Source organism: Mesoplodon mirus (assembly GCF_964341445.2).
Source record: "Mesoplodon mirus genome assembly, chromosome: 2".
Lineage (NCBI taxonomy): Eukaryota > Metazoa > Chordata > Mammalia > Artiodactyla > Ziphiidae > Mesoplodon > Mesoplodon mirus.
Genome location: NC_138977.1, coordinates 194,400,395 through 194,531,573, shown reverse-complemented (window position 1 = coordinate 194,531,573; position 131,179 = coordinate 194,400,395). Strand labels below are relative to the sequence as shown.

At 40.0% G+C, this 131,179-nt stretch overlaps 1 protein-coding gene across 1 annotated transcript; it reads left to right on the top strand.

Annotated features, from left to right (window-relative positions):
- Nucleotides 1–13,985: 13,985 nt before the first annotated feature.
- On the top strand, nt 13,986–105,837 carry HTR7 (5-hydroxytryptamine receptor 7). The gene is made up of 2 exons (XM_082607053.1): nt 13,986–14,908; nt 105,007–105,837. Exons 1-2 carry the CDS (start codon nt 14,364–14,366, stop codon nt 105,767–105,769), a joined length of 1,308 nt encoding a protein of 435 aa, XP_082463179.1. The 5' UTR covers nt 13,986–14,363; the 3' UTR covers nt 105,770–105,837.
- The last annotated feature ends 25,342 nt before the right edge of the window (nt 105,838–131,179 follow it).

The window sequence follows — 131,179 nt, the reverse complement described above, 5'->3', positions numbered from 1 at the left end:
ACTGTGGAACTATAGTTTACATCAGTGCTTCTCAAACGTCTGTGATGAAGGGCCAGGTCGCCGCCCCCCCCCCCAATTCTTCTAGGACCAGTACGTGGTCCATTGTGCATTACCAATAGGCAGATCTGTCCTCAAAAGACTAATCTAACATCTGAACTGCTCTGTACTCAGCTGAATAAGAAGAGTCCACTAACTGGGGGCTTGGGCATCCAGACAATGCCTCATGGCTGTGAAAGTTTCTAAACATTTCCAATTTCTGTGCTAATTTACCACAAACAATACAGAGTCTCTGGTCTATAGGGCCACATCTTGATTTGCACTCCTCTTCACGATTTCTTTCTTGGTCTCAGACGAGAATTTTAAGAGGGATCTGTCCCATGTAATAGCATGTAATTCTCCTTTTGGTTTAATTTAGTAAAGAAGAAATCTATTTCTTTCTCAATACTTGGTATTTCCTGAGTAAGAACAGAAGAAAAGTGTACTACTGCAAATAGAACAAAGTCATATAAAGCAAGCCCTTTGCTTTTCATCAGAAAATCTGGTGTTAATTTCACAGGTCTTCACCTATGACCACAAAATCTAGATTGGTCAGAAATATGTGTGGTGAAGGTGAATAAGATGACTCATTATTTGATGCCAGCATTAGACTACAGAGAGCTTCTTTCTTTGAAAGTCATGATGCTGTTGCTGTGAATTGTTCCCTTTAGACTTCTTTTCTCATCTTCACCCTGGGCTTAGGTGACAAGGAAGAAAAAGGGCAAGAAGGAAAATGGATGGATAACACTTGAGCACTTTACTGAGGGCAAGCCTATTTGCTAAGTAATTACCTACATATCTATTTAATTTTCAAGGCAACTGTGAGTTAAGTCCTGCTTTTTAGCAACATCTGCATTTTACATCTGAGTCATCTAAGGCTTAGTTAATCGTGGTAGACCTACATTTGGATCCAGGTAGTTTGGTTCAGTTCTCACTTGGTGTACTGTCTCCTGGGCAAAGCAAGCAGAGAGGAGAGTTGGAGGATGGGAAGGGAGGAGGGAGAGAAGAAGAGGGAAAGGAAGAAGAGAATGGAGGGCTGGGGGAAGAGGAAAGAGGAAGTAGGGAGGGAAAGGGGAGGAAAGGATGGAGATGGAAGAGGGGAGGAGGAATGGGAAGAGGGAAAAGGGAAGATGGCATAGGGGAGAGGAGCAGGGAAGAGGGGTCAGAAGTTGGCCTGGGGGGGGTGGGTTCCTAGAGCAGAAAGGATCTGGAGTTAGAAGACCTTGGAAATTTCTGACTGGAAGATAACAGTATTGTATAATTACTCTACATACTTCCTATCTACTGTCTGATTTAATCCTCACAACCAGCCAATATTGTTATTGTTATTCCTATTATATCAAGTAGGAGTCCTGGGCTCAAAGAGGATGACTCTTCAGTTATTTCCTCTTCCTTAGGGAGCTAAGAAAGAGAAAATGGGCTTTAGCATCCAAAGCAATGTTCCAGCCCTTTTGGGTCTCCCTGAGGACCTCTCTTTCTTGTGCTGGCCCCTCAGTGTCAGTGCATGCTCAGTTGGTCTATGCCCTTATCCTCTTCTGACTTGGCTCACCCTTCCTGAGTGAGTTGAGAAACACTCCTCTGGGCTCCCTGTCCTCTGTCAGCTTAAGGCTGAGGTGGGGCAAGGCAAGAAAGCAATATTATAACAAGACTTGCACAGGTGTGTCAAAAACATCTGGCAGGGTCTTCTCTTCCACATTGAGGAAGAAGTTTGGGAGATTTGGAGAGGAGATGGGACAGTTTCCTGGAGGAGATGATGCTTGAATTAAATTTTGACGCATGAAATCGAGGAGCAACAAGATGCAGAGGTCTGACATGTATCCAGAACTGGCATAAATTAGGTAGTACTCAGTAAAAAGTTGCAGATTTAATAAATGAACACATGACCTCTTGTTTACCTTCATACCCATGTCAATCCAGTTGTAGCACTGTTGGATGTATTCAATTACCTAAACACATGGCCAGAAATTCACTGAACTATGCATGTGGTAGACTGGCATGATACACCAGCAACCCAAATAGAACACTCCCTCTTGTTCCCAATGATGGAGCACTTACTGGAGCTCCTGTGCCAATCAAAAAAAGATGCCCTTCCTCCGACCAGACTCACATTTGCCCCTACTTATCACATGGCTGGTAAGTCTGTACAGTGAATCACCTGCCCAGCTTTTCCCAGGGGCCCTGGTAAAGCATACTAGAGGAGTTAATTGCTAAGTCTAGAACTCAAATTGGACTCCACAGGATATCACCAATTCAAGGAGCCTCTCTCAATAATTCCTCCCTCAGAAACTCCCCTTACTGACCTGATAGCATAAGAATTTGTCCATCTTCTAGGCTGTGAGTATCCCTGCTTGCAATGGTAGGGTTTTTTTGTTAAAGTGCAATTAAGATGAAAGTGAATTTTTTTTATATTTATGTTTCTATCAAAAGTTTGAAAACGAAACACAGGTGAAGAAGTCTAGTGTATTATAAAAATTATCATTGTAAAAATAAGGAGTATTCCTACCTTTTTAAGATGCAAAGTATGCCTGTGATAAAAGAATACAACTTAAGATGTTATTACGAAAGAAATCAAAAGAAGAACTATGATTGGCATCTGGAAAAGATATGTGATGGAAACGAATGGAAAGAAAAGGGCTAAAAGTTCAATATGGTTGTTTTTTTAATGCAAGTAAAATAAGTGATTGTATTAGTGTCAGGGTCCTCCAGAGAAACAGAACCAAGAGTGTATATGTGTATGTGTGTGTGTGTGTGTGTGTGTGTGTATATATATATCGTGAGAGAGGGAGAGAGAGAGAGAGAGAGGGATTTTTATAAAGAAGTCGACTTGTGTGATTTTGGAGGCTGACAAGTCCCAAGATCTGCAGTTGGCAGGCGGGAGACCCAGGAGAGCTGATGGTATAGTTCCACTCTGAAGGCAGGCAGGCTCAAGATTCAGGAAGAGGTGATATTTCAGTTTGAGTCCACTGAAAGGGGAACACCCCTGACTCAGCTTGAAGGCAGTCAGGCAGGAGGAATCCTCTCCTATTAGAAGGGTCAGTCCTCTTGTTCTATTCAGGTCTTCAACTGATTGGATGAAGCCCACCTACATTATGGAGGTTAATCTGCTTTACTCAATCTACTGGTTCAAATGCTAATCTCATTCAGAAAAAACCTCAAATACACAGCCGGAATGTTTGACACTTATCTTGGCATCAAGTGGCCTAGTCACGTTGATAGAACCACTGCAGTGATGCTGCCTTGAATTGTTGTGTATTTTTTTGGGGGGGTATAGTTGTTTTACAGTGTTGTGTTAGTTTCTACTGTACAGCGAAGTGGAGTTCCCTGTGCTATACAGCAAGTTCTCATCAGTTATCTATTTTATACATATTAGTGTGTATATGTTAATCCCAATCTCCCAGTTCATCCCACCTCCCCTTTCCCCACTTGGTGTTCATACATTTGTTCTCTACATCTGTGTCTCTATTTCTGCCTTGCAAACTGGTTCATCTGTACCATTTTTCTAGATTCCACAAATATGCGTTAATATACAATATTTGTTCTTCTCTTTCTGACTTCACTCTGTATGACAGTCTCTAGGTCCATCCACGTCTCTACAAATGACCCAATTTTGTTCCTTTTTATGGCTGAGTAATATTCCATTGTATATATGTACCACATCTTCTTCATTCATTTGTCAATGGACATTTAGGTTGCTTCCATGACCTGGCTATTGTAAATAGTGCTGCAATGAACATTGGGGTGCATGTGTCTTTTTGAGTTATGTTTTTCTCTAGGTATATGCCCCGTAGTGGGAAATTGTTGTGTATTAAGTGAAGAAAAAAACTGCTCAGGCAACTAAAACTTTTTTTTTTTTTTTTTTTTTTTTTACTGAAGACTAGTTTGCAAAGAATATTTATAGAAGGCAAAAGAAAGAACAGGTCCTAAACAGAAACTAGCATCTGCAAACTCTATTCTCAGTATGTTGGAAATATAGCTTAGAACTTGCAGGGTAAATTGCATGAAAAAACTAGGTTATTTCTGGCATTTTCTATTACAGCTGATAAGCAAGTAGATATATAAAAGTTGTGTTGAGAATTTTGATATGACTAAATATCTTTTGGAAATGGTGCTCAAACAAGGCACATCATTAGGAAGTGGCTTATTTTTGTGTATGGAGAAAAATTTTGAGCATTTTAAAGTAGACGTGTTAGAATTGGTAACCATGACTACAGATGGGACTCCTGCAGCGGTCAGTATTAACATCAGACTCATGAAACATAAGCACAATGCGACATTTTGTCAAGACACAGAATTTTAGCCAATTTATTATACTATAGGCCAGAACCACTTTGAGCTTTAAACTTAAAAACTATACAAATAAGTCATCATAATTGACCATGACCCACACAGTCTATGCTCAAAATAGCTGTAGTGCATATAGTGGATGCTGAGAAAATTTTGAACTGAAAAACCATACAAATAATAGCCATCATAATTGACCATGACCCACACAGTCTGTGCTCAAAATAGCTGTAGTGCATATAGTGGATGCTGAGAAAATTTTGAACTGAAAACCCATACAAATAATAGCCATCATAATTGACCATGACCCACACAGTCTGTGCTCAAAATAGCTGTAGTGCATATAGTGGATGCTGAGAAAATTTTGAACTGCTGAAAGAAATTTACTTACTGATGCTATCAAGGAAAAAAATATCCACCTCAGCTCACCAGTGGAGGCTGGACCAGATTTGCTTCTTTTGTCGAGGCTATAACCCCTTTAAATACTCTCTCTCCCCACCTTTTGAAAAAGCATATAAACTGATTTGTTCATATATAGCAAAATTGTGTCTTTGGGAAACTAATCTGGCTAGGAATAATCTAGCTCATTTTTGGCATAGAAACTGGTTTCCAGATGTGAAAATTATGGTCTAACCTCATAGTGCAGCACCAATGTGGAGTTGAAGACTATGATCCAAAAAAGATACTGTGATTTAAACCTTGAAACTTTATGACAATCTGCTTAATTTGCCCTTCTCAATTAATATCACTAATGTGATTAAAAATTACAAAAGGAAGTTTTTCTATTTAAACACCTACATAATAGCCTCAATTTTGCATCTTGGCCCACAAAACCTAAAATATCTACTATCTGTTGTAAACTACAGAAAACATTTACTGAACCCTTCATTATTTTTTTTAAATTATTTTATTGCAGTATAGTTGATTTACAGCTGTAAAATTACAGCTGTGTTAATTTCTGCTGTACAGCAAAGTGATTCAGTTATACATATATATATACATATATATATACATATATATACATTCTTTTTCATATCCTTTTCCATTATGGTTTATCACAGGACATTGAATGTAGTTCCCTGTGCTGTACAGTAGGACCTTGTTTTTATCTGCTCAACCCTTTTTAAATCAGAGGTCCACAACAGTGTTTAGACCCTGTATTATACCTCTCAGCCAACCCTAGGGGGGCATTTGAAAATTTGTGTGGGTATGTTTTTTTTTTCGCTTGTCATAGTAATTTGTTGTTTTAATCTTATCATTGTCACTATAATTGAGAAGTGAGGTGGTTGACACTAGCTTTTAGTAGGAAGGGGCCAGAAGTGTTAACTATGCTGCAGTGAATGAGAAAGTCTCATACAATGAACACTTGTCCCTCATCTTGTGTGACTTTTGAATATCAAGCCAGACATTCACATGGGGTAGAGCTTGCTTATCACTACCTGAGCCTAGGACCTAAATAGGTTTTACATATAAAAGCACGGCAATTTTTTCACAATTTTTATAGGCACAGAACTTTCTAGGAGTATAACTATTGAGTAAATAGAGGGAAGATTGTACTTTTCTTTGCTTGGAACTATGAGAGTTGGTTGGAACTACATATATAAGAGAACTATAAGAGTTGTTCCCCATTTCAAAAAATTATATCATTGCAGCAACACTAATTTTGTTATTCGAGTTGACAATGCAGCACACCTGTATCACTCTGCATTTACAGCAGTCACAAACATGGTGATTCATATATGTACATATTACCAGACATACCCACACATACATACATACATCATCTTATAGACTATCTGATATATGTTAAATAAGTAAATATATATATGTATTTAGCCATTACTTCAAAATATTATGTGTAAATTAGAACTATTGACAATATTCAGTTAGTTATCTTAAGTCTATTTAAATATTTTAAAATATAAACATATTTGTTATAAGTAGATATAGGCATCTGTTATATTTTTGATACAGTGGTGCCCAAGCATTCATATACTTAAATACATATTTATTTATTCTCTCCTCTATCACTACAAAATATTTTATTTAAAAAGCAGGTGCTATGGACTGAATGTTTTGTACCCCCAAATTCATCTGCTGAAATTCTAACCCCAAATGTAATGGTACTTAGAGATGGGGCCTTTGAGAGATAGTTAGGTCATGAGGGTGGAACCCTCATGATGGGATTAGTGCCCTTATAAGAAGAGACATAAGAAAGCTTGCTTCTTCTCTCTTTGATCTCTGCCATATGAGCACATAGCAAGAAGATGGCCATCTGCAAACCAGGAAGAGGGTCCTCACCAGAACCTGACTTCCCAGCTCCAGAACTGTGAGAAATTTAAGACACCCAGTCTTTGGTAATGTGTCATAGCAGTCTGAACTGACTAAAACAGGGGGTTCTGAATATCATAAGTTGAGAATTATTGCCTCGAATATAAAATCCATTGTGCAAAGAATTTATCTATGTTCAGAAGTATTTTTATTTCTGCACAATAGTCTTTAGTTATAAAAATGGATAAAACTAAATATTGCTTCCAGTTGGAGGAATCAAGGTTGGATTCTGTACTGTAGACAACGATGCAAAATACTAATACTACTACTAATAATAATAATACCTGAAACTAACTCTGTACTTTATTTTGGTTCAGGAAAAAGAATTTCATCAAGTTTCCAGTCTAAATCAAAGGAATAGGGACTTCCCTGGTGGCACAGTGGTTAAGAATCCACCTGCCAATGCAGGGGACACAGGTTCAATCCCTGGTCCAGGAAGATCCCACATGTTGTGGAGCAAATAAGCCCGTGCACCACAACTACTGAGCCTGCGCTCTAGAGCCCACAAGCCACAACTGCTGAGCCTGTGCACCACAACTACTGAAGCCCGCACACCTAGAGCCCGCGTGCTCCGCAGCAGGAGAGGCCACCGTGATGAGAAGCCCGAGCACTGCAACGAAGAGCGGCCCCCACTCGCCACAACTAGAGAAAGACTGTGCACAGCAATAAAGACCCAACACAGCCAAAAATAAATAAATAAATAAATAAATTTTTTTAATTTATAAATCCAAGGAATACTGATTTTTAAAAATCTATTATTTTTATTTCTCAAGTTGTGCATTTTCAATTTAAAATGTAGTCAATAACATAGTTTCCCAACCTTAGCACTGTTGCCATTTTGGGCCAGATAATCCTTTGTTGTGGGAGGTTGTCCTGTGCCTCTAACTACTGATGCCAGCAGCATCCGTCTGGTTGTAATAACAGTAGATATCTCCACACATTGCCAAATGTATCCCGAAGGGCAAAATCCCAGGCCAGTAACATTAAGGTGTTCATGCCAGGTAATTGTAGGGTCAGTGTCTGTTTTTTGGGGAGGGTGGTTTTAGAAAGTGAAAGGAATACATTTCCTGACTATAGGGAAGATGCGGTTTGCTTTTCCTCACGTAGTAGGGACCCTCAGGGAAGCGGGCGGACCTATTGTGGGATGGGTGCTCTGTTCACCGAGGGCCGTGGACCCTTAGACTCTGGGTGTACAGCCTCAGCCAAGGTTCCCATGCTCCTGAAGCACACAGGAGCAGCAGTACTGCTTCGTGGGATTATGTGGGCTTAGACAACAGGGAGAGACAGAGCAGCCTTGTGGAATGGTCTGCTTTGGGTACAAGACTCCAGGTCCATCAGTGGAGCCTCAGGGTAGAGCAGGGGAAGAGGGAGCCACAATAATGACGAGTTGAATTGACCATCAGATAAATAGGATGGGGGCTCAGAATCATATTTAATTTTAGAAAAATATGACACTTCTTACAGAGTAAAGTTCATACGTACCTTGCATGGCACACGTGATTCTTTATGATTGGCCCCCAAGAAGTCTACCCTCGCCGTTTCCAATGCATTTTATGTGTTATGTGATGCAGTTATGGCAAGTGTTCCACATGTTAATGGACCCCTGTTGGCATTGCACTCCCCTTTCCTCCAGTCTGCTGATGAAACTTCTGCCTGAGAGGAAGTGTTAGCTCCTGTGAATTCCTTGGTCTCCCCAGGAAGAGCCAATGCGCCTTTCCTCTGGACTCCCACATCTTTGTTTCATACTTATATTAGGAGGTTTTTCATATTGCACTGCATCTAGTCTGTCTCTTTCACCAGGTAATGAACACCTGCAGAGTGGAGAATTTTGCCTTATTTGTTCATCCCTAGCACATAGCACAGTGCCTATTAATATATAGCTGGTACATGTTTTTTGTTTTTTTTTTAAGATGTTGGGGGTAGGAGTTTATTAATTAATTTATTTATTTTGGCTGTGTTGGGTCTTCATTTCTGTGCGAGGGCTTTCTCTAGTTGTGGCAAGTGGGAGCCACTTCATCGCGCTGCCGGGGCCACTCTTCATTGTAGTGCGCGGGCCTCTCACTATCGCGGCCTCTCTTCTTGCGGAGCACAGGCTCCAGACGCACAGGCTCAATATTTGTGGCTCACAGGCCTAGTTGCTCCGCGGCATATGGGATCCTCCCAGACCAGGGCTCGAACCCGTGTCCCCTGCATTAGCAGGCAGATTCTCAACCACTGCGCCACCAGGGAAGCCCGCTGGTACATGTTTATTGAATGACTGGATGAGGGATAATTTTGCCTGGAAATGGGGACATGAACATAATGGCAATTTTCATATCACATGTTATTTTGAAGACTGTAGAAGGATTCCTAAAATTCTACAGGGGATTAGAAAATGTAGTATAAGATGCAGCCTATCAATTCTTCAGTGAAAGACTTTCTTCTTTCTATTCTACTTATCTTTAAATACCACATGTCCCTCTAGCTTCTGCCCAATTCTCTGCTACTCTTTTGAATAAAACTACTCCAAAAGTTGTCTGCCCTCCCAGTTGCCATCTCTCTCCTCATGATCTCTTGAACCCATTCTAGTCTACTTTTATTCCTGCCACTTCACTGGAATAGTTCTTTCCTTACTTGGCATTTGGCCGAGTTCATCAATTTCTTCTCCTCGAAACATCTTCCTCCCTTGCCTTTGAGCATCCAATCTCTCTTGGTTTTCCTCCTAACTCAATGGTCTCTCCTCAGTCTTTGTTGGTCTCTCTTCCTCTCCCCAACCTCAGGATGTTGGAGCATCCTAGGGTTAATTTCTCAGGCTTCTTCTCTATCTGCTCTTCTTCTTGAGAAATCTTCTCCTGAACTTGTATCTGACTATATGAGTACTCTGACTATCTCCACTTGGATGTCCAATAGGATCTCCAACTTAACGTGTCCTTTTTAAAAAGAACTCCTAAAACAATACCTGGTATGTATTAGACACTCAATAAATATTGACTCAGTCGAGTGAATGCTCATATTATCTGTTTTTCTTTAAGGTGAAGGACAACTTTTCTTTCAATTAGTCCTTCAGGTTTGGACCATGGAAGCTGACATTGTCCAATTTGTTCCCTGAAAAGAGCTTTCCATGAAGTTCTCTCTGTGTGGAAGTTGTATGAGGAATAGATTCACCACTAGAGGGTGAGCATATACCACTTATATTTCGAGATGGTCACAGTAAGAAAAAATGGAGTAATTAGAAAAATAAGCGTTCTTAGGTCTATCCATTCTCTGATTTTCTGTTCATATTTTCTTGCTGTTGAGGAAAAATTTTAAAGGATACATATACTTTGTAAAGAGAATGAACATTTTCTAAATGGAACCAAAGGAAAAAAAATACAATTTTTTCTAGTTAGCATTAAGGGAAAATGCAAGTGAAAGTATCACAATTAAAGGACACATATATCTGAATCAAAACAAAACTCACCATTCACTTTTAAGCTGAGGAATTATTTTAAATCATGAACGACTCTTGGTTGTAGGCATTTTTCTACACTTTGACAAACATTTATTGAGCACCTAGTATGTAGCGGGAATAAGAAAATATCCTTGCCTTTGGGGAGTTAACGGTCTGCTGGAAAAGACAGTCATGTAAATATAAAGCGTAATGCACCAGTAAGTGCTATAATAAAGATATGAAAAAAGTGCTTTAAGAACCTTCAGAGCCAAGAAAGGATGAGACTAGCCATGGTGAGGGGGATTGTCACAGAGATGGGGACATTCTTGTGTCCCAGACTACCTTTTATCCCAACTGGGCCTCCCAATATCTGTGTTGACAGTTGCTAGGATGTGTGTTCTGGCTCTGTGCTACTGCTCTACAACCCGACTGGTACACAGGGTAGGATTTGGATATTTATATACACTAATCTTAGCACTATACCTATCTAAGCATTGTTTTCCTAGTCTTTTCTCATCCAATTCTGGGGTCAACACCCAGGCAATTAGTTTAGTTGAGTGAGCCAATGGGGTGTACAAGTAAGTAGCTGAAAAACTTTGGAGAAGTACAAGAGTAGTTCTGTAGAAAGTCAGCCTCGTTGGGCATTGGAAATTACTAGAGCCCCAGTCAGCATGACGTTAGTATGCTTAACTGACCAGTGTGTTGCCAATGACTCCTATGGCATAGAAAGCTTTATTTTACTTGTGTTTCTTAAAGTAAATCTAGACTGTCAGAGTATGCTGGTTTATGGGAAAATAAACTCTCCTAAGCTTATGTCCTCCGGATGGGTATGTGTGGGTCTGCAGAGATATGATTCAGCACATGCATTTAGATGAGCCAGATGTGTACCTACAGGAAGAAGAGCTTATAAAAAGACGATAATTTTTATTGTAGGATGCGGTTATTCTTCTGTACTCCCCCAGAGCAGTTTTGAGTGCAGGAGATGGCCAGTTGGAAACCTCAGAAAGCTGTCATTTCAGGTACCCTTATTGACAATTTTAGGAAAATGCTGTTACAGGAAATGAGAGTCTACACAAGGTTTGATACTTTTTAAAGTAGCAGAGTTATTTTTTCAATGAAAGAAATCAAAGGGATTAAAAACTAAAGATGTGATTTGATTTAGATGCCAAGCCCTCTCTTATTATCTCCAATATAAGAGCCAGAGTAGGCTGGCAGGGGGAGGGGAAAGGCAGCAACACCCTGATATGGATTTTAAAACCCCAGGAAACCAAGGGCAAAACAACACATTTAGGTGAATATTTAGGTATTTTTATGAATATTTTGTTAAGCTGTATCTTTAGCTTTTTTGTGTGAGAAAATTATGGAAAAGGATAAATGAGATTTTAATATTTTTATTAAGATATGATTATTTGTTATTCAAGGTTAGAGGGAATCAGAAAGAATTCCAAATTGTTCTGTCTGGATTTTGGAATGATACAATGATAGATGAAATTTAAACTCAACATAAGCAAGGTAATGCTGCAGAAGCCGAGATTTTCAATAACTGTGTTTATGCACTGTGATAGCTTATAAATTAAAAACCTAGCAAATCTTAGGAAATACACTCAGCCATCACCAGGGATAATATAAGTGACTTCTGTATAAAAAGGGGAGCTTGGACCTGGTGCTATACTGAAAATGGAAGAGGAAGTAAATTTGAAAGTAGTATTTTACTGATTATTTGGTGCATTTATATGTCTACAATGAAAAAACAAAAGCAAAAAACATCAGAAGCAGCGATGAAACATAAGTGGGCTGGGTAAGGGCTGACCAGAGTGTAGGGGGCAAATTAATTGACTGTAAACTCAAATAAAAAATATTATTTTTCAAATTCTTTGTATAATTAATTAATGTGGAATATTACTTAAAAGAGCCAAGATATAAAGTAAGCTGACCCTGATTAGAGTACTCAAGGGGGATAAAAAAATGAGAAAAGTCAAAATGAGTTAAAATAAGTTAAAAAGTTAAAATGAGGGCTTCCCTGGTGGCGCAGTGATTGGGAGCCCGCCTGCCGATTCAGGGAACGCGGGTTCGTGCCCCGGTCCGGGAAGATCCCACATGCCGCGGAGCGGCTGGGCCCGTGAGCCATGGCCGCTGAGCCTGCGCGTCCGGAGCCTGTGCTCCGCAGCGGGAGAGGCCGCAACAGTGAGAGGCCCGCAAACCGAAAAAAAAAAAAAAAAAAAGTTAAAATGAGAAAAGTCCCAAGTAGCTTGTGAAATTTACTACCTTAAGGAATTTTTAAGAGGCCTTGAGACAATTCTAAACCTCAAAAACCAAAAACCTGAGACGTTTCAATGTAGTCATGAGTGATCTTGGACAAGTCATTAAACTTGTCCCAGCCTCTATTTCCCTCTCTGTATTGCAGGGTGAACAGATGGTTTCTCAGATGCCTTCCAGCTACAAACTAGTTTTCTTTTGTCTGGAATTATGTTTAATATGAACTTAAGTAAAGTTGAAGAAATTTCCTCACCCATCCTCTTAACCATGAAATAGTATTGTTTTGTGGTCTACATGTTACGCTCCACTCTTCCTCTGAATGTATTGATCCGCTTACCCCAGACACAGGAGAGCCGCTGACATGTTCACAGTAGTGAAAGAGCTGTCAGCATTGGCCCATGATTTAGGGATTTATTTTTTCTACTTAAAAAAAATTTTTTTTTGGAATGTGTAGAGGGAAGAATATGAACATAGTAATCAGATAAACCTGGGTTTGAAACCTCTTACTTACCAGCTGATTGCAATAGCAACTGTGTTTCCTCATCTGGAAAAACAGGGCTAACACCCACCCTGAAGAATGAAGAGTGTTACCCAGCACTCACATCAATACATTTTGAGGTTTCTGTTCCTTTTCTTATTTATGATCCGCTAGGGTCTAACTAGAAAAGAAAACAGATTTGATTATTCTTAGTCTTTAAACTAAAGAAATCACTGCTGGCTTCCGATAAAATCTTTAAACAAAATGGAGTGAAATAAGTCTCACAAATAATAAAAATCAACCACTCTGACAGGGTTTCAGTACCAAGGGGATTTTAGGCAATACGCATTAATTAAATCAACATACACATCCAGGATTCTGCAGAACATTTATAACCGGTCATTTCTTCTCTTACGTGAAAGATTTCCAGAATGCCATGGGAGAATTAATCCTCATTTTAATATATTAGGCACTGAAGTCTGAATGTAAAAGCAGCCAAGGTCTATTTTCAGAGCTGAGAGGCCTGTTTCTAGACGCCTGGAGGGTTGGTCACAATGGGTTTAAGCCCTCTGGAGGCCCCTTCCCCAGAGCCCCCATCTCCTCCTAGGTGTCTGGACCCGGGCGTCCCTCCCTCTCCCTTTTCTCCTTCTTCTGAGCTCCCACCCCCACCCCCATTCAGCCGCTTCTCTTTTTCCATCTTCCCTTTCTCCCATCAGTGGTCAAAATAGAAAACGGAAGTATCTGTTTGTTGCTTGGTGGAGTGCTAAGAAAGGTTCATTTTTAATTAAGATTAAAAAAAAAAATCCCTCCCCGGGTTCTTCATTTTGCAATGAGTCCGAGCGTCCGCGGGCTCCCTAGTCCTCCCCCACCAAACTGTCGTTTACTAGTGAGGAGGTTCGGGTCTGTCGGAGGGAGTGTGAGCCTCCTGCGGAAGCTCCCCGGGCAAAGCGGCTCGGGATCCCGGGAGGCACGTGGAGCACCGTCCCCCGCCCAGTGCCGGGGGGCGCGGGAGAGACGGCGGCCCCTGCCCAGCCGGGGAAACCCGTCCCGGAGCCCGGGGCGCGCGGGCAGCGACCGGACGCGGCGGTGGCGGTGGCGGTGGCGGCGGCGGCGGCGGGGACGCGGCGCGGTTGCCGCAGGGGAGCGGCGGCGGCGGCGGCGGCGGGCGCGAGGGGCGGGGCGCTCTCCGCAACTTCTGCCGCTGCCTCCCGGGCGCTCTCGGCCGAGCCACTCGGCGGCTGAAGGCTGCGAGCGGTGCGAGCGGTGCGGTGCGGTGCCGCCAGCCGAGCCCGGCCCGCCGGCCCGCGATCCCGCGCGTCCCGGGGGTCCGTCGGGTGCTGGAGGCGCCTCCCACAGGGAGTCCCCGGGTGGCCGCGCTCCCGCGTCGTCCGCTGCTGTTGGGGGACCGGGACGTGCGGGCCGCAAGGCCGAGCCGGGGCGCCCCCCAGCGGACTGCGCGGGCCCCATGGCTGGGCCGAGAGGAGCGGAACCGACGAGGTGAAGCCCCCGGGCCGGCAGCCGGAGCGCGTGGCGGGGGCGCCGGCTCCATGGGCAGCGACGCACAGCGGCACGATGATGGACGTTAACAGCAGCGGCCGCCCGGACCTCTACGGGCACCTCCGCTCTTTCCTCCTGCCAGAGGTGGGACGCGGTCTGCCCTACCTGAGCCCCGACGGCGCCGGCCCGGTCGCGGGCTCCTGGGCGCCGCACCTGCTGCACGGGGTCCCTGAGGTGACGGCCAGCCCCGTGCCCACCTGGGACGCACTCCCGGACAATGCCTCCGGCTGCGGGGAGCAGATCAACTACGGCAGAGCCGAGAAAGTTGTGATCGGCTCCATCCTGACGCTCATCACGCTGCTGACGATCGCCGGCAACTGCCTGGTGGTGATCTCTGTGTGCTTCGTCAAGAAGCTCCGCCAGCCCTCCAACTACCTGATCGTGTCCCTGGCGCTCGCCGACCTCTCGGTGGCCGTGGCGGTCATGCCCTTCGTCAGCGTCACCGACCTTATCGGGGGCAAGTGGATCTTTGGCCACTTCTTCTGCAACGTCTTTATCGCCATGGACGTCATGTGCTGCACGGCCTCGATCATGACCCTGTGCGTGATCAGCATCGACAGGTAAGGGCCGGGCTGCCCCGTCCCGGGGTCCGCCTGAGGATGTGCTGGCAGCTCAGCCCCAAACACTTGCCTTTCCTGGTCGGATAAACCAGACTCCCCTGCGGGAGGAAGGGCTGCGCTTAACCCCCCCGCCCCCCACACACACATCAACCCGACACCAACCAAACAACTTCAGTTACAGCGTAGCCTATATACACCTTTAAAAGAAGAGCTCGAAATGTTCTGGTTTACAGTAGTGAGAATTTTAAGACCAAAGTTAAGAGTATTTTAAGCGTTAGAAGTTCCACCAGGGGGTCCCTTGTCTTGGTTTTCAGAAGGAAGGGATTTGATCCTCTCTGAGCCTGACAAACCCTTGCTGTGAGCCTGAAAGAATCAGTTCTTACTTTAAGAAATCAGCGGGAGAAAAGCCACCTTGCTTTCCTGATTGCACGAGCTACTTCTCAGGCCAATAAAAAGACCTAGAATGGCCCCAAATTGGGGGGTCTACATGTTTTAACGTTGCACCTCTATGATTGCTGATTCTGAGTCACATTCTTTTGGAAGTCTGGTTTTACTGTCTGGCAAGGCTGTCTGTATCCTCCAGGCTTACTGGAGCCTTATTCCCTGTCTGAATGGTTGGTTCTAGCATTTCATCATATCCCTTGGGAATCTTCTCTTGAGAACTCCCCCACTGGAGTAATTGAAACAGAGGCTGACCGTCTGTCAGGGATGCTGGGGGAAAAAAATCCTGTCTTGGATGTCAGATTGGAATAGGAGACCTGCAATGTTTCTTCAGACTCTAGGATTACAAGATTCTGCAGTGGAGGTGGTCGTTGGTCCTAGAAATATTGTGCAGTTGACAACTTGAAGTACGGTTGTGATGCTCTGGCAACAAAACAACTCTCTGCTTCTCTGGAGACTGAAATAGTAAACCTTAATATTCACAGTTGGAATACTGCTAGTGTTTTAAAACCAGCACAGGCTGGTATCCTGTTGTGTTTAATGATACAGAAAAACAGTTGCTTATTTTCTTAGTGGACCTACAGAACCTTTAAATGTGTAGACCTTACAGTAAAGGAGAAATAATTGATGCCTCCACACTTAAAATGAGAGTGTCTCAAAGGATGGTGTAGCACAAAACTGAGGTTTCCTCCTTTTCCTCCCTGTAAACACTGCTATATTGTGTGTGGGTTTTTGTTTTTTTTTAATATCTAACATGTTGTGCTATTTTACTGCTTGGCCAGGGTTTATAGTTACTGAAGAAAGGGGATATTTTCAGGGAAGAAAAATACATTGTATTTGCATTTAGTTAAAGATCTAGATTATTTTAAAAAATTGATCCTGCCATTTTGTATGTTATGTTAGGAGCTTCTAATAGCAAACAAGGAATTATTTTTAAGAGTAGAGCATGAACTGCATATGTGAGAATATTAGCTCCAAACTTGACAGCTGAAGTTCTGAATGATTGTAGTTAAGCATGACCACAGACATGCATTTACAGTCTGGCTGCAGTCTGGCTGTGGCAACAGGAACTGGGAGAGTGCACTCAATATACATAGTAAGTATATGCTTGAATTATAAGCGTAAAAATCCGACTGTTCATCCAACAAAAATGGTGCTTCTTGCATGAATGGAGTCCTTTTAAATGGAACTTAGTGTAATAAAGTGAATAACAATTTCTGCTGCAGGTAATGCATTTATAAGCTTTTTTCATTTCATAATTGATAAATGATAAACAAACAGCACAGTGTGCTAATTTGTCTCCTAGGATGACCAGGTTTGGGTGGGACCAGCTGAGATTCCTGTACGTGAGCTAAAGGTTTTCTTTGCTCATGATGCACATGTGACTTAGCAGCAGCAGGAACATCTCCAATACAGAGATGAGGTTAATCCTTTCTTTTTTTAAACATCTTTATTGGAGAATAATTGCTTTACAATGGTGTGTTAGTTTCTGCTGTATCACAAAGTGAATCAGCTATACATATACATATATCCCCATATCCCCTCCCTCTTGCATCTCCCTCCCACCCTCCCTATCCCACCCCTCTAGGTGGTCACAAAGCACCAAGCTGATCTCCCTGTGCTATGCAGCTGCTTCCCACCAGCTGTTTTACATTTGGTAGTATATATATGTCAATGCCACTCTCTCACTTCATTCCAGTCCCAGCTTACCCTTCCCCCTCCCCGTGTCCTCAAGTCCATTCTCTACGTCTGCGTCTTTATTCCTGTCCCGCTCCTAGGTTCTTCAGAACCTTTTTTTTTTTTTTAGATTCCATATATATGTGTTAGCATGTGGTATTTGTTTTTCTCTTTCTGACTTACTTCACTATGTATGACAGACTCTAGGTCCATCCACCTTGGCAAGAGCTTCTAATTTCTTTGTCAACTATATCCTTATGATTGTCACAAATTGTGTTAACATAGGGATAAATATTCTGTCTCTTAGTTTTTTATGAGAATTGCCCCATTAGTGAATTCTGCTTAACAGTTATTTTAGAAGATGAACGTGTCATTTATTTAGATAAAATGAAGAATTTATAGCATCGGAAGACACAGATTGCCTTTCTTCCAAGAACACACAGAACTAAAAATGAGAAAAAGGAACATGCAGTTGTTATCGGTTGATTGATAAGGTGCATTATTTCTATTTTTTCTTCAGTTCCATTGTGGAATATGGCCAACGATATAAAAATGTGCTAAGAAAATATGAAAAAAATTTAATCTTCATTCATTCATTTATCCATTCTCTCTCAGGTACCTAATATGTGTTATGCCATGCTTTGTGCAGCATAAGCAAAGATGAATAATAATATTCTGAGCCCATGCTATGTTACAAGAATTTGGTTACCTGTTGGGCATTTAACCTGTCTAAAATGGAAACTTTGATTTTTCTTAACCCCTCCCCACCATGCTGGGATGCTTTTCCAGCCTTTTCCAATGGAATTTCGTACTCTTCTTCTTCACAGGCTTCAACACTCTGATCCCCACCCTTTATAGATAATGACCCATGATCATTGAAAAAGTAGCAGCCATTGGATGGAAACTACTTTGTCTTTCCACCACCAAACGATTTTTCCTACATCTCTACCCTTTTTATTTCCTTCCAGTTAAAAAACAAGAAGACATTGTGTCCCAGCAAAGACCAAACCACCTGCACTTCACATCCTATTCCCTCTCACATTCTGGAAGACTTGGTTTTTCCCTTGAGTCCTCATCTCTTTTTTGCCTTCAGTGTTGCCTCTCAACAGGGTCAAGCTTGATATTCCATTTTTAAGAACTCCTTCTTTGGCTTCACTTCTCCCTCCAGTTACTGCTCCACTTCACAGTTAAGCTGCTCAAAGAACTGTGACCACAACCTGACTTTATTTCCTTACTCCTCAGATAGGTGAGTTTGACCCTCACCAGGTCTGCTGTAATACTTTAAATGGCCTTCCCGATTCCACTTCTGTCCAGTCCTCATCCATTGCCTATGAAGCAGCTAGAATGATCTATTTTTTAAAAATGGTTTTAAGTGAGATAACATTTTCCTATAGTGAAATGCGCAGATATTAAATGTACATTTTGATGAGTTTTGACAAATGTATGTAGCCATGTAACCAACACTCCAAATAAGATACAGAATATTTTGTCATCCCGGAGAGTTTCCTTGTGCCCTTTTTAGAATGATCTTTAAAAAATAGAAGTCAAATTATCTTTTATATACAGTTTAAAAACATGCAAAACAGTTCTATATATTGTTTAGGTGAACTTATATAAGGCATCAAAGTATAAAATAGTTCAGAGGAATGGTGAGCTCCAAATTCATGAGAGTAGTTATCTCTGGTGGGGTGGGTGGAGGCGTAATCAGGGAGTAACATACATATCAGTGATATCGGCCGTACTTTGTTTCTTAATCTTGATGCTTGATACAGTCTTGTTATCCTGCATATAACTTTCTGTACTTATGAAATATATTTTTAAAACGATTTTTGGACATACATATAGAAAAGTGAGCAATCCTAAATGTAGAGCTTGATGCATTTCCACTAAGTGAACCCATGGAGGTAATCTGCAGCTAGATCAAGAAATTGAACATCACCAACCTCCTAGAGGTCCCCTCTTGCTCTTCTCCAGTTTCTAATACTCCCGAAGATAACCATTGTCCTGACTGTTAGCATCATAGATTAGTTTTTCTTGGACAAAACCTCATAAAATGGCATCATATAGTGTGTACTCTTAAATCTGGCATCTTTTGCTCAATAATAATGTCTGCTGTGCGATTCATCCATAGTTTTTAGCCTGTCAATGATTTATTCTTTTTTTTTTTTTGCTGAGTAGTATTCCATTTAATTTGCTTATCAGTTCACCTGTAGATGGACATTTTCATTGTTTCCATTTTCTATATGTCGCTAACAGTGCTTCTATAAATATTTATTTATAAGTCATCCTGTGTACATATTGTCATTCCTTTTGGGTAAATATAACACTGGATAATAAGGTACCTTATTGATTTCTATATATATATAATTCTATATACCCCCCTGACGTCTTTTGTGTTATTGTCAAGCATTTTAATCTACATATTTAAAAAACCTATTAGATATTATCTTTATTGTTATTTTAAGCAGTCAGTATTCATTCTTATTTACCCACATGTTTACCTTTTCCATTGCTCTTTATTTTTTCCTATATTATCATGCCTTCATCTGGGATCATTTTCTTATGCCTGTTAGACTTTCGTTAGCATTTTTTAAAGTGAGGGTTTGCTGGTGACAGATCCTCTCAGTTTTTACTTATCTAAAAATGTCTTAATTTTACTATCATTTTGAATGATATTTTCTCTAAGTATGGAATTCTATGTTTGAGTTTTTGTTCAGCACTTTAACACATTATTCCATTGTCTTCAGGCTTCCATCATTTCTGTTGAAATATTAGTCATTTACCAACATTGTTATTAATTCTTTGAAGATAATGTGTCTTTTTTCCTCTGGCTGCTTTCAGGATTTTCTTTTTGTCTTTAGTTTTTATACATTTTTCTGTGATGTCCCTAGGTTTGGCATTATTGATTATTTTCTGTTGTTTATTTGCTGTCAACCCTGCTGAAGTTCTTAGTAACTTTTGTATTTGTGTATTGATATCTCTAATCAGTTTGCTAGTATCTCTTTAAATACTTTTACTGTCCTCTTCTTTCTCTCTTCTTCTCTGTCTTCAATGTTACATAATTTAGATTGTTTTACTTTATCACGTATGTATCTTACACTCTTTTCTTTCTTTTCCGTTTTATATTTTTCTCTGTTCTTCAGCTTTGAAGAATTTTGACCTACCTTCCAATTTATTAATCATCTCTTCCGCTCTGTTTAATATGTTGTTTGGTCTTATCTATTGAGTTCTTAATTTTAGAGTACTAGAAATTATATTTGATCTTTATTTTTTATTTTTTTGCATTTGATCCTTTTTATTGATTCTAACTCTCTGGTGAAATTCTTTGCCTTTTCACTGAATTTCTCCAACTTGTTATTATACTTCTGAGCATATTAATCATAGTTAGACTCTTTTTCTACCAACTCTAATATCTGAATCACTTGTGGTTTCTTTGTGTGTGATCTCTCCCCCCACCCCCCCAGCTCTGGGTTTTGGCTTTGTGTCTTGGCATGCTTAATAAACTTTAATTGTATACTCAACATTTTATATGAAAAACTGTGGATGTTGTATATGATGTTATTCTACTCCAGAGAAAATAGCTTCTAGGCAGGCATATTGGGGGACTGATTATTGAAATCCAGTTAGGGACTTAGCTGACTGTAGGCTTTGTTTTAGTTTTGATAAAGCTGTGTCTGCCACTGGCCAATGCCTCTTTCTAGGGTGTAGCTTTCTTGGAACTTCAGCTAAGAGCAGAGTGGGTTCTCAATGACTTCTCTCCTTGGTTAGTTCAGAACTCTGTTTTTTTCTCTCCTTAGCAGTGTGAGACTATCAAAACTCTCACTGAAAGTTTTTTTGGGAGCTTTCTCCTTGGCTTCTTAGCCTCCTGCCCTTTACAGCTTCAGAATTCAGCAAATGTCTTGAGAGGAATACCAGCCAAGTGTTGGGCATAGTTTTCTGTTCCTTCCTTCTTATTTGGATCTTGGCATCTCAGGTCTCTAATTTTTGTTTTTCTTTCCTCAAGAGACTACCAAAATTTCTTCTGGTATTTTTGCCTCTTAATAGCATTTCTGTTGAGGCTCTTTGCCTGGATCCTCAGCTCCTTACCCCTCACCTAGTTTAGGCAAATGTCCCAAGGGAAAGAGTGGCTGCAGAATTTTGGCTCATCTCTTTGTGGTTCTCTCATTTCTAGGGTTTTGTCTGCTCAACTCCTGGTTTTCTCAAAAACTGTGTTATGTCTTTAAGCAGGTGTGTGTGTGTGTGTGTGTGTGTGTGTATGTATTTATGCTTTATCCAGATTTTCTAGTTGTTTTCAGCAGAAGCATTAGTCTGAAGCATTAAGCAACCCCATCATAGGTAGAAGTGGATGTGTGCCTGAAAGACTTTAAATGTATGCAGATATAGAAATATAATGATGTAAATTTTGTGCTTAAAACCCTTCATTGGCTTTTCATTTCACTAGGAATACAATTAAAAGTCTTTAGCACACCTACAAGGTCCCTGATTTATTCCTCCCTTACTTCCCAACAGCATTTTGTACTGTATTTCACCTTGCTTTCCATGGTATAGTCATATTGACCTTTTTCAGTTTCTCCATCATGCCAAATTCTTCTTACATCAGGCCTATTCCATGTAAACCCACCAACTAATATATTTGCAATACTATGATTTCATGTCTGGAGTTCTGTTCCCTAATACATGTTTTTTGATCCTAACTTGGATAGCTTAAAAGTGTTTAACCCTCTAAGATGACAACAATTAAAATGTCTGAAAAATACCAAATATTGGCAAGGATGTAGAGCAGAGGGAACTTTCGTACGTTACTAGTGGGACTGTGAACTGGTAAACTACTTTGAAAATAGTTTGCCATTATCATGTAGTGTTGATGATACATACACCCTATGATTCTGGGATTCTATTATTTTACCACTAGGTATATGTCATAGAGACTCTTGTCACCAAAAGTTTTGTACAAGAATATTTATAATATCCACAAATTTGAAACTCCCAAACTTGAAATAATATATAAGTGTATCCATAGTAGAATGGATAAATCAATTGTGGAACATTCACAGAATAGAATACTATTGAGTAGTGGTTATCAAACTTGAGCATGCATCAGAACTATGTGGAGGACTTATTAAAACACAGATTACTGGGCCCCATTCCAAGAGTTTCTGGTTCAGTAAGTCTGGGGTAGAGCCCAATTATTTGCATATTTGCATTTAAACAAATTCCCCAGTGATTCTGATGCTCCTGGTTTTGGGACCTTACTTAGAAAACTGTTGCTATACGGCAATGAAAATTGTTGTCATAAAATGAATCTCACAAAGTAATTTAAACAATTTTTTATTATAAAATTTTGAAACTTATTTAAGAGTCAAGAGTATGGTATAAAGAGCCTAATCTATCCATCGCCTAGCTTCAACAGTGATGAATTTATGACCACCGTATTCAAAGTATACTTTGCAACTCCTCCTTCCTCACAGTATTTTAACTCAGATGTCAGACATCATGTAATTTCACCCATAAATTCTTTGGGGCCACAAACATAATGCTGAGCAGAAGAAGTGGAGTCCAGAAGAACACATGATTCCATTCATATAAAACTGAAAGAAACAACATTGTTTAGAGACATACATAAGTGTAAATATCATAAAGAAAAGGAAGAAAGTATACATCACGAGAACAAGGATAGTAGTTAATTACTTCTGGGTGGGAAGGAGGGGTGTTGTGACCAGAGAGGTGTGCTTTTGAGGTGGTGTAATGTTTTATCTCTTGCCTGTAGAGGTAGTTACATGAGGGTTCACTTTAAAAATTACTATTAAACTATTCATGTATATTTTAGGCACTTTCCTACATATGTATTTTGTTTTACATTAAAGGGACAGAAGTATCTATTTGATGACATCTTGTGAGGTGTATATGGATTTACATCAGATGTATGGTTAATCTGAGCAGATACAGTTATTGTTTTAATGCTCTCAGCATCTATTAGTTTTTAGCCTCATGTTTGAGGGCAGAGGTCATTTTTGGGTTGTCCACAGTTATAGGAACTCCTCTGGCTAACTTGCAAGAGCCATAATCTTTAGTTCTGACTGGTGTCTGGCTGAAGCCTCGCTTCCTTGCCAGGTACTATGACTCATTTGCTTCGATGATCTGAGTTCTGCTCTTGGCTTTAATTCTGCTGTGATCAGCAGTGCAGGGTGCATTCTGGTTTCTCTGGATCCCCTTTCTCTTTGAAGGAAGTCATTCTTGCTCATCTCTAAAGTTAATTTTCAGCTTGTATATACATTTTAAGAGTTGATAGAATCCTCTTCTTTTTGTCTTTTTCTCCATCTTGTCGCCTGGACTGTGAGTATGGTGGCTAGAGATCTGGCCTTCACCTTGGTCAAGACAGACAACCAGAGCCACACTTGGGAAGGAGCAGCAGTGCACTGGGAGGGTAGCCGGGATTCTGGAGGACTGTGGACTCCACAGGATTGCGGGACTCTGACTTCTTACTGATAGATGAACAGATACCATCATGTTGTCTGTCATAACTGCTAAACCTAAGTGCCAGTTTCTAATCTTATGTGCTTATCCTTCACACCATTGTCCATATACACTTCCTAAAACATCATTGTGAGGTGTCACTGTGTCATTCTCCTTTAGGAATAACAGCTACCATTTTTGAGGGTCTTTTGTGCTACATAAATTTCTAGAGATTCACATAATATCTCATTTAATCTTCACAACACCTTTGTAAGCATCTTTATTGAGGCCTGTGCTGTCATTGAGGTCGGCTGGCCAAAGGCATAGGAGACAGAGTGTGAACATTTTACATTCCATTCTGTAGATGAGGAAGCTGAGGGAACACACCCACTGTGTGTGGCAGGAACACCATCTGAATCAAAAGCCCATATGTGTTCCTCTACATCATTGTAGCCATTGTCTGCTATATAAAGAGAGCATTGTTAAGATAGCATTCAAGGCCTCTTGTGACTTGACCCCAGCCTTCTTTATAGCCTCAATCTGACTAATCCCATCATAGGCATCCTCCCTTTTAACAAGATGTCAGAACAGAACTAATGTTCTTACCCCCCAAACTTCTTCCTCTTCTAAGGTTCCCATCCCAATAAATGACATCAGGCTGCACCCATTTGCTTTGCTAGACATTTAGGTATCACTTTTGAAACTTTCCACCCAGCCCCCCACTGTCACCAGTGCATCGCCAAGTCCTGCTCACTGTCCCTTCACTTCTCTTCTCCCCAGTCCCAGCGCCAGACACTCAAGCCAAGCCTCTGCCATCTTTCACTTGGACCATGCGAAGTAGCCTCCCAGGGCTTTCGTGTATCTACCCTTGCTGCACATTAATGCAGAGTGTGTAACCTGAGCTGCGCGTTAGAATCACCTGGGCAATGCTCGGAGCCCATCTCTAGAGATCCTGATGTAATTGGTCTGGGTGGGCCTTGGCATCAGTATCTTTGAAAATATCCCCCAGGTGATTCTAATGTGTATTCAGCCAGAGGGAGAAGCCCTGAGTTAGCGTGATCTTGTAAAAATGCAAATGCGATTCTATCCGTGGTTCCCAAAGTTATCTTGCACATTAGCATCACCTAGGAATCTTCAAAAAATTCCAAAGCCCATACCCAGGCCATACACAAACCCAACTGATGCACAGTCTCCGGGGGTGAGACTCATGCATTATATTCTGGAAGCTCCCTAGGTTAACCCAATGTGCAGACAGGTCTGGGCACTGCTGAATTATGCTGTTCTCCTCTTCAAACTCTTTAATGGGTTAATGAGTTCCCCTGCTCTTGGGATAAGATCCTAAAATTTTAATATGATTTAACAGATTTTATAATCTGACTTCTGCCTATCTCACTAGATCAGGGGTTGACAATTTTTTTCCATAAAGAGCTAGATAGTAAATATTTTAGACTTGTATGCCATATAGTCTCTGTCGCAGCTACCCAGCTCTGCCACTGTAGTGTGAAAGCAGCTATAGACAATATGTAAATGTACGGGCATGGCTGTGTTCCAGTAAAACTTTATTTATGGCTACTGTAATTTGAACTTCATAAGATTTTCACAATGTTATTAAATATTAGTCTTTTTTATTTTTTTCAACTATTTAAAAATACGAAAACAAACATTCTTAGCTGGTGTGTGTGGGGAGGCTATACAAAAACAGGAAGGGACCAGATTTAACCCTGCTGGAGTTTGCCAACTTCTGCCAAAGATTCTGTTCAAGTCAATTCAATTCTCTATCGTGTAGATCATCTCTCTTCCTGCCCTGCCCCCCCTTCCCCCCCCGCCCAATATTCTGGCAACTCTGAGCTTCTTTCCATTCCTTGAGATTTTGCAATTCAGGGACTTCACAAGTCTTTTTATTGCCTACTCCCCACCTCACCCCCCTGACACACTCATGTGCCTCTTGGGCTGGTTAATTCTTATCACTCTTCAGACAGGTCCTCAACTAGATGTTACTGCCTCATGGAAGCATTCCGAGAATCCCCGGACTATCTTAGACAGACTTATAACTCCCTGCATTTTTTCTTTCTTGTGCTCACCTCAATTTGTAATTACTGGTTTGTGAAATTAATTGTAATGGATTCATGATTTTTGGGGTCATCCATACAGCAGGCATGGTAGGACCAGGGTCTGTCTTGTTGGAGACTGAATCCCCAGCCCCCAGCATAGTACTTGGCACATAGTAGGTGTTCAGTTAATCTGTGTGGATTGACTGAGGAAGGAAGGAAGGAAGAGAGGGAAGGTGGGTGTCTCTGATTCCCAAATGTCTGGCCTTGCCTTCTTTTTTTTTTTTTTTGCGGTACGCGGGCCTCTCACTGTTGTGGCCTCTCCCGTTGCGGAGCACAGGCTCCGGACGCGCAGGCTCAGCGGCCATGGCTCACGGGCCCAGCCGCTCCATGGCATGTGGGATCTTCCTGGACCGGGACACGAACCTGTATCCCCTGCATCGGCAGGCGGACTCTCAACCACTGTGCCACCAGGGAAGCCTTGGCCTTGCCTTCTTATTCTCCAGCTTCTTATGAAATATTCTTCTTGGTGAAGTTTTTTTGGGAAACCAAATTAGAGCCAGGAGATTGTATAATGAAACAGAAGCAGCATGGAGGCAATGGGACAGTCCCAGGGGGTCGTCCCATCAAGGCATAGTAGGCTGGTGAGTCCCTTTCTGCTCTCCATGCGTGTGTGGAACACTGACATAAACAAAGCCCTAGTGATGCAAAAGATTTAGCAGCTTAGAGCCAGGAGTCAGCTCTTGATTGTCATCATTGCTGTGCCATGAAGCAGGGTGAAAAGGCAGGCAAAATTAAGCAAAAATCCCAGATCCTTTTCATTTCAATGAACAAAACATATTTCAGCCAAGCTCATGCATCCCAGAAGGAAAGCCATAAGTGTCAGGCATGAAGGAGATACCCAAGTAGGGAAGCACAGTAACTGACAGTCGCAATATCATTTATTGAGCACATACTATGTGCCGGGCCGAGTGCCATGGGATTTATGTGATGCATCTCATTTCATCCCCATGACCACTCTGTGGTTACTCTCATCCCTGCCACTCCTGCAGGATGAGGAAAGGGAGGCTGAAAGAGATTAAGTAACTTGCCTAAGAGCACACAGGAGGAAAGCAGTGAATCCTGCTTGGCTGAGGGAAGGTCTGACTCCAGCTCAGAGGGGTGTTGGCTTCGTGAACATCATCTCTGAACCATGTCAAGTGATAAGTGTTTTCTCCTGCTGTTCAGATAGGACAGTGATGATGTTAATAATAATTATTATTATATTCATATCAGTCCATAGTCTCTTATCTAATATCCTTGGGGCCAGATGTGTTTTGTCACATTTTTCTCTAGTGTTGATCCGTGGTATCTCCCACTCCAGTCCATCTGTTAGCTTTGGGGTTATGGTTAAGGTGAGGTCACTGTGGAATATTAAGATCCACATCTTCATAGTTTTAAGTTAGATGAGCAGGAGGCCCTAACAAACAGCCCAAGTGTATATACATGTGTGTGTGTGTGAGTGAGAGAGAGAGAAAGAGAGAGAGGGAGAGAGAGAGAGAGAGAGAGAGAAGAGGGGTGGAGAGAGGGTTAGGTAGGTGGTGGGGATATGGATGGAGAGAGAGAGAAAGAGAGGGAGGGGAGGTGAGAGGGAGCGAGAGGATTCATGGGCAAGCAAGCTAGAGGAGATGGCGGGGGTGAGATTTATTTGCTAAGCAAACCCTTGTTGTTTGCCTACTGGATATTGAAGTACTGTGGGGATACAAAGCTGAATAAAGACACAGCCTCGTCCTCAAGAGGTTATCTAGTTGAGCCTAAATTAAGATTATTTTATTCACACACCAGAAAACTTGGACCTTTAAAAAGTTAGGGTGTACATATTGCTTTGCAGTCAATCCCTGTGCAATATGACCTTTCCTGAAAGAGTTTATGAGTCATTTAGCTTCTGGTTGCAAACAATTGGCTAGTTTGAGCACTTCCATCAATAAAACCCCCAGTACTCTATGCTCTGTTTTTGAACAGCCTTTCTGTGCCTGGAGAATTCTTGTTAAGGCCTGCTGCAAAACAAGGACTGCTAGGTCAGAACTAAGCACTCATGCTTCTGATGTTGCCTCTTGAAGTACAGGATGCCAGCCTCTGGGGGCCGAGCAGCTGTGGGACTTTGGGGGAACATCTCCAGTGCATCTATTTGGGGAGGTTTATTTTTGCCCATTTAGCTGGTTTGTATTCTCACTTTCATCCTGGCCTCTGTTCTGATTCAAATTATGTATTTCTGGGCATTCTGATAATATTTCCCAATCTTTCAAAGAGAGGCAGCTGGATAGCTTTCTTCCTTCCAAATGGTTCTTTCATCTGGAACATCAGGCAGAACCGTCCACCTAAAGGGGGCTATCAATATTTATAGTCTATCATGGGGAGACTTAAATGGCATGCTTCACTCCATCTATAATCAATCCAGCCCAGCTGCCTGAATATTTCAGAATTGTATTTTGGGAGATGTATGTTCTATACGTTAGGTTTGAAAAAGTCTCTGATATTCTCAAGAGAAGTCTTTGCAGATTCTCCCGTTTAATAAATAGATTGCCTCATGGTTTTATACTTGATAGTTTTCTGAATACTGCCAGGCTCCTACCACTCTGGCTTCCTTTCTGGGTCACAAAGGTGATAGTCCTTTGTTAGCAATTTCTCCTTCTTTTTTTTTTGTACTTTATTTTATTTATGTTTTTATACAGCAGGTTCTTATTAGTTATCCATTTTACACATATTAGTGTATATATGTCAATCCCAATCTCCCAATTCATCACAACACCCCTCCCCTGCTGCTTTCCCCCCTTGGTGTCCATATGTTTGTTCTCTACATCTGTGTCTCTAATTCTGCCCTGCAAACAAGTTCATCTGTACCATTTTTATAGGTTCCACATATATGCATTAAATACAATATTTGTTTTTCCCTTTCTGACTCACTTCACTCTGTGTGACAGTCTAGATTCATCCACGTCTCTACAAATAACCCAATTTCGTTCCTTTTTATGCCTGAGTAATATTCCATTGTATACATGGACCACGTCTTCTTTATCCATTCATCTGTCGATGGGCATTTAGGTTGCTTCCAGGACCTGGCTATTGTAAATAGTGCTGCAATGAACATTGGGGTGCATGTGTCTTTTTGAATTACGGTTTTCTCTGGGTATATGCCTAGTAGTGGGATTGCTGGGTCATATGGTAAGTCTATTTTTAGTTTTTTAAGGAACCTCCATACTGTTCTCCATAGTGGCTATATCAATTTACATTCCCACCAGCAGTACAAGAGGGTTCCCTTCACACCCTCGCCAACATTTGTTGTTTGTAGATTTTCTGATGATGACCATTATAACTAGTGTGGGGTGATACCTCATTGTAGTTTTTTTTTTTCTTGCGGTATGTGGGCCTCTCACCGCTGTGGCACCTCCCATTGTGGAACACAGGCTCCGGATGTGCAGGCTTAGCGGCCATGGCTCACGGGCCCAGCCGCTCCGTGGCATGTGGGATCCTCCTGGACCGGGGCACGAACCCGTGTCCCCTGCATCGGCAGGCGGACTCTCAACCACTGCGCCACGAGGAAAGCCCCTCATTGTAGTTTTGATTTGCATTTCTCTAATAATTAATGATGTTGAGCAGCTTTTCATGTGCCTCTTGGCCATGTGTATGACTTCTTTGGAGAAATGTCTATTTAGGTCTTCTGCCCATTTTTGGATTGGGTTGTTTGTTTTTTTAAATACTGAGCTGCATGAGCTGTTTATATATTCTGGAGATTAATCATTTGTCCGTTGATTCGTTTGCAAATATTAAAAAAAATTTTTTTTTTGCAGTATGCAGGCCTCTCAATGTTGTGGCCTCTCCCACTGCAGAGCACAGGCTCCAAACGCGCAGGCTCAGCGGCCATGGCTCACGGGCCTAGCCGCTCCACGGCATGTGGAATCTTCCCGGACCGGGGCATGAAACCGTGTCCCCTGTATTGGCAGGCGGACGCTCAACCACTGCGCCACCAGGGAAGCCCCGTTTGCAAATATTTTCTCCCATTCTGAGGGTTGTCTTTTCGTCTTGTTTGTAGTTTCCTTTGCTTTGCAAAAGCTTTTAAGTTACATTAGGTCCCATTTGTTTATTTTTGTTTTTATTTCCATTACTCTAGAGATGGATCAAAAGAGATCTTGCTGTGATTTATGTCGAAGATTGTTCTTATGTTTTCCTTTAAGAGTTTTATAGTGTCCAGTCTTACATTTAGGTCTCTAATCCATTTTGAGTTTATTTTTGTGTATGGCATTAGGGAGTGTTCTAATTTCATTCTTTTACATATAGCTGTCCAGTTTTCTCAGCATGACTTATTGAAGGGACTGTCTTTTCTCCTTTGTATGTCCTTACCTCCTTTGTCATACATTAGTTGACCATAGGTGCATGGGATTATCTCTGGGCTTTCTATCCTGTTCCATTGATCTATATTTCTGTTTTTGTGCCAGTACCATATTGTTTTAATTGCTGTAGCCTTGTAGTATAGTCTGAAGTCAGGGCGTCTGATTCTTGAAGCTCCATTTTTTTCCCTCAAGACTACTTTTGCTATTCGGGGTCTTTTGTGTCTCCATACAAATTTTAAGATTTTTTTGTTCTAGTTCTGTAAAAAATGCCATTGGTAATTTGATAGGGATTGCATTGAATTTGTAGATTGCTTTGGGTAGTATAGTCATTTTTACAATATTGATTCTTCCAATCCAACAACATGGTATATCTCTCCATCTGTTTGTATCATCTTTAATTTGTTTCATCAGTGTCTTATAGTTTTCTGCATACAGGTCTTTTGTCTCCCTAGGTAGGTTTATTCCTAGGTATTTTATTCTTTCTGTTGCAGTGGTAAATGGGAGTGTTTCCTTAATTTCTCTTTCAGATTTTTCATCATTAGTGTATACGAATACAAGAGATTTATGTGTATTAATTTTGTATCCTGCACCTTTACCAAATTCATTGGTTAGCTCTAGTAGTTTTCTGGTGGCATCTTTAGGATTCTCTATGTATAGTATCATGTCACCTGCAAACAGAGACAGTTTTACTTCTTCTTTTCCAATTTGTATTCCTTTTATTTCTTTTTCTTCTCTTAGTGCCATGGCTAGGACTTCCAAAAGTATGTTGAATAACAGTGGTGAGACTGGACATCCTTGTCTTGTTCCTGATCTTAGAGGAAATGCTTTCAGTTTTTCAACACTGAGAATGATGTTTGCTCTGGGTTTGTCATATATGGCCTTTATTATGTTGAGGTAGGTTCCCTCTATGCCCACTTTCTGGAGAGTTTTTATCATAAATGGGTGTTGAATTTTGTCAAAAGCTTTTTCTGCATCTACTGAGATGATGATATGGTTTCTCTTCTTCAGTTTGTTAATATGGTGTTTCGTATTGATTGATTTGCATATATTGAAGAATCCTTGCATCCCTGGGATAAATCCCACTTGATCGTTCGTGGTGTATGATCCTTTTAATGTGTTGTTGGATTCTGCTTGCTAGTATATTGTTGAGGATTTTTGCATCTATATTCATCAGTGATATTGGTCTATAGTTTTCTTTTTTTGTAGTATCTTTGTCTGGTTTTGGTATCAGGGTGATTGTGGCCTCATAGAATGAGTTTGGGAGTGTTCCTTCCTCTGCAGTTTTTTGGAAGAGTTTGAGAAGGATGGGTGTTAGCTCTTCTCTAAATGTTTGATAGAATTCACCTTTGAAGCCATCTGGTCCTGGACTTTTGTTTGTTGGAAGATTTTTAATCACAGTTTCAATTTCAGTGCTTGTGATTGGTCTGTTCATATTTTCTATTTCTTCCTGGTTCAGTCTTGGAAGGTTATACCTTTCTAAGAATTTGTCCATTTCTTCCAGGTTGTCCATTTTATTGCCATAGAGTATTGACATAGAGTTACTTGTAGTAGTCTCTTAGGATGCTTTGTATTTCTGTGGTGTCTGTTGTAACTTCTCCTTTTTCATTTCAGATTTTATTTTATTTTATTTTATTTTTTGGAGTATAATTTCTTAACACTGGTGTGTTAGTTTCTGCTTTATAACAAATTTAATCAGTTATATATATATGTATGTTCCCATATCCCCTCCCTCTTGCATCTCCCTCCCACCCTCCCTATCCCACCCCTCCAGGCAGTCACAAAGCACCGAGCTGATCTCCCTGTGCCATGCAGCTGCTTCCCACTAGCTATCTACCTTACGTTTGGTAGTGGATACATGTCCGTGCCTCTCTTTCACTTTGTCACAGCTTACCCTTCCCCCTCCCCATATCCTCAAGTCCATTCTCTAGTAAGTCTGTGTCTTTATTCCTGTCTTACCCCTATGTTCTCCATGACATTTTTTTTCTTAAATTCCATATATATGTGTCAGCATACAGGATTTGTCTTTCTCTTTCTGCCTTACTTCACTCTGTATGACAGACTCTAGGTCCATCCACCTCATTACAAATAGCTCAATTTCGTTTCTTTTTATGGCTGAGTAATATTCCATTGTATATATGTGCCACATCTTCTTTATGCATTCATCCGATGATGGACACTTAGGTTGTATCCATCTCAGGGCTATTGTAAATAGGGCTGCAATGAACATTTTGGTACATGTCTCTTTTTGAATTATGGTTTTCTCAGGGTATATGCCCAGTAGTGGGATTGCTGGGTCATATGGTAGTTGTATTTGTAGTTTTTTAAGGAACCTCCATATACCGTTCTCCATAGCGGCTGTACCAATTCACATTCCCACCAGCAGTGCAAGAGTGTTCCCTTTTTTGCACACCCTCTCCAGCATTTATTGTTTCTAGATTTTTTGATGATGGCCATTCTGACTGGTGTGAGGTGATACCTTATTGTAGTTTTGATTTGCATTTCTCTAATGAGTAAAGATGTTGAGCATTCTTTCATGTGTTTGTTGGCAGTCTGTATATCTTCTGTGGAGAAACATCTATTTAGGTCTTCTGCCCATTTTTGGATTGGGTTGTTTGTTTTTTTGTTATTGAGCTGCATGAGCTGCTTTTAAAGTTTGGAGATTAATCCTTTGTCAGTTGCTTCATTTGCAAATATTTTCTCCCATTCTAAGGGTTGTCTTTTGGTCTTATTTATGGTTTACTTTGCTGTACAAAAGCTTTTAAGTTTCATTAGGTCCCATGTGTTTATTTTTGTCTTTATTCCCATTTCTCTAGGAGGTGGGTCAAAAAGGATCTTGCTGTGATTTATGTCATAGAGTGTTCTGCCTATGTTTTCCTCTAAGAGTTTGATAGTGTCTGGCCTTACATTTAGGTCTTTAATCCATTTTGAGCTTATTTTTGTGTATGGTGTTAGGGAGTGATCTAATCTCGTACTTTTACATGTCCCTGTCCAGTTTTCCCAGCACCACTTATTGAAGAGACTGTCCTTTCTCCACTGTACATTCCTGCCTCCTTTATCAAAGATAAGGTGACCATATGTCCGTGGGTTTATCTCTGGGCTTTCTATCCTGTTCCATTGATCTATCTTTCTGTTTTTGTGCCAGTACCATACTGTCTTGATTCCTGTAGCTTTGTAGTATATTCTGAAGTCAGGGAGCCTGATTCCTCCAGCTCCATTTTTCGTTCTAAAGATTGCTTTGGCTATACGGGGTCTTTTGTGTTTCCATACAAATTGTGAAATTTTTTGTTCTAGTTCTGTGAAAATGCCAGTGGTAGTTTGATAGGGATTGCATTGAATCTGTAGATTGCTTTGGGTAGTAGAGTCATTTTCACAATATTGATTCTTCTAATTCAAGAACATGGTATATCTCTCCATCTATTTGTATCATCTTTAATTTCTTTCATCAGTGTCTTATAATTTTCTGCATACAGGTTTTTTGTCTCCTTAGGTAGGTTTATTCCTAGATATTTTATTCTTTTTGTTGCAGTGGTAAATGGGAGTGTTTCCTTGATTTCACTTTCAGATTTTTCCTCATTAGTATATAGGAATGCCAGAGATTTCTGTGCATTAATTTTGTATCCTGCTACTTTACCAAATTCATTGATTAGCTCTAGTAGTTTTCTGGTAGCATCTTTAGGATTCTCTACGTATAGTATCATGTCATCTGCAAACAGTGAAAGCTTTACTTCTTCTTTTCTGATTTGGATTCCTTTTATTTCCTTTTCTTCTCTGATTGCTGTGGCTAAAACTTCCAGAAGTATGTTGAATAAGAGTGATGAGAGTGGGCAACCTTGTCTTGTTCCTGATCTTAGTGGAAATGGTTTCAGTTTTTCACCATTGAGGACAATGCTGGCTGTGGGTTTGTCATATATGGCCTTTATTATGTTGAGGAAAGTTCCCTCTATGCCTACTTTCTGCAGGGTTTTTATCATAAATGGGTGTTGAATTTTGTCAGAAGCTTTCTCTGCATCTATTGAGATGATCATATGGTTTTTCTCCTTCAATTTGTTAATATGGTGTATCATGTTGATCGATTTGCGTATATTGAAGAATACTTGCATTCCTGGAATAAACCCCACTTGATCATGGTGTCTGATCCTTTTAATGTGCTGTTGGATTCTGTTTGCTAGTATTTTGTTGAGGATTTTTGCATCTATGTTCATCAGTGATATTGGCCTGTACTTTTCTTTCTTTGTGACATCCTTGTCTGGTTTTGGTATCAAGGTGATGGTGGCCTCGTAGAATGAGTTTGGGAGTGTTCCTCCCTCTGCTATATTTTGGAAGAGTTTGAGAAGGATAGGTGTTAGCTCTTCTCTAAATGCTTGATAGAATTTGCCTGTGAAGCCATCTGGTCCTGGGCTTTTGTTTGTTGGAAGATTTTTTATCACAGTTTCAATTTCAGTGCTTGTGATTGGTCTGTTCATATTTTCTATTTCTTCCTGATTCAGTCTTGGCAGGTTGTGCATTTCTAAGAATTTGTCCATTTCTTCCAGGTTGTCTATTTTATTGGCATAGAGTTGCTTGTAGTAATCTCTCATGATCTTTTGTATTTCTCCAGTGTCAGTTGTTACTTCTCCTTTTTCATTTCTAATTCTATTGATTTGAGTCTTCTCCCTTTTTTTCTTGATGAGTCTGGCTAATGGTTTATCAATTTTGTTTATCTTCTCAAAGAACCAGCTTTTAGTTTTATTGATCTTTGCTATCATTTCCTTCATTTCTTTTTCATTTCTTTCTGATCTGACTATTATGATTTCTTTCCTTCTGCTAACTTTGGGATGTTTTTGTTCTTCTTTCTCTAATTGCTTTAGGTGCAAGGTTAGGTTGTTTATTTGAGATGTTGCCTGTTTCTTAAGGTGGGATTGTATTGCTATAAACTTCCCTTTTAGAACTGCTTTTGCTGCATCCCATAGGTTTTGGGTCGTCATGTCTCCATTGTCATTTGTTTTTAGGTATTTTTTAATTTCCTCTTTGATTTCTTCAGTGATCACTTCGTTATTAAGTAGTGTATTGTTTAGCCTCCATGTGTTTGTATTTTTTACAGATCTTTTCTTGTAATTGATATCTAGTCTCTTAGCATTGTGGTCGGAAAAGATACTTGATACAATTTCAATATTCTTAAATTTACCAAGGCTTGATTTGTGACCCAAGATATGATCTATCCTGGAGAATATTCCATGAGCATTTGAGAAAAATGTGTATTCTGTTGTTTTTGGATGGAATGTCCTATAAATATCAATTAAGTCCATCTTGTTTAATGTATCATTTAAAGCTTGTGTTTCCTTATTTATTTTCATTTTGGATGATCTGTCCATTGGTGAAAGTGGAGTGTTAATGTCCCCTACTATGAATGTGTTACTGTCGATTTCCCCTTTTATGGCTGTTAGTATTTGCCTTATGTATTGAAGTGCTCCTATGTTGGGTGCATAAATATTTACAATTGTTATATCTTCTTCTTGGATCGATCCCTTGATCATTATGTAGTGTCCTTCTTTGTCTCTTCTAGTAGTCTTTATTTTAAAGTCTATTTTGTCTGATATGAGAATTGCTACTCCAGCTTTCTTTTGGTTTCCATTTGCATGGAATATCTTTTTCCATCCCCTTACTTTCAGTCTGTATGTGTCTCTAGGTCTGAAGTGGGTCTCTTGTAGACAGCATATATATGGGTCTTGTTTTTGTATCCATTCAGCCAATCTGTGTCTTTTGGTGGGAGCATTTAGTCCATTTACACTTAAGGTAATTATCGATATGTATGTTCCTATTCCCATTTTCTTAATTGTTTTGGGTTCGTTATTGTAGGTCTTTTCCTTCTGTTGTGTTTCTTGCCTAGAGAAGTTCCTTTAGCATTTGTTGTAAAGCTGGTTTGGTGGTGCTGAACTCTCTCAGCTTTTGCTTGTCTGTAAACGTTTTAATTTCTCCATCAAATCTGAATGAGATTCTTGCTGGGTAGAGTAATCTTGGTTGCAGGTTTTTCTCCTTCATCACTTTAAATATGTCACTCCAGTCCCTTCTGGCTTGCAGAGTTTCTGCTGAAAGGTCAGCCGTTAACCTTATGGGGATTCCCTTTTGTGTTATTTGTTGTTTTTCCCTTGCTGCTTTTAATATGTTTTCTTTGTACTTAATTTTTGACAGTTTGATTAATATGTGTCTTGGCGTATTTCTCCTTGGATTTATCCTGTATGGGACTCTCTGTGCCTCCTGGACTTGACTGACTATTTCCTTTCCCATATTAGGGAAATTTTCAACTATAATCTCTTCAAATATTTTCTCAGTCCCTTTCTTTTTGTCTTCTTCTTCTGGAACCCCTATAATTTGAATATTGGTGCATTTAATGTTGTCCCAGAGGTCTCTGAGACTGTCCTTAGTTGTTTTCATTCTTTTTCCTTTCTTCTGCTCTGCAGTAGTTATTTCCACTATTTTATCTTCCACGTCACTTATCTGTTCTTCTCCCTCAGTTTTTCTGCCATTGATCGCATCTAGAGTATTTTTCATTTCACTTCTTGTGTTTTTAATCATTGCTCGATTCATCTTTAGTTCTTCTAGGTCCTTGTTAACTGTTTCTTGCATTTTGTCTATTCTATTTCCAAGATTTTGGATCATCTTTACTATCATTATTCTGAATTCTTTTTCAGGCAGACTGCCTATTTCCTCTTCATTTGTTAGGTCTGGTGGGTTTTTATCTTGCTCCTTCTCCTGCTGTGTGTTTTTCTGTCTTCTCATTTTGCTTATGTTACTGTGTTTGGGGTCTCCTTTTTGCAGGCTGCAGGTTCGTAATTCCTGTTGTTTTTGGTGTCTGTCCCCAGTGGCTAAGGTTGGTTCAGTGGGTTGTGTAGCCTTCCTGGTGGAGGGGACTAGTGCCTGTGTTCTGGTGGATGAGGCTGGATCTTGTCTTTCTGGTGGGCAGGTCCACGTCTGGTGATATGTTTTGGGGTGTCTGTGGACTTTTTATGATTTTAGGCAGCCTCTCTGCTAATGGGTGGCGTTGTGTTCCTGTCTTGCGAGTTGTTTGGCATAGGGTGTCCAGCACTGTAGCTTGCTGGTTGTTGAGTGAAGCTGGGTGCTGGTGTTGAGATGGAGATCTCTGGAAGATTTTCGCTGTTTGATATTATGTGGAGCTGGGAGGTCTCTTGTGGACCAGTGTTCTGAAGTTGGCTCTTCCACCTCAGAGGCACAGCACTGACTCCTGGCTCCTCAATTTGGGATGATTTGTTGTCTATTCATGTATTCCACAGATGCAGGGTACATCAAGTTGATTGTGGAGCTTTAATCTGCTGCTTCTGAGGCTGCTGGGAGAGATTTCCCTTTCTCTTCTTTGTTCTCACAGCTCCTGGGTCTCAGCTTTGGATTTGGCCCCGCCCCTGCATGTAGGTCGCTGGAGGGCAACTGTTCTTCGCTCAGACAGGACAGGGTTAAAGGTGCAGCTGATTCGTGGGCTCTGGCTCACTCAGGCTGAGGGGAGGGAGGGGCACGGAGAGCTGGGCGAGCCTGCAGCGGCAGAGGCCAGCGTGACGTTGCACCAGCCCGAGCCGTGCCGTGCGTTCTCCTAGGGAAGCCGTCCCTGGGTCCCGGGACCCCGGCAGTGGCGGGGTGCACAGGCTCCCCGGAAGGCAGGGTGGACAGTGACCTGCGCTCGCACACAGGCCTTGTGGCGGCGGCAGCAGCAGCCCCAGCGTCCCACGCCTGTCTCTGGGGTCCGCGCTTTCAGCCGCAGCTCGCGCCCGTCTCTGGAGCTCCTTTAAGCAGTGCTCTTAATCCCCTCTCCTCATGCACCAGGAAACAAAGAGGGAAGAAAAAGTCTCTTGTCTCTTCGGCAGTTCCAGACTTTTTCCCGGACTCCCTCCCGGCTAGCTGTGGCACATTAGCCCCTTGAGGCTGTGTTCACGCCGCCAGCCCCAGTCCTCTCCCTGTGCTCCGACTGAAGCCCGAGCCTCAGCTCCCAGCGCCGCCCACCCCGGCAAGCGAGCAGACAAGCCTCTCAGGCTGGTGAGTGCCGGTCATCACCGATCCTCTGTGCAGGAATCTCTCCGCTTTGCCCTACCCAGGTACGTGGGGAGTTTCTTGCCTTTTGGGAGGTCTGAGGTCTTCTGCCAGCATTCAGTAGGTGTTCTGTAGGAGTTGTTCCACGTGTAGCTGTATTTCTGGTGTATCTGTGGGGAGGAAGGTGATCTCCGCGTCTTACTCTTCCGCCATCTTCCCCGGAAATCCATTTCTGATTTTATTGATTTGAGTCTTCTCCCTCTTTTCTTGATGAGTCTGGCTAATGGTTTATCAATTTTGTTTATCTTCTCAAGGAACCAGCTTTTAGTTTTATTGATCTTTGCTATTGTTTTCTTTGTTTCTAGTCATTTATTTCTGCTCTGATCTTTATGATTTCTTTCCTTCTGATAACTTTGGGTTTTGTTTGTTCTTCTTTCTCTAGTTCCCTTAGGTGTAATGTTAGATTGTTTATTTGAGATTTTTCTTGTTTCTTGAGGTAGGCTTGTACTGCTATAAACTTCCCTCTTAGAACTGCTTTTACTGCATCCCATATGTTTTGGATCATTGTGTTTCCACTGTCATTTGTCTCTAGGTATTTTTTGATTGTCTCTTTGGTTTCTTCAGTGATCTCTTGCTTATTTAGTAACATATTGTTTAGCCTCCATGTGTTTGTGTTTCTTACATTTTTTCCCCTGTAATTGATTTCTAATCTCCTAGCATTGTGGTCAGAAAAGATGCTTGATATGATTTCAGTTTTCTTAAATTTACTGAGGCTTTATTTGTGACTCAGGATGTCATCTATCCTGGAGAATGTTTCGTGGACACTTGAGAAGAAAGTGTAATCTGTTGTTTTTGGATGGAATGCCCTATAAATATCAATTAAATCTATCTGGTCTGTTGTGTCATTTAAACCTTGTTTCCTCATTAATTTTCTGTTTGGGTGACCTGTGCATTAGTGTAAGTGAGGTGTTAAGGTCCCCCACTATTATTGTGTTACTGTCGATTTCCTCTTTCATAGCTGTTAGCAGTTGCCTTATGTATTGAGGTGTTCATATGTTGGGTGCATATATATATATAATGTTTACATCTTTTTCTTGGATCAATCCCTTGATCATTATGTAAAGTCCTTCCTTGTATCTTGTAACATTCTTTATTTTAAAGTCTATTTTATCTAATATGAGTATTGCTACTCCAGCTTTCTTTTGATTTCCATTTTCATGGAATATCTTTTTCCATACCCTCACTTTCTGTCTGTATGTGTCCCTAGGTCAGAAGTGGGTCTCTTGTAGACAGCATATATATGGATCTTGTTTTTGTATCCATTTAGTGAGTCTGTGTCTTTTGGTTGGAACATTTAATCCATTCATGTTTAAGGTAATTTTTTTTTTTTTTTTGCGGTACGCGGGCTTCTCACTGCTGTGGCCTCTCCCGCTGCGGAGCACAGGCCCCAGATGCGCAGGCCCAGCGGCCATGGCTCACGGGCCCAGCCACTCCACGGCACGCGGGATCCTCCCGGACCAGGGCACGAACCCGCGTCCCCTGCATCGGCAGGCGGACCCCCAACCACTGCACCACCAGGGAAGCCCTAAGGTAATTATTGATATGTATGCTCCTCTTACCATTTTCTTAGTTGTTTTGGGTTTCTTTTTGTAGGTCCTTTTCTTCTCTTGTGTTTCCCACTTAGAGAAGTTCCTTTAGCATTTGTTGTAGAGCTGGTTTGGTGGTGCTGAATTCTCTTAGCTTTTACTTGTCTTTAAAGCTTTTGATTTTTCCATCGAATCTGAATGAGATCTTTGCCAGGTAGAGTAATCTTTGTTGTAGGTTCTTCCCTTTCATCACTTTAAATATGTCATGCCACTCCCTTCTGGCTTGTAGAATTTCTGCTGAGAAACCAGCTGTTAACCTCATGGGAGTTCCCTTGTATGTTATTTGTCATTTTTCCTTTGCTGCTTTCAATAATTTTTCTTTGGCTTTAATTTTTGCCAGTGTGATTACTGTGTGTCTCAGCATGTTTCTCCTTGGGTTTATCCTGTATGGGACTCTCTGCGCTTGGGTAGCTATTTCCTTTCCCATCTTAGGGAAGTTTTCGACTATAATCTCTTCAAATATTTTCTTGGGTCCTTTCTCTGTCTGTTCTCCTTCTGGGACCCCTATAACGCGAATGTTATTGCATTTAATGTTGTCCCAGAGGCTCTTAGGGTGTCTTCATTTCTTTTCATTCTTTTTTCTTTATTCTGTTCTGCAGCAGTGAATTCCACCATTCTGTCTTCCAGGTCACTTATCCGTTCTTCTGCCTCACTTATTCTGCTGTTGTTTCCTTCTAGTATGTTTTTAATTTCAGTCATTGTATTGTTCATCTCTGTTTGTTCTTTAATTCGTCTAGGTCTTTGTTAAACATTTCTTGCATCTTCTCGGTCTTTGCCTCCATTCTTTTTGTGAGGTCCTGGATCATCTTTACTATCATTATTCTGAATTCTTTTTCTAGAAGGTTGCTTATCTCCACTTCATTTAGTTGTTTTTCTGGGGTTTTACCTTGCTCCTTCATCTGGTACATAGCCCTCTGCCTTTTCATTTTGTCTGTCTTCCTGTGAATGTTAGCAATTTCTTGACATAGAAAAATTGCCTTTTCTTATTATAGGAGTCCTAGGGGATTCATCTATTCACATCTTCAGTATTTATTGATTACTTAATCTTCATTTGTTACTCTTTTATATCCTCAGCAAAAGCAAATAAGGCCTCTGCTGTCTTGAATCTTACATTCTAGTAAGAATAAACAGGCAAGAAACATATAAACTAAACACACACACACACACACACACACACACACACTGATTTATTAGTAATAAGTGCCACATGGAGAATTAAAACAGAGTGATGTGTTAGAGTGGTTGATCATGGAAGGCCTGTCTGAGGAGGTGACATATACATCATGATGTAAATAACATGATGGAGCTGGCTATGTGAAGATTAGGAGGAAGAACATTCCAGGCAAAGGCAGCAGCTGGTGCAAAGGCCCTGGGCCAGTGTGATTGGAGTAGAGAGATAAAAGGAAAGCCCAGAAGGAGATGAGAGAAGAGCAGTGGTCACAACTCATTTTGGGATTTGGGGCAGGTAAAGAGATTGAATTTTATTCTAAATGCAGTGGAGGCCTTGGAGAGTTTGAAGTCTTGGGTGACATGATCTGGTTTGTAATCTTAATAGTTCCTTGTGGTTACTTTGTGGAGAATGAAATCGAGAGGAGTGTGAGTGAAAGCTGGGAGACCGATGGGAAGGCTTCTGTTGTTGTTAAGATAAAAGATGATTGAGAGGAGTGAAGATGGAGCAAAGTGGAGGGGTTCAAGATACTTCTGGGAGGCACACTGGCAGGACTAACTGAGGGATTGGATCTGGGGGGTGAGGGACAGAGAAGAAAAAAGGATGACTATATGCTTTGGGCTCAAGCAACTCAGTTGATGGTTATGCTGTTGATCAAATAAGAGAGTAGCAGAACTGGTGGTGAAAATCAAGAGTTCTATCTTGTTTTTTTAAAAAATTTTATTTTATTGATATATAGTTGATTTACAATGTCATATTAATTTCTGCTGTACAGCAAAATAATTCATTTATATATATATATATATATATATAATACATACACACACACACACATTCTTTTCCATTATGGTTTATCACAGGATATTGAATATAGTTCCCTGTGCTATACAGTGGAACTTTGTCATTTATCAATTCTATATATAGTAGTTTGTATCTGCTAACCCCAAACTCTCAATCCTTCCCTCCCCCCACCCTTGGCAACCACAAGTCTGTTTTCTATGTCTGTTTTGTAGATAAATTCATTTGTGTCATATTTTAGATTCCACCTATAAGTGATATCATTTGGTATTTGTCTTTCTCTTTCTTACTTCACTTAGTATGCTAATCTCTAGGTCCATCCATGTTGCTGCATATGGCATTATTTCATTCTTTTTTTATGGCTGAGCACTACATTCCATTGTATATATGTACCACATCTTCTTTATCCATTCATCTGTTGATAGACATTTAGGTTGCTTCCATGTCTTGGCTATTGTGAATAGTGCTGCTCTGAATATAGGGGTGCACCTATCTTTTTGAATTATAATTTTGTCTGGATATATGCCCAGGAGTGGGATTGCTGGATCATGTGGCAACTGTATTTTTAGTTTTATTTTTGAGGAAACTCCATACTGTTCTCCATAATGGCTGCACCAATTTACATTCCTACCAACAGTGTAAGAGGGTTCCCTTTTCTCCACACCCTCTCCAGTATTTGTTATTTGTAGACTTTTTAATGATGGCCATTCTGCTTTCTGCCCATGGATGCTGCCGAGTAAGCATCGTTGACATCTCCCCCCACCACCCGCTCCACTGCCGTCATGTCTAAGTCAGAGTCTCCCAAAGAGCCCGAACAGCTGCGGAAGCTCTTCATCAGAGGTTTGAGCTTTGAAACAAGCAATGACAGTCTGAGGAGCCATTGTGAGCAGTGGGGAGCACTCACAGACTGTGCGGTAATGAGGGATCCAAGCACCAGGCACTCCAGAGGCTTCCGGGTTGTCACGTATGTCACTGTGGTGCAGGTAGATGCGGCCATGAAGGCAAGGCCACACGAGGTGGATGGAAGAGTTGGGGAACAAAAGAGGGCTGTCTCAAGGGAAGATTCTCAAAGACCTGGTGCCCCCTTAACTGTGAAAAAGATTCTTATTGGTGATTCTCAAAGACCTGGTGCCCACTTAACTGTGAAAAAGATTTTTGTTGGTGGCATTAAAGAAGACACTGAAGAACATCACCTAAGAGATTATTTTGAACAGTATGGAAGTGACTGAAATCATGACTGACCAAGGCAGTGGCAAAAAGAGAGGCTTTGCTTTCGTAACCTTTGATGACCATGACTCCATAGACAGGATTGTCACTCTGAAATACCACACTGTGAATGGCCACAACTGTGAAGTAAGGAAAGCCCTATCTCAGCAAGAGATGGCTAGTGCCTCATCCAGCCAGAGAGGTCGAAGTGGTTATGGAAGCTTTGGTGGTGATCGTGGAGGGGGTTTTGGTGGGAATGACAGCTTTGGTTGTGGAGGGAACTTCAGTGGTCAAACTGGCTCTGGTGGCAGCCACGGTGGTGGTGTCTATGGTGGCAGTGGGGATGGCTCTAATGGCTTTGGTAATGATGGGAGCACTTTTGGAGGTGGTGGAGGCTACAATGATTTTGGCATTTACAACAATCAATCTTCAAATTTTGAACCCATAAGAGGAGGAAACTTTGGAGGCAGAAGTGCTGGCCCCTATGGTGGTGGAGGTCAGTACTTTGCCAAACCATGAAACCAAGGTGACTATGGCTGTTCCAGCAGCAGCAGGAGCTATGGAAGTGGCAGGAGGTTTTGATTACCACCAGGAAACAAAGCTTAGCAGGAGAGGAGAGCCAGAGAAGTGACAGGGAAGCTACAGGTTTGTGAACTCAGCCAAGCACAGTGGTGGCAGGACCTAGCTGCTACAAAAGAGGACATGTTTTAGACAATACTCATGTGTATGGGCAAAAACACTCGAGGACTGTATTTGTGACTAACTGTATAACAGGTTATTTTGGTTTCTGTTCTGTGGAAAGTGTAAAGCATTCCAACAAAGGGTCTTAATGTAGATTTTTTTTTTTTTGCACCCATGGTGTTGATTGTTAAATGTAATAGTCTGATCATGACGCTGAATAAATATGTCTTTTAAAAAAAAGAAATGATGGCCATTCTGACTGGTGTGAGGTGATACCTCATTGTTGTTTTGATTTGCATTTCCAAGAGTTCTATTTTGAATGCTAAGTTTGATATCATCAGACATTTGGATATAAGAGCCTCGGATTCCAGAGAGAAGTCAGGACTGGAGATACAAATTTGGGCATCATTGGAAATGATATTTAAAGCCATAGGGTGGGGTCCAGCTACCTGTCCTTAGCAAGATAAAATGTTTAGAGGTCAAGAGAAGAAGAAGAGCCAGCAAAGTTTAAAAAGGAATGGGCAGTGAAATAGGAACACCTGGAGAGTGCTGTCACGGAAATTAAGGGAAATGTTTTGACAAGGATAGAATATCAACTGTGTCAAATGCTGTTGTAAGATAAAGCTAGAAAAATGGCCAATGAATTGGGTGGCCTTGAAGTCACTGGTGATCTTGAGAAGAGAGGTTTCAGTGAAACAGTGGAATGGAAGCCCCGGTGGAGAGAGGTGAGGAGAGATTGGGAGGAAGGAAGGAGAGGCATTGACTAGAAACAGCTCTTTCAAGAAGTCTAGCTACTCACCTGGGAGTCGTGAAACCTGCATTCCAACCCTGTATCTGCTGCATTGTACCTTCGTGATAATTATTTATGTGCCTGTCTTAAATGCCATTAGAATGGGCAAGAACGTTGACTTCGATTTTCCTAGCATTTGCAGAGTTCCTGGCACACAGTAGGCGCTGAATCATATTTGTTGAATGAATGGATCAATGGATTAAGGAATATCCTACTAGAGTAGAAACACTTTAGGCTCAAGACTATGTCTGATTCATCTTCTTCAGGCTCATGTACACTAGTGGGGATGCAAAACTATCCCTGAATGAATAAATGAGTCTGGTAAACTTGGGAGTAGAGTAGGGGAGCTTGGTGTGGAAAGGTCAGGGATCGGGGCTGTTTAGACCAGGATTCCCGTAGGATTGGGGAAGGGCACAGAAAGCTCTGTTAAGACAGAAGCCAGGGGACAGGATACAGATTCTGTTTCTGTGACTCCTAACTGTGACCTTGCGTAGGTCACTGTACCTTAATTTCTAAACCTCGTTCCTCATGCATGGTAGAAATATCTCCATGAAGTTAATATGAGGCATAAATGAGATTATATACATGAGGAGTTTAGCCAAGGGCCTGACTCATATAAAACAACCACTGATTGAGAGCATTGTTATTATTACTAATATTAATATTAATAATAGCTGTGCCAGGGAATTCTACCAGCTAGTTCTACCAGCCAGTCAGGGCAGCTCTCTGGGACTGGAGAGTTGTTTGAATGGGAAGGTTCACTGATGCCCTTTCTGAGTCTTTTCTTCTTTCATCCTAAAAGGAAAAAGTATCCATAAATCAAGTTTGCCTTTAGGAAAAGTCTATATGGGGTCTTGATGAGGCTTCAGGGAATGCCAGCCTGCCTGCAAACCACCCTACCTGTCCAATGATGCCAGAAATAGGGGCCAAGGTCAGTTCCATGATTTACTTCAGATGCTGCTTGAGGCACATCAGGGACTTGAGTTCATTCATGCTGAGGTGCGCTCAGTGGGTCAGTCGGGAAGGATGAATGATTGGTACCTTGTATGATGTTGTAGAGAATGGGGAGGGGAGGGTTTGTGGTACACTGTCACTCCTCAGATAACATCCTAGCTGTCTCCTGCTTTTGCCCTTTCCTCTGTGTACTTCCTATGTGTCACAGGAAGTATAGGGGCTGCTTCTGTTTTCCTGCATATACCATGTCCTCCTTTGCTTCCATGTCCCAATACATTCTGTTTCCTCTGCCTAGAATGCCCTCCTCTTTTCTGCCTATTTCCCAAGCATTCTTCATGATGCAGCGAAAGTGTCATGGTCTCCAGGAGGCTGTCCCTGACACCTTGGTCTGGCTTAGGTACTCCTCCCAGGCTCTCCCTGACCACTCTGAGCTTCCTTCTCTATTACCATCAGGCTGAAATGTAGTTGATTATATTTCTTTGTCCCCCACACATCAAGTGCTGAGGTTCGTGGGGACAGAGACATCTTATTCACCTCTGTTTGCTTCCAGCTTCTTTTGGTATGTGGAAAGTCTCAATACATATTGGCTGGAGAAGTAAATGAATGAATGAATGAATGAATGAAACTGGCAACAATTGACTATTTAATTGTATCTTGAGTATGAAGAACCTAGGGGTAAAACGAGAATAAAGACACAGACCTACTTGAGAATGGACTTGAGGATATGGGGAGGGGGAAGGGTAAGCTGTGACAAAGCGAAAGAGAGGCATGGACATATATACAGTACCAAACGTAAGGTAGATAGATAGTGGGAAGCAGCCACATAGCACAGGGAGATCAGCTCGGTGCTTTGTGACCGCCTGGAGGGGTGGGATAGGGAGGGTGGGAGGGAGGGAGACGCAAGAGGGAAGGGATGTGGGAACGGATGTATATGTATGACTGATTCACTTTGTTATAAAGCAGAAACTAATAAAAAAAAAAGAAACAGGAAGGGAAAATGAAAGAGGGACATAGAAGCCACACCATTTATGACACACTTCTGCTTTGGTGGGTCTTGTTTCCTTACTCCCTTGCATGGGTACCTCATCATAGCTGCCAGAGCCTTTTTTCTATATCTTTGAAGGCACAGTTCTGCTTCTCATGGCTTATGAAGATGCTGTGGATTTCATTTCCAGGATGTCCTGTCATCAAGGTCTCCCTGTAAGGATGGTCAGTATAATAGTGTTTTTATCTGCAGAGTGTATTATATGAGCATCCCCAGCAGCCTTATTGGGTTAGCTTCCAAGCCCCAGGGGCAAGACTAGACACTGGAGACAGTATGATGGGATGCACTACAGCCACAGATATTTCAAATATGCTTGTACAAAAAGAAATCATGTGATGAAATCTAACCTTGCCTCCAGAACCTCTCATTGCTCCATCTTTGGTAAGTCCGAGGCATTTTTCCATTTACATGCTGGTTCCTGTCTTGCTTCATCTTCCAGGGAATAGCTCCTACCCTGGTAAATTCCTAGGAGACTGTTACATTCCCCTCAGATATCATTTATGTGTAGCCTTGTGATAGATTATGGAAATGGCTCCCAATTCTTCCCATGTCTGTTATGCCTTTCAAGTGTGACTTTACAGCCCTTCCCATATTGACTCTTGGCATGGCCGTCTAACTTGCTTTGGCTGATGGGACTTTAGCAAACATGATGTAGGCAGAGACTTGGAATTTGCCTTCTTTTGCTGCTTTTGGGAACCCTGTGACTGCTATCATGTGAGGAAGCCCAGGCTGGACAACGAGAGACTCAGGGCTTAGTCCTCTGATTTCCCTGGCTGCCAGTTACCAGTCAGGTGAATGAAGCCATCCTAAACTACTCAGGCACCAGCAGGTCTACCACCTGACCACAGACATAAGAAAACCCACTCGAGATGGACTGATGTTGCCTGGCCCCCCTAACCTGCCAAATAGGGAGCTGAATAAATGGCTGGCATTTAAACCACACGGTTTTAGATTAGTTTTTACACAACAAAGGCTAACCGACAGCAAGCCTTTAGTGTTTTGACCCTCCTTTCCCTTGAATTTATGTTCCCATGTTGATTTGTTGTGTTATAGCACAATGTCCATAATGTTCTCTGGATGGCTGTTTATAAGTCTACCTTCCCAGTAGACCTTGGATACTCCAAAAGCAGCAGTGGTGTCTGGAGGGCTAATAGGATTTGCTCATCCTATCCCAGTGCCTATCCCAGTGCCTGGACCAAGAATGCACTCTGGAAATGTGGACGGGCCAGATGAGAATGTGCAGCTTAGTTGTGATGTCTTTGGATCTTGGCTTCTGTGTCACCAACAGTCTCTTCACTTATTTCTTCCCCACTCCCCAGCTAGGTATCCAAAACCTGATGTTTGCTGTACTTGTGACATTTTGTATTTTCACATTCTCTTTTATAGTTATGGTGGTCTTTTACCCATCCTTATCCTATCTTTGTGTATCTATAGATAATAAAGTCCCCCAGGTTTTTTAAAAATAGGATTATATAGTCATAAAAGATACTGCTGGAATAAATCCTTTTGATGGAATCCAAGTTTCCTTTTTCTAAATTATAGTTTTCAAATGGCATTACGTGATGATTGATTTATATTTTCTTTGGATTTGATTTTATTTTCAATGTGGAAGGTTTATATTTTCAAAATGAACAATTTTTTCCACTGAAAGCTATTAATTTCATCTTGTCTAAGGTGATAACTCTTCAAACAAATTCGTTTAATGTGTAGCTTCGGTAAAAATCTATGATTGATTGTTGGCATTTTGGGAACCCTAGAAAGTCAGTCATATGAAGGAGTCCTTCAGAGTCAGGATGAAGGTAACTCAGGTAACTCAGGTAATAGTCATTAACAACTCCCCAAGAAACTTTTGTTGGGTAAATGCCCAGTGAAGGATTAAATGTTGCCTTATATCAGTCAGACTCTGGGCTACATGCTGACCATCTCTTTGAATCTTCCCAACAGCCCCATGTGATAGGTTCTATTATCTCCATTTTACAAACGAGGAGAGGCTTAGAGAGTTTAATCAGGTTACCCAGGGTCAGAACCTGGAATCAAACTTGGGTGTATCTGATTTCAGCGCTGGCGTCTTAACTCTTATGCTTCACAGAGAACTGGATAGAAAATATGGTCTATTCTTTTTAGGTCGTGTATCCTCTTTTAAAGATAAAAATCAGATAACATATCTAGACCTTGGAGGTTCACCTAAGAGCATGATATCAGCACCTTGAAATATTCTGTACAGTGATAGCATAGGAGCCGACCTTGGTGTGTATGTTGCTCCATACCCATTCCTAACTGCCCAGAAGTTCCAGGTTTGACATGTTAGTGGTCACATTAACAGACAAACAGAATCAGTGAGTGTTAAAACTGGAAGGGACCTGTGGTAGTTTCCATCTCCAGGTCTTACCCTCTACCCTTCTCCACTCTGTTCTCTTCCCTGGGAAACTGATACGTTCTTTGGCTTCTTGTTGAGTTCAGCCAATGGCAAGTCCAGGGAAGGATATCAAAGGGAGATCCAGCCCTTCCTGCAAGGTGATCACCTTGCACTGACTGTGCCCCTTGATGGGAAGTTGCTGCTCCTCTCAAGGTGGCCCTTGCTACATGACTCCTTCCTTTTGCGTTCTGTAACTGCCTCCTTCCCTCCTGCCTTTGGACCTGGGATGGTGATTATTCTTCTGTGGCTGCCCTGTCCTTTGTAGTTTCCGTACCTCCTGCCCATACCTCCGTAAATAGTTGCCTTGAATTATCCTAATTTGAGTCTATTTCTTACTGAGACCCTGATTGATAGAGAATTCTAGAGATTATGTAGTCCAACCTTTACATTCTATAAAGAGAAAACTGAAGCACGGAGAAAGTAAGTACCTGTTGAAACAACTAAGTGGCAGAACCAGAACTTGGAAGGCACACTGGATTGACTTGTCCAGTGACTCCAGTGACAAAAGACAGTGACTGGCACAACATAAGTTGAGGAAGTTGTTCATTTATTTCCCTTTTTTGTAGAGCAACTTTTCTGGGTCACATCTTCCTGTGATGACTTTGGGCCATGTCATTGCTCAACTGCACTTGGGCAACTTCTCAGCTATGACTTTTGCCTTACCTTGGGTGCTCTAGAATAAAAAAATTCGTGAATAGTCTTCTGTGTTTATCTGGTTACAAATTTTAAAGCAATGTAGGCAGATGGTTTGTGTGCGAGTGTAATTAATGTCTTTCAGGGTAAATGCTTTTTGTTCTTTAGGAAAGGCAAGATTTTCATCAGCTTAATAACATCCACAAACCAATATGGCAGTGAATCAGGTTCTTACCATCAAGGGAAGAATATCATTACACTGTTTATTGATAACAATTATTGAACTGTATTCAAGTTGTAATTACTGAAACTTGGCTTTTGTCAATGCACTAGCACAAGATAAACAGTCAATAAATAAAAGTCTGTTGAATTATTGAATGAATGAATATTCATATTGTTTAGTGGGAGATGGTTTAAAGTTAGCAGTAGCACCTAATCTGTCTAGAGCAGTGCTTCGTTCTTTGACCTCTCAGGTGTTCTCCATTGGCTATTGAAATCTGATAAAATTAATTAAAATTTTATTGATGCCCTTTTTTTTCTTGTTCCTTTTCCATACCTGTGTTGATGTAGAAAGAACACTGCTTTCAGAATGGAGAGGCCCTGCTTTTAGTTCTCATTCTGTGACTTCCTTATTAACTGTAAGGTATCATTTCACTCTCCCCATTGTGAAGTTGGGTTGGTAATACCTTTCTCCTAGGGTATTTTGGTGGTAAAAATAAAAATGTATATGCAAGAGTGCTTTTTTTGTAAGTTGTGGAGATGTTGCTTTTTACTGTAGTATTAGGGTGTTACAGCTGTCCTTTGAAACAACAGACTTGGCAGGACTGTGGGGTCTGTGTTGATGTTTTAATCCTTGTGTGTACTAGTTCAGATGCTTGGGATCTTCTCCCGGTATCTGTAAAAGTCACTTGTAGTTCTTATGATTCTAAAGAAATAACTCAAGAAAATGATCAAACCACATTTCCTATAGTGGATATCCCCCTTTTGTGGGTTGGGTTGTTCTAAGAGCCTCCAGGTCCTTGCTCCAAATAATAATGGTCTGAATTCATGTTCAGTTCCTCTTCTCATCAACTCTTTTCCTCCCCAACATCTCTTTCAGTGTGTTGGGGTCCTTCCTTCCCTCTTTACCCACACCCTCCAACAACAAAAACAAAACCTAAAAGCCATTACTCTTTTAAGCTGCCTGGGAACAACTTAAAAGATCTGTATTATTTTATTATGTAGAACAATTTGTTTCCCTTCAGCCCCTTTCTCTCTCATCAGATTAGCCTAGAACCTTCCCTTTCACGACCTAGGGGCCATGTCATCCTAAGCAACAGAATGACTTTTTCCCCCAGAGGTGAATTCTTCACTTTCTCAGAACACAGAAGCAGCTGGAGTAAGTGTTTCCCCCTTTTTCAAAATAGGAGATTTTCCTTCCTGATAAATATAGATGTAGTTATGATTAATAAAATGCAAATTTACTTAAGAGCATTTAAGCTATCATAGCTTTTCGTCATTCTGTATTTTTTTCAGACAACTGATACTAAAAGTACAATTACTACTAAGTGTGGGCTTGAAAAATGTTTTGACATTTAAAAGGGGTCCTCATTTTTGAAGGAGGATAGGAATCCCTGGGATATACCTTTTAGATTGTGAGATACTGCCTGAACTCTGTTCCTCCCCAGAACTAGTGGGAAGCTAGCTGGTGCCAGTCTAAATGAGGTTCTTTGCACAGGATCTAGGATGAAATTGAGGGGTTTTGTTTCAGGTTTATACACTGAAGAATAAGGCTGAACCAAAGCTAGTATCCAGGACAGAAGTGAGCTTGGGAACCACGAGCACAGTTCGAAGCAGGTGGGCCACAGAAGTAGAAACCACATATCAGGTTAAGCCTTCATGGGGCAATTTGGGGTTGTGACTCCAAATTATCCACAAATCATTGGCTGTTTGGGAGAAGTTATGGGGGAATGGGGTATGCTGTTCAAAGACAATGTCCCAAACCCAGCAGCTCCCTCTTGACTTGGTTCCCAGCCCTAGACATGTCTGCTTGCCATAGTGGATAAAGAAGCAGTATTAGTGAAAAGGGAGTAGGAGAGATTTTCTGGGAGGGAGTGCAATGAACACGTATTTCCATAGTGGTTTTTATTTCATCTTTTCATTGTTGTTTAACAGCTTTAGTGAGGATAATTTACATACCATAAAATTTACGTGTAAAGTACACAGATCAGTGATTTTGAGTGAATTTATGGAGTTGTGTATATATCACCTTGATCCAGTTCTGGAAAATTATCAGTACATCCCCCAATTCCCTGTGCCCTTATTTCCCATTTACCATTCCTAGGCAACCAGTCTTCTGCTTTCAGTATCCATAGATTTGCCATTTTTTTTGAAATTTCATGTAAATAGAATCATACAATATGTGGTCTTTTGTATCTTGTTTCTTTCAGTTGGCATAATATTTTTGAGGTTCATCCGTACTGTAGTATGTATCAGTAGATCATTCCTTTTACACACACACACACACACACACACACATACACATTTGCAGAATAGTATTCTGTTGTATGGATATACCGTGTTTTGTTTATCCACTCAACAACTGAAGGACATCTGGAATGTTTCTACTTTTTTGGCTATTATGAATAGTTCTAAGTCCTTATGTGGATATTGTTTTTATTTTTCTTGGGCAGATAACTATGAGTGGAATTACTAGTAAGAATATGTTTAACTTTCTAAGAAACTATCGAACTATTTTCCAAATTGGTTGTACATTCCCAAAAACGATGTGTGGGAGTCCAGTTTCTTTATGTTCACACGTCTTTTTTGCTTATAGCCACTTTAGTGGGTGTACAGTGGAATTTCGTTGTCATTAAATTTGCATTTTCCTATCCATTCCTGATTTTGAGCAATTTATTAGCCAATCGTGTATTTTCTTTGGTGAGATGTCTATTCAAAACTCCACCCCCCCCCTTTTTAGTTGAATTGTTTGTGGTTTTATTATTGAATTGTAGGAGTTCTTTATATATTCTGGACACAAGTCCTTTATCAGATATATGATTTGCAGATATTTTCTTTCATCCATATATTTTCTTGCTAGCATGTGAATTATTTTATTCATTTATTACTGGCAAATATTGATTAGCACTTACTATGGAATGGATTCTGTTCAACACATTGGCAATAGAGAGCAAACAAACCAGAACAAATCCTCATTCTCACAGAACCTTGGATCTAGTGGAGGGACTCAAATAACACATAAACTAAGAAGTGTAATAGTAAGTAATTTGTGCTTTGCAGCAAATTAAAACATGGTGAGGTGAGTAGAGAAGTGCCTTTTTAGAGTGAGTGGTCTGGGACACATTTTCTCCAATATTTGGACATTTGAACAAAGACCTGAATAAAATTAGGTGGTAAGCTGCATGGCTGTCTATGCAAAGGGTCCCACTCATAATCTTTACAAATCATGACTCTAAATTTCATTGCTCTGGGGCAAAGTCCTAGGTCATGAACACCAGGGATGATATTCAAGATATTTAACTATGACCACTGACCAGTCACAGTGGATGTGGGTATTAGGGCTGGATGATGGAGATAGTGGGGGCCACTCAGAGAGCATGGGGCAGTGGCTGTTTGCCAGCTAAAATGGAAGTATTATATTAACAAGTGGTACAGTCATACCAGTGTATATACCTGGTATGAGATCAGACTTAACACCAGACATTGTCATGCAATTTGAGGGAAAGAGGAGTTGAGTCAGGGGAGGGTCTCAAAGTATCAGTGTGGAAGCACCAAGAAGAAACCAACCCAGAGTCTGGCCTGTGGACAGGGGACTTTTAGGGGTCCTGATCTGATGCAGACAGGCATGGAGGCTCAGCACGGCTCGAGGTCTTTCTCTGGAGTATTAACTCACAACCTGGGCTCCTATGAGAATCATCTGGAGACCTTTTAAAAAGTGTCTGCACCTGGGTCCCAATCCAGGCCAGTCAAATCAGAATATCTGCAGGCGGGGCTTAGGTAGCAAGCATTTTAAAAGCACCCAGATGGTTCTAATGGTATCTACATTGAGAAGCCCTAGGGATAACCCATTTTGCTTTGAGCAGGATTGCATCCAGTCCTGAAGGAGATAAGTAAAATGAAGATACTATGGAGCATCTGCAAACACACCTTCTTGTGCTGCTTGAGGAAAAGCAGAGAGAAGCAGCAGCAGCAACTCCCGTTTTTTGAGCACTCATTAAAACACATGACTTCATGTAATCCATTAATTATTATCCTGGTAGACTTTGTTCCCTTTATACACGTGAGCAAACTGAGGCTCAGAATCACATGATTACATGTGTGATTACTCAAGATCACACAGTTCATAAGGGGAAGAAGTCCTGCTTCTCAGAGGATGAGCGTTCTTCATGTGACAGTCCTGGAAACCTTCAGTTTCTTATTGCAAACAGATTTGCAAAACCTGAAGTTTGGAAAAGAGGCTTCCATGTTCCCACAATGTATGGCCCAAGAGAACAACGTCAAAAGTCATACTTTGTATTCTTAGAATATTTTTTTCTATTTTGATTATTGTTATTTTTGGTGTAGTTCTAACAAGATGGCTTATCTGGTTTCGCAGTTGTCAGATTAGAGGCAGGAAATCAGAAAATGGAGAGGAGTTCATCAAGGCAGTAGCATTAAAATGGCACTAAGTTAGAGGCAGAACTTCAGAGTGAAGGAGGAAACAGCTTCCTCCTCTGAGATGAGTGCATTGAACTGGTTAATCTCTGAGTTCCCTTCCAGCTCTAAAATTCAATGTATTTAAGATAAAATTTATAAAAAGCTGCCAAAAACACATACAAGAATGAGAAAAACCTAGAAATCTGGACCCAGTCTGGAGGAAATAATCCTAGAGAAACCAATAGCTCTTGAGAGCATGTGAGAGCTGTGTCACAGGCAGCATAATACTTGATTCTTTGGATGATGGCACTGAGTCATCAGGAAAGCATTAGATTTTGTTCTGAAGATGCTGTTTCAGGATGCAAAGAAAGCACATTACTTTTGAAAGATTTAATTCAAAAATTCTTATCAAAATGTTTGCTGCCCAAACGTGCACTGTTTGAGCTATCTGCTCAGTGGGACATCTTCCTTGATATATTTTCCATGGTTTTATGGGGGTTTTGTTCCTCAGTGGAATAATTCAGATAGTTACGACAATATCTTGCATCTACTGGTTTATACTAATTCAAAGTATTTTTCCATCCTAGATTCTAGTTGGTACTTTGACAAGATTTCTAGTTCTTCTTATAGTGTATGCTTGGTACGAAGCATTCATTCAGTGCTTCTCACATGGCTTTATGGTGAGCTGACTATGAGTCTGTTAGACTCACGGCTACTTGAGGGCAAGGACTGGGTTTTCTTCATTTTAGTTTCCTTTGAATATCGATAAATGTGTGTTAGATCAGCGAATCAGCAAATGAATGAACTGCAAAAGGATGAAGTTCCTCAGTGGCCCTGCCCCTAAATCCTGTAGATTTGTCTTTCACAAGGCAGTGTCTCTTGTTTACCTTTCTTTCATGCCCATCACCCCTCCCCTGTTTTTTTTTTTTACTGCACTCCAAAACAACCACTGAAAAATAAATCCCCACATGCTGGTTGTAGAAAGTTTAGAAAATACATAAATGAATACACGTGAAAAGGAAAAAAAAATCACCAGGAGTCCTGTTATCCAGAAATAACCATCACTGACCATTAGGGGATATCCTTCCAGTCTTTTTTCCTAGACATTTCTTATATAACCCAGGTGTCAGCTGCCACTCAGCCTCGTCTCTTGAGATTCCCCAGAAGAATCCACTTGCACAGAAGTATTTTTAAGCCATTTCTAATGTATTGTAAATTTTCTTTGGCAGTGGAGTTTTTGTTTTCCTTTTAATCCTCCTCTCCCTTTTGTGGGCTCCCATCTTACTAGATCCTGCCTTCTTCCACCTACCTCTTTCCTAGACTTCTACTATCTTATGGAAGATACTATTTTATTATTTATTATTCAGAGAACTTCTAAGCTTTTGCGCTCATACCATCAGTTTTCTTAGAAAATTGTGGTAGTGGAGGTGGTTGAGGGAGATGATAATTTTTTTTCTCTTACATATCAATGTCTTCCAAAAGTGGGTTCATGCTTATTTTTCTCCCCCCATTTAAAAAACTGTGGTAGGATACACATAAAATTTACGATCTTGACCATTATTAACTGTACACTTCTCTTCATCTTGCAAAACTGAAATTCTGTACCCATTAAATAACTCTCCATTCTTCTCTCTCCTCAGCCCCTGGCAACCACCAGTCTATTTTCTATCTATGAATTTGACAACTGCAGGTAACACATCTGTGTGGAAATCAGACAGCATTTGTCTTTTTGGGAATGTTTTATCTGTCTCAGCATTATGTTCTCAAGTTACATCCATGTTGTAACTTGTGTCGGTATAACCTTCCTCTTTAAGGCTGAATAATATTTCATTGTATGGATATATCACATCTTGATGATGCATCCATCTGTTGATGGACACTTGGGTTGCTTCCACCTTTTGGCTATTGTGAATAATACTGCTTTGAACATGGGTGTACACATGTCTCTTCAAGACCCTGCTTTCTGTTCTTTTGGGTGTATATCCAGAAGTGAAATTGCTGGGTTATATGGTAATTCTATTTTTAAATTTTTGAGGAACCACCATACTGTTTTCCACAGCAGCTGCACCATTTTAAATTCTCACTGTAGATAGAATTTTATGTCTTGCTGTTTTCATTTAAAATTATTTTGGGTGCAGTTACCCCACAATTAAGTCATTTTTCAAAAGTATGTCTTTTGGAGACAGCATAATTGTGTACCATAATTTATGTAGTTATTTCCCTATTTATTGATATATTCAGGTTATTTCTGGGTTTTGACTGTTATTAAAGAATATGATGAAAATACTTGTTGGTGTCTGCCCGCCACCACTGCCGCCACTGTCACTGCCGCTGCTACCACTGCTGCTGCTGAGGCTGAGGAGTTTGCTGAAGCCCGGTCCTCAGAAACAGCCCAGTCTTACCGCCCACACTACAGGAACCAGCGCCGGGAGCACTGACTGCTCTGACCGGTGCAGAAGCAGGAGCTGCCTCAGCCTGTGGAGCAGCGGGGATGGCGCCGGCTCCCCTTTCCCTCCCTAACCCCTTCCTTTCATCGTCTCAGTCATGGGGAATGCGGCGACTGCCAAGAAAGGCAGCGAGGTGGAGAGCGTTTGCTTTAGACAAGTGTTTTAATACCTCCAAGCTGTACTATAATACTGAGAAGGATGAATTTGTTAAAGAGTCTGTGGTCTTTTCCAGCTTTATAATTCAGTGATTCCCATACACTTATTAAAAGAAAGAAGGTATATTTAAAAAGTAACAAGACTTGGGAATAAATTATAGAAGGCTCTCACAAAATTACGTGGGTAGAGAAGTGGCAAATGAGCCTCAGTGTGAGCAAATACAAGAAAATGTATTTAGGGGAAATTATTGATCTGTACTTAAAGAATGACAGCCTCTGATCCACCAAAGGGCAGACAGCAGAAGCAAGAAGAACTACAGTCCTGCAGCCTGTGGAACAAAAACCACTTTCACAGAAAGACAGAGAAAATGAAAAGGCACAGGACCACGTACCAGATGAAGGAACATGATAAAACCCCAGAAAAGCAACTAAATGAAGTGGAGATAGGCAACCTTCCAGAAAAAGAATTCAGAATAATGATAGTAAAGATGATCCAGGACCTCGCAAAAAGAATGGAGGCAAAGATTGAGAAGACGCAAGAAATGTTTAACAAAGACCTAGAAGAACTAAAGAACAAACAACAGAGATGAACAATACAGTAACTGAAATGAAAAATACACTAGAAGGAATCAATAGCAGAATAACTAAGGCAGAAGAACTGATAAACGACCTGGAAGACAGAATGGTGGATTTCACTGCTGCAGAACAGAATAAAGAAAAAAACAATGAAAATAAATGAAGACAGTGTAAGAGAATTCTGGGGCAACATTAAACTCAACAACATTCACATTATAGGGGTCCCAGAAGGAGAAGAGAGAGAAAAAGGACCCAAGAAAATATTTGAAGACATTAGAGTTGAAAACTTCTCTAACATGGGAAAGGAAATAGCCACCCAAGTCCAGGAATTACAGAGAGTCCCAGGCAGGATAAACCCAAGGAGAAACACAACAAGACACATAGTAATCAAACTGAAAAAAATTACAGACAAAGAAAAATTATTAAAAGCAACAAGGAAAAAACAACAAATAACATACAAGGGAATTCCCATATGGTTAACAGCTGATTTCTCAGCAGAAACACTACAAGCCAGAAGGGAGTGGCACGATATATTTAAAGTGATCAAAGGGAAGAACCTACAACCAAGATTACTCTACCTGACAAGGATCTCATTCAGATTTGATGGAAAAATCAAAAGCTTTACAGACAAGCAAAAGCTAAGAGAACTCAGCACCACCAAAACAGTTCTACAACAAATGCTAAAGGAACTTCTCTAAGTGGGAAACACAAGAGAAGAAAAGGACCTACAAAAACAAACCTCAAAAAATTAAGAAAATGGTAATAGGAACTTACATATTGATAATTACCTTACATGTGAATGGATTAAATGCTCCAACCAAAACACAGACTTATTGAATGGAAACAAAAACAAGATCCATATATATGCTGTCTACAAGAGACCCACTTCAGGCCTAGGGACACATACAGACAGAAAGTGAGGGGATGGAAAAAGATATGCCATGCAAATGGAAATCAAAAGAAAGCTGGGGTAGCAATACTCATATCAAATAAAATAGACGTCAGTATAAAGAATGTTACAAAAGACAAGGCAGGACACTACATAATGATCAAGGGATCAATCCAAGAAAAATATATAATAATTTTAAATGTTTATGTACCCAACATATGAGCACCTCGATACATACGGAAAATGCTAAAAACCATGAAAGGGGAAATCGACAGTAACACAATAATAGGGGACTTTAACACCCCACTTACACCAAGGGACAGATCATCCAAACAGAAAATAAATAAGGAAACACAAGCTTTAAATGACACAACAGACCAGATAGATTTAATTGATATTTATAGGACATTCCATCCGAAAACAGCAGATTACAATTTCTTCTCAAGTGCACCCAGAACATTCTACAGGATAGATTACATCTTGGGTCACAAGTCAAGCCTCAGTAAATTTAAGAAAATTGAAATCATATCAAGCATCTTTTCTGACCACAACACTATGAGATTATAAATAAATTACAGGGAAAAAAACCATAAAAAACACAAACACATGGAGGCTAAACAGTATGTTACTAAATAACCAAGAGATCACTGAAGAAATCAAAGAGGAAATCAGAAAATACCTAGAGACAAATGGCAACAAAAATATGACAATCCAAAACCTATGGGATGCAGCAAGAGCCGTTCTACGATGGAAGTTTATAGCAATGCAGTCCTACCTCAGGAAACAAGAAAAATCTCAAATAAACAATCTGACCTTACACCTAAAGGAATTAGAGAAAGAAGAACAAACAAAACCCAAAGTTAGCAGAAGGAAAGAAACCATAAAGATAAGAGCAGAAATAAATTAAATAGAAACAAAGAAAACTATAGCAAAGATCAATAAAACTAAAAGCTGGTTCCTTGAGAAGATAAACAAAATTGATAAACCTTCAGACAAACTCTCAAGAAAAGGAGGGAGAGGGCTCAAATCAATAAAATTAGAAATGAAAAAGGAGAAGTTACAACAGACATGGAAGAAATACAAAGCATCCTAAGAGACTACTACAAGCAACTCTATGCCAATAAAATGGACAACCTGGAAGAAATGGACAATTCTTAGAAAGGTATAACCTTCCAAGACTGAACCAGGAAGAAATAGAAAATATGAACAGACCAATCACAAGCACTGAAATTGAAACTGTGATTAAAACTGTTCCAACAAACAGAAGTCCAGGAGCAGATGGCTTCACAGGTGAATTCTATCAAACATTTAGAGAGGAGCTAAGACCCATCCTTCTCAAACTCTTCCAAAAAACTGCAGAGGAAGGAACACTCCCAAACTCATTCTATGAGGCCACCATCTCCCTGATACCAAAACCAGACAAAGATACTACAAAAAAAGAAAATTACAGACCAATATCACTGATGAATATAGATGCAAAAATCCTCAACAAAATACTAGCAAACAGAATCCAACAACACATTAAAAGCATCATATACCATGATCAAGTGGGATTTATCCCAGGGATGCAAAGATTCTTCAATATATGGAAATCAATCAATGTGATAAACCACATTAATAAATTGAAGAATAAAAACCATATCATCATCTCAATAGATGCAGAAAAAGCTTTTGACAAAATTCAACACCCATTTATGATAAAAACTCTCCAGAAAGTGGGCATAGAGGGAACTTACCTCAACATAATAAAGGCTATATACTAGAAACCCAAAGCAAACCTCATACTCAATGGTGAAAAACCTAAAACATTTCCTCTAAGATCAGGAACAAGACAAGGATGTACACTCTCACCACTGTTACTTAACATAGTTTTGGAAGTCCTAGCCATGGCAATCAGAGAAGAAAAAGAAATAAAAGGAATACAAATTGGAAAAGAAGAAGTAAAACTGTCACTGTTTGCAGATGACATGATACTATACATAGAGAATCCTAAAGATGCCACCAGAAAACTACTAGAGCTAACCAATGAATTTGGTAAAGTTGCAGGATACAAAATCAATGCACAGAAATCTCTTGCATTCCTATACACTAACAATGAAAGATCAGAAAGAGAAACTAAGGAAATAATCCCATTCACCATTTCAACAAAAAGAATAAAATACTTAGGAATAAACCTATCTATGGAGGTAAAGGACCTGTACTCAGAATATAAGACACTGATGAAAGAAGTCAAAGATGACACAAACAGATGGAGAGATATACCATGTTCTTGGATTGGAAGAATCAATATTGTGAAAATAACTATACTACCCAAAGCAATTTACAGATTCAATGCAATCCCTAATCAAATTACCAATGGCATATTTCACAGAACTAGAACAAAAAATCTTAAAATTTGTATGGAGACAAAAAAGACCCTGAATAGCCAAAGCAATCCTGATGGAAAAAAATGGAGCTGGAGGAATCAGGGTCCCTGACTTCAGACTACTACAAAGCTACAGTAATCAAGACAATATGGTACTGGCACAAAAACAAAGATATAGATTAATGGAACAGGATAGAAAGCCCAGAGATAAACCCACACACCTATGGTCAACTAATCTATGACAAACGAGGCAAGGATATACAAAGGAGAAAAAACAGTGTCTTCAATAAGTCATGTTGGGAAAACTGGATAGCTACATGTAAAAGAATGAAATTAGAACACTCCCTAACACCATACACAAAAATAAAGTAAAAATGGGGCTTCCCTGGTGGCGCAGTGGTTGAGAGCCCGCCTGCTGATGCAGGGTACATGAGTTTATGCCCCGGTCTGGGAGGATCCCACATGCCACGGAGTGACTAGGCCCATGAGCCATGGCCGCTGAGCCTGTGCATCTGGAGCCTGTGCTCCACAATGGGAGAGGCCACAATAGTGAGAGGCCCACGTACCACCAAAAATAAAAAATAAAAAAATAAACTCAAAATGGATTAAAGACTTAAATGTAAGAACGGACACTATAAAACTCTTAGAGGAAAACATAGGAAGAACACTCATTGACATAAATCACAGCAAGATCTTTTTTGATCCACCTCCTAGAGTAACGGAAGTAAAAAAGTGAACAAATGGGATCTAATGAAACTTAAAAGATTTTGCACAGCAAAGGAAACTACAAACAAGACAAAAAGACCACCCCCAGAATGGCAGAAAATATTTGCAAACGAATCAACAGACAAAGGATTAATCTCTAAAATATATAAATAGCTCATGCAGCTCAATATTAAAAAAATGAACAACCCAATCAAAAAATGGGCAGAAGATCTAAATAGACATTTCTCCAAAGAAGACATACAGATGGCCAAGAGGCACATGAAAAGCTGCTCAACATCACTAATTATTAGAGAAATGCAAATCAAAACTACAATGGGGTATCACCTCACACCAGTTAGAATAGGCATCATCAGAAAATCCACAAACAACAAATGCTGGAGAGGATGTGGAGAAAAGGGAACTCTCTTGCACTGTTGGTGGGAATGTAAATTGATACATCCACTATGGAGAACAGTATGGAGGTTCCTTAAAAAACTAAAAATAGAATTACCATATGACCCAGCAATCCCACTACCGGGCATATACCCAGAGAAAACCATAATTCAAAAAGACACATGCACTCCAATGTTCATTGCAGCACTATTTACAATAGCCAGGTCATGGAAGCAATCTAAATGCCTATCGACAGATGAATGGATAAAGACGGTGTGGTATGTATATATAATGGAATGTTACTCAGCCATGAAAAGGAACGAAATTGGGTCATTTGTAGAGACGTGGATGGACCTAGAAACTGTCATACAGAGTGAAGTAATTCAGAAAGAGAAAAACAAATATCGCATATTAATGCATATATGTGGAATCTAGAAAAATGTTACAGATGAACCAGTTTGCAAGGCAGAAATAGAGACACAGATGTAGAGAACAAATGGATGGACACTAAGTGGGGAAAGCGGGGGTGGTGATGGTGGGGGTGGTGGGATGAATTGGGAGATTGGGATTGACATATGTGCACTAACATGTATAACATAGATATAATAAGAACCTGCTGTATAAAAAAATAAAATAAAATTCGAAAATACTTGTTTGCTGCTATGCTTATTTTCTCAGGGTAATCTCTTGTTAGTAGAAATTATAAGAGTTTGTCATTTTTAATACTTACAGTTTATATTGCCACGTTCTTTGGAAAGATAATACCAGTTTAGTTTCCACCACCAAGAGTATGTGAGAGTATCTGTTTCATTGAATTCTTGCCAACACTTGGTAGTATCATTTAAAAAAAATTGTTCTTTAAACTTCGACAATTTAAGAAACAAACATGGCATCCTATTTTATTTTGTAGTTTTGATTAGAGATGTCCACCTTTTATCATATCTTAACTGGCCTCTATTTCTTCTATTGTGAATTGTCTTTGCCTGTGTGTTCATCTTCATTTTACTGATTTGGAAATAACTTTTATTTCTGATTATAAAAATACTTTGTTCATTGTAGAAAATTTGGGGTATACAAAAAATATAAAGGAAGTAAAATTTTTACTTTTACGATTTAGAGATAAATACCATTAAAATGGTGAATATTCAAAGAATCTTTGTATCTCAATATCTGTACTAATTAAAAATTAAGTCATAGGAGCTCTCTATATTTGGAGGCTAATCCCTTTTTTGTCATATATTTTGCAGATATATTTTTCTGATTTATCGTTTGCTTTTTATTTTTGTGTAGTATTTTTAATACAGTCAAAACTATCTTCTTTTATTTCGTAGATTGCATTTTTGCTTAGGATGTCTTTATCCTTTGGTAATTTAAATATTTGTGAATTATTTTAGCTATTTTGTGGATTTTTTTTTTTTTACAGTCAGTTTCATTATTTTCGTTGTTGTAGTAAGGTTTAATACATACCGAGGTCTGTTTCTGGGCTATTATTCTACCTGATTAATTATCAATTCTTATACCACTATCTTGCTGTTTTAATTTTTTACTATCTGATAAGACCATTTATTTCCTTTCCGAACTTTCTTGGCTAGTATCATCTAGGTATTCTTCTAGATGAGCTTTAGAATTACTTGACTCATTTTGAGAAAACAAATATCCTATTATGTTTCAAAGATACAATTTCTTTATAAACTTTTACTTTTTAATGACTAATATCTTGCCTGATCATTTTGGGATTATTAATTATGCTTTTAAAAATTATACTTATTTTAAAGTCTCTCCCTGTTTGTTCCAATAATTCTTCCTCTGGTGTTAGGTCTTGTTGAGTTTGGTGATTTTGGTTGTCCCCAAATGTTTTGGAGTTCTTGGTTGTGGACTCATCTTGCCTGTCTGCTAATGGTGTCTCTTTCACTGAAGCAGCCCAGTAGTGATAAGAGAGGGAGGATGCATTTCCATGTGGGCTGTTCTACTGGTCAGTGTTTGGGGCACAGGGGTGAGTGGGGAGTGACAGGTTTTGCCTGTCTGTTCCTACTGTGATAACTATCTCCACTCAGATCACACTATTGGTTGCCCTGGATCCCTCTCCTATATCCATCCTACTTCTTAGAACACCCCCAGAAGCTCTACCACATTGTTCAGCAGTCATTTTCTCTGAGTATTTTGGACTGTGGTTCCTCTTTTCATCTGATCCAGTCTACTTTCTATCTTTAAGGGATTCCATATGAGTTTTGGTTCACTGAAGGTTCCCCTTCTTGCTTTCCAACACTGTTATGGGTTTTTAAAAAATACTTTTCTATACATCAAGGAATTGGCATATAAGGGTTAAGGCCACAGTTTACACTGGTCTGCAATTCTGAGATGATCTTATTTTTTGTTGTTTTTTTAAAAAATTTGTTTTTAATATAATTAAACTTTTCAGTAGCTATATATTAGCATGTATGTATATATATATTAGCTATGTTGATATACAACTATATTATATAAATAAATTTCTTTTTTTATTGATTCATGTACCTGAATCCATGCCCCAGAACTTTATTTTATTTTTTAAAATTTTTATTGGAGTATAGTTGATATACAATGTTGTGTTATTTTCAGGTGTACAGCAAAGTGAATCAGTTATATATATATACATATATCCACTTTGTTTTCTATGTCTTTGACTATATTTCTGTTTTGTAGATAAGTTCATTTGTACCCCCTTTTTAGAGTCCACATATAAGCGATATCATATGATATTTGTCTTTCTCTGTTTGACTTATTTCACTCAGTATGACAATCTCTAGTTTCATCCATGTGGCTGCAAATGGCATTATATTGTTCTTTTTTATGGCTGAGTAATGTTCCATTGTATATATGTACCACATCTTCTTTATCTATTCCTCTGTTGATGGACATTTAGGTTGCTTCCATGTCCTGGCTATTGTAAATAGGGCTGCAGTGAACATTGGAGTGCATGTATCTTTTCAAATTAATGTTTTCTCCAGATATATGCCCAGGAGTGGGATTGCTGGGTCATATGGTAATTCTATTTTTAGTTTTTTAAGGAACCTCCATATCGTTCTCCATAGTGGCTGTACCAACTTACATTCCCACCAACAGTGTAGGAGGGTTCCCTTTTCTCCACACCCTCTCTAGCATTTATTGTTTGTAGATTTTTTGATGATGGCCATTCTGGCCTGTGTGAGGTGATAGCTCATTGTAGTTTTTTTTTTTAATTAATTAGTTAATTGTTTATTTATTTTTGGCTGTGTTGGGTCTTCGTTTCTGTGCGAGGGCTTTCTCTAGTTGCGGCAAGCGGGGGTCACTCTTCATCGCGGTGCTCGGGCCTCTCACTATCGCGGCCTCTCTTGTTGCAGAGCACAGGCTCCAGACCCGCAAGCTCATTAGTTGTGGCTTACAGGCCTAGTTGCTCCATGGCATGTGGGATCTTCCCAGACCAGGGCTCAAACACGTGTTCCCTGCATTGGCAGGCAGATTCTCAACCACTGCGCCACCAGGGAAGCCCTCATTGTAGTTTTGATTTGCATTTCTCTAATAATTAGTGATGTTGAGCATCTTTTCATGTGCTTTTTGGCCATCTGTATGTCTTCTTTGGAGAAATGTCTACTTAGATCTTCTGCCCATGTTTTGATTGGGTTGCTTGTTTTTTTTCATATTGAGCTGCATGAGCTGTTCGTATATTTTGGAGAGTAATCCTTTGTCGGTTGCTTTGTTTGCAAATATTTTCTCCCATTCTGAGGGTTGTCTTTTCATTTTGTTTATGGTTTCCTTTGCTGTGCAACAGCTTTTATGTTTAATTAGGTCCCGTTTGTTTATTTTTGTTTTTTATTTTCATTACTCTAGGAGGTGGATCAAAAAAGATCTTGCTGCGATTTATGTCAAGGAATGTTCTTCTGCCTATGTTTTCCTCTAAGAGTTTTATAGTGTCTGTTCCTACATTTAGGTCTTTAATCCATTTTGAGTTTATTTTTGTGCATTGCCTTAGGGAGTGTTCTAATTTCATTATTTTACTTGTAGCTGTCCGGCTTTCCCAGCACCACTTATTGAAAAGGCTCTCTTTTCTCCACTGTATATTCTTGCCTCCTTTGTCATAGATTAGGTGGCCATAGGGTTGGTGGTTTATATCTGGACTTTTAATTCTGTTCCACTAATCTATATTCTGTTTTTGTGCCAGTACCATATGGTTTTGATTACTGTAGCTTTGTAGTATAGTCTGAAGTCAGGGACCCTGATTCCTCCAGCTCCAGTTTTCTTTCTCAAGATTGATTTGGCTATTCAGGGTCTTTTGTGTTTCTGTATAAATTGTACATTTTTTTGTTCTAATTCTGTGAAAAATGCCATTGGTAATTTGATAGGGATTGCATTGAATCTGTAGATTCCTTTGGGTAGTATAGTCATTTTCATAAATAAATTTCTTAACATTAAACTATACTTGCATTCCTGGGATTAACCTCCTCTCTGGTCATTATGAATGATTCTTTTAGTTTATTTTAAAACTGTTTGTCAATACTTTGTTGTGATTTTCACATATCTACCCCATGACACTAATAATTACTTGTTTAATGGCTAGACTGTAAGTACCAGGAAGACAGAGAACATATTTTTTCTTATGTTTTAGCATAGTGCCTGGTAGATACGGGACCCTATGTAATACGTATTAAAATTAAAGACATGGGGGGCTTCCCTGGTGGCGCAGTGGTTGAGAGTCCGCCTGTCGATGCAGGGGACGCGGGTTCGTGCCCCAGTCTGGGAAGATCCCACATGTGGCGGGGCGGCTGGGCCCGTGAGCCATGGCCGCTGAGCCTGCGCGTCTGGAGCCTATGCTCCGCAACGGGAGAGGCAACAACAGTGAGAGGCCCGCGTACCACAAAAAAAATAAAAATAAAATAAAGACATGGGACTGGTCCATAGTTAATTTCAGCAATTTGTTTTTAATGGGAGCTAGTTTCTCAAATATTAGAATTATATTAGATTTATAAAATGAATTGGTTGGTTTTACATCTTTTTGTCCATATTAGAACATCTGGTTCTGGAGCCTTTTTCTTCCCTTTAATTTTTCAGTTTCTTTCACTACTAATTAGTCTCTTTACACTGTGTACTTGTTTGGGGGGTTTACCTGTGAAATTTATATTTTCCTATACACATTTCAGGTCAGCTGAATTGTATACCCTACTTCACTGAAATTAATATGGCTATCTGCTTTTTTTAAATTAACGTTTGCCCAGTGACTCTGTTTATCCTTTAACTCTCTGTGATTTTAATAGATGTGTTTATTTTAAGCTATCTCTTGTTGAATATTTTTAAAGATAATCTGAGGGTTCTTGGTAATAGTTAGATTATTTGCTTAAGTGATTTTATAAGTCTTACATCTTTGTTTTTCATGACGGGTGGTTATTTTTGTGGGAAGCAGGGAGTGGCTGCTACTGGAATGTTGGCCAGTTGTCATTTTCTGTGACATTTTCTTGTACAACTCTGAACTTTCTGACTTTGGTTTCCTTCCCTTCAGACTGTTTTGGTTATATCCATCCTGCTGATTTTCCCCAAACACTACTTTGATCATTCATTTCCCCTTTGAGAATCTCCCCATTGTCTTCAGAATAAACTTAAGACCCTTTAGGTGGTGTTTAGAGCCCTCTACCCATAAGGTGTATCTTCTATTGTTTCTCATTAAGCCCGTTCACAAATTATTATTCCACTGAATCAGTCTTTGTATCCTTCCTACTCCCTCCACAAACCTGCCTTGTAGTTTTTTGTGTTTGAACTTTGTTCAAGATTTTATTCACGTTTGGATATTATTTTCCATGTATCCAAATGCTAGTGATCATCCTCGGCTCAAGTTGGACTGACTCCACTGAGTCTTCCCTTATTAACAGCAGGAAGTGGGCTTCCCCTCCTGTGTGAGGGAAGGCAGAGAAAGGGACAGGAAGGTGCCCATGGGTAGATATGATCATCTTCATCGTGGTTCTTGGGATGGATGGGGCATTCATGGTGTTCACTGTATTTGTAAAGATAAATAAAATAAATGAAAAAGAGTCATACATGGAGCAATGTTGATAATGTGTTATAAATGAAGAATTATGATTATTTCCATCTGGTATGGCTGTAGCCAAAAAAAAGTCTTCTATTTATAGACTTTATCTGTTATCTCCCCAATTAGACATAGAAGTCTTGGAACCAGGGACTTGGTGTTGCCTTATTTTTAATCCCCCACTGGACCCTGCAAGACGGTAAGCTTGGCTCGGAAGTCAAGAAACTTAAAAATTGGAATCATGCTATCATGTTTATAGGCCTAGCGCTGAGAACTTGTGTGATGAACTTGTTTGACACTTAAAAAAAAATTTTTTTTTAGTGGTTTTTGAGTTAAAAAATGGTTTCATGCTCCGTTTCATTTCATCCTTTCAACAGAGTCGTCTAACCTTTATGGGTCATAGTTGCCTTTGAAAATGAGGAATTTGAGTTACATGATTTTATGGTTCCTTCCCTCTTCAAAGTTCTTTAATTTCATGATGTATTTTTTTGTAGACTATACCGAAAGCAGACTTGGAGATTTCTCAGGTAAATACCAAAGAATTATAGGGAGCAGCTGTGACCAGATACTTCAAATTTGAAGAATTAAAACTCTTGTCAAATACTGGAATAATTTTCACATTTGTGAGGAACGATCAAGAAACAGGAGGATTATCAAGCTTCAGTTTACTGGAAATTATAATGATATCTTGACTGAAAGAAAAAAACTGGAAGGGAATATCAACAGTTCACTTTAAACATTTTCTCTTTGGGCTCATTAGATATAGGGTAAATACCAAATGTACATCTTTATTCTAGGTGCAGTTTTAGGGGCTACAACATATTTTAATTTAAGCTAGCCTTATCTCAGGTTGTTCTCTCTTCTCCTCTCCCCCCTTCAGTGCATGTGAACAAAAAAGTATATACACACACTGGACCACGCATTTTTCTTGAACATTTCCTGAATCTTCTACCTTTGAATCTTTCCATTTAACCCTCCTATTGAATTCTGTTCAGTATTCAATGTGCAACTTAAATACTAATTATTTATATAACTTTTCCTTTAACTTCCCAGTTCAAATTGATCATCCCCCAATCTACCTCCTCATTCCTTCAGGTATTATATATAATTACACACACACACACACACTTTGATGGCACTTCCCGTGTACTGCCTTATTGTAAATGTGCATATGTCTGTCTTTTCTAGATTTAAAGCTTGTGGACAGGTACTTGGTAATATTTTTCTTTGTGTCCCACCTAGGAATCATAATAGTTACTGGCCTATGGTAATTGCTCACTAAAGAGAATAGCTTGGAGCAAAGTTTTCTGAACCTCCACTTTTAAATGAAATATCATGTAAGATTCAAATCTGAAGAAGAGATTAAAGGGACATTTTGTTAGTATAAGCTGTTAGTTTGAATTTGCGACATTCGATTACTATAAAGTCATTCAAAAGATCAATGAGGGGCTTCCCTGGTGGCTCAGTGGTTGAGAGTCCGCCTGCCGATGCAGGGGACACGGGTTTGTGCCCCGGTCCGGGAAGATCCCACGTGCCGCAGAGTGGCTAGGCCCGTGAGCCATGGCCGCTGAGCCTGCGCGTCCGGAACCTGTGCTCCACAACAGGACAGGCCACAACAGTGAGAGGCCCACGTACCGCAAAAAAAAAAAAAAAAAAAAAAAAAAGTCAATGAGGCTGATTTAATAAACTTCCAATGAAATTTGTGTTTATAGAAAACAGTTCTAGTCACATCCAATTTAATTTTCTCTCTCTTTTCATTCTGTCTCTCTGTATCTCTTTCTCTCTCTCATATACACACACACTCTCTCTTTACATGGTATCAAGAAAATCTGGGTTGACACAGACGAGTAGCTGCACATGGTAGTATTTTTTAATAGCTTGCTCTTCAATTTAACTGTTACAGTAGCTCAAAAGAGTAGGAAATGCTCATTTCAAATTAATATCACAGGGCTTCCCTGGTGGCGCAGTGGTTGAGAGTCCGCCTGCCGATGCAGGGGACGCGGGTTCATGCCCTGGCCCGGGAGGATCCCACGTGCCGCGGTGCGGCTGGGCCCGTGAGCCATGGCCGCTGAGCCTGCGCGTCCGGAGCCTGTGCTCCGCAACGGGAGAGGCCACAGCAGTGAGAGGCCCGCGTACCGCAAAAAAAAAAAAAAAAAAAAAAAAAAAAAATTAATATCACAGCAAGTAACAAGTTCATGCAATTATTAATTGTTAAGTGTTCAGTTTAAAGAGTCAATTAATGTGTTCCTTGGCCATCTTAATTTGTCGCCATTTAGTAAACAATACCATAAGAATGTATCTTGTCATTTAATTGAGTGGAGCACACGTATGTTGTGCTGTATTGGCTTGTATGATTTTATGTGAGTAGACATGGGTAGGTCTGAATTTTAGCAAAACGAAACAAGAAAAGACCTGCAGTCTTCTTAATCAGCATCACATTCCCAAGAAGTTCAAATATATCCACAAGGAAACTTTATCATGAGGGCTCCAGAAAAAAGCAGAGGTAACCAGGCAGCACAAATTAAATCATTTGGGGTCTGCTTTTTGTTAAAATTTGATAGAGAATACAAGTGAGTGTGGCTGATGCTTTATAGCACAGTTCCAAAAAAATGATTGATATATATATATATTTTTTTTTTTTTTTTTTTTTTTTCTGTACGCAGGCCTCTCACTGCTGTGGCCTCTCCCGTTGCGGAGCATAGGCTCCGGACACACAGGCTCCGCGGCCATGGCTCGCGGGCCCAGCCGCTCCGCGGCATGTGGGATCCTCCCAGACCGGGGCACGAACCCGTGTCCCCTGCATCGGCAGGCGGACTCTCAACCACTGCGCCACCAGGGAGGCCCCGATTGATATATTTTAACAATGAAATTTGAATCAAATATTTGCAGAACCCTGGTAGCCATGTTTGACTACTCACACAACTAGGATAAAAGATGTTGGCATTGGAAAGTTTCATCGTGTCTAACCCTTTCATTTTTCCAGATAGGAATCACAATAGTGTGTGAAAGTCTCCAGCACAATGTTTAGTGTCTGCATTAAATGTTTATTTTCTTGAACTAATGAATAAATAAATGAGATAAGAGAAAGAATGGTAAGTGTTAATACTTATTGAATGTTTACCATATGCCAGACACTCTGCTAAGTGCTTATAACAAACCTGGGATTGTACTATTATTATTCCCATTTTACAGATAAGAAAACTGAGGCATAAAGAGATCAAGTAACACATTCAATGTTGCCCAGCTTATACATGGCGGAGCATGGATTTAAATTCTGGCTCTGTGATCTCCCTAAATCCAAACATTTAACCATGGCACTATACCAGCAAGACGCATTTAGCAAGCACAGTGCTTTCTCTAGTGGCTTATTTTTGTTTAATTGTAGCTGATTTTATGCAGCCATGCAAGGCTGATCTTTCTGTTTTATTCATCATTTTCATTGAACTACAGTGATTCTTAATTGTCTGTTAACTTTCAGCCACACATTTGCCAAGAGTATTTAAAGAAAGAGATCATGTCTGGGCACTTGGATTTATAAAGTAGGTTTGCTGTTCCCAGTGAGCCTTTCTGCATTCTTTTCAGTTCAGGCAGATGCACTGATGTGTGTGGGGTGTCCTTACTGACAGTTTTATCGTGGGCAGAACAGACAAAAATAGCATTGAAAACCAAAGTCCTTGGTTATTTCTTCTACTTTACATTTCAGTGATGGTTGATTTTGTAGCTCAGCAGGACTAGTTTTGAAGACCATACAGGAAAAAAAAAAAAATCACAAAAGGAGAGTCAAAGTAAAGGCCTTGAGAATTGCTGGGTCTTTATGCTGCTTTGAAGAGCTTTTTGTTGTGCAATAATACAAATAGCTTAGAAAGAAGGAAATAATATTTGTTTAAATGATCATTGTTTACTTCTCGTTTCAGTAGTTATTTAGCTGGTGGATGTACTGAGAAACTTCATAAGGAAGGCCTCATATTCTCTGTGGGAGAAGGATGTCAGTGCATAGTTATAGTATGATATGATATGATATGATATGATATGATATGATAGTGTTACTTCTCAGGTGCTATAGGATCTCAGTAATGAGAGTGAGCAGCTGGAGGTAGGGCACAGAAGGGAAGAGCTTCACAGTGGAGGTGACACTTGAGCAAGGTCTTGAAAGATGAATAGGAGTTTACTAGGTTAGGAAGTGGGGATTAGAAGTGTACAGACTCTTCCTGACATTTGCATTTTGGCCTATGACAGTGTTTCCCAGCATTTTTCATTGACTTCTTCTCTTTCTTTATCTTCACTTTATGTCAGAGGGGAAAGGCAACCAAAAGTGACTAACTGAAATAAGATACTCTTATTTTTTTCTATTATTTTTGATAAGAGGTCTTAAAAAAGCAGTTAATTCAGTTTGTTTGGTTTAGATAGTGCCTTTATTCTAATCTCATACTAATACATTGATATCACAATGTATTAGTAAAAAAAATGTGCAAAGAGAATTGGGTTCCTGCAGAAGTAGACATCAGGAACAGTCATTTTCTTTTGGGCTTTATATCTGGACCCAATTGAATTCTTGGTCTCCAAATGATTGGTTTTATCTGCTTTTCACAAGATTAGTACAGTCTTTTGTAGCTACATATGTGTAGGTTTTTCCTCTAAGAATCTGAGATCTTCCTTGTTATGTTGTGTCCATGATCATGGATTTTTCAGAAGAGCTCTGTTTAAAATGTTCTGATTTGTTGACCCCTTAAGAATACCACGGATTGACTGGTTTTGGGTTTGGAATGTTATTTATATACTAGGCAACTAGCGTTGGTTATCAAATCAAGCGTGAGGTGTGCAGCATGATGGCAAGGCACCTACATGGAGACATTTTCCTGACATTTTCAGTTTCCTCGTCTGTAAAATGTGAATATTAATGGTACCTCCCTCACAGGGCTGCAATGGAAATTGGGGGAGCTAACGTGTAAAACACTTAGCTCTGCGGCCGACAGAAGTGTTGGTTCTTCATCCTCATCCCCAGCTGCCGGCGGAAGGCAGTGAGCTTGGTCTGCACTGTTTACTGATGGACCCTAAGCATGCCAGGTAATTGCTATAACCTTTGGCTGCCTTTGACTATGCTGTCAACCACTCGGTAATATCAGTAGTCTTTCCTGTGCCAGGCCTCTCTCCACTACAACTGGCTGTTGTAGCTCCAGGGTAATTTAATAGTAATAGAAGGTGAATCATTTATTCAGTAAATATTTATTGAGTACCCATGACCCAAACTCTATAGGGGTTGTGAGTCGTGGTTTCCCAAATAACTAGGGTGTGGACCCTGCCCTTGGGAGGGTGCGCTCATTGTTGTAAACAAATAATAAGGCAGCAAGTGGAGGAGGCCATAACGAGAGGTAAACTAGTGAAGTGGTTAAAGCATGCTGACTCTAGAGCCAGGGTGCGTGGGTTCACATCCCAGCTCGTCTGTTTACTAGTTCGCCAGCCAGATGCCCTCTCTGTGCCTCAGTTTCCTCATCTGTAAAATGCGAATAATAATAGTACCTCCCTCACAGGGCTGCAATGGGGATTGGGTAAGCTAATGTGTGAAGCACTTATTACTGCAGCTGATGGAAGGTTGGCTCTTCATGCCCATCCCCAGCTGCCGGCGGAGGGCAGTGAGCTTGGTCTGCACTATTTACTGAGGGATCCTAAGCATGCCAGGCACATAGTAGGCACTCCTCCTGAATAAATACGTTGAAAAATAAGGGAGGGTGTGAAGAAGGGCTTTGTGAGTCTAGCTGAGTGAGTAAAGGATGGAGTTATGGGTCCAACAGGGAGTCAGAAACTTTCTAGTTTACTCCGTTTCTAGATTTCTGTCCTGCTCATTCGGAAGAGAGATCGTTATGATTAAAGAATGCCGTTTTTATGAGAAAGTCTTCCTGAGACAATGCAACAGCTCAGAAGATGGTTCTTCTCGTGTCCTCTGCTGGAGGGGAAGGAGGGCTCCCAGGGTAACCTTTCACCCCCTGAGGGCATCTTACGGGGGGCTGGCCTCCTGGGGGTTGTTGTGGCCACTCCTCTCATCTGCTTCTTCCCTGCTCTTTCTCTCTACATTGAACAAACATCTTGAAGGTAAATGTCAAGACTAGGAATAAGAAGAGCTTAGTTTGTCACATTGAGTACAGCTGTGTGTGGAACTGCACTTTGCATTTTAATGTCCTGCTTATTCCAGAAAAGTGGCATTTTACAGATTTCCTGTATTATTCATGAATTTCAAGGCTTTGTGGTTTTAAAAATAAAAGTTCAGATAATAACTGAGAGTAAGGAAAGTTAGACTCTGTCAGGGTTTCTCACTCTTTCCCCGTCTCATCACTTTTCCATTTTTTAAGCATTTCTTATCATGTTCCTATGTCACGTACCCTGATGTCAGGAACAAACACACATGGGAGTGTTAACCCAGGCATCACAGCTGTCCTCTTTATTAGCTTCAAAGTTCCCACGAGAATGTGTGTGGGAAGGAAAAAAATCACTGACCTGCGTAGAGAAATATGAACAGGTCTCTAGCAGCAGGCAAGTATACCCAGCTTTTTCCTGCAGCTGAAGCGGATGAACCTTTCTTAGCTGAGGCCTACCCTTGGCCACTTGGTGTTGACAGAGTGTGAAAGCCCCCAAGGCGTTTATCCTGCTTGTTGGGTGTGTGGGCAAACGCTGCGCTGGTGATCCTCCAGCTGCTTTTCTAAACTGTGTTTTTAATGAAAACACAGGTTGGTTCAGGTTGGAGATAAACCTGGGCAGAATGTGCTGAGGAAGTTCCTCCCCAGAAAGTCCTGGAAGGAGCAGTATTTTAGCTGAAAGCCAGGTGGTATGAAAGCTCCTCACAGAAAGGCCACATCCCCATGGTCACATGAATCTAGGTTGGGAAGCACACTCCAGGGGCAGGTACATTCTCATGTTGGGTTGCTTAGCAGGCCACACAGTGACTATTTCCTAGCTCTCCTGAGAAGTGCTGCTGAGGGCTGGAGGACTTTGTGGATCTCTGTATTCAGGGCTCAGTCCTTATCATCAGGCATTACAGTGCACTTTGAAGAGCAGTAAGAAATATTGGGGAAAAAAACCCACGATTTTAAGACTGCGTAAAGAATAAGGATCAACTATAAAAAAAGTCTACAAACAATAAATGCTGGAGAGGGTGTGGAGAAAAGGGAGCCCTCCTACACTGTTGGTGGGAATGTAAATTGGTGCAGCTACTATGGAGAGTTATCCATTCTATATATAATAGTTTGCATCTGCTAATCCTAAATTCACAATCCATCCCTCCCCCCTCCCCTTGGCAACCACAAGTCTGTTCTTTATATCTGTGTCTGTTTCTGTTTAATAGATAAGTTCATTTGTGAAAACACTATGGGGGTTCCCCCAAAAAACCTAAAAGTAGACTTGCCATATGATCCAGCAATCCCACTCCTGGGCATATATCCAGAAAAACAACTATAACTCAAAAAGATACATGCACCCCTATATTCATATAGCAACACTATTTACAATAGCCAAGACATGGAAACAACCTAAATGTCCATCAACAGATGAATGGATAAAGAAGATGTGGTCTATATATACAACGTAATATTACTCAGCCATAAAAAAGAATGAAATAATGTCATTTGCAGCAACATGGATGGACCTGGAGATTATGATACCAAGTGAAGTAAGTCAGAGAAAGACAAATATCATATGATATCACCTATATGTGGAATGTAAAGTATGACAAAAATGAACTTATCTATGAAACAGAAACAGACTCACAGACATAGAAAACAAACTTATGGTTACCAAAGGGGAAAGTTGGTGGGGAGGGATAAATTAGGAGTTTGGGATGAACAGATACAAACTACTATATATAAAATAGATGAACAACAAGGTCTTACTGTAAAACATAGGGAACTATATTCAATATCTTGTAATAACTATAATTTAAAAAAATATGTAACTGAATCACTTTGCTGTACCCCAGAAACTAACACAACATTGTAAGTCAACTATACTTCAATAAAACAATAAATTTAAAAAATGCCCAAATCCCAAAATTAATGAAAGGAAAAGACACCTGGCCATATACTAGTGAAATATTAGTGATTGCCTGATATAACGTATTATTTTTAAAAGTTCTTAAATGATATTAATAAAATACTGTGTATGTTCATTGAAAAACAAAAGGATCAACTATAGTAAATATTATTTAAAATACATCACAAAAATGGAGGCTGGAGGTGGATTGCTGGAAGTTAACACTTTAACCACAGGCAAAGTGTTAGGATTGATGGGGGGAAAATATAGGGGTGCCATTCAGTTATTCAGATAATATTTATTTAGTGGCTATGTACCAGGTAACAAGTCATGTACCATATGGAGGTGTGTGTGTGTATCAGAGAGAGAAAAAAGAGAGAAGGAAACAGACAGACAGATGGGGGACCTTATATAGGTGAAAAGGAATTTGCATCTAGGATTTAAAAATCCCTTAGACTCTTCTTGGCTTTCACCAAGAAGACAGCATTCAATGTGTATGTCTTCCACTTCTTCAGTTCGATTACCTCAATTAGATATTTAGGTCTGTCTGAGTGATCAAAAATACCTTTGATATTTCTTATACCTCTAAGTGATGTCTATGGGACAAATAAGTCTTTTGCTACAGTTGTTTGTATGTTTCATTCATTCATTCATCCAACCAACCAATATTTAATGCCTGTCAGCCATTGTACTAGGGTTTGGATTTCGTGCTGATCAAGGAAGAACATGGTTGCTATACTAATGCATCTTACCTTACTGAGGATCCAAACAAATAAGTGTGTAGTCAGAGTCCAGGGTAGTTGATGCTGTGATGAGGAGGTGCTCTGGGAACTCAGAGCAGGGCTCTCAGTAACACTGGAGAGTCTGGAGGAAGCTGCATCCGAGCTGGTATGTAGAGAATGAGTAGGGCTTAGCCTAAGAAAGACTGTGGAGTATTCCAGGCAGAGTAGCATCCAGTGCAGTAGCTGGGAGCGTGAGTGTTCCCCAGAGTGGTCAAGAGCACGAACAGCTGACAAATGAGCTGGGCAGTAGAATAGAACTGTATGTACTTGTGCTAATGATGCTGAGTCACACAACCAGCTATTACAGATTCTGAATTGAGGCTTTATCCTGACTGATCATCTTGGAGAGTGGGTTAGTTCCACAGAGGACCAAGTAGAAGAGTGGTCAGGTCAGCACACATGAATTCCCATTCCTTAAACAAACCTCTGGGCTTCCTTACACTTTATGGATATTGGCCCAGTTGTGCTCACTACTCCATTTGTGAGAATTCTGGGTATTTTTTTAAAAACTATGTATTAATAGAATTCATTCGTTTAGCTGCTGTTTATTGAAGACAACCTATGTGCCAGGAACTGTACCAAGGATTTTACAGATGTTCTTATTTAAACCCTGATGTGGTCCTGTAAGGGAGGAGCTGTTATCCCTGTTGTGCAGATGAGGACCAGAGGCCCATAGAGATGAAGTGACCTGCTCCAGGCTCTCACCTATAAGGATTAGAGCAGGGATTCAAACCCAGGTTGTTTATCTCAGAGGCTGGGCTTGGAATCCCAATGCTTGAGCTTCAAAGAAAGAACAACATGGAGGTATTTAGTCTGTTTTGCGGGGGCTATTAATGGATCTTTTCAGAGTCCTTTGTGATTAATTTTAAGATAATGAAAGCATTATAGGATGTAGATGGTTATATCCCCTGAGGTGGTTGGCAACATAATTAGATGGTTTTGTGTGTGGTGTATTTTATGACAGATAATGTATAAAATGCCATACTATTCCACATCATCTCTACAATAAGACTTGTCTTAGTGAGAATGTAATTAATCCCCATCTTTCTGTGTGTAATTTTATTGTACCTGTCAAGAACTAAATTTTCTAGAACTCTTGCTTGAAGTCACATAATAAAAATAATAATTATACAGTAACCTTTCTCCTCTGGGCAGACCTGGTTGGAAAAATCCATGGTGAAGAGCCAGAGCTTAATGGAAAATGAGAGGAGATAATAAGAGACAACTCAGGCAGAGGTGAGTTTGAGGGGGCACCATAGTATAGCAGGAACATCATGATTATTGAAGCAGATGACAAGGAGAGGCAAACAAACCATTCAAATAATGGGGTGAACAAAATACTGAGTAAATTTTAGCATCAGATTAAAATCCAGGCTATCTCTGGTAGTATTATGGATGGACTAGTTATTCTGTTAAGCCTATCTAATGCAAAACCCTAGAATGCTGGATAAAATTAAAAGGAAAATATGTCATTTAAATTGCATGGCTGATCTGGCAGGAAAGTGAGAGGAATCCTTATAAGCCTGAAATGGAGAGAAAGCAAGCAGTCAGAGGGGAAAACCAGCATGGAAGCTGGTGGCCTCCCTTGGGAGAGCTGCTGATTTTTGGCGACCTAGAACCTTGACTGAAAAGACTGCAATCTGTAGGCAAGAGGTAAACCCTGGGTTTTTACAAAATGGGGAATGAGATTGAAGCTGCCACTCGAATTCAGGACCCTTGCAAGGATGCCCTGTAGGTGTGGGGACTTGCAGGCAGTTAGCAGGGAAATTTGCTTTTCTTAACCCTGGCACTGTATGGTGCAAAATCTCTCTTAAGGATTTGTAACCAGAAGCAGGCACTGATGAGGTTTAGGTTCAAGTTCATACTACTCCTGAGGTGTAAGGAAAACAAACAAAAAACCCCAAACTAGAATTTGGTATAAAGGGATTATGGATTAACAATGCTGCCCGGCCTGGGAGAAATGGATGCAAATGGTCTCTGGAGAAACACACGTTCATTATAGGCCTCAGAGAGTCCCTGCAGTTAAAGTCCCAGTAAGCCCAGGCTCACAATCACCACATCATAAAACTCCTCAGGAAACCAGGCACTACTATCAGACACTACTCACAGCCAATTGGGTCTGTAGACTTTAGATGTAATTATAAAATACTGAACCTCAGATACCCATGTTTACTGTTTTTAAAGAAGTAAAAGATGGAATCAAAAGTATGAGCAAGGAACAAAAACGATCAAAAATGACCAGGCAGATTTGCGGGAAAAGGAAATAAAAGGCTCCAGGATGAGTATTAGAAAATTGTCCGAGCCTCAGATGAGCTCTTGGGAGCCTCAAGAACATGGAAAGGGGCAAGGGTTTGCCTTGTTTTGGAGGATCCTGGTTGAGTCTACTTGGCCATTCCAGGGCACTGTCATAGCTTTGTCAGAGTGCCTTTCCTCTGGAAGGATCCAGGCATCTCATTCCTTAATATCTAGGAAAGGTAATGGGGCATGATTCTAGGGAGTTAATTACTTAGGAAGTCAGTAATTCTAAAGACTTTTGGAGAGGTCTAGCATCATTATCATCACTCTCAGCATCACATGTCCACTAACCTTAAGCACATACTGAGCTTCATGCATTGTGCTAAGCACAGTAATACTATTATGACTTAACTGAACTTTAACTGAGCACAATAAATAATAGGGATTATTTAGTCTTGTTAAGTAAGATTTTACCTTACTTAACCATATTATAGAAATGCTGTCATTAACCCAATGTTATCAGTGAGATAATGAAGTCATAGGTTAAATGGCTCACTCAAGCTTATGAATAGAAGTCGGGTGTGACCCCAGTCAGACTTCTGAACTCACATTCCTGACTTGACTGCTTCTAGAAGCTGCTCAGTGTCTTCTTGGAGAAGTAGAGTAGCCACTGTGGTATCCTGAGGAGGCTGGGGCATTGGGTGCATTGTCTCTTGCACCCAAGAGACAATGACTGTGGAATTGGAGGTGCCATGGATCAGCTAGTGCCAGTATCCAGGAGCCTCTCCAGGATATGGGAGGATCAGTCGTTGCTGTATTTGTGATGTCCCATGAATGACAGGAAATCAGCCTCCCATGGGGGAACCAGAGCAGAGCCAGAGGTCAATGCTTGGTCCTGGAGTGCAGTCTGATCCAACTCAGGCAGAGGAGTGAGAGAGCCAAGGTCTGGCACCAAAGGAGAGTGTGCCCAGAGCAAGGAGCCTGGCTGGGGGAGTAATTCTTGAGTTAGGTGCAGATTGCGGCTTGACTGCTGTGTGCACTCACTGTGGCTGCAGGCTAAGTTATGCCAGGAACATTATAGTGGTCAAAGAACAGCAGAGAGAGGGCTTTTCCAAGCGAAATGCTGATTTTGATGGAGAAAACTTGACACATAAATATTGCTTTTAAGTTGATGGAGAGAGAATTTAATTCTGATTCTCTGCTTATGAGAAAATAAAAGAAGAGGCCTTGTTATATAACAAGACAGAATGTTTGAAATAAGGACGTTTGAAATCAGATTTTTTTTCCTGGTAGAATCACACACGCTTTCTAGGAAAGTAAAATACTTATTTTCTCAGATTCTTATTTTCAGTTAAAAGATGAATAGATGCATTGTATTGACCATATAGTACTCTTCTGATGTCTTCTGGATTTTCTGTGGAATATGAGCTCAGTTTTCTCATTGTTTCCATAGGAGAATGTCTTAAGCTCTTCTTCTCTTTGAAAGATATATTTTAAAGCAAAACTCCAAAAAATTGTGGCTCATTGGTTTGGCTTAAATTCCTTATTCTCACTATTCAGCTTTAAATAAAGGAGACATAATAGAGAAATGTCCGATATATACAGTGAAGAGAAAAAAGCAGGTTGTAGAATTTGTAGGGTATGATCTCATTTATGTGAAAAGATTACATATCAACACGTCTGAATGCAGTATGTGCAGAGACTTTCTAGAAGAATACGCTATTATAGCGATTTCTTCTGAGAGTAGTATTGGGAATCTAGGGTAGAAATGGGCAAGGAGACTTTCACTTTTGAATTCATACCTTTTCATATTATTCAAAATTTTTGCTATGGGTCTCATATTACTTTCTAATATAAAAACTGAAAAAGGTTTCAAAATTTAAAATTTCAAGTCATATATGTCATAGGTGTAAATATTTATTCCTTGTAAGGGAGTTTTGATTGTCCTTGTTTTCTTCTTCAAGAGTACCAGTGGTACTCTTAGGAAAGAGGGAGAAACTTCAGACATACGGAATCCCACAATGTTCTAGGCACTGGGCTCTGTCTGTCTCTCGCTGGGACAAACAACTACAGCACCACCTAAAAAACTAACAAAAAAAATCAGATAACTTCCCATAATTCCATTGGATTTTACTTCTTAGATTTACAAATGTAGGGAGCTTGATTTCGTCAGTCTTAGTGATGATTGACCTTCACACTAGACATGAGTCTGTTCCATTTCCCTGCGGCATTGTGCCTCTCACTATTCCTTCATACCCCCGAGCTGCTCTGTGTTTATTCACTTAACCCTTTATCACACATTGATGAATCCCCTACTGTGTGCCCCTTCTATACCATGTACTGAATTCCATACTTGAATTTTTAAAAGACAAGTAAAATACCTTTGGAAGCATGCAAGTTTGTGAGTAAGACGAATAATAACATGCTGTGACAAATATAATGATATCAGCACAGTTTCACTTAGCCTGGGTACCGGGCTGGAGGGTGAGGAATAAGTGATGGGAACGGAAGTTAACCAAGGTCCACTCTGAGGACTTAGAGTGTGGAGGTGGAAGAGAACATGGACTGTGTGGCAGGGATTAGCCTTGCTCACCAGTGTTTCCATTGTCCTCCTTTTGGACACGTGGTGGATTGACTTCCTGTCCCACTATGGTTAGTTAAGGCTACATAATATGCCATAGCCAGTGGAATGTGGGTGGAAGTGACAAGCATTCCTTCTGGGTGGGAACACTCATCTGTGGGTGTGGGGCTCCAGAGCACACTTCCCCTGCCAGGGGGATGGTGGGAGCATGCCTTGACACAGAGATGCACCGCTTAGCCACCACTAAGGAGGAGAGCTGGCCTGGACTCATAGAAGATGTGACATGAGTGAAAAATAAACAACTGTTGTGATCTTAGGGTTGCTTTTGCTCAGAACATAACCCAGCTTCTTTCAACCAACACAGTATGTGAGAAACAAAAAGCAGGTAGAGGGCAGGAGTAACCTGTGGTGAGGTTGGAGCAGAAGGCAGGGGTCAGATCACAGAGGGCCTTGGCTGTCGCTTGCTATTTCCTAGCTGGGATGTAACACTGGCCGCTTTCCAAAGTCACAGCAGATTTTATTTCTTAGCAGACTCAGAAACGTAGAGAGTTTCGTTTTGTCCTTTCTGATGATGTTAGTCCCTCTGCCCCTGTCAATTGTAACCCTCTTCTGTTCCAGCATTCTCTGCTCCAAAGGGGAAGGAAGAGGAAGAGAGCTTGCTGGAATTCTGGGTTTTTTAATTATTATTATTATGATTATTTACTGTTTTGGCTGTCTTGGGTCTTCGTTGCTGTGCGCGGGCTTCTCATTGCAGTGGCTTCTCTTGTTGCGGGGAACAGGCTCTAGGCACGCAATCTTCAGTAGTTGAAGTACGCGGGCTCAGTAGTTGCGGCACACAAGCCCTAGAGCATGCGGGCTTTAGTAGTTGTGGCTCGTGGGCTCTAGAGCACAGGCTCAGTAGTTGCGGTGCATGGGCTTAGTTGCTCCACAGGATCTTCCCAGACCAGGGGTCAAACCCATGTCCCCTGCATTGGCAGGTGGATTCTTAACCACTGCACCTCTAGGGAAGTCCCTGGAATTCTTTTTATGAATCTTCAGGGGGCACACACATTTCCCCAGGGACCATGCTTGGGGGCTGTGCAAGACAACAGCGCCGTCAAGTGGCCAGTGTAAAATCCTCCCTCCCACTGGCACTTCACCAATGTTCCCAGCCAGGATTGGGGTGGCAGCTCTCCCACTTCCAAGTAGAAATTTAGGGGTGCCTGATCTCCTCTCTGACAGGTGGGACAACACCAGCTGCGGGTCATCCAGGAACAAGGCAAAGGTCAGGTTGCCTGGGGCTGGAGGGAGAGTGTTCTGAAGTCTGGAGGGATGTTGCAGTCAAAGCTGAAAAATCAGGTTCAGATTTGAGCCATGTTTAGACGGTGGAAGAAACAGGAAAGCCCTGTGTGAGAGGCAGTGGGTGCGGGCAAGTGGGAAGTGGCCTGGATTAATTATAGAGGTAGAAGGCGAATATCTAGCATATGTTTCTGTGGGGGGACCCCAGTTTGTTTAAAGGGGTCATGTTTGAGCATCCGGAGCCGTGAGACTTCTCTTTCATTTTAATATTACAGTCTCTGTTTTTAGGATAGTCAGGAGCCTCAGCATGTCCAGTGGTCTAGCCTGCTGGCTGACACGGCTGGCGTAGAAAGAGTCATGCCATTGTCCACATCCTTTGGGATCCGTGGTTCAGCTACTTAGAATCACCTTCAGGGGAATCAGAGGAGGAAAGAACAAGTAGGAATTGTACACTTGGGAGTGTCTGTCCTCAGAGGAATTTCCAACATCAAGTGAGGAGGAATTGATGAAGAGGCATGTGTGGACGTGAGGTGGCATTGTTACTTGTCGAAACAAACTGTGTCCTCTCATTACTGATCCTATTTGCTTCTCACTTCCTGTTCAGCTGCCACAAAACATAGGGGATTCAGGAGCCAACTCCCTGTTTCCCACAGTGGGAATTCCTTGTGTGCAACTGCCGATTGTCTTTTCCAACACATTCTACCATTTTTCTTTATTAACAAGACGCTGGTTGGTTTGGATGGCAATGCTTCCTCTTGAACTACTAGCCTCCCAGCCTCTCTTGGCACTAGAGCGGTCATTTTACACAGTCCTGGCCAAAGAGACTGAGATGGAAGTTCTTGGGGGCAGCTCCTGGAGAAGGGCTTACAACTGGACAGTCTTGGTTGGCTTAATCTTTTGCCTTTTGACCTTTCTCCTGTCTTTTTGCCTGGAATGTGGAAGTTATGCCTCTCTTTGTAGGAGCTATCTTAAGGTCACAAGTCTGTTAAGAATGGGAATTTAGAAGGATAGGTCCCTGATGGCATTGCAGAGTCACCATACCTGTTTGGGACCCCTGACCGCCATGGGAAAACAAACCCCACTTTGGAGAGGTTATTGTGTTCAGCCCAAAGCATTCCTAACTGGTACACTCTCACTTACTCTATAAAATAATAGTTATTCTCATTTTGCCATGCTGTAGGGAATTCTGGCCAGACCTCAGCTAAACTAAGACCTTAAGTAATTGGATTTTCTTTATATCGCTGTGCAAGAATGGCTGTTATTCAGAATAATAACACCGAAGCTGCACAACTTCTGGAATCATCAAACAAAATTATGTTATAGTAAGTAGACTATACTTATATAAGTGGAAGTCTGCCTAATATATTTTAGAAAGATTTTTCACAATAAGGAACAAACAGTAACTTTAGAATTCAATTAGCAAAACCATCTTATTCCCTAAGTATTCTGGTTAATCAGCATTTTTATACCTGATAATTTTATTTTACTCTGATTAAATGCTGCTTTTAAAATTAAAAAACGATGTTATGTTCTTTCAACCTATGAGAAGTTCTTTCAACCTATGAGGTGTGAAGTTTATGAAATTACTTACTTGACTAAATCAAATTTAGGTCATGAACTTAAAAGAAAGAAAAAATAATTCTGCTTTACATCTTTTCTAAGGTTAATAAAATGTATCCAGTTAATTACAGGACATAAAGATTGCCAGTATTCTACTTTTCTCAAGTAAATATCCTGAACTAGAGCTAGCCAGCCTACAACTATATGAGTGTGTTTTTTAATGAAAGTATTTGAGACTAAAAAGTTAATCTAAAGAGATAATAGAATGAGACAAGTTCCACCCAACAGATCTGAGTGATACTGGATATTAAAGTTAGCCAGACCTTTTAAAATTAAAATATTTATGAAGTTAAGTCCTCAAATATTAAAGGTATGATATAGCATAAGGGACACATTAGAAGGAATACAGAACAAGTGGAAACTATTGTCCCGAACTTCCAGGTCCAGTATGGTAAGCAGTAACTACATGTGGTTAGTGAGAATTGTGATGGTGCTGTATGTGTAAAATATACATTAGATTTCAAAGGCTTTTATACAAGGAAAAGACTGTACACTATCTCATTAAAATTTTTATATTGGTTATATGTGGAAATTATATTTAGGAAATATGGGTTAAATAAAATATTAAATTCAAGCTCACCTATTTCTTTTTACTTCTTTTTTTTTACTAGAAACTTTAAATCTGTGGCTCTCATTATATAGTTCTCTTGGCCAGTGCCTGTCTACAATAAGGAATTGAAACAGACTCTCAGAGACGTAGGAGAAAGCTAGTGAATAGACAGCATTGTTCTTATAAATGAGGAAAAAATGACATTAAAAAGCTGTCAGTCGGCTTCCCTGGTGGCGCAGTGGTTGAGAGTCCGCCTGCAGATGCAGGGGACACAGGTTCGTGCCCTGGTCCAGGAGGATCCCACATGCCACGGAGCGGCTGGGCCCGTGAGCCATGGCCGCTGGGCCTGCACGTCCGGAGCCTGTGCTCCACAGCAGGAGAGGCCACAGCAGTGAGAGGCCCACGTACCACAAAAAAAAAAAAAAAAAAAAAAAAAAAGCTGTCAGAAATTCTTGAAAGAAGTCTGCTTACTAGAATTTTGTGTCCACAGAGTCTCTCATGCATAGAGCAGCTTGAGTGAATGTCACAAAATGTAAGTCAGGCCCTGTCTCCCCTGCTCAGCCCTCCAAGGGCTTCTCATCTCATTGAGAATAAAACTGACGGACTCATAAGGGCCTGCCAGGCCCCACAAGGTCCGGCTCCTGGCCAGATGTGTCACTTACATCTCCCTTTCTTGCTCACCCGATGATGCTGGCCACTCTGGCCCTTCAGCTGGCTTTTGGACATGGCCGTGTGCTGCTCTCAGGGCCTCTGCATATAGGATTCACTTTCTCTGGATCCTCCTGTGACTCACTCTCACCTGTCTCAGGACTCTGCTCAGATAGGCCTGCCCTCACCTCACCACCTCTCCTCGCCCACTGCACTGTCCTCGCTCTCAATCCCTTTTTAATTCATCTACCCGGCACCTAACACTGCCTTGAAAAGCCATATCCAATTATTTCCTTGCCTTTATCACCACCATATCTCCATTGCCTAGAACAGTAGTGGGAAGCAGTTAGGTTCTCAATAAATATTTGTCAAGCAAATGAATGAATGAAAACATTTTAAGAGAAGCAACCAAAAAAGATGGAAAAAAAGTTTGGAAGGAAATACACCACAGTATAAATCAGATCTGTTTCTGGGGTGGTGAGAGTATGATTGATTTTAACTCTTTTCTGCTACCTCCCCACGTATGTCCCCTCTTCTTCCTTGTTAAAAGAACCTTATTTTGTTCAGGCACCCCCTCTTCTACATGTGGTCATGTTTCACTCAACCACTCATGGTTATCTCGTGTTTCTATCTGTGATTGGTTTAGGGATAAATATATGATGTCATGCACAGCTGGAGAGCTTTGAGTAGAAGGCTGTGGAGAAGGCCATCTGGGAGGGTTTTATTGCTTAAAAAGAGATGCTCATGAAGAGACGGTATGTCAGAGTCCCACTGGGTTTGGTTTGTGTGTGATGCTTGGAATGGCAGTTGCCATATCCTGTCCATGGAGCTGCCGGCCCCAACACTGAGGATGTCAGAGTGAAAAGATGGAAGGAAACCCAGTCCTGCATGATGTTCTTGGGCTGGCAAATTAAGTATCTCAGAGCCAGCCAACTTTGTGACTTCATGTTTGGGGAGATAATAAATCATTCTCAGTGTTTAGGCCATTTTGAGCTGGTTTTACTGAAAAAATTTTTTTCCTAGCCAAATGTATCTAACTGATCCTCTGTTATAACAAAATTCAAGTGAAGCAGCGTCCAAATTATAACCCTGTCAGACAAAAGTGCAGAGGTCATAATAAGAGATACGGTTGTAGAGTCTCCCTAAGGAATAGGCTAGGGACACAATTAGCACAAAATGAGCGCTCAGTACTTGAGAGAAGAACAACTCCAACAAAGAAGAAACACCTTGAATTACCAATATAATCATATAAGCTTGAATTATAAATCTAACACACAAATGTGAAAAAATGATTCTGCTTTTCACATAATCTATGCTGGTTCAGGCACATTTGGAGTCCTGAGTTCAAGTCTGTAGTCATGTTATAAGATCACTGACAAATTCTACTGAAAAGAAGGATGATTTGTTTTCAGTAGAACTACTATTTTTGTCTGAGAAACTATCCCTACCCCTATTCTTACTCCATGTGTTTTGGTGAAGTGGATGCCCCAGTCCGGGGTGTTGGTTGTTTTTCCTGGCCTGCATGATTTGTTCAGGGATGGATGTGTGAACTGATCAGAGCCAACAAAACACGATAAGACATTTTCTGGCTGTGCTGGGGGAAAGCATACACTTTTGAATCAGATTGAACCTTGCAAAATATAACTCTGGAGCTGCTGGACACCATATTGCCATTCGCTGAGCTTGAGAATTAAGCCACGTTGATGGGAATAGAGATGAGAATTGGAGAGAACCCAGATTCTGGTGACATCATTTTGGGCCCCTGGATTGAGACGTGCCTGAAGTGTAACCTCAACTTTTTTTTATTTGTGAGCCCTTACACTTGCCTTCTTGCTTAATCTTGTCTGAGCGTGGAGTTCTGTCATTTCCAATGGAAAGGACCTAACTGAACAGATGTGAAAAGATCACAAATGACTGCAGTCATTTGAATAGTTGTCACATGGAAAAGATTAAGAATTAGTCTCAGTTGCTCTAAAAGAATAACACCCATGGAAGGGAATCCATTAAAAGGTTCAGTTGTCCTGGACTTAGCGTAGAACTTTTTAAACATTTGTGACAATCCAACAATGTAGCTGTTTGCTTCAAGCAGCTGTGACTTCTCTGTCAGTGTATGAATTTAACTAAAAGCTAGTCATGCTCTAAGTGGGAATTTCCATATTGAGTTAGAGTCAGGGCTTCTAAGCTCTTTCCAGCTAGATGTTCAATGATTCTCCAATATAAATGGGAGACAGGGATTATACTAGACCAGGTATATGGATGTGCTTTGTAACTGATTCAGTAGAAAAGTGTGTATTGGTTAAGGGGAGGCTCTGGAGAAAAACCCATGTTTGAAACCCAGTTTTGAGCTTTATTAAGTATGTGACATTGGGAGAGTAAGTTAACCTCTCTGAGCCTTAAATTTCCCATTTGTAAAATGGGGATAATACCTACCATTTAGGGTTGTAAGGACTGAATCCAATGCTGTGTATAAGCATTTATCACAGAGCCTGGCATGCTGTATGCTCAGTAGATATCAGCCGGTATTATTCAAATGCTATGAAAACATGAGGCAGAGTTATTTTTGCTCTTCTTGTTCTTTTAGCATAATCATTCTGGGGATAAAAGGAAAAAATAAGCCATATTTCATTAAACTTACACAATGGAGGGTGGGTTTATGGGTAGACAAATGTATAAAAAGAACACAATTTTTCCCCCCATACATGTAGAAAGTAATTTTATCAGCTATGATTTTTAATTCTGGAAGGTTTTTGCTTTAGTGTAAAGACACATGTCGTGAAACAGGACAAAGGGAAGGAAGGGAAGAATAGAAATAGCCTCTGCACTAAAGTTGTAGTGTTTTTTTGTTTTTGTTTTTTTTTGGTCATTGAATTTTTAATTCTGTTTCTTTTTCAATTAACTCATCCCATCTGATGACTTTCCTAGAAAGGGTGAGTATTACATGGACAAAGCACTTACATAAGCCAACATGAAAATTACAAAAGGAAAAAGGATAAAGAGATTGCAACATTTGATTGAAAAATATTAATAAAAGTCTTATTCCTTTGAAGTAGTTCCCCTCTCTCCTTGGGGGATAAATGTCCCTTTCATTGCCAGATAACCTTTAAATTAAAGTTGTAGTGGTTTTTTAGTGATTAGTGTGCCAAAGGAGGAAGGAAGAGGAGGGGAACGTCTCTCTCTTACTGATGTAGGTCGTGTGTCCTAGGAGAGGAAGACAGCTAAGCTATTAGACTCTGCGATGGCTCATATAGACTACTAATACTGAATATTATTTCAAACTGATAAGTAATGCCATTTTATGGGGAAATAGTTTTTAAAAATGCGAGAATAAAGGATTAAAATGAAAGACAAGAATAAGTAACCAAATACCTGATGCCTATTTGCTGTTTTAAAGTATTACATAGATAAGAATAAAATTGTGCTGCTATGATGTGGAGGTTTTGTTTTTAGGAATTTGTCTTAATATCCTCTGAACTTAGGAGGTTATTGAATTATTTGATGGTAATTTTGTCATCAGTTTTCAATTGAGATGCCTTCCTAAATACTATTTTTAAAGATATACTGATTTATGGTTCTTCCCAAGAGGTTTTTCTTAATTCTTTGTTGTATGTTTTAATTTACTTTGAAAATTATTGGTCTTTCTATATGATATTTTCTTTCTCTTTTCGTTTCTTTCCTCTTTTAATTTCTTTCTCATCTCACAGTCCACAAAAGGGATTTTCAATTTTACTCATTTTGTTCAAAGCACTGACTCTTGGCATTTGGTGCTTTGCCAACTGGTTCTGATGTTACTGTTGTATTTTTGCTTTGGTTTTTAGAACCTAATTTTTAAAATTCCTTTTGTAGGTTAGAATATATTATATCATTGATTTTCTAATTGTAAAACATGTTTTGTTCATTGTTCTCATAATTATTTAAAGTATGTATTTGGTTATAGTTAGTCGTGAGGTAAAAAGCTGAGTATGTTTAAAACTTTAAACGAGAAAATGCATTTTGGTAAGTACATGCTGATTTATATTCTACTCTATTTCAGTGGAAATATGTGAACATTTGTGATGGGCCTAGGTCAGATAAGCAATTCAGTTCAGAAAGAAAATACGTGGGAATTATGTATTCATATGCATACATAATATGCTTTTGAAGATTAAATATACTTGCTAGTTGATTGCTTTGGGGGAAGATTAATGGAAATGGGCAAATTAATTATCAACAATCATGAATAAAAAAGAGAGTATAGAGTAAATTTCATTTGTAACTTTCCATACAATTCATTTAAGGGGAAATGGTGTTTTCAAAATATTAAATAGAAAGACATGTGTCTTTCCCAAAGCTATATATGCCATATTTTTCTATGCTTTTTAATAACTTGAATATCGATGAATTTAGACTGCTATGCATGATATTCTTAACGTAGGAGTAAAATGATGTTCATATTCCAACGGTGCAGCAACTTGGGGTACATTAAGGAAACTTGCCTTCTTGTCTTTTCTGCAAGGATGGCTCAAGTACACACACCTTCAGCCGTTGCAGGATTTTTGTGAACTGGGCCCTGGGCTCCAGATAATGGGAGTGTTCTTGGCTAATCAGAAGAAACATCAGTTCTGTGCTGTGTGTCAGTGGGACCTTGAGTAGCTGAACACCAGCCTTTGCCAACCACATCCTTCCTTTTCTTCAAAGGCCAACTGAAGGACAGGTGGCCCCTAAGTTTTAGGGTTCATATCACCAAGATGTTGGAATTGTTTCATCCTTTATACGTCTGGGTGTTCACATCCGAAGTGTGGATGTCCTTGATTGGTGGATGGCGTAGGTAAAAATGTTGTTGATACCAGTTGAATTTATTTATCCTATTATTTATGGATTACTGGATAAATAAACGATGGCAAAGCCCTGCAATGGAATGCTATGCAGCTCTGAAAAAACACGAGGGAGCTCTCAATGCACTAGTGTAAAAGTATCTCCAGGATATATTGTTAAGTGAAAAATGCAAAATAGTGTGTCCAGTATGCTGTCTCATGTGTAAGACAGTGGACGTGAACACATATTTCTATTTGCTTGCCTTTGTATAAAGAAAAGCTGGAGGAGTGCACAGGATTCTAATAAAAGGGATACATATATGAGGTGGGGGTGAGGAGGATGGAAATGGGATTTGAAGTAAGACTTCTCAATATACACCTAATTATATGTAAAATTTTGAAGTATGTGAAGATGTTACTTATCCAATGAAATAAGTTAACATTAAAAATTTTAAAAAGAAAATATCACCCTGGATGCATGAAGCGAATGGATTAGGAAGGAGAAGAAGAGATATGGAGGGCCGATTTAGAGGCTGTTGTGGTGATCCATGGAGAGAGAGTGATTCTAGAGTGGTAGCAGTGGAGACAGACAGAGCGGGTAGGTTTTAGAGGCACTGAGGAGGTAAAATAGGCAGGGCTGTGTCGATAACGGGGAGGGGAATGATGAAAGAGGAGGAGTCAAGGATGACTCCCAGGTTTCTGGACCACACCCTTAGATGGATTCACGAATCAGGGGAATAGAAGAAGGCTCAGTTGGTGGGGATGATGATACATTGGCACATGTCGAGATGGGACCAGACCCATACAAGGTGTTTAATAGAAGTCTGTTGAACAAAGGAGTGAATAAAATGTTTTAGAGATAGCAAAGTAGAGACGTGAAGGAGGCAGTTGGGTTTGTCAGTCCGGGGCTCCAAGGGGAGGTCCAGGCTAGGGATTCGAATTTTGGGGTCATCAGCCCATAGAGGTTTTTGAAGCACTGGCAATTGTGGAGGACAACTAGGAAATTAGAAATAGAAGAAAAGTGGCGTTGGGACCCAGCCTTGAGGAATTCCAAAACATCAAGGCCCGCTAGTGGAGGACAAGGCAGCAAAGAAGACTGGGCAAGAGTGGGCAGAGGGGTGGGAAAACTGGGAGAGTGTGGCAATATTGGACCAAGGAAAGAGTTTCAGGAAGGAGGCAGTGAGTGCATACTGAGAGCTGCAGGGCTATCGGGTATGATGGGGATGGAGTAATGTCCTCAGGATCTAGAGCGGGCATCAGTCATCCCAGCGAGATCCGTCTCATAGGCCTCTTGGGAGAAAGGTGGATTACAGTGGATTGAGAACTGCTTACTTCAGATACTGGTGCACCATCTTCCCTGTCATCCTGGCTTGAAAACAGATGAGCTTCTTCAATTCCTCCTGTATCTTTATCCCTATCCCTCATCCTTACTAAACCATTTTCAAGTTCTGTTTACTCTGTTTCAACATTACCTCTTGCTTCTGTCTTCTTTTCACCATTCGTACTGCCACTTCACCGATTCAGATCCAGCCAGCAGTCACAGCAGTGAATTCTACAAACACCTACTGTGTGCTGCTATACTCTGTTGTATGTAGAGATAACTCCCCTCTAGTCTTACTTCCTTTCTCGGATGCTTTGTATTACAGCCCTCTTACTCTCTTATTGGATCGACTCAGGTTACAGTTTTATTTGCCCATTCCTTTCTTTAAAAGGGGGTTTGGAGGAAAGGAAGTCAGCTATATATTTTGAGTGGCTGTTAGGTAGAGAGTGGGGCAAAAGCTTTAATTACATACATGTTCTCATGTAATCATCATAGTGAATCACAAGATAGATATTCTTTTCCTGTTGCTTTCTGTGTGAGTCAGAGAAAGCTCAGGAAGGTTGAGGATCTTTTTCAGAATACTTTAGTTAGTTAAAAGGACAGAGCTAGAATGCAAACCAGATCTGCCCAGTGCGAGGTTTAGATTGTTTTCATTTTCTCTTGAGGTTAAATATCATCTAGCCACTCCAGAGATGGCACCTCTCCATGCAGCCTAAGATAAGGAAGGGGGGAAGGCAGTGCCACAGAAGTTGAGGGTGGAGAGCATTTTGAGAAAGACTGGGCAGTCTGCAATCACACTTCAGGGAGGACAAAAGTCGAGAGTTACCAAAAATGAGAAAAAAACAATTAGAATTGACTAAAAGGGAGGTAACCTTTTAGAGTAAACTGCTTTTGAGTGATGGGGGTGGAAACCAGATTATTGGGAGAATCAGAAGGAAGTGGGTGGGTAGGAAATAAAAGCAGCTGAGATAGACAAGGTGTTCCATAAAATTGGGGTGAAAAGGAATGAGAACTATGGAGGATTGAATGGAATATAATATAGACACACAGTAGAAACACATGCACCCACCCATACATTTATACCTTTAGGTGGAACAGAATAAGCCTGTAGACATGGAAAGTTAGAGAGAGAGGAAGAGAAATAATTTAGAAGCTGAGCCTTAGAGGAGGGAAGAAAGCACAGGCCCACAGTCAGTGTTCTTTCAATACGTCCTTGCACGGGGAAGGTTTAGATTCTGTTGAATAAAACTTGTGTAGGAAACTCCTGCTTGAGATAATGGGGATCTTCAACCCAAAGGGACATGCCAATCTCAAATTTCAAGGAAAAGTTGAGGTCCAGACACCTAGCCTGGCAGGTAGAGGTGAAAGAGGTTGTGATCATAATGCAAATCTGTGTTGCAGCTTGCCCCCAACCCCACCCTGAACTCCCTAGTCCCCTCCCCTGCCTTATTTTCCTCCATTGCACTCATAATTATCTGACCCTACTATATGCTTTTACTTATTTATTTATGAGTTTTCTCTCCACCCCACACCAGTTTGTCAGATTCATAGATTTTTGTCTGTTTCATTCACTACTGTATCTCCCCAGTCCTTAAAGCAGTACTGCAGATACTGAAGATATAGTCTTTGAATGAATAAATTAATCAGTCAAGATGGAGTCAAAGTCCCAGTGTAGGCATGGAATGGATTTTAGAGTTGCTTCAAACACTAGTGTTTGTGGCTCACTTTTTAGAGGATGCAGGTGTCAAGTTAAAACAGTAGGGTTGGACAGACTCATTCCTAGTGGTGTGGTGAAGTACTTGCCAGCGAATCCAATTTCTAAGGTCACGTGCTAGTTAGGAGAATAAGGCCTTGTTATGCTGTCTCAATTATCTACTGTTGCCTCATAAACCACCCTGTAACTTTATTTATTATTGCTGCTAATTTCCTGGGTCAGGAACTTGGGCAGAATTCATGTGGGTGGTTTGTTGACTCCAAAAGGCATCATGTGGGATTACTCACTTGGCTGCACTCAGCTGGTATCTAGGCTGGACTGAAAGGTCCAAGAAAGCTTCATTTATATGTCTGACTCCTCAGTGCTTCCCCACGTGGCACTGTCTTTCTTAACAAGGTTAGCTTGGGCTTCCTTGCAGCATGGTGGACTCCTAAGAGGGAGTTTTCCAAGCAGTGAAGGTGGAAGCTGCAGATCTCTTAAGGCTCAGCCTCAGGAGTTACACAGTATCACTTGCCCCACTCTCTGTTGGTAAAGATAAGTCACAAGTTGAGCTTAGAATAAAGGAGAGGGGAAGAGTTTACCTCTCAAAGAGAGAGGGGACAAAGAATACATAGCCATCTTTAGTCCACCGCATCTCATTAGGAGATTATGTTGTTAGGATGCTTAGAACTGGCTTTCTCTCCCAATTTACTTTGCAATCCAAGAAGTTAGTGAGAATTCAGAGAGCACAGATAATTTGCAAAATTTTCTGAGGAACTGAATACGGTTAAATTAACAGTTAATTCCACACTTGCCAAGTTCATGGAGAGATTTGTAAGGAACCAACTGGCAGGTGAGTTAAATGACTGGTTGAAATCATTATTTTTAAAAAGACCTTGCTATATTTTAGAGAAATAATTTAATTTTTGTGAAAATTAAATGTGCTCATTTAAAAAATTTCAAGCAATTGTAAAAAATACAAATAAAACCACAAATCATCTAAACTCTCCCTGTGCAGAGAAAAAAATCCATGATAGCATTTGGTGAGCATCATTTTAGTTGTCTCTTTGTGCTTATGTCCATTTAGAAGGATGGCTGGCTGTCTGGTTGGCTGACTCTACAGGCAGGTAGATAGAAAGTTGATAGATAAAAACTTATAAGAATACGATCACACTATACATGTTATTTTCATGAAATATTGAAACTGAATTTACTTGAATTTAAAAGAAGAAAATTGAAAAAGAAGGAAGAACGTCAAGTAAGAGCTATTAATTTTAGAGCTAGTAGTTCCTAAAAGATTGTATGAAGGTCATGGGGAAAATATGAAAACTGGTGAGAAATTGGATTTACATAAACTATATATTAAAATTTTAGACAGTATCAGTTGTTCCCCACTGTGAAAGTTTACATGGTTAGAATTCTAACACTGTGTCCTACACTGTTTCCCTCAGCTCCTGATTCTTGTGGTTTATATTGTTTTTACTTTGTGAAATTTACATTCTGTTTTTCTAATATCATTCCCACAGGTGTTAGTTTCTACATTTAAACAGGTTCAGTGATAACCTTGGTTTAGAATCATGGTTCTAAATTCTTCAATTTGATTCATCTTTTGGTTGGATGAATTTTGGTTTCTGCCCCCCCAAAGGGATAAACCCATAAAGGGCACTATACCCCCCCAAATTCTTTCATGTTTGAAAAAGTCTCCTTGTTGATTTCATAACCTTAAATAGCAGGTATAATGTTATTGTACACTCACGTCTTTTTTTAAGACTTTTTTTAAGTTTGTCCTGATACGGATTGATGCTGTTGAGAACCAGCTCGATTTTTTTCCCCCTTTCATATTCCTTGATTTCTTTTTTCATTTCAGATGTCTGCGTACACCTTTCCACGTTCTGAAGTTCAGTGACTTTACCTGGATAGATCTCGTTGATAATAATTCTGTCATTCTTTCCCCCACTATGTTATATGTTCCTTGGATCATAACATTCAGCTCTTTCATTAAGGAAAATATCCTATATTATACTTTTTATGTATCGTACCTCTGTTTTCGATTTTGTTGTTTATGTTTGTTGGGTTCTTTCTTTTCTTTGGGAACACCAGTGATGTTTATGTTGCATTCTCTTTGTATGACTGTTATCTTCTTTTTAATTGCTTGAATGCATTTTTCCCTCTGTGTTTTATTTATTGTTATTACCTCAAGCCTTTACTTCATGACATTGATTTGCTTTTCAGGTGTGTCTGTTCTATTCCAAGCTGCTTCTAAGTTATCTATTAAATCTGCACTGGTGGTGTTTTGGCCTCAGTTATTTCCTACAGTCCCTTTTTTTTTTCTTTTATTTATTTATGTTTGGCTGCGTTGGGTCTTTGTCACCGCAAGCGGGTTTTCTCTAGTTGCAGAGAGTGGAGGCTACTCTTCGTTGTGGTGCGCGGGCCTCTCACTGCGATGGCTTCTCTTGCTGCGGAGCACAGGCTCTAGGCGCGTGGGCTTCAGTGATTGTGGCTCGCAGGCTCAGTTGCTCCGCGGCCTGTGGGATCTTCCTGGACCAGGACCAGGGCTCAAACCTGTGATTAGCAGGCAGATTTTTAACCACTGTGCCGCCAGGGAAGTCCCTACAGTCCCTTTTTGTGTCTTGTTCTGTTGTTTTAACATCTCATCTTTGAGCCTCTACTGTAGTGATAACATATACTTGTTAAGCTCCTTCACAGTGAAAAGTATTTGTAGGAAAACTGTTTCTCTTCTGAGGGTTGTGTTTTCTTTTTGAACTTTGTTCTTCAACAGTCTTATGCATATTCAGTTGCTTCTTTCACCAGGGTTATTTTTGTGGCATGTTGGTATAGTTACTATATCATTTTATTTCCATCTTGCTCATTCATGAGTTATTTAAAGCTTAATGTTTGTTCTGACATAGTGTGGTTGACTTCTTCTTGATATTCAGCCCTATTTGATATCGGTTAGTTTTATTCTTTAGACTACCGTTTATTGTATCTACTTCTCCGTAGCCTGAAGGGCTGGAGGAAGGGAAGGGAGTAGACTTCACTGCAGCTGAGTGTAGCCTTTAAATGAGGACTGTTCTTTTTTCTGAATTCTCATTCAATGTCCTGTACCGGAGTACTTTCCACTAAGCTGAGGGTTACCCCTTGTGGACCTTGGTGTATCCCGGTTCAGCCCAGTGTCCTAAAAGAGAGCAAATTCTGGTGGCCCTTCTTACCTTTGCTGAAATGGTATGTTGGGGCTTCTGTTCATGACGGTTTTTCATTACTTTTTGTCAGGCTGGCTTCTTACCACCTCAGTTTGCTTCTCTCCAAATAAGAGGGTACTAGTCCGAATTTTAAGGATTTTATTCACTTACCCTCTTTCTTCAGTACTGCTTCTGGGGGTGAGGTGGGATTAGAAGCCCCTTAGTACAATCATACAACAGAAAAAAATATATATATATATATTTTTTTTTCCCTTCCTGTAATCTTTGAACTTTTTAGCTAAGCTTTTATGCCATTCCTTTTTTTTTATTGTTGTTGGTAAGTTTGGGGCTCACTCTTTGCCTTGCCATTTCTCTGTTTCTCTGAGTGGAAAAATTCTGTGGTGGGAAAATTCAGGGTCTCTTGTAAGTTCAGATACAACTGCAGTGATTAACACCAGGCATAATGTAGCGGTCACTAGTGACCTCCTATATTGTTCATTTTCATGACTTTCTGTAATTACCTAAAAACACTACTTTGGTAGTTTTTAATAGACATAAAGAGTTTTACGTAATAGGTGACTAAAAAACCAAGTGGACAGTAAGAGGACCCTTATGTTTTTGCATAAAATGACAGAAAAATTCAGCAGAAAAACCATTGCCTTATGATAGAGTGCAGACAACATTAGTCTCACTGGAAGGCTTGTCTCAACTTGAGTAGGTAGCAAATAGGTCTTTGCTGAGCTCCCTTGGTGGGATATTTTTTGTCTCCTTAGCTTCTGTTATAACCAAGTGTCTGTGGTAGGCAGAGTTCTATGATGGCCCCGAGATTCCCCTTCCTGAGTGTGCATGCTCTGTATGCTTCCTTCCCCTTGAATGTCAATAGGCCTGATCTAATCAGGTGAGTGCTTTTCAAAGAGAGTCTAAAGATCAGAGAGGTTGAGAACTGCAGCCGATGCTTGAAGGTGGTAACCTCTGTGAGTTCTGTAGCTACAGGAAAATGAATTCTGCCAACAAACACACGTGCTTGGAAGAGTACTCTGAGCCTCATGTGACACCTCAGCCCTGGCCAACGCTTTGATTTCAGCCTGGTGAGACCCTGAGTAGAGAACTCAGTTGTGCTGTGTCCATACTTTTGACCTACAGAACTGTGAGGACACCTACAGGATTGGTGTCAAGTCACTAAATTGTGGTAATTAATTAGGTAGCAACAATATATGAATATTTTAAAAGTACTTTTAAGCGATTTGCTTTATTTTAATTAATTCTGATTCTCTTCCTAAAGGGAAAAGCTCATTTCTTGTTTCATAATTTACTTTTTCAAAGAGGAAGCTTTTGTTATGCTTTCCAAATGTTGTTACTTTTTTGTCCCCGCTCCTCTGCCCACTTTTCTACCTCAATACTGAGGTCAGAATAGGGATTTTAGATTGTTTACTGGTTTTAACTATAATTACAGCTTGGACACACTGATGAAAATGGTTTAAAAGTATAGTGGAACCCCATTTTGAAAATAGTTTTATCCTACTTGATCATGCTGTATGATCCTTTTAATGTATTCTTGGGTTCTGTTTGCTAGCACTTCGTTGAGGATTTTTGCTTCAATGTTCATCAGTGATATTGACCTGTAATTTTCTTTTTTTGTGGTATCTTTGTCTGGTTTTGGTATCTGGGTGGAAATAGATAACTTATAAGGACCTACTGTATAGCACAGGGAACTCTACTCAATACTCTGTAATGACCTATATGGAAGAATAATCTAAAAAAGAGTGGATATATGTATATGTATAACTGATTCACTTTACTGTGCAACTGAAACTAACACGACATTGTAAATCAACTATACTCCAATAAAATTTTTTTAAAAATAGTTTTAGAGAACAGGTCAACATCCAGTTCAGTGGCATATGTTAAGTCCATGGTGTTTTTTAAAATTTTATTTTAAAAATTAACTTTATTTATATATATTCTGAACACTACACAAGTCCTAACTGCACAGCTCACTTAACTTCTACAAAGTGAACATACCTATGTACACGCCCAGATAAAGAAATAGAACATTTCCAGAACATGCCCTCCCCCCTCAAGGCAATGACTCTTCTGGCTTCTATCACCATAGGTTAGTTTTGCCTGTTTTGGGGCATTGTGTTCTCTTTTGGTTTTGGCTTCTTTAGCTCAGTGTTATGTTTGTGAGAGTCATCCATGTTGATGCAGTAGTTGGTTCATTCTTGTTATTTTATAGAATTTGCTGTGTAAACATACCACAATTTATGTACCCATTCTACTGTTGCAGAATTGTACTTATTTTATTCTTGTAGAATGGGTTGGTTTTATTTGGGGTTATTACCATTAGCACTGCTTTGAACATTCTTATACATGTATTCTGATGAATGTTCATTGTATACGTAGAAGAATTGCTGGGTCGCAGAAAAAAATATATATGTAGTGGGGTTTTTTTTTCAGCTTTAGTAGGTGTTAAGAAATGGTTTCCCAAAGTTACATCAGGTTACACTCCCACCAGCAGTGCATGACAATTACAGCTGCTCTGTATCTTTACAAAACACTTGGCATTATAATTTATTTTTCTTACTATTATTGTCAGCATCATCATTATTTAAAATTTTAACCAGTCTGATGTATGTTGGTATTATCTCAGTGTGTTTTTAATTTGCACTTCCCTCATGACTCATGATGTTTAATACCTTTCCATGTGTTTATTGAAAGCCAGTACTTTTCAAACTTTGGGTCATGCTCCATTATTGGGTGATGAAATCAAATTAGTGAATTAAGACCAGCATTTAAAAAATCTGAAGTAGAATAGCATGCAGTAGAAGAGAGTGAATTGCAAGTTGTAATGGTAAGTATGGTATATATTTATACATATGAAACTTTGTTTCAGTTTCATATGTATAAATATATGCATCTCTATCTATATACCTTCATAGATGTATACCCATATGTATGTATCAATTTCTTATTTGTATACATAAATATATATATTTGCACTGAGTGACTGTGGGAAATGTATTTCTTGTTGTAAAAATATTCTTATTTCTTATTGTCAGAAAGGTTTATGAAACCCTGCTGTGTATTACACATTTAAACAAATCTACAACTCAATGAAGACAAACACCATGCTTACCTCATTTGCATTTAGCACAGTTCTGAAAGATAGAACTCATAACTGAGATATTGGAAATATGATTTGTGACAATTTTGTTAGGCCTAACTGGAAGCACACCATTAAGATGAAATATGAAAAGTAAAAGTAAAGTCCTTCATACAGTAAGTGTAAAGTCTTTGTAATTGAATGAAGGAAAGTTACCCTAAAAGTGCATGGGGTAAAGAACCAGAATTATCAGTCCTAAATGCAGAACCCTGAGTCTCCAGACCTCGAAAGAGAATCTGTGGATGGTGGCCCCAGAGTCTGTATGTTTCAGAAGATTCTTGGTGAGTCTGATAATCTGATAATTTCGGGAACCACTGATGGAGGCTGGAGCTTGCAGTGAATTTCACCTACTGTAAGGGAGGAGGTCTCATGGAAGAGAGATCCTAAGTGTGCAAACCTTTATTAAGCCTAACATTCCCCAAAACACTGTATTTCAGAGTAATTCTACCCATATTCCTTTACCCTATAAAGTATTATTCTATAGCAACAAAACTCAGGAGAAGCCATTTAATTAAAGAACCATTATCTATAATTTCTATACAGTTAGGATAGAAGACAGGCAGCGAGTTAATCTGCTTTCAAATCCCTCTCCATGTGTATTTTAACTCCCTAATCCTCTTTTTCTCTAAACCCCCACTATAATGGAACCCCTAATGTGAGCTGCATACATTTTTTCAATTATATAATACTTTGGTGCCTTTGTCTCTGAGATTTACTGTACTTTCACATTTGTATGCATTTTAAAGTAAAATTCTGAAGGCTTTATAAGCACACCACTTTCTAATTAACAGTGAGCATAAAATGCTAGTGTGACAAATGTTAACCATGCATATTAGGGAATATTTAGAATCAATCTAAGTTGCTTCCCCCTGCCTCGCCCCGAAAGGTCAGATTTATACTATCCAAGATTGGGGAGAATGAATTTGTAATTTGGACAAACACTTCCCTGAATAACCAATATTACTTTATGTAGTAATTATGGGATTTTAAATGCCAATGAGTTCTGTTTTCTTTGCGTGAACTTGTGAATGTAATAAAACACTTTTGAAAAGCTAATCGAATAAAACTATCTAAGATTTAATTATCAGCTTCTTACAGATTTTATGCACCAGATCATCTGTGTTGCCAAAATCACTTACGTGACTTAGGAATCACAGAATTCTCTTAAACCTTTCATTTTGTTCTTAGAATTAACATGGCTTTTTTAAAAATTATATACAGTTTAAAAATTATGCATAAAAAAGCAAAGTGAAAAAATTTTAAACTAATCAAATCTCTACAACTCAGATAAAATTGCTATTAATATTTTGGTGGATATTTTTCGAGACATCTCAGTATATATACATGCGCACACACTCATACAAACACCTAGTTTTACATAAACAGGTTAATAGAGTATATGATATTCTGTTACTTGTCCTTTAGGGCTAGTCATTGTTTTCTATCTACTTTTGGTTGGGTTGTTTTCATATCAGTAAATAGATATATACATCATAATTTTTAATGGTTACATGATATATACACACACACACACCCCCACTATACTTTAATCTGCTGATAGATATTTAGATTGCATCTCTTTTCTCCTCAATTTTATGTTTAGTTAACATCCTTCCTTTCACGTTAATCATTTTGCACCTGTACAATTATATTTCCAAGACAAATTCCTAGAAACCTGACTGAGCCAAAAGGCAAATGTTAATGTATATTAATTACCAAACTGCCCTCCAAAACCGTTATCTCAGTTGAAACTCCCGTCAGCAAAATGATAGAGCACTTGTCCTTATTTTAAAATTTGTATATCTTTAATTATTAATGAAGTTGTACATATTTCTGAGTGCTTATTGGATATTCTTTTTTCTTTTTTGTTTAATTGCTTCACTGTTTTTGTTGAGACGGTTGTCTTTTTCTTACTGACTTGTAAGAGATCTGTGAACATTGAGATATTGTTATTTGGACTGCAAGTTTGTCATTTGACTTAATTCTGTATGTAGTGATTTTTAAATTAAACTAAATGTCATTTATTTATTTATTTAATAAAATTTTTGTCAAAAATTTATCAATGCATCATTTGATAGTTTCAAGCTTCTGTATCATGGTTTGGCCAGATTGCAGAAATACCTATATTTCTTCATAGTAGTCTTAGTAGTCTTAGGGTTTAATTTTTTTACATGATAATCTTTGATCCATCTGGGATTTATTTTTGAATAAGGAGAAGGATAATTCAGATTTATTTTTACCCCAATTGCTGGCCAGTTGTCAGACTTCATGAATATCTAATCTTTTACTCTGATTTAAAATGACTTACTTTCTGATATTAAATTCCCTTATATATTTGAATATACTTCTGGGATCTATTTTGTTCTATTGATCTGTCTATTTCTGAATAATTATTATTGAATTTTTATTTCTGTGGCTTCATACTTTTTTTATAAGTATCCCTTCATTTTTCATCTTTTTCAGATTTTGTCTATTTTTGCTTATTTACTTGATGAACTTAAAAATCATTTGGTTGAACTAACAAAAGAAATGCTAAGATTTTCAGCTAGAGTTATATATTTTTATATTAAGGGAAAATTGGCACTTTTATAATACTATATTTTCTTATTAAAAAATTTTTTTTCTCATGGATTCAGGCATTCCCTTAGGTCTCTCGGTATCATTTTATGTTTTCTTCGTATAGGCTCTGGTCATTTTAAAAGATTTTTCTAGATATTTTAATTTTTTGCTTGTTGCTGTGAATGAAATTATTTTCTTCCATGCTATTTTCTGATTGTTAATCCTTTTTTAGAAAGTTGTTGACTTTTGTTTATTTATTTTATTTCCAGACACTTTAATGAGCACTCATATTTTTTTTTCTGATCATCTTTTGGTTGATTTTAGCCTTTCAAAGTCCCAGGTGGTACCCAGGAGACTAAAGAAGAAAATATAATTCCTTTACTGTAAGACATTACTTGAGGCCGTTAGAGAATGGAGCCTAAAATAGGGAAGTTTATGGAATGTAATTTGTATATCCAGGAAGGACTGAGTCCTCATCGCTGAAATGTAAGTCAGACTAAATATGTTAGGATGAATAAGTATGTTGTTCCTATGAGATTATTTAATACTCTGAGATGTCCTTTGATACTCAATTAATTAATCTCTCAGGATTAATCTTTGTAGATTTGATATTACTTATGTGAGCAGGAGAGAGGCTAGATTTAATTAAGCCTGAAGATATAAGTCCCTATTTAAGTAATGAAAATGTGAAGGATGGAAGGGAAAACGGAACTGACTTCCTCAAGAATTGGAGTTTACCAGGTTGTGAGTTCCAGGCTTGCTAATTTTTTGTATGACCCCCCCAAATACAATATAATTTCTTTTCTTGTCATGAGTAATCCTCCTTCTTCCTCCTTCCAACAAACACCTACAGTATTGCTCTAACTACCTACCATCCCAACCCCCCAGTAAGTAGATGTAAGATGGTCTGACAATGCCATCTGGTGGCCACCTTGGAAACTATATGAACTAATCCCTGTCATTGGACCTCCAACCTGGGTTGGTACAATATCCTGGAAGCCAGGTCCAGGCTTGGGAGCAAACAGCTTATGCCTGTGGCTACAGGCAAAGGGAGAAAATAATCAAAGTCCAAGCCCTGGCGAAGGCTGCCTGGGGAATCTGGGAAGGAGCCCAAAGGCTCCATTCACAGGAGTTGATAGAGAGCAAGGACTAGGTCCAAAAAGAGAGGTTTGCAAAGGAGTTCCAGTAGGAAAAACTTGGAGAGAGCTCCTGAACCAAAGCAAAGAAGGGGAGATTCCAGCCCCTGCCCCCCACCCCCCACCCCCGGGGAAACTCTGCATTCAGCCTCAGGGCAGGGATGAGCTTAATTGTGAGCGTGCAGTCAGTTCTAACACCTTTCTTCAGGGCTTTCCTCATCTACCTATTTTTTTTTCTTTTCCTTAAATTTTTCTTTCCCCATAGCTTAAAACTCAGATAATTTGACAATTCCACATAAGGTCGAGGCTACTTCACACTTCCCTTCCCTCTCTCTTTCCCCTCTTCTTCCCTTGCTCCCTCCTTCCCACTTCCTTTTCTCTTTTCCCTTCCTTTTCAGCTCTTACTCTTGAGTTCTCAGGAGAACCTCCCTCTTTCTCATCCTTCATTCTATCCAGGAACCAAAACATAATCCTAGTTACAGCTGAAAAACCTAGAGATAGTGCTTGTGAGTCAGCTTTATCAAGGACAAGGGAAGGCAGAGGTGAAATGAAGAACTGGTGCCACTAACGCCTGCACCCTTGGGAGGAGGGATCAGAAGTCCCTTCAACATTACCACGAGGCTCAGTCCTCCCATTCACCCCCTGCATGATTTCCCCATGTGCCTGCATTCACGATTTTTGCTTCTTTTGTTCATATTCCCAACATTTAAAACGGCATCTGTCATATAGAAGGAACTCTACTGATATATGTTGAAGGACGGAATGAATATTCTCACTGAATAAGCAAATCTGGCTTATTCGTTTTTTACTGTATTTCAATTTTGCCTTGTAAGTGTTCCATTGATGCTAATTTTCATTGTGAAAGCATGATTTGCAACTTTTGTGAAATAATTCAAACGTAACATGTGAGTCTATTTCTATCACAAAATAATTATTTTTTAAATTCCAAACCACCAAGTGACCTACTTTCAGAAAATAACTTTTCATGTTTCACGAGTGTATCTTTTATGTACATAAATGAAGTAGAAAACCAACAAAATGGCCAGCTTTTACCTGTCTTAGCTTCTCAAGTGCTCTTTGAATCCTCCCTGAAATAGAAGCTAAGACTATTAAATACAGAGGAGAAAACAGATTTGGAAAGCGGAACACTACCAAGCATTTGACAGAACATCTTGCTGACTATGTTTTCTCTGTTTGCTGAGTCTCTTTTGCATTATAAATCCTTGATAACAGAGACAGAGAAATATCTATTCTCTATATAGAACTAAGCACAGAATTTGCCTAATATTTTTCAGAATTATGCCCTTCCTTGTGATCCTCCTTAGAACTGGAGAGACGAGGCAGGCTGCTTTTATTTTATAGATTGTTCCTCGGACATTACTCTTGCGTGAGAATTTTCTGGGGATAAAAAAATGATCACTTGCTACTTTCCATTCCAAAACCCTAGGATTTCCTAAATGTCTCACAGCTCTCTCTGATCTTAAAGAAGTGCTTTCATTTCAGTGCAAAGGGGAAGTGAAAATGAATTCAGAGCTGGCCTGAATTAAGACAACAGAGGAGATCAGTGGGTGTGTAATATCCGAGTGTGGTGGAGCTTGGCTAACTCGTGAGGATGCATCACAACATCCCATCAGGCTTGACATTTTGTTCCTGGCTGATTTCAGTGGCAGTGGTCATGGGGGGGAAGGCATATATTGAATCTATAGTTCATTGACTACACAGTCTGTGAGAAGCTACAAGGTATGAAAAGAGCATGGACTAGCATTACAGGCAGAGGGCTCTTAGGCTGAATGCTGGCAGTGCCTTTGACTGACTGTGTGACCTGGAAAAAAATAGGTAACGTCTCAGAGTCTTAGTTTACCTTTCTATGAAATGGGAATAATGATGCCTACCAGGAAGGGCTGTGTGAAGAAGAGAGCTACTAGGTACACAGCCTAGTCCCTGGCTGGTGGTACTCCCCAGTTGATCTGCTGTGATCACGGCAGTCACGTGTTCTCTTTCCATTTCTCTCCCAGGTACCTTGGGATCACGAGGCCGCTGACGTACCCTGTGAGACAGAATGGGAAGTGCATGGCCAAGATGATCCTCTCTGTCTGGCTCCTGTCCGCCTCCATCACTTTACCACCACTCTTCGGCTGGGCTCAGAACGTAAATGATGACAAGGTGTGCTTGATCAGCCAGGATTTTGGCTACACGATCTACTCCACCGCAGTGGCATTTTATATCCCCATGTCCGTCATGCTTTTCATGTACTACCAGATTTACAAGGCCGCCAGGAAGAGCGCCGCCAAACACAAGTTCCCCGGCTTCCCGCGTCCCGAGGAGCCCGACAGCATCGTCTCCCTGAACGGCATGGTGAAGCTCCAGAAGGAGGTGGAGGAGTGTGCAAACCTTTCGAGACTCCTCAAACATGAACGGAAAAACATCTCCATCTTTAAGAGGGAACAGAAAGCAGCCACCACCTTGGGGATCATCGTCGGGGCCTTCACTGTGTGCTGGCTGCCATTTTTCCTCCTCTCGACGGCCAGACCCTTCATCTGTGGCACCGCGTGCAGTTGCATCCCGCTGTGGGTGGAGAGGACATTTCTGTGGCTGGGCTATGCAAACTCTCTCATTAACCCCTTTATATATGCCTTCTTCAACCGGGACCTGAGGACCACCTACCGCAGCCTGCTCCAGTGCCAGTACCGGAATATCAACCGGAAGCTCTCGGCTGCAGGCATGCACGAGGCCCTGAAGCTTGCCGAGAGGCCTGAGAGACCTGAGCTTGTGCTGTAAGGTCATTTATCACTGTTTTCCTTCTATCCCCCCAACCCTTATATGGGACTCCTTTTTGAAGCACATCGTAGAAAGCTTCCGGAATCAGTAGCAAGCTTATTTTCTACTAAGCATATCAGATTTGAATTTAGAATACTGTAGACTCCAGTATTCCACCCAACAGAATCCCCAAAGCCAAAGATAGGTTTTTAGTTGGATTGGAAGAAGAGACTGATTCGCTGATGAATTGCAATTGATGTCAGTGCTGACAAGGGAGGTGATGTTTTTCATCCTTTCTCCATAAATAACATCCACATTAGGTCCTTATAGCTCTGATTCTTGTAACGTTATCATTTTATTTGCTATTACTCTTAGATCCAGTAAAACTGTTTTGATGACCTCATCCTTCACTGGTGGAAATCATGAAGGAGGTGATATTTGGGGTGGGCCTTGAATAAAGAGTAGGATTAAGGGATGGCAGGGGTGGAGGTGGGTTTGGGGCTACTCAAAGCAGAGGGGACAGCATGAACAGAGGGACACAAAAATGGATGGAGGTACATAAAGAATCTGGGGCATGTCTTCAGCAGGACCTAGAAGCTGGGTAGATTGGGGTCAGCTTGGAGGGCAGGTAGGCAAAGTGGGTGTGGGGAGAGCTGAAGGTTTTTGAGCCAGAGTGAGACAAGGTATGCAGTATAAATAGGGGTTCACAGTAGGAGAAGGGAAATGGGTAGGAGACCAATGTAAAAGAGAGGTCTCCTGTCAGGAGGGCCTGCACGAGGAGGGTGGGAGAAGGGCCCGAGTAGGGCAGTATGGAGTGGTTTGTGTGGGGAGATGCCAGGATGGAGCAAAGTCTTGAAAACTACAGAGCTTTTAGAAAGTACTACCCATCTTTAGGGGTTGGGAATTGATAGAGAGTTGCTGAGTTTGTCTGGGAAGCACTAGTAGCTTTCCAAGAAGCAATTACAGTGGGCATTGGGATCCAAAAAAGGACCACAAAGGGCCAGTGGTGATAAGGAAATGGGTTTTACATGTAACACACATATGACTGAATTTGGCATTGTAAAGAAGGAAGGAGACAATATAGCAAAGTTGGCAGGTCCAGTGAAGACTTTGTTTTAAATTTGAGGTAGAGTAGACATCCTCATGTTTGAAAGCTGAGGGGAAGAAACTGGATTTAGGAAATAGAAGGTGTTGGTGAGAGAGAGAGCAGATCAGTGTTGGATGTGAGAGAAGAGTTATCCCTCTTCACTGAACATGGTTCTCTGGAATAGACCAGAGAACCATGGACGGTGGTAGCTTAGAGGGACCTCCTCAGTCATCTTGCCCAATCCTTTCATTTGACAGAAGAGGTAACTGAGTCCTGGCAAGTGAGATATCCCACAGTGATTAGCGTTACCACTGGGTCTAGATCCCACATCATGTGAGTCTTGCCTCTATATACCATACATATACTAGCCTGCCTTTATTTGTGATCAAGATGGCCAGGGAGACCTCTGTGCTCTCAGCTGTCTCAGGGGAACAGGGTCCCGAAGTGCCCTCATGGATTACAGTAAACTCTAGGGGCTCCCAACCTAGGATACACCCCAAATGACTCTGAAAACCTCAAGGAACTCAGCTTGTTCTCTAACTCATCACCAGGATGAAGGAGGCAGAAACATCTCCTTAATATGGATAAGGGAAACCAGAGATCATCATTTCCTGTCCTAGGAACTCAAAGTTGTAAGACTACAGATATGCTAATTCTTGAGCTGTGAAATAGCTTCACAGGTATTTATTTTTACTTCTATTACATACACTCTTTGGTACATATGAAATTGTTCGTAGTAAAAAATTAAGAGTTTTTTTTTTTTTAAGAAAGAATACAATCTTAGGTTTCAGAATATATGCAATGAGCAACCTATACCCCCAGGGATCTTTCCAGGTCTATAAGATTCTTACTGAATTGACCACTAGTGTTTGTTCACCAGGACCAGATTCTAAATTCCTTCAGGGAAGGAGCTATGTCTTAGTCAAATTTCTGTTTGCAGAATCTAGTATGGTGCCTGACACTGTACTAGATAATAAAAGTAATAATTTCTAACAATTATTGAACACCTACTACATGCTATCATGATGTACATCATTCTACCCGTAAAGTAGGTGCTTCTGGCATCCCCAATTTTAAGAAGAATAACTGAGGCTCAGAGACGTAAAGTAACTTAGATCAAATAGCCCCTAAGTGGTAGGTATGGTATGAATCACTCCAATGCATGTGCTCTTAGCTATTATGCAACACTACTTGTCAAATGACTTGAGTCTGTAGGAGTGAAGAGCTATTGAATGTTTTGAGCCGTGGATTTTAGCCATCAGCTCTCTAAGAAGACATTTAGAAAAAATTTGTTAACAGAAATAAGTTAAGTTTATTAGACTTACTGTAGCTTAGGAGGACACCTCCTTGACAGAGACTTGATAGCTTCTCAGATGGAGGGAATAAGCAAAAGATATTGATAGAGTTTTAGAGCTTGGGCTGGGTCATGTTAAGGTAGGGAACTGGTAAGGACTGGGCAGAGATTATGACATGATAGCTTTGGATTGGTGGGTATAACTAAGTGAGGGCCTTTTTTTTTTAACTTTTTATTTTATATTGGATTATAGCCGATTAACATTGTTGTGATAGTTTTGGGTGCACAGCAAAGGGACTCAGCCATACATATACATGTATCCATTCTCCCCCCAAACTCCCCTCCCATCCAGGCACCTCGATGCCAGTATGAATGAGCAAACTATCAGTAAGTCTAATAGTCTTACTATTGATGAGTAAGCTTGTTTAGTTGGTGCCCAGTCTTATCTTTTGGAAACAACTATTTCCTGGAACAAGTACTGGGTGATTTTGCCTGGCCCCAGAGTTGTTTAGCACAGGAGCTGAAAAGCATGTTGGTTTCAGTTCCCAGGAGTAACATGCTGAAAGATGCGTTTGAAGAGAGTCTCCCTGGCAGCAGTGGGAAGGGCTGATAAAATAGAAAGACTGGTGGCAGGGGGTCCAGTTAAGTAGCCAGTATAGAAACTAGGAAAGAACCATTGAAATCCTGAACTAGGAAACACCACTCTGTAAGTTTTCCTCCTATACAGTCAAAGAACTTGAGAATAATTTTATTGATTATTCTAGCTAATAACTCACACATAATTCAGATAGTGTAGAAAATGCTAATTTTCAAATGTCACACAAACAGGCTTTCCAGTTTGAAATAATAGTCGCCCACATATATTGATGATTCACTCTCACGTATTATGCTGAGCACTCCATGTGAATTATGTCACTTAATCCTTATGACTTTATGAGAGGTTGGGTTCCTTCATCTCCATTCTGTTGGGGAGGTCAAATAATTTTTTCAGTCATCCATGTGGAGCTGAATTTGAGCACAGGACATCTGTGTTTAAATGTACTTTTAACTTCCACACTACTATGACTTGTATAAAAGTAAATCAGCCAACATAACATCCAAGGATATTTGCCTCTGTGTCTTTAGCTAATGCGGAGTCTTGGGTATTATTTTCCTGTTAATCTAAGACAGGGGTCAGCAAACTTTTACTGTGAAGGGCCAGATGGTAAATATTTTAGGCTTTGCTAGCCATACGGTCTCCACTGAAACTACTTATTTCTGGCTTTGTAGTGAGCAAGCAGTCCCAGACACAAGTAACCAAATGAGTATGGTGGTGTACCAATAAAACTTTGTTTACAAAAACAAGTAGCCAGCTGGGTTTGGCCCACGGGTCATAGTTTGCTCTCCCCTGGCCTCAGAAAATGACTGTGTCCTCATTACATCTCTCTGTTTGAATTTATAATTATTGATCTTATTTATAATTATGGAATGTTAAAATCCTTTGGGATGAATGGCCTATTTATTAACTCTAGGAAGTTTCTAATTAGAGAGTTGGAACAGCTGCTATTTAAAAAAATTCTATACCAGGCTGCTTTCTTTTCAGTTCCAATGTGGGAGGACTCCTTTCTAAATTCTTGTTTATAACTGTGTCAGGCATTGAGGAGGATCCAGAAAACACATGATGTCTTTCCTGCCTTAGTGCATGTATTTCTATTGCACAGACTGTACATTAAACTCGCACATGCTCATTCACTCTTTTGGTGTTGAGAACACAGGAAAAGTGGAGACAGGAAAAGCTATAGGATTCAAAGGAGAGGAAAGTAACTCAGTGATTTCCCTAACTCTGATCAGAGAAGACTTCCGGAAGGCTACGGGCTTGAGTATATCTATGAAAGTTAAAGCATTTATAACTAAAGGAGACTAGAGATGCCATTCCACATGAAGGAGACATTTGCTATAGAGGCATCCGTGTGGGATCTTATGCAAAGGACAGGCTGCCCAAAGCTAAGCATTGTTGTAGGGGAGATTTAGAGATCATAATGGAAAGGTCAAATAAATTAAATTATGAAGGATCTTCCATTCCAGCCCCAGAAATTTGGGATTTTTAGTGTAGATAAGTGGTTCTCAACCTGGGGTGATTTTGCCCCCAGGGGACATTTGACAATGTCTGGAGACATTTTGGTTGTCACAACTGGGGGAGGGGAAGACCTCCTGGCATCTGGTGAGTAGAGGCTGAGGATGTTGCTAAACATCCTGGCTTACACAGGCAGCCCCCAGAGCAAAGAATCACCCAGCCCCAAATGTCCATAATGCTAAGGTTGAGAAACCCTAGTGTGGGCAGAAGGAAGCCATTAACTGAATCTCTGCAAGTAGGAAAATGGAATCACCAAAGCCATGAAGACTGATTTAGTGGCATCATGTGGAATGAATTAGAAGCTAGAGGCTGGAAGTAAGGCATCTCTTCATTGGCTTGTTTTCTCCAGAAACATTTGAGGGCTTGTTGTGTACAAGGCATAGCCCCAGGAATGTCTGGGATATAAGGATGAATAAGTGACAGTCCTTGCCTCTGGAAGCTCACAGTCCAGTGGGCTGGGTAGCTGTAGATGTGGTGGTGGCTGGTAAAAGACTAGTAACCAGAACTCCCACCATGGTCCATGCTCTCCACAGCTGCATTCAGGTAAACACCAGTTGGATAACCCCAAGCAATCCTAACTCTCCTGGAGTCTCTGGAAGAATAATGTGGCATCCAGTTCATAGCTCACAGCAAACCTTAGAACCCTTTGTTCCCCTCCCTATCTCTCTTGCGCTCACACTTCTTGGCCAACCTAGAGACTCCGGGCTGCTCCCTCCAATCTCTCTAGCTCTTTTCTTCCCCTCTGGCTGCTTAGGTTCTAGTCTCTTTTACTTTTGTCCCTAATTCCACCTTCTTGGCTCTATTTTTTCTCCTATATAATAGTTTTCCTCCTTTCCTGTAAAAACAATCTACTGGATTGTGTATTGCTACTTCCAAATATTTCCCCATTTTCTTGATCAATGTAATGAGAGGCTCAGGAGTCTGGCAGGCACTCAGGAGTCTTCCTTGGGTAGGGAGTGAATAGAGGGAAAAGGCTATAAATACTTCACTGGTAATTGTAATTCACTAGTCTAAATTACAGTCTTTGTCATCTTTTCACAAGTATTCAAATACTGGTAATATAAAACCAAATGTGATAATGTGATAGAAGCAGGGATTTTTTTTTTAATTTGATGGCTTTATTTATGGATTTGCTTTGAATCACCATAAATGGCTTTTAAGTGTCACATTTAGATGACTTTTGTTCTTTGACACCATTACTGTGAACAATATTGAATAGCAGTTTCTAAAATACTTCCATATAAAAGAATTTCATGAAATTGTTTTGAAGTAGCTGTGCCTTCCCTTCTCCCTTCTTTTCGTCAATGAGCCTCTTATAATCCCTGTCAATTGCAGTTCTAGTGGAATAACCTTGAGTTCCTGCCATGAATGTAGTCAATATGCTGCTCCCTGGTTTGTACTGAAGCTTTGGAGTTCAGGGTGATTCTACCTTTTCTTTACAGAAACCAGTGATTAAAAAAAAAAAAAACATGAAACGGGTCCCAGTGGAAATTAGGAAGAAGCATCAAGCACCTGGATATCTGTGGTGGGATGTTGTCTTAAAGACAGAAACAAACAAAAATTTGGCTGTTTCCCCAGAGTAGTATTTTCCTCATCATTAACTAGCTGGAATTCAGCTCTTTATTTTTATTAAATCATCAATTAGTACTAATAATAGCTTGTTTGCTTCATGCTTTGTAGTTGCCTACATTTTAACTTTGCAGTATCTCTTTAAAGTAGGAAATGCAGGCAATTGACCTCTCTTGCTTTTTCTAATATTCTTGTTTGTTTGTTTTCTTAGTAGACAGTAAATACACATAGCACAAAATAAAATGAAACAATACAAACATACCTACGAGAAAAATAAGCCTCGGGGGGGATGTCTTAGAAAGAAAATATCCATGGTAGAAATCATGAAGGAGGTGATATTTGGGGTGGGTCTTAAATAAAAAGTAGGATTAAAGGATGGCAGGGGTGGAGGTGGGTTTGGGGCTACTCAAAGCAGAGGGGACAGTATGGACAGAGGGACACAGAAATGGATGGAGGTACATAAAGAACCTGGGGTATGTCTTCACCAGGACCTAGAAGCTGGGTAGATTGGGGTCAGCTTGGAGGGCAGGTAGGCAAAGTGGGTGTGGGGAGAGCTGAAGGTTTTTGAGCTGGAGTGAGACAAGGTATGCAGTATAAATAGGGGTTCACAGCAGAAGAAAGGAAATGGGTTGGAGACCAATGTAAAAGTGAGGCCTCCTGTCAGGAGGGCCTGCACGAGGAGGGTGGCATTGAGACTACGAAAGAGGCCAAGGATGTCTGGACATTTGGAAGTTGACTAGCAGGTGGGTGGTGAGGAAAGGGAGACTTCAGAGATGGTGCTGGAGCCTGGAGAGATTCAGTAAAGTTCATGAGCCGTTGTGAGCTACAGAGGAAGTGCAGTCTCCTCTATGGGAGAAGAGGCAGAGACCGCAGGCTAAGAAGAAGTGTGGAGCCCCACTGGGGACACAGCCTTTTTCCAGTGCCTTCTCCTACATACCCAGCAGCCTGGAGCCACGGGTCCGAACTGAAGTGCGTTGCTTCTCCTCAGGCACCATCATGTGGGGTAAGGCACAAAGCGAGAGGTGGTGTCTTGGAGAAACTGATCCTGTCACCAGGGAAACCCATCTGACAAGTCTTGACAGCCAAGTGAGAGGAGCACTTTCAATGGGATGGGAAGGCAGAGGCCCTGGACCCTCTTAGACCTGGCTCTCATGCACATGGATATAGTTCAGTAAATTGAGTCCTGTGATGGTACAGAGGTAGGAGAGTGTGTATCTAGAGGGACTGTGGCTCTACACTAAGGAGAAAGAGACTTCCTCAGCTGTTGGCCAAAACTTCTCCATGATTCATGGCACTTCTGTGAATCTAGGAGGAAGGAAGTCAGGGAGGTGGGGTTTCCCGGTCTCTGCACACAGGGTTTACTATAGTGCACCCTCCTAGGTTTGACGGGGAGAACACTCGCACTGTAGTCAACATTATTATTTTCAAGTATGGCAAGTGCAGTAGTATTTTGCAAGGATTATTGAGAGTAGAGCCATTTTGGGCTAAAGCTATATTATAAAAGTGAATTTCTAAAGGGTTATCTGGAGCTGATTTGCAAATATATTAAGGCCCTGGCAACTTGTAGAAGCTATGAAATGTATGAAAAGAGCCATAGCACTTTTTCTTTCCCCTTAGATGCTCATAACCCCTTAGAAACCACAAATAATTCAAATTACTGAATGCAGTAAACATTAAATCCACCCACCACAAAATGAAAACTCACATTTACAGTTCTGCTAAATCATTTTCTTGCCTCCTTTCTCTCTCTGTCTCTTTCTCTTTATAGACAAAACTCTGACTACTGTAGAAAAAAAAGTCATGATTCATGATCAAAAGCAGAATAATGGAGATGAAATAAACAAGGCAAGACAGAGGTGGAGACAGAACGAAATCATTTGCTGAGACTTCGGAACGGAATGAGGCTTCTGTCCTTTCTTGGGATGGCTAAAATGTGACCAGCAAAGTATACCTGGTGTTCAAAGTATATTATGAGGGGGCTGGTGACCTCTGCTTTTTTACCTGTGGATCACTGCTATCGTGTGCAGATGAAAGCAGCCCAATGAGCTCAGCAGTAAGCACACGCACAGAACTGAGTTCCAGAAAGGAAAGTTTCTGGTGCTTTGCTTCTGTCCAAGTCAGTGCAAGTGAAGAAAGTTCCCATGTTTCTGAGTCTAGGCCTTGTGAATATTCAGGAATCATTTATGAGACATGTATTTTGTTGTGGGACAGAAGGGTGGTTTCCCCAGCAAACTGCCGTAAGCATAGTGATGAATACGTTGCATGTCCACGTTAGAAAACAGAAGCCCGTCATCAGCTACTACAAGTGATCTCCCAGAGCAGTGTCTGTTCAGCTTCTGTCAAACGGTTTGGCTTTTTTGCAGGGTCCCTGTGACGTCCCCACCAGCGTACTTTCTTTGTTAACTCGCTTCTCTCGTTATGGTGTTTACTCAGGAACATCTCAGGATGGAGAGAATAGTAAAACCTGAATAAAGCTTTTTCTCGCACTTGCTCTTCTTCTGGGGGATCCTGAGAGGTGAGGGCAATTCCTCCTGTGAGGGGTTTTCCCTGGATGAAGAGCGGGGGCTACGTCACCACACCATATAGTAACATGATTGTTGGCACAGAGCTTGTGACTGTTGTTTACACCTGGGCGCAGTGGGCCCACAGGCTGGTCCCTAACTGTGAGGTTTGGGGGAGGAAGTATGGGAATAATGGGGTTTCCATGGAAGACTGTGACGCTTCTGGAGATGGAACATCCACATGTTAATTCTCATTGAGCAGCGTTTTATTAAACTGTGTGCATCGGAGGTCACCTGGGCCGGTGTTAGGAACCCTCCAGAATACCATTCTGTTCCTTCTGGAGGATTGGTTTTTGTGTTCTCTGTATCTTAAATCAAATGTGCGCCTGGCCAGTTCTGTTCTTCTCCTCTCCCTCTCCCCAAAGTGGTAGACATTCAGGGCAGGTCAGGAAACAGAAAAGATCCCTCTGTAGATAGTATATATTTTTTAAATGGTTCTGTGTAATATGTATGAGCTAGGGAGACAGAAAGACAGTAGATCAGAGAAGAGTACCTCTAAGGGGACAAAATGAATACCAACCTTCATTTGACAAAAGAGAACTGAAAGAGAATATTATTTTCCTATAATATATATAGCTGTTCTCTCACAGGATAATGTGGAATTCCAATGTGGATGGTGGATTTCTTCCAACTTTCACTGACATCGCTTCTTACAACACACGGGGAAGGGTCGGCCTTTCTGAAAGGGGAGGTGGGCACTGTCCTTTCCAACAAAGCTTGTACAAATTCCTGAACCGCAGATTTGCTAAAGTAACTGTAAATACTTATATTAATAATTTAAATGATTATTTCTGGTCAGATAAATGTTGTTAAATTTGAAAATGTTTTATTACATTACATCAAATAAAGTTTATTTGTAGCTGTAATAAAGCAACTTAAATGACTTTTAATTGAAGGTCTGATGTTATAAATGTCGCTCTACATGGAATAACAGAAGGGCAAACTTTATATATCTGCTACAATCCTAACAGGTAGTTAAGACAGTTCTGTAATTAACTGCAGCCATTTTGTAACTTTTTTTTTAAAAATAGTGACTCCTTGATTTGATTAATGAGCATTTATTGGGTTCCTGCTACATTCAGCGCTGTGGACATCGAGGGAACCAGAATGGATAAAGTAAGTCCTTCCTTTTGAGGAATTTGCCATCAGAAGGCAGACATTTCTCAGCTTGTCACCATATAGTATAGTAAGTGCTGTAGAGGTTTGTAGGGAACAACATTTTTCTTTCCTGTAGTTTAAGACAGGACATTATGGTTAATTGGGTTGATGCAGGTTTTCATATGTGTTTGATTTTTTTTTATTAGGACCTTAGATTTTCATATTGGCTCTTTATCCTGCCTGACTTGAACGCCTGATCCTTGAATTCTCTGCTTCATTCTGGCTACAGAGGCTGGACATTGGACACTGTGATTTCCATGTATGGCAGCCAAAGGAAAGGAAAAGGTAGAAATTGAGAGAGAATGAGAAAAAAATGTCAAACAATTTATACTATTTCACCTATGATATAATTTGTGCCAAAGGTACAGCTTTTGTTTTAACTAAGAATTGGGAAGATCACTGAGATAAACATTTTACATATATTTTTGGACTGTTCAGCAAGAATTACTATTCTAAGCTCTCTTCTCACTCTAGGATATCAGTTATCATCTTTTGGTAAGACTGAATGTTGGGAAAGAATTACTGAGCAGTAATGTACTTGTAAGAGATAACATAGTGACTGTTGCCTTAGTTTGATTCTGTAAATATTAAACAGGAGGCACTCATAGAGCCTAGGTTTTCTGGAAATTGTTTCATAAATTCTTAAAGTGTTTACCATGGTGTCATGTGCTTGAGATACCTGTATGTGGTATTATTTTTTTCTGTTTTTCTTTTTTGGTTTATTTTTTTTTGAATTTTTGAATTATATTTTATTTATTTTTTTATACAGCAGGTTCTTATTAGTTATCCATTTTATATATATTAGTGTATATATGTCAATCCCAATCTCCCAATTCATCACACCACCACCGCTACCCCCCACCGCTTTCCCCCCTTGGTGTCCATATGTTTGCTCTCTACATCTGTGTCTCAATTAGTGCCCTGCAAACCGGTTCATCTATACCATTTTTCTAGGTTCCACATATATACATTAATATACGATATTTGTTTTTCTCTTTCTGACTTACTTCACTCTGTATGACAGTCTCTAGATTCATCCACGTCTCTACAAATGACCCAATTTTATTCCTTTTTATGTCTGAGTAATATTCCACAGTATATATGTACCACATCTTCTTTATCCATTCATCAGTCGATGGGCATTTAGGTTGCTTCCATGACCTGGCTATTGTAAATAGTGCTGCCGTGAACATTGGGATGCATGTGTCTTTTTGAATTATGGTTTTCTCTGGGTATATGCCCAGTAGTGGGATTGCTGGGTCATATGGTAACTCTATTTTTAGTTTTTTAAGGAACCTCCATACTGTTCTCCATAGTGGCTATATCAATTTACATTCCCACCAAGAGTGCAAGAGGGTTCCCTTTTCTCCATACCCTCTCCAGCATTTGTTGTTTGTAGATTTTCTGATGATGCCCATTCTGACCGGTGTGAGGTGATACCTCATTGTAGTTTTGATTTGCATTTCTCTAACAATTAGTGATGTTGAGCAGCTTTTCATGTGCTTCTTGGCCATCTGTATGTCTTCTTCGGAGAAATGTCTATTTAGGTCTTCCACCCATTTTTGGATTAGGTTATTTGTTTTTTTAATATTGAGCTGCATGAGCTGTTTATATATTTTGGAGATTAATCCTTTGTCCATTGATTCATTTGCAAATATTTTCTCCCATTCTGAGGGTTGTCTTTTTGTCTTGTTTGTAGTTTCCTTTGCTTTGCAAAAGCTTTTAAGTTTCATTAGGTCCCATTTGTTTATTTTTGTTTTTATTTCCATTACTCTAGGAGGTGGATTAAAAAGATCTTGCTGTGATTTATGTCAAAGAGTGTTCTTCCTATGTTTTCCTCTAAGAATTTTATAGTGTCTGGTCTTACATTTAGGTCTCTAATCCATTTTCAGTTTATTTTTGTGTATGGTGTTAGGGAGTGTTCTAATTTCATTCTTTTACATGTAGCTGTCCAGTTTTCCCAGCACCACTCATTGAAGAGACTGTCTTTTCTCCATTGTATATCTTTGCCTCCTTTGTCATAGATTAGTGGACCATAGGTGCATGGGTTTATCTCTGGGCTTTCTGTCCTGTTCCATTGATCTATATTTCTGTTTTTGTGCCAGTACCATATTGTTTTGATGACTGTAGCTTTGTAGTATAGTCTGAAGTCCGGGAGTCTGATTCCTCCAGCTCCATTTTTCGTTCTCAAGATTGCTTTGGCTATTCGGGGTCTTTTGTGTTTCCATACAATTTGTGAAATTTTTTGTTCTACTTCTGTGAAAAATGCCAGTGGTAGTTTGATAGGGATTGCACTGAATCTGTAGATTGCTTTGGGTAGTATAGTCATTTTCACAATGTTGATTCTTCTAATTCAAGAACATGGTATATCTCTGCATCTGTTTGTATCATCTTTAATTTCTTTCATCAGTGTCTTATAGGTTTCTGTATACAGGTCTTTTGTCTCCCTAGGTAGGTTTATTCCTAGGTATTTTATTATTTTTGTTGCAATGGTAAATGGGAGTGTTTCCTCTCTTTCAGATTTTTCATCATTAGTGTATAGAAATGCAAGGGATTTCTGTGCATTAATTTTGTATCCTTCAACTTTACCAAATTCATTGATTAGCTGTAGTAGTTTTCTGGTGGCATCTCTAGGATTCTCTATGTATAGTATCATGTCATCTGCAAACAGTGACAGTTTTACTTCTTCTTTTCCAATTTGTATTCCTTTTATTTCTTTTTCTTCTCTGATTGCTGGGGCTAGGACTTCCAAAACTATGTTGAATAACAGTGGTGAGAGTGGACATCCTTGTCTTGTTCCTGATCTTTGAGGAAATGCTTTCCATTTTTCACCATTGAGAATGATGTTTGCTGTTGGTTTGTAGTATATGGCCTTTATTATGTTGAGGTAGGTTCCCTCTTTGCCCACTTTCTGGAGAGTTTTTATCATAAATGGGTGTTGAATTTTGTCAAAAGCTTTTTCTGCATCTGTTGAGATGATCATATGGTTTTTCTTCTTCAATTTGTTAATATGGTGTATCACATTGATTTGCATATATTGAAGAATCCTTGCATCCCTGGGATAAATCCCACATGATCATGGTATATGATGCTTTTAATGTGTTGTTGGATTCTGCTTGCTAGTATTTTGTTGAACATTTTTGCGTCTACATTCATCAGTGATTTGGGTCTGTAATTTTCTTTTTTTGTAGTATCTTTGTCTGATTTTGCTATCAGGGTGATGGTGGCCTCATAGAATAAGTTTGGTAGTGTTCCTTCCTCTGCAGTTTTTTGAAGAGTTTGAGAAGAATGGGAGCTAGCTCTTCTCTAAATGATTTATAGAATTCACCCATGAAACCATCTGGTCCTGGACTTTTGTTTGTTGGAAGATTTTTAATCACAGTTTCAATTTCAGTGCTTGTGATTGGTCTGTTTATATTTTCTATTTCTTCCTGGTTCAGTCTCAGAAGGTTGTGTTTTCTAAGAATTTGTCCATTTCTTCCACGTTGTCCATTTTATTGGCATAGAGTTGCTTGTAGTAGTCTCTTAGGATGCTTTATACTTCTGTGGTGTCTGTTGTAACTTCTCCTTTTCCATTTCTAATTTTATTGATTTGAGTCCTCTCCCTCTTTTTCTTTATGAGTCTGGTAAATGGTTTATCAATTTTGTTTGTCTTCTCAAAGAACCAGCTTTTAGTTTTATTGATCTTTGCTATTGTTTTCTTTGTTTCTATTTCATTTATTTCTGCTCTGATATTCATGATTTCTTTCCTTCTGCTAACTTTGGGTTTTGTTTGTTCTTCTTTCTCTAGTTCCTTTTGGTGTAAGGTTAGATTGTTTATTTGAAATTTTTCTTGTTTCTTGAGGTAGGCTTGTATTGCTATAAACTTCCCTCTTAGATCTGCTTTTGCTGTGTCCCATAGGTTTTGGATCATCAGGTTTTCATTGTCATTTGTCTCTAGGTATCTTTTGATTTCCCTTTGATTTCTTCAGTTATCTCTTGGTTATTTAGTATCGTATTGCTTAGCCTCCGTGTGTTTGTGTTTTTTTACGTTTTTTTCCCTGTAATTGATTTCTAATCTCATAGCATTGTGGTCAGAAAAGATGCTTGATATGATTTCAATTTTCTTAAATTTACTCAGGCTTGATTTGTGACCCAAGATGTGATCTATCCTGGAGAATGTTCCTTGCGCACTTGAGAAGAAAGTGTAATCTGCTGTTTTTGGATGGAATGTCCTATAAATATCCCTTAAATCTATCTGGTCCATTGTGTCATTTAAAGCTTGTGTTTGCTTCTTAATTTTCTTTTTGGATAATCTGTCCATTGGTGTAGGTGAGGTGTTAAGGTCCCCCACTATTATTGTGTTACTGTCGATTTCCTCTTTTATAGCTGTTAGCAGTTGCCTTATGTATTGAGGTGCTCCTATATTGTGTGCATATATATTTATAATTGTTACATTTTCTTCTTGGATCGATCCCTTGATCATTGTGTAGTGTCCTTCCTTGTCTCTTGTAACATTTTTTATTTTAAAGTCTATTTTATCTGATATGAGTATGGCTACTCCAGCTTTCTTTTGATTTCCATTTTCATGGAATATCTTTTTCCATCCCCTCACTTTCAGTCTGTATGTGTCCCTAGGTCTGAAGTGGGTCTCTTATAGACAGCATATAGATGGGTCTTGTTTTTGTATCCATTCAGCAAGCCTGTGTCTTTTGGTTGGAGCATTTAATCCATTCATGTTTAAGGTAATTATCGATATGTATGTTCCTATTACCATTTTCTTAATTGTTTTAGGTTGTTTTTGTAGGTCCTTTTCTTCTCTTGTGTTACCCACTTAGAGAAGTTCCTTTAGCATTTGTTGTAGAGCTGGTTTGGTGGTGCTGAATTCTCTTAGCTTTTGCTTGTCTGTAAAGATTTTGATTTCTCCATCGAATCTTAATGAGATCCTTGCAGGTTAAAGTAATCTTGGTTGTAGTTTCTTCCCTTTCATCACTTTAAATATGTCATGCCACTCCCTTCTGGCCTGTAGACTTTTTTTCTGAGAAATAAGTTGTTAACCTTATGGGAGTTCCCTTGTATGTTATTTGTCATTTTTCCCTTGCTGCTTTCAATAATTTTTCTTGGTCTTTAATTTTTGTGAATTTGATTACTATGTGTCTCGGCATGTTTCTCCTTGTGTTTATCCTTCCTGGAACTCTCTGCACTTCCTGGACTTGGGTGGCTATTTCCTTTCCCATGTTAGGGAAGTTTTCGTCTATAATCTCTTCAAATGTTTTCTTGGGTCCTTTCTCTCTCTCCTCTCCTTCTGGGTCCCCTATAATGCGAATTTTGTTGCATTTAGTGTTGTCCCAGAGGTCTCTTAGGCTGTCTTCATTTCTTTCCATTCTTTTTTCTTTATTCTGTTCCATGGCAGTGAATCCCACCTTTCTGTATTCCAAGTCACTTATCCGTTCTTCTGCCTCAGTTATTCTGCTATTGATTCCCTCTAGTGTATTTTTCATTTCAGTTATTGTATTGTTCAGCTCTGTTTGTTTGTTCTTTAATCTTCTAGGTCCTTGTTAAACATTTCTTGCATTTTCCCAATCTTTGCCTCCATTCTTTTTCCGAGGTCCTGGATCATCTTCACTATCATATTCTGAATTCTTTTTCTGGAAGGTTGCCTATCTCCACTTCATTTAGTTGTTTTTCTGGGGTTTTATCTTGTTCCTCCATCTGGTACATAGCCCTTTGCCTTTTCATCTTGTCTATGTTTCTGTGAATGTGGCTATTGTTCCACAGGCTGCAGGATTGTAGTTCTTCTTGCTTCTGCTGTCTGCCCTCTGGTGGATTAGGCTATCTAAGAGCCTTGTGCAGGTTTCCTGATGGGAGGGACTGGTGGTGGGTAGAGCTGGCTGTTGCTCTGGTAGCCAGAGCTCAGTAAAACTTTAATCCTCTTGCCTGATGATGGGTTGGGCTGGGTTCCCTCTCTTTTGGTTCTTTGGCCTGAGGCAACCCAACACTGGAGCCTACCTGGGCTCTTTGATGGGGCTAATGGCAGACTCTGGGAGGGCTCACACCAAGGAGTACTTCCCAAAACTTCTCCTGCCAGTGTCCTTGTCCTCACGATGAGACACAGCCACCCCCCGTCTCTGCAGGAGACCCTCCAACACTAGCAGGTAGGTCTGGTTCAGTCTCCTATTGGGTCACTGCTCCTTCCTCTGGGTCCCGATGCACACACTACTTTGTGTGTGCCCTCCAAGAGTGGAGTCTCTGTTTCCCTCAGTCCTGTCGAAGTCCTGCAATCAAATCCCGCTAGCCTTCAAAGTCTGATTCTCTAGGAATTCCTCCTCCCGTTGCTGGACCCCCAGGTTGGGAAGCCTGACGCAGGGCTCAGAACCTTCACTCCAGTGGGTGGACTTCTGTGGTATAAGTGTTCTCCAGTTTGTGAGTCACCCACCCGGCAGTTATGGGATTTGATTTTATTGTGACTGCGCCTCTGCTACCATCTCATTGTGGATTCTCATTTGGCTTTGGGCGTGGGTTATCTTTTTTGGTGAGTTCCAGCATCTTCCTGTCTATGATTGTTCAGCAGTTAGCTGTGATTCCGGTGCTCTCACAAGAGGGAGTGAGAGCACATCCTTCTACTCCGCCATCTTGAACCAATCTCTGCAAATGGCATTATCTCATTCTTTTTTATGGTTGAGTAATATTCTAGTGTGTGTGGGTGTGTATCACATCTTTATACATTCATCTGTTGGTGCACACTTAGGTTGCTTCCATGTCTTGGCTATTTTAAATAGTGCTGCTGTGAACGTTGGGGTGGATGTATCTTTTCAAATTAGAGTTTTTGTCTTTTCCAGTTATGTGCTTAGGAGTGGGATTAGTGGATCATATAGTAGCTCTATTTTTACTTTGGTAGCTATATTTTTACTTTCCTAAGGGATCTCCATACTGTTTTCCATAGTGGTTATATCAATTTACATTTCCACCAGCAGTGTAGGAGAATTTCCTTTTCTCCACACCCTCTCCAGCATTTATTCTTTGTAGACTTTTTTTTTAATTAACGTATTTTATTTATTTATTTTTGGCTGCATTGGGTCTTCATTGCTGCATGTGGGCTTTCTCTAGTTGCGGCGAGTGGGGGCTACTCTTCGTTGTGCCCTGGCTTCTGACTGCGGTGGCTTCTCTTGTTGCAGAACACGGGCTCTAGGTGTCTGGGCTTCAGCAGTTGTGGCACACAGGCTCAGTAGTTGTGGTTCATGGGCTCTAGAGTGCAGGTTCAGTAGTTGTGCCTCATGGGCTTAGTTACTCTGTGACATGTGGGATCTTCTTGGACCAGGGTGGGCTCGAACTTGTGTCCCCTGCATTGGCAGGCGGATTCTTTTTTTTTTTTTTTTTCAGTACGCGGGCCTCTCACTGTTGTGGCCTCTCCCGTTGCGGAGTACAGGCTCCGGACGCACAGTCTCAGTGGCCATCGCTCACGGGCCTAGCCGCTCTGCGGCATGTGGGATCTTCCCGGACCGGGGCATGAACCCGTGTCCCCTGCATCGGCAGGCGGACTCTCAACCGCTGTGCCACCAGGGAAGTCCCTCTTTGTAGACTTTTTGATGATGGCCGTTCTGACTGGTGTGAGATGATACCTCATTGTGGTTTTGATTTGCATTTCTCTAATAATTAGCAATGTTGAGCATCTTTTCATGTGCTTGCTGGCCATCTGTATGTCTTCCTTGGAGAAATGTCTAGTTAGGTCTTCTGCCCATTTTTTGATTGGGCTGTTTGGGTTTTTTTTTTTTTTTTTTTTTTTACATTGAGTTGTGTAAGTTATTAGTATATTTTGGAAATTAACCCCTTGTCAGTTGCATTGTTTGCAAGTACTTTCTCCCATTCTGTAGGTTGTTTTTTCTTTTTGTTGATAGTTTTCTTTGCTGTGCAAAAGCTTTTAAGTTTGAATAGGTACCATGTATTTTTTTTGTTTTTATTTCTTTTCCTTGGAGACTGATCTAAGAAAATATTGCTATGATTTATATCCAAGAAAGTTTTGCCTATATTCTCTTCTAGGAGTTTTATGGTATCATGTATTATATTTAGGTCTTTAAACCATTTTGAGTTTATTTTTGTGTATGGTGTGAGGGTGTGCACTAACTTCATTGAGTTACATGTGGCTCTCCAGCTTTCCCAATACCACTTGCTGAAGAGACAGTCTTTTCTCTATTGTATATTCTTGCCTTCTTTGTCTAAGATTGATTGACCATAGGTTTATAGGTTTCTTTCTGGGCTCTCTATTCTGTTCTGTTGAATATATATGTCTTTTTTTTGTGCCAATACCACACTGTTTTGTTTTGTTTTTTTAATTGGGTTATAGTTGTTTCACAGTGTTGTGTTAGTTTCTGGTGTACAGCGAAATGAAGTAGAGTTCACTGTGCTATACAGCAGGTTCTCATTAGTTATCTGTTTTATACATATTAGTACATATATGTCAATCCCAATCTCCCAATTCATCCCACCCCACCCTTTCCCCCCTTGGTGTCCATACAGTTGTTCTCTACATCTGTGTCTCTATTTCTGCCTTGCAAACTGGTTCATCTGTACCATTTTTCTAGATTCCACATATATGTGTTAATATAGCATATTTGTTTTTCTCTTTCTGATTTACTTCACTCTGTATGACAGTCTCTAGGTCCATCCATGTCTTTACAAGTGACCCAATTTTGTTCCTTTTTATGGCTGAGTAATATTCCATTATATATATGTACCACATCTTCTTTATCCATTTGTCTGTTGATGGGCATTTAGGTTGCTTCCATGACCTGGCTATTGCAAATAGTGCTGCAATGAACATTGGGGTGCATGTGTCTTTTTGAATTACTGTTTTCTCTAAGTATATGCCCTTTAGTACCACACTGCTTTGATTACTGTAGCTTTGTAGTATTGTCTGAAGCCTGGGAGGGTTATGGCTCTAGCTTTGTTCCCCACCCCCTCAGGATTGCTTTGGCAATTCTGGGTCTTTTGTGGTTCCATATAAATTTTAGGATTATTTGTTCTAGTTTTGTGAAAAACGTCATGGATGATTTGATAGGGATTGCATTAAATCCATAGATTGCTTTCCATAGTATGACCATTTAAACAATATAAATTTTTCAATCCAAGGGAATGGGATATCTTTCCATTTCTTTGAATCATCTTCAACTTCCTTTATCAATGTTTCCTTTTTCAATGGAAGAACTTATACTTATCCTTCTCAAACTATTCCAAAAGATTGAAGTGGAGGAAACACTTCCAAAGTCATTTTATGAAGCCACCATCACCCTGATACCAAAACCAGACAGACACTACAAAAAAGGAAAATTACAGGCCAATATGTTTGATGAATATAGATGTAAATATCCTCAACAAAATTTTAGCAAACCGAATCCAACAATACATAAAAAGGATCATACACCATTATCAAGTTGGATTCATTTCAGGGCAGCAAGGATGGTTCAACATATATAGATCAATCAGTGTGATACATCACATTAACAAAAAAAAGACAAAACCACATGATCATTTCAATAGATGCAGGAAAAGCATTTGATAAAATTCAACATCTATTCATGACAAAAAGTCTCACCAAAGTAGGTATAGAGGGAACATATCTCAACATAATAAAAGCTATTTATGGCAAACTCACAGGCAACATAATACTCAACAGTGAAAAGCTGAAAGCATTCCTGCTAAAATCTGAAACAATACAAGGCTGTCCACTCTTACCACTTCTATTCAACATAGTATTGGAAGTGCTAGTGACAGCAATAAGGCAAGAAAAAGAAATCAAAGGTATCCAAATTGGAAGGGAAGCGGTAAGTTGTCATTATCTGAAGATGACATGATACTGTATAGAGAAAACCCTAAAGACTCCGGACAAAACTATTAGAAATAATAAATGAATTCAGCAAGGTAGCAGGATACAAGATTAATATACAGAAATCCGTTGCATTTCTTTACACTAACAATGAAATATCAGAAAGAGAAAGTAAAAAACAATCTTGTTTAAAATCACTTCAAAAACAATAAAATACCAAGGAATAAACCTAAAAAAGGAGGTAAAAGACCCATGTGCTGAGAACTATAAAACATTGATAAATATTTCTTAATAGGAAGGAAGGAAAAAAAGGAGGGAGGGAAAGAAGGAGGGAAAGAGAAGGAGGAAAGCCAACGTTGACTTGGCATTCTTTTTAATTTTCAGATGAGGAAATCCAGGAGACTTGGTGTGATCAAGTGACACGTGCAGTGAGTGGGCAGGAAGTGGAATTAAGCTTTCCTATGTGCAACTTAGGGCAGGCCCTCCACTACATGGTGCTGCATCTTTAGCATGAGTTTCTCGTGTCAGGAGAGCGACCTTTTCTTAATTTTCTGCACTTGTGAAGCAGTGCCATGTATGTGTTATGGTCCATATGTTGAAACCTGTCTATCTACAGCTAGCCAGATGGTCCCTAACAGCTTACAAAGAAGCCATTTGGAAACTTTCAGCAAGTCAGCATATTTTGAAAGCACTGGGAGTAATGCATATTGTGATGTCATTCCTTACTCTAAGCAGAGTAAATCCAAAAAGGAAGGCCTTGTTAGTATTACATGTGAAGCATGCAGACCTTGGGATCTCATGACCAGAGACAGAAGTTTATTTAATTGGGTCTCTCTTTCAACTTGCTTTGTCTACAATTTCTCTGGAGAAAAAAAGTAATTTCTTAACTTAAAACACTTTGCTTTTTAAGCTCCTGCTGGCTAAATACATTAAAAAAGGAAGACAAAACCAAAGCCCTGCTTATGCAATGCAAGCAAGAGAGATGTGATGTGATCATCAATAAAAATCTAAAAGCAAAATTTATGATGTCTAATCCAAAACAGAAAGGGAGAGAGGTTGATAACTTATCAGAAGTAGACTTAACAGATAACAGTTATTCTGGGCATTTGGCACTTTACAAAAACCTGAGAAGGAATTAAGACATCTTGTAACTATGGCTCCCTGAACAGACACATGAAATCTTAGATTCTATTCAAACTATATAATTTGTGCTCAGAGATTATGGAACAAAAGGAAGGTAATGGACAAGAAATGCTCAGGAGACAATAAAGAAATGAAAGACTAATCCATATTTCTTCCTCTATGAAATTCATTTATTCATCCATTCACTCCTTCAATCACATAAATATTTATTAATATGTCAGAGGCTATCTAAACAGTAGAACTAAGTGGTGAGTAAGACAGAAATGCATTCCATTCTTGTGAAGCTAAATGTTTAGCAAGGAAGCTGAAATGTTACACAAATGATTATAATAAAATGTGATGTCTACTATGATAAGGCACATGCAGGGAGTTCAAAAAGAAATGCATACTTCAATACATTGATATAAATATTTAAATCTCAGTGGAGGAGAGAAGTGGTAATTCAAAATAGCAGATAGCAAGAACTACCTAGAATTCATTTTTGATATGTATTATATGATATTTTTGGTGCCAAATTACCTTTCTTAATTACATTTTGATTGGGCTATTATTAAAACGTTCTTTATTCTTTTTTTTTTTTTAATTTATTTATTTATGGCTGTGTTGGGTCTTCGTTTCCGTGCGAGGGCTCTCCCCAGTCGTGGCAAGCGGGGGCCACTCTTCATCGCCGTGCGCGGGCCTCTCACTATCGTGGCCTCTCGTTGGGAGCACAGGCTCCAGACGCGCAGGCTCAGCAATTGTGGCTCACGGGCCCAGTCGCTCCGCGGCATGTGGGATCTTCCCAGACCAGGGCTTGAACCCGTGTCCCCTGCACTGGCAGGCAGACTCCCAACCACTGCGCCACCAGGGAAGCCCTGTTCTTTATTCTTTAGACCTACACAGTCTCACAGTGGGAGACATGGTGCAGAGCTATGAGGAGAGGCAGCAAAACGTCAGTGTAGATATAAAAGTTTGTCATGGAATAAGTGAATAATCCACCCATAGGAAAATGAGATATACTGTATACACAGAGAATTACAGACCTAGAGAATCTCATGGCTGATCTAGTACAACTCCCTCCTGGTTAGCAAGTGAGAACATGGTAAATTAGAGCTGTTTTGTCTGAAGTTGTTTACAAAATGTGATATAGAGCAGTGCTTTGCAAACTATCTTTGGTGAAGGAATGTTTTTTAAATCTGTGACACAGCTATGCATTTAAAAATATAATAAAAATGATTATTACAAGAAAAGTGAAGTGAAAAAAACCTACAAAATATAAGTTCAATTTTTTCCTTATTAAGTTCAATAGATGTAAAACTGCATTTCAATAAATATGGTCAGAGCAAACATCACGTGGAGGAAAAGAAATGAATCACAAAAACTGACCATCATCCACTGAGAGTGTGCAGTTACTCAGTTAGGGAAAGCCTAGCACTTCCCCAGCTGAGAAATGACTGTAGCATAACCATGACATGTGCAGAACACCAAGTGTGCAAGGCACCTATGCAAGGCAGGACACAGCACATGTGATGAGCATGATATAGGGAGAGTGTACTGATGGGGCGGGTGAGGAACAGCTCACCCCTGAGAACTACCCCTGGGGTAGTAGAAGTGCAGAGAAGTTACCCACGGTCACAAATCACAGCCTTTAAACAACTGAACTCCCCCCCCACCCGTGTTTCTGCTCTTTAATTATCTACAATTAAATTGAATCCAGAATGCTGACCCAAAGGCACGGAAAAGTGTTTAATATTTTGAATGATTCTGTTAACTGAATTGTTCTTAAATAAGGCAAAGAAAGAGACTGAATTTTGATAGAATGTCAGCCACAGAGTTTGAAGGCAAAGGGCTCTGATATTAGAAATGTTAATTCTAACATTAGCCATACCACCTTATATCTTAAACCTAGTGTTTTCTGTACTTCGCTCTGAATAAGAATGATCCAGGGAGCTTATTAAACATAAAGATTCCTGGGCCCCATTTACAGAAATTCTGATTCATTATGCCCTGGAATGCAGTGGAGGGTGCCTAACAGGTGATTCTGGTACAGCTCAGCCGGGTTCCAAATGTTGAGAATCACTGTTCCCACAGCTGCTGGAAAACTGAATCATCTAGCTGATTCTGTGTGCAATTAGTATGGAAAGCATGATTAGTGTGAAATAATATTTAAATCATTTGTATATGGTTACAGAATCTTGTCAGAGGAATACACAAGATTCTCACAAACTCTCTTGTAAGTACCCTTTAGGATTCCATGCTACTGTTGGTACCAAAAATCCAGCAAGCTTGTGGAAGGAAATAACCCACAGGTCATCTTAGATAGTTTTAAGCTATATTTAAAGACATATGGGTTTTAAGTTTAAGTGCAGACCTGGCTAATTCCTACATTATTGAGGAATTCCTGGCATAAACTAATTAATATTGGTGCTAGCACAGGGTCGGCTAAGAATCAGTGCATCATATTTCGGTCCCCATGGCCAAGCAGCTGATCAGAATGTTTTCAACAAAACAAAGAGTTGATCTTTGTCAAATATGTGTTGAATATTAGCCATTGAGAATGAGATGTTGACCTTGGCCAAGATCCAGGCTTTCACCATCGTATGTGTGTGTGTGTGTGTGTGTGTGTGTGTGTGTGTTATGGCAGCGATTGATACAGCTTACATTAATTGAGTGTTTTTTACTCACCAGTCATTCTGCTAATCCTCAAAACAACCTAAAAGGTCTTATCTCCATTTTTTGGGTAAGGGAACTGAGGTTTACGGAGCTCAAGGACATTAACTTGTAAGTAATAAATGTGAGCTTTCCAGCTGATGTGTACTTTTCCTGACATTCTCCCTTCCACAAAATGCATCTCACTGGTTACTGACTGTTTTTGTGGGCCTGGAAATATGCATCTGAACTCAGAGGGGACTCACTCTTGCTTCTCCAAATACTTCGTCTTACACTGAATACCCAAAAGCAGTTGTTCAAGGTTAAATCCCAGATCATGGTGAAGGGAACAAAGGTTCTGATTCCTGCTTCCAAATCCTTTTCTTGGATTCCTGCATTTCTAGGTACCTAGTATCTCAGTGCTTTCTTCTGGTTATCCCTTTCTATTGCAGCCTGCCTGTGATGGTTAATTTTCTGTATTAATTTGACTGGATCACGGGGTGTCCCTATATTTGGCTGAACGTTTTTTCTGGGTGTTTCTGTAAGGGTGTTTCTGGATGAAATTTGAAGCCATAGATTGAGTAAAGCAGATTGCCCCCCCCAATGTGGGTGGGCTTCATCCAATCCATTGAGGGCCTAAATAGAACAAAAAGATGGCGGGTGGGAAAATTCACTCTCTGCCTGACTACTTGAGCTGAGACATCAGTCTTCTCCTGCATTTGAAATGGGACCATCAGCCCTCTGGTTTTCAGGCCTTTGGACTCAGACTGAACTGCATCACCAGCTTTTCTGGGTTTCCAGCTTGCAGATGGTAGATCGAGGGACTTCTCCACCTCCGTAATCACGTGAGCAATTCCTTATAATAAATCTCTTTATATATGTATATGTATAAAACTGTCTCTATATATGTATAGATATTGACATAGATATCTATATATATGCACATATATATCTCAATAGACTATTGGTTGATATGTATGCAAATATATATATATGATGTATGTATATTAAAAATCTATATATAATATACATAAAATAACACTGGTTCTGTTTCTCTGGAGAACCCTAATACACTGTCCTAACTGCTATTGCCCTTTAATGTGTGCCCTCCTATAGTCTCCTTATTAAAACTTAACTCACCTATGTCCCATTCTCTCATCTTTTGCCATCTCTTTATGGTCAGCCAGTTGATCAAATACACTAATCCATTATTCAGAGGCAATGTCCCCTTCTTACAAGATACATTCCTTGGATCAATGTCTGAACCTGAGAGAGTGTTTATAGAAATTTCAGACAGTGTTGGCAATAGTAGCTCAACTCTGACCTTGTTCAGTTACTTACAGACCCCCCAGGGTCCCTTGCAGCTGAAAGCAAGCTGTTAACCAAATTCACCTATGCCATGGGCTAGGTCTCTCTCCCGCTCTATTGGAGCTGAGAACTGAGGGAATTCCCTAGCTTTTTAAAGCAAAGACAAATGAGGGTAATTAGGTAATAGCTGAGGTTTGTCAGGAAGATTTGGCCAGTTGCCCCCAGTCCTGGTCTTTGGGAGATCTGCTCCTGTGAGACACCTTTGACTGCCTTTTTCTGGCTCAAGAGAGCAATTCCAGTGAGGAATGTTGCCTCTTATTCCCATTACTCCATCGACTTTCTCATCAATGGCTCTGAATGGAATGTTAGAATATATTTTAGACGTGGAGATAAAATTAACACCTGAAACTATTTCTGGGTGCATAGTCAAAGATTACTCTTTTTACTTGTTTGCTTGGCTCTTAGAAATTTAATTGTAGCAAGCTTTTAAATATTGGCTTTTAACTTATCTGCAAAAGTAAAAAATTTAGTAAATTAAATCAATTAAGGGAAAATTTGGCCTAATTCCCAATCATCCATTTGGATCATGCAAAGCACAGATCTTTTGGATGTAAACTATCTCTTCAACATTATAACATGAACTGTAGTGGAGCGTGAGCTTTTATAGCAACACAACCTAATATAGGCTGAGGTAAAACGTTTTCATTTCCATTTCACCACAGCAAAGATAAAAAAGGGCACTAATTTATTTAATTTATCTACCATTGGTGA

Coding starts and splice junctions, on each gene's coding strand:
- HTR7 (XM_082607053.1), top strand. CDS start 14,364: ATGATGGACGTTAACAGCAGCGGCCGCCCGGACCTCTACGGGCACCTC. Junction 14,909..105,006: donor TGCGTGATCAGCATCGACAG/GTAAGGGCCGGG, acceptor TTTCTCTCCCAG/GTACCTTGGGATCACGAGGC.